We start from the raw sequence: 124,846 nt of genomic DNA, 5'->3' as shown, positions 1-124,846 counted from the left end.
ACATCCCTTGACAGGACAAGGGGCAATGGGTGCAAGCTGGAACACAGGAGGTTCCACTTAAATATGAGGAAAAACTTCTTTACGGTGAGGGTGACCGAACACTGGAACAGGCTGCCCAGAGAGGTTGTGGAGTCTCCTTCTCTGGAGACATTCAAAACCCGCCTGGACGCGTTCCTGTGTGATATGGTCCAGGCAATCCTGCTCCGGAAGGGGGATTGGACTAGATGATCTTTCGAGGTCCCTTCCAATCCCTGACATTCTGTGATTCTGTGATTCTGTGACTAGCTGTATAAGCTAACAGTGCCACTGGATGCCCAAGGAACAACACTTAAAGCTACAGGTAAAGTATAGATTTCTATTCTAAAACCCTATTTACAGAAAATATGTTGGTAACTGGAAAGCTGATCATTGGTACTGAATGTGAGCAAATACAACTGGGAAGCTGAAAGTTGCCTTTACTACATTTTTTTAATCGGATGGCCAGAATAGGAGGAAAGTATAATTATGCCTTATTTTTCATGAATTCCTACCAGACTTTAAATTACATAAGATTTCACATTTTTATGCTATTTTCAGGGAATATACTTTAGAGGAAGGAATTCCTAGATAGAGATTTATACACTTACATGTGGTAAACTCTACAACATTGTTTCCATTGCATTAAGGAATCTACTGAAATTAATGTATAATATCTTTTCCATGTGTTGATTTTTTTGTGTCTGTTGTTTTTTTTACAGTGAAAGTCAATGCGTTATCAGTTATGATGAAGGTGTACCTTTGCTGGTGAGCAGAGAGTTGTTGTGTTTTTTTCTTAAAAAACAAACATAGCATGATTTTGATGGCTGATCTGACTGCTGGTTCTGTGTGTGTATATATCACCTCTTGCCTGCAGCGCTATTAATCTGAGACTGGAAGAAAAAAGATGGTGACAGAAAAGTGATGGCTTTGAAGCAGGCCTAATTATATTTAGCTTTGGGTGGGATAGTCCAGCTCAACATCAGTGTGAGGGGCTAGACAAACTGGCAGTATCTAATCTCACTTGTGTAGTGTTTCAGTTTTGCATTTTAAACTAAAGTTTAAAAAACGACAACAAAACCTCCTAAGATCTGAATGCCAACCAGGCTCTCTCCCCTCTCCTACTTTCTTGAATCCAAATGACTGCCATATGTCTGATGGCGTGACCACAAACAACTCTTATTTCATTCCTTTCATTTCCCAAACTTTGGGAAGATTTACAGTGTTGATACATGTGCAGCAATGCCTGTTAGCATAATTGCTGCACAGCTAATAGCATCATTTAGAGTTGCTCTTACTTGTGGTGTTTCAATTTCTTGTTTAACAAGAAGTCATGTAAAGAATATTAATTAAAGTTTTGATTACACAACTGAGCAACAAAATTGAAAGACATGTCGCCTGAGAGATTTGATAAAAATCTGTAATTAAACTCTTCTTTACTAACTTCATAAGCATGTTAATGATTAGTTGTCTCTACAATTTAGTTTTGGTTGAGGGAGGATTTTTTGCCTTATTGTGTATTTGACCATGTGTTGGTGGTTAGCACATTAGTAACCTCTGTCATGAGCTTCTTTATGCCGCTGGTTGCTTTTAATTTAAGGTCTCCATATTCGGGCTCTGTATGGACTGTTGTGATTTTGTGTGTTCATGAGCATCTTCATGTTGACTTGGAAAGTCCTCCTTCCTGTTTTGGTTGGGGTGTTTTTTGATGTTCTTTTGGTGGGGTTTTTTTTTGCATAGTCTTCTGCCCTACTTTCAGGACTTTAAGAAATTTAGAACCTTTAGTCTTACTTTCCACTTTTGACAAGAGATTTTATTATTATTATTATGCCTGCCATCTGTATTTGTTAGAAGTCTAACAGTTTGCTTTATTTTGCCTCTAGTTGAGCCTTTTCCTGTGAGCATGGCGGAGATTTTGGTAACTCTTTCTGCTGTTTCACAGCGTGGTTCTCTTCACTTGGAAATATCTTGTCCGAAATTCGGATGTAGGAGTTGACTCCTAGTGGTATTGCTCTCTTGCAGTGATATAGGGACCATGGCAACTTCAAGTGAGTAATACTGAATAATGAAATAATGGAAGGATTAGAGCTAGAGTTAGGATTTTTGTTGAGAAGTGAATCATCTATTCAGAAGCACTTGGGTCTATAAAACTGTATTTCGTTACTATCCTGATATTGCAGGTTGTATACAACTGCAAGACTATTTTTTTTTCTTTTTTTTTTTTTTTCCCTACCTCTGATGTAGAGAGGAAAAAAAAAATCTGTTTCTATTTTGGAATTCAAGTTTTGGCTAGGAATATTTTTTTATGATGTTTCACCTTTTGTGAATGAAATGTTTGGGGCTGGTATTTTCTTGCATATTAACTTTGAAATTTAAGCAAAAATTATTCTATCTCTATGGTAAAGGCAGAGTTTCTCAGAAGTAAGGGAAATGGAGAAGCTAAAGGAGTAGCCAGGAAGAGAAGACAAACAATTTTAAAGTAGAGATGAATGATACCATATTAATTTTTTCTGCTTCCAGGCATATAAGTATCTCGACACCACCCACTGACATGGTGCTGTTTTATTTTGCTGGACGGATGAGGATCAATGAAAGTTGGATGGAGGTGGTGCTTTCTCCCTTCTCCCCTTACTAACTTTTCTCCCCTCCACCAAACCAGATCTTAACCTGGTAATTTTAGTCTGATTATACAAAATGGTGTCGAAGGGGCTGAAATATCCTCACCTCTCTTCCCAAATAGCTGACTCCTTCCCAAGGACCTTCTACCCCACTTTTCTTTACCAGTGAGCCTCCACATGTGGTTTTGTTTGAGTGCTTTGCAGGGGAAACAAAAGAGTGCAAAATGGGGAGGGGAAGTGTAGCTTGCGTCCCACCCTTACCTACACTCCACACCAAGCAGACAGCACTGCATTGTCTGAAGCAACTCTGGAAGAGGAGAGGGGGCAGAAGCTGGGGCAAAGCAGATTAAAACTGGACACAAGACTATGCTGGATTAGTAGAGGTGGCTAAATTAATGCAATTTATACAATTTGCTGCTGCATATATTTAAAAGTTAAAGCTGTCTCCCTGGATGCAGAGAAGAGCCTTCAGCAAAGCTCAGGGACTGGGTTTTCATCTGTGATAAGAGATGACAACAAGCAGTGGGAAAATATGTCAGTAAATTTGTTATTAGTTGAGAAATCCTGTTCTAGGAAAATGGAGATTTTCTGGGAAGTTCTGAGTAGTTTTGGCAGAAATGAAGTGACAAAATCTTCTGGAAATGTCAAAGCTAGTAATTTTAACTTCAAAAAATTTTAAAGGATGTCTGTAATAAAAAACAATGGAATGAAGAGTTGTAATAATGGTTGCGGAGATGGTCTCCGTTTAGCTGCTGCCTTCATGGTTACAGTAGTTTCTCAGGATGTGGAAGACGCAGCTTCACAAACCTGTGGAGTACACTCACTGGCTGCATCTACATTAACACTGCTTGTGAATGTGGAGATACCTACAAATGTAACAACTCTGCAGGAGTAGACCTGTAGAGCGATTCAGCTGATGTGCAGTACGGGGTTGTCCACACTGTGTACCAGTCAGGGAACTTTGGCTTCAGACTAGCTCAGGTCTGGCCCTTCAGCCTCAGCTTCTGTCAGCAGTTGGAATGCAATAGTGGTGCTCTTAAATTTACCTCCCTGTTCAGTTTCATCCATTTTGTGCACTCCAGGGTTCTTCTGGGATATGCACGCTGTGGTACTTGGTACCCGGCAGGGTAAGTGAGGGTGATCAGTGAGGAGCACTCCTCACCTGAACAAAAGTAGTGCAAGTGTAGACATGCTCAGTTATGTCTTAAAGCGGGGGTCCGCAGCCTGTGATGGCTTCAAGCCAGGAGGAGCAGACACTATGTTTTATGCTGTTGGTCTATAAAACCATACTTCTGTACCTACAAACTTTGGCTCCTTCAACCAGATAAAGTGAGGGAAGGTGACCTGAGCACCCTTTTTGATGAATGTTCCAAGTCCTGTTCAAAAATCCACTCTCTCCTGCTGGAGATACGTTCTATTAGAGTGACCTGAAAACACTTGTTTTTATGCAGACCTGGTATTTCATAGCAGTGGCATCCTCCTTGCATTTTATTTTGAAGAGCACACCATGAGGATACCAATTACGTGTTAGTAACAAGCCTTCAGGACCTTGTCGGGATAGCAGTGGTGTGATGTTACTTAACTTTAGCCCATCTCTTGCTTTTAACAATTTAAAGCTGCCATGAGCAACTTACGCAGTAACCTGACCACCTGACCACTTTTCAACGAAGTTGCCGTACTAGTAATGTAACTTTAAAGCAGGTGATCGCAATGTGTTTTAATTACAAAATACCGCTGCTCAAAACAAGCCCGCACAGGTGCTGTGAGGCCGCAGCTGGGGGTGGGCAGGAGCAGGGCCCCCTCTCAGCTGTGCTCCCCTTCCTCAGCAGCTGAAGCGGTTTAGGGTTCGCTAGCCAGGCCCGTAGGGTTCGCTAGCCAGGCCGGCAGGGTTCGCTAGGCTTCCTTAGCCACGCCGTTGCGGGGCAGCGCGCTCGGTAGGGCAGTGACGTCACAGCGCGCGGCCCCGCTAGGCAGCGGCAGGCGGTGCGAGGACACCTCCTCTGCGACGGGAGGCCGGGGCGCACGGCGGCGCACTCGCTCCCGCCGTGGCGGGGCTCTCGCGAGAGCTGGGCAGCCGGTTCGGATCCTGGTTGGTGGGCGCTCGCCGGGAAAGACGGGGCGGAAGCGGGGACGGGCCTCCGCCGGCGGCCGCGCACGGGGCTCAGCGTGCCACCTCCCCTGAGCCCCCCCCCCGACCTCCCCGCTGGGCGGCCGCCCCCTCCCCAAGCGCGCAGCCAGCTGGGCGCGGGCCCGGGCCCGGCGCAGCATTGTCTGCGGCGGGAATCATGTCCGCCGGGCAGCAGGCACCGCCGCTGCCGGCGTCGCAACCGGACGAGCTGCCCGCGCCACCGCCAGGCGCCAACAGCAGTGAGGCCGCGGGGACGGCTCCCTCGGCGGTCGGATGCGACATCGAGATAGAGGTCAGGCGCTTTCCCCCGGGGGGGCCGCCCTCCCCCCCCCACATCCTTCCCTCCCCCGCTCCGCAGGGCTCGGCGGGGGGCGCGCCCGGCTGCGAGGCGGCAGGTGCCCGCCATGAGGGACGGCACCGGCGGGGCGTCCCCGGGCCGCGTGGGGCCGCGGGAGACAATGGAGGGGCGGGCGTGGGGCCGTGCCGTGCGCCGCGGCGGGAGTGGAGGGCGGCGGGGCCGGGAAACGGCCCGGTGGGCGGTGGGGGGGGCTCCATCCCTCCGCTTCCCCTCACCGCCGGCCGCCACACACGGGTGCCGGGTGCCGTGTTCCTCCGCCGCGGCGGGGACAAGGGGAGGGGGGGCCTCGCTGCCCGCTGACTTCGTTTATTTATATCCTTTGATGCGGGGTGACGGGAGGGCAGGGGGGAGCCGGGGGGAGCCCCCGTCGCTTCCTCCCGCTCGGGGAGGGCGGGGGGGGTGTCACCATCTTCCCCCCCGCGCACCCTCGTACGCGCTGCAGGCGCAGAGGGCTCGCGGGGCTCGTTGTCCGCCTCTTGCAAGTAGCCTTTTCCTCCTGTCCTTCCTCCCTGAAAAGCCTTCCCGTCGCTTGTGCTTCCTGCTTCGGTGATGAGCGAGTCCATGTTCCAAAAAGCAGTAGCGTTTTTCTGGTTTCTAAAGCGGTTCAAAACTTTTTTTTTTGGGGAGGGGGGAAGTTGTTCGAGGGGTTGTGGTTTTTTTTTTGGCAACAGGTGCTTATTGCAGAAATTTCAAGGGGTCTGGGTGATTGCCTTGGAGATGCTAATTTTATCGCTGCATTGTTTCTTCAACGATATGAGGAAACTGGTCGGTCCTGCTTTCAGTGCTGGGTGTTTTGTACTCTGAGTCATGCTGTACGGTCCAGCCTACTTGATCTAAATTTGCAAATGCCGTATTTTTCGGATGAGCAAGGAATCAAAGTGCTGTGGGTAAGAAGCCCTGCTCGAACTTGTGAAAAAACAGGGCAGTTCCGAGCTGGGGTTGAGCGCACGCAGTCTGTGAAACGCGTGTGTGCTCCTGAGGCGCCCGTGTGCGAGGGCTCGCTCTGTGCTCGCTGAGCGAGTTCGTGTTCGCGTGGGGAAGGGATCACCTTGCATACAGCAGTGTCTCAGCTGAAATAGCTTCTCGATAGTCCCGATCATCCGAGAGGCTCCTTTTCTTACTCTCCAGCTAACATTGCAAGGTTTGGTCATCTTGGCTGCACGTGACGAGATCGCACGGCGCGCTGCTGCGTTTCTGCGTTTCGCGCGTTAGGAGTTTCGGGGGAAACGTGAATTTCGTACAGTTCAAACAGTCCCGTGCTTGTGCTCGCTGGTAGGTGGGTGCTGGTTGAACCCAGTGGGAGATGAGTAAAAAGATTTGGATACGAGCTTAGAAGATCTTTAGCCATAACTTTTTATGCTCAGTTTTGTATATTTTGACTGGCGAATGAAACGTTTGTGTTAGGATTCTTCTGTTTCCACACGCCTTACCTGCCAGAGTTTGGTGAGGTAACACCCGCCCACAAGCATCCCGTGTTTTGCCTGCCTTTGTTTCGTGTTGTTTCTTACTTTCCTGTTCCTTTGTTCTCTGGTGGCCAGTAAGGGCTGAACTTGGCTCAATTAAACAGATGATTAATAATGATTTTGAAGGCATCTCATTTGTTTCCCTTTCTCACCCTTTCAGGAATTATTTTGTGATATATTGCCTTAGTGTTGTTTACCGGGGAAGGATCATCCCGTTGTTTTTTGGTTTTAAGAACGGAAGGTGAAATGACACGTGGGAGATGATGGGGAAAAAGTTAATAACAGGAGAGACAAGGATAAAAAAAGCCCTGATCTGAAGGAATAATTGAAGACAGTATGTCAAGGATTTGGCAGGAAGGGGATGAGAGAGCACTGCCCCCTCCCAGCCAACTTGTTTTGCTGTTAGTAGTGGTGCCATTGGTGAGAACAACAGTTTTTTGATTTAGTAAATTAAATAGGGGGAAAATGCAGTTTGTCTGAATTCCTGCTCTGCTTCCAGGACAAAACTACAGTCCAGGTTCTTATTTAGACTTGTTCCCTTGATACAGAATGATGAGGGATTGGGGTAATCTGGAAAAAAAGAAAAAAAAACCTTGAAACTCCTCTTGCTTTGGGACGGGAGCTGGTTCTTTCACAGTACTCTCGAGAGCCAGGTTTAGGAGGGCTTTGGCTGAGCACCCTAGAAGTGGCATGCGGAGCTCCTGGACCACATCTGTCTCTCTCATTTGCATTGATGTGATGCTTTAATGATGGAGCTAAATCAGATTACAGAGATCTAGCTCTGTCCCTCACTCTGTGGCAGGGATCTTTGATCTATCTCCAGGTAATTTTACAGTAAGTAATAGAAAGCTGACTATTTCAAAGCGGAAAAGGTGGCTGTGCCATCTGATGTGGATAGATAATAATATGAAACAAGCTTATTCTCCTTTACAGGGGTATCTTCCCTTAATCAGAAAATAATTTTTTTTTTCTAATTCTTTTTCATCTCAGCAATGTTTTGATGATGCATCACCAGGAAAACAAAAAGAAATCCAGGAAACAGATCCTACATATGAAGAGAAAATGGTATGTGATAGTTGGGACCGTGTACAGCTATCCAGTACTTACGCAGTTGCTTAAAATAGACTGAGTTTTCTGCTTGTTTGAAATCTCTTAACTGGATTTATAAAACTTTGTCTAGTTATTCAAAAATATTTAAGTAACTTGAAACAAAAAAATATCCAGGAAAAAACCCTCAGACCCTTCTCCTTTTTAGCATTTTGTTCACTGATCCTCTCCTCTGTCTCCATTTCCATTGCAATCATTTGTGGGAATAACTGTTAATGTGTTTTGCTGTTTCTAGAAGTATAGTCCTAGCAGCTTTGAGGTGCTCTAGATTTAGAAGAATGATATAATGGGAAGTAGTCAAACGTCTTAGAGGAAAAATGTAATAAAATGTTAGCGAGTTGCTTTTGAAGTTATCTGTAGAGATGTCCTTCCTGTAGGCAAGGGGGATTATGAAGTAATCATAATACTCAACAAAAACGTTGAGTATTCACTTTCTCAATTGGAAATGGAAAGATCCTCTAGGAAAGCGTCCGTAAGTATTTGAATGGCTGCTACCTTACTCTCTCAATGTATGGAATCAGTTGAAGTTAGGACCTTTTTTATATTGCTGTTGAATACTGGAAGATAATTCTAAACTTATTTTTGAACTGCAGGAGTAGCAGTCCTTTGTAGGAAAAGTACATTAATTTATCTTTGGGGGGATGAGCAGTAAAAAGAAAGGTTTGGCATAAGGCTTTGAGTAGGCACTGCACTCATTTTCAGTTGAAATATGCTTTAGTAGGAGGACTTCAAAATAGGCAGGTTCTTTCAAACAGTACAGTTTATGGGTCAAAGCAAATAAAAGCTTTAAAAATTCACAGGAGGTTGAGGAAAGGTTTGCTGTTTAGGACACGTGCTGACTGTAAGCCTTGGCTTTTCAACCTTTTTAATTTGTCTAGACTGAAAGAGATTTTGATAGCTTTTTCTGAAATTTAATTTGTTCTTCGTGAAGCTCTAGTTAGAGTCCTCGAGCTTTTGAAGATGGGTGATTCTGTGCTTCATGGGTTAGATAGGAGAAAACTTACTATTTTCCTTATTTTTTAGTTTTTATAATGTCCTGAATGTAAGAGATGGAGCTGGCCACTCCTCACCATCACATCACGTTTTCTCTCTCTGTTCCTCCCTGTTTCCTTTCTTCCTGTTTGGAATTCCAGTGTCTGTGACTGCATGTGGAATTTCTTCATAGGAAAGTGAAACTGATTCTTACAATTTGCTGCTTCCTGTGCTTTCTTCTTGCCACTGAAAATAACCCAGTTGTCTTCTGCTAATTTCTTTGTGCCGCTTGCTGGCAAACTGAAGAAAGTGAACTTGGAGTTGTCTCTTCTAGTCTCTAGACAGGCACGATTACAAGGAGGATTGTATTTTACTGTTGCAACAGTCAGAAGATGCGCTGGAAAAGAAAACGGGAAAAGTTTCTCTGTTGGTAGAAGGATAGCTCAAGGTTGCAGAGTACGGCTTGTTCTTGTCTATGTCCTATCGAAAAGATACAGATGTTTGTTAGCCTCTTAAAGGCGTATTCTTAAGCATGATGAAAACGAGTTGTGGGGATGTGTGTGCAGTGCCAAAACTTGCAGAAGATTCCTCGTTCTGAAATTTTAGTGAGGAAACTTTTGCAATGCAGTCTGTATTTCTTCTGCTTCTCATTTGCGCAGTCAGTGAAACAAGTGCTTAAAAATAAGGGTCATCAATTTGGATAGTAGTAAGATCTTACCTAGTTTAAACTTGAGAAACTGTTGTGAAGTCAACAAAAAACCCCTATGAAAAGTAGACAGGAAAACTAATTCAGTGGATGTGGATTGTAGCTGTGTCAATCAACTATAGTTAAGAGTGAGTCCAACTCTTCTATGATACATACAGGATCTCTTTCTTGGTCTCTTTCTTTTCTAACCCCCTGTCTTCCTGTCTTCTACATAGTGCAGGAATGGCTTGCTTTAAAAAGGAGAACACTCACAGAGCTGGTATTGCTCTTGCAGAAGTTGGGAATGTATGTTCCTTTTTACTAAGAAAACTGACTTCCTGTAACTGTGCAAGTTGCTAAATGCCAGGTTATGTTGTCGCAGCTGGCAGAGTGTCAGAGTGGTTGCTGTTAAGCTTGGAGCTGGTTTTGGTCTTGATTGTCTGTTTTAAAGTTTTGATGTGGCCTTGGGGAGGTGTGTTGTTTCCAAATGGAACCTGTCTCAAAGGAACCGAACCTTTTAGATACTAATATTGTCTCCTGTAATCTTTTTTGCACAGCAGAAACAGTGACTCATGTCAAAGGGGGCAGTCTGACAAGTTAGGCTGAGCATATCTAAGAGGTCTCTGCTGCTGAAATAGGTGTTCTGGCTTCTAGCTATGGGCTTTTCTGCTCCCTCCACCCCCTTTCATGCCAGCTCTTTTGCTTATCCGACACCACAGTGAGGTGGTGTATCTCACTGAGCAGGCAGGAAACTAATGCAATAGAAAATAGTTGCTGCCAGGTTGGTGAGATGAGCGAGTTCATTAAAGAATCCTGCACATGCTGGGTGGGGGTAAATTTCTGGGAGTGGGACTATCATTTTTAATAGAAGAAGGCCATTAAGGGAACTCTGGCCTTGTCTAGTGACACTCATGCAATCTTTGTGCCAAAGGCAGATTTCAGTCTTAGCGCAGGTCTGTTGCAACGTTGATCTTACCGCGTAGCAAAGGCTAGCCTTGACCCAGTGAAGGCATATTGAATCTGTCAGCAATAGTTGTTATATTGTTGATGTTAATCGTCTCTTCTTTATTATTGTAGCTATGTATATAAAGAAATGTGAATCTGTATTGTTTTAAAAAAGCATTTCTTAGCTTTTTCTTTTGAATGAATACGTACTGTAATGTCTCACGCTTGTTCCGCTTAATTTTCCTTGTCAACAGCAAACAGACAGAGCAAACAGATTTGAGTATCTGTTGAGGCAGACTGAGCTATTTGCTCATTTCATTCAGCCTGCGGCTCAGAAAACACCGACTTCACCTTTGAAAATGAAGCCTGGACGTCCACGAATAAAGAAGGATGCGAAACAGAATTTACTGTCAGTTGGCGAGTGAGTGATGACATGTAGGCCAGCTTGTACTGTAATTATGGATTTTATTGTACTTTAGAAGTGTAAGTTAAACTTGCTTGTCTTTTGTCCTGTTTTGGTGTGTGTTTTATGCTGTATAATTGTGGTTTTTTTTCAACTGCCCACCTGTAAGTTGAGGGTTGTTTAAGAATCCTAGCAGTTAGAAGAATTTTGTGTTGGTGGTAAAGCACTATCATGATTAAAAGTATTCTAGCGTGAAGAAAAGCGGGGGCAGAAAAGTAGAGCATTCGTGGCTGTCACTTGTAAGAGTTCACGGAGGACATCAGGATATGGCATCTTACAGGCAGCCTGAAAATCAGAAGTCTAGAAATTTGGCTTGCCTTCATGCAGCTTGTATGGCTGCAGTATATCTAGCATTTGGCAGATGTTCCAGAACTCTTAAAATACAGTGTCGTTCCCTGTCTTGTAGTTAAAGGCCAGTACTGATGCGCACAATTTATCCCTTTCCAGTTGCTTTGCTCTAATATTTGAGCCTGCTAACAGCATGGTCTTCTTATCTCATTAAGAAGCTAGTGGCTCTAAAGAGTTAAGCAGCATTTCAGTCGATCAGCTAGACACGAGTTCTTTTGGAGAATCTTGCAAGAAGCTTCTTCGGGTGTTTGCATTTTGTACTGCAATGATGTTAGAATTCATTTCGGAACAGTTTCACGTCTTTTCCGTTTAGCCAGAAACTTACTTTTTTCTTGCACTTTTTCAGATACCGCCATCGTAGGACAGAGCAGGAGGAAGACGAGGAGCTGTTAACAGAAAGCTCCAAGACAACTAACGTCTGCACTCGATTTGAGGAATCTCCATCTTGTGTGTTTCCTCTTTTTTTTTTTTTCTCCCCTGTTCTTTTCCCTCAAAATATTGTTTAAAATGAAGTTTATTTTCGTCCTTGCCAAGGACACTGAATCCGTGTTGGTGGACAGGAGAAGGAGGAAGAAAATCCAGCACCAGTCTAATGGGACAAAATGTATTAGTGAGGGAGTGTTTTTCAGTCAGGCTAGAAAGATGGTCCCATGAGTCTTGTCATTTAGAAATCCAGTTGCTATACTTTAGTTACTAGGAAAGAGCTAGCTGTTTTTAAGTTTGTCATCTTACAATTTTTACATACGTAACTTATCTTCTGATACAATTTAAAGTACCTAACAGCTTCCAGTTCATCTAACAGAGAATTCAGTATTCTGTTGCTTTAATGTTCGACTGTGTTCTGATTTGGGGGGTGGTGATAGAGTTAGAATTTCTACATGTTTTGGGTTCTTGCAGAAAACCAAAGCTGTTGGAGCAGCTTGCAGACACAAAATAAACATGTTGCTGTCTCTGAGCTGCATTGTTCCTGGAATTTACTGCATGAAATTTACTGCTTGATTTTGTTCTGTAGCTTAGGTAATCAGTGTCAATTAGCAGGCAAGGGACGGTGAAATTTTTTGGCAAGTTTTTACAGATCTCTTCTTTTTCATGTCTTTTAGATGTTAAATGGGGAAAGCTGCGTGATTATCAGATCCGAGGATTGAACTGGCTCATCTCTTTGTATGAAAATGGCATCAATGGTATCCTAGCAGATGAAATGGTATGCACATAGCCCGTGTTTCTGGGGGCTTGTGAACACATGCAATACAATACAATTTCAGTTCAGCTACATGTATGGGTTTTTTAATAGCACAAAATGCAATATATAATTTGCCAAATCTTATTTTTCTGGTATGTTTTAAGTCACTAATGTTAAAAGTGTCACAGGTGTCTTAATTTAAATAAGCTGTGCAGGCAGTTTTAGAAATAGGCATATGAAAAGGGAGTCTGTCAACCTTTAGAAAAATAAAATTCGGTGGAGGGGAGTTGTTCTGTTGAATGACTTTTTCTCTGAATGGCAGCGATTTTGTTACGGTGTTCTCAAGCTGCCCTTGTGAAGAGAATGTCATGTATGAAAAGAGCAACAAATGTGGGAACACTTCCTGTTGTTGTTAGGGTAAAATGCAGATAGCAGGATACGAGTGTCCTATATGGACTGAGCTCAGCAGCAAGAGCTGTGCCAGTGGGAAATTTTCTGGGAAAAACGATGCAAAGATAGATGTGGCTAGAGAGCTGTGTTAAAATTTCTTTCACACCATGACTGTGGACATTTTGGTCAGCGCTGGCCATAGTAGCTTTTGCTTCGGTTTTTGTTCTTTTTCCCTGAAAGACAAGGGATGAATGCAGAAGAAATTGTAGCAGTTTGACAGGCAGATGTGGTTTTTTTCCTCGTAAGTGATTTTAGTTGTATCTGTTTTTCATAAGGAGCAGACAAGGAAAAACAAAAATCTAACTATATTTCAGTATATTGCATTTCTTATACCTTCTGGTAATTTCTGTGTAATAAAACTTCTTCAAGATAAATTGGAGACACATGAATTTAAATTATTGTTTAATGTGTTTAATTTTGAAATAGATCAAGGATTTTCTAAAACATACGTGCTTATGAATAGAGGAATTTTTTTTTTGCTGAGTGCAGTTCTAAGTGGAACAGGCTTGTTTTAACAAAAACCACTGGGAAACTTCATAAATCCTTGGATTTGTGGTATTCCAAAATCCATCTTGCGTTGAGTTAAAAAATTTACTATTAAATATTTTTGGATTCATTCTTAAATATTAATCCTTTTGGACTTATTAATGCCTTTCACACAGCTTGTAAACACTTTTCCACATCTTACACCAGGTGGAATGTGGTTATTTTAAAGACAGAGACTTGACTTTTAGAAGTAAAAATAACTTGCACTGATGGTTTTCAGGTTTTTTAAATCCCGTGTGTTTGAGTCATAATTTTTTTGAGTTATTTAAATGATATCGTCCGGTTTTGCATGTCTTAGTTTTGTTTTGATTAAAATGTTATGCTGAAGATACAAGGTTTTAAATATTTCTGTTGAATAAAGAATAGACCGCTTAAGAAAAATACTTCTAAAGAAGCTCAGTATTTGCTTTCCTCTTTGACATATGCAGCTGTTTACATTTATGTTTGGCTTTCTTCTCACAAGAACTGACATCATGTTGTGGCCCGTAAAAAGCCTCCTACAGGGTTCTTAGTTTATTCACTTTATTTCAAGTTTAAGAGAATGCATACGTCCAGTTTGTAAAGTTCCTTGACCTCTAAGTAAATAATCTGAGTGCACCCTAGTCTACAAAATAAGATTTTATGAAATAGTGTTTTCTTGCAGTTCTAAGAATGTGTCTTATTTGAAAGATAAGGCAAAATTCTAACTTCGTAATCCAAGGTTTGAAAGTGTTACTCATTACTTTTTTCCATTGAATGTGGGAAGCCATACAAGCTTTTCCCAACCAAGATTTTGATGCCTTTTGTGAGTAGCACTGTCTTCAATACACCTCACTCATTTGTTCAGGCTGCTGTGCCTTCCATGTTGTACTCAGAGCTCACTCTTGAGTTTTTTAAAGGTGTTTCCTGAGAGATTTTTTTTTTCTGACATGTTAACGTCTCTTACAGGGTCTTGGGAAGACACTGCAAACAATTTCTCTTCTTGGGTATATGAAACACTACAGAAATATTCCTGGTCCTCACATGGTGTTAGTTCCTAAGTCCACCCTACATAACTGGATGAATGAATTCAAGAGATGGGTACCTACACTTCGAGCAGTTTGTTTGATAGGTGACAAAGACCAGCGAGTAAGTTCTAATGTGGTTGTTTTTCCTGTGTAAACCCAACATGTGATCTTGCTGTCCTTTACTTTTACCTTTTGTTCACAGGGAAGGATATTACTTGGATTTGTAGTGGTTAAACAGTAAGACCTACAAGTGCTGCCTACTTAAAATATAACCAGCTTAGAATTTGCCCGTATGTTGCCTAGCTGTTGCTTCATCACTTAACACTCATAATTTCTTGACCAAAGGTTTTCTCTCTCCTTCTGTGAGGGCAATACAACTTGAAGACCAGCAAAACCCAGTAAATCTTAAAATAGGAAAAGAAAGTGTTTCATATAAGTGCTGTCATCTGTAAAAAAGTAACTTGTTTTCTGCTGTACGTAGTACAGTGCGTTGTATTGGCTGTAACAGCAGCTCTTAAGAGGATTATGGGGTCTGTCACTAAGGAACTGTTTTCTCAAAACAGTTGTCAGCTTCATGTTGGAGGGGGCGAGGTGGGTTCATCGGTAAAAGTAGTATGCAAATGGATCTTATGTGGCTTGAATTTTGTCAATTAAAAGAGAAAATATTGTTCAACCTCTTACGGCCTTCCTATTTCAATCGTTCTCTTCAATAGAAGTTCTTTGCTACTTTTTTATTTAGCACAGCAAAGAAAACAAAAAACAGAGAATATGATGGCGCATCTGTAGATCTGTCAACTGGAGCTACCTATTTATTTATGGAAGGAAGTGTTACTACTGGTGCCATTAAACTTCTGCTTTTGTCAGCAGATTTTTTTGTAGTCTTAAGGGCATCTAGCTCTATTTTCAGAGTTCGTTGGGTTAGAAATTACAAAAAATATTGATGAAACTCTAAATAGTTCTGGAGGTCATTGGTCCAGATCCTGATGTCTTGTGATTTTTTTTTTTTGTGCATCTTTTTTAAATCCAAAAGTTCTTATTCTTTCTGCAGTATATTTCTTGCTTATATGAGTTAAGTTCTTGACATTTATACATATCTGTATTTTGAATTCTGATTACTGTGTCTGCTTTTAACCTTGGATGTCAGCATTCTAGAAATTGTTCAGTTAGCCAAATAAAGCTGTGCTTGGGATTATCTTTTGTATTCAAAAACTACTGTTTTCTAAACTTAAAAAAAAAAAACAACAAAGCAAACCTACAGAAAATTAATTTTGAGTTCTGATCTTATAGTTCAGCTATTGAAAACCTCACGTGTCTGGGTAGTAATCTGCAGTTTCCAAAGCCTGGAGTTAGAGCTGAAATCCCTTCTCTGCTCTGACCCAAGGGTGTTAGCAGATTCAGCACTGACAAAATTGTCAAGCTTTACAATGGTTGTATGTTACGTTGCCTCTATAATTCATTTCGTCTTTTCTTTCAAATGTAGTAGCAACATCATTTGTAAAATTTTAACAGTGCTAGTGTGTTCTTTTTGGTTTAGATTTGACAAAGCCTCAGTAACTTAACTGTCGCCTTGTTGTCTAGGCTGCCTTTGTCAGAGATGTCTTGTTGCCTGGAGAATGGGATGTCTGCGTAACATCGTATGAAATGCTTATCAAAGAGAAATCGGTATTCAAAAAGTTTAACTGGAGATATCTAGTTATAGATGAAGCCCACAGGATTAAAAACGAAAAATCAAAGGTAATTTATACTTTCACTGAAAGAGACATTTGCGTGGGTTATTAGGTGGCCGTGTGGGGACGAGTAATGTTTTTATATTTGCTTATGTCTCAATGTCCTTCAGTTATCAGAAATTGTGAGGGAATTCAAGACTACAAATCGGCTGCTATTAACTGGAACTCCACTTCAGAACAACTTACATGAACTCTGGTCGCTTCTTAACTTTCTTTTGCCAGATGTCTTTAATTCATCTGAAGTAAGTCTTCATTTCTGCTAATCAAATTAAATGAACTTTGCTGGTTTTCCAGATTTGAAAATATGTATACTGAATATGTATAGTTAGGTGTATTGGTTACTGATAAGGACAGATGAACATTTAGAAATGTTTCCAGAATTGTGAAGTATAGTAGAGTAGACTATTTTTCTCAGCTTGGCCATTTTTAAGGGCTGTTGTGAGCTTAGCAGATATAAGAGATATTTAAAATCACAAAGTGAAGATGATCTCTGCTGCATTTCAGAATAGGTTTAAACATTGTGATGGCTGAACCAACTAACTTGGTTCTTATATGTAGCTATAAGTTACCTTATGGTTTAACTAAGACTTCTTTCCTGTGAGTTGGGAGAATAGACTTCACAAAGTGAAGCAGGTGCTTAACTGTTTTGATGAACTGGGAGTGTAACATCTGTAGGAAGGGAAGCCTTGCGGTGCATTACACCAAAATTTTACATTTTCCCTTTCATTTTTCATCACGTGCTGCAGTAGTATGCTTCTTCCAGATGGAATTTGTCTAATGGATCGATATGAGTGAATCTTTTTCAACAGAAAAGGACTCATGTATTGATTTTTTTTATTTTTTTTTCCTACGTTCCAATGGTATGGAGGGTTTATGTGGTTGTGTGGTTAGTTTTTTTTTTTTTTGAAGACACTGTGTTATAGAGCTTTCCAAAAAAATAGACCAAAGAGGGTAACTTGTGCTTTTACTTACTGCCTATGTAAGAGAATCACTTGAGTTGTGTTTATTCACCATTGTAATGACATTGCACCTTGAAAGGAAACCATAGACTTACATACCAATGCTTTTGTCGATACAGGACTTTGATTCCTGGTTTGATACAAACAACTGTCTAGGGGATCAAAAGTTAGTGGAACGTCTCCACCTGGTAAGTCTTCCTGCTTTTTGTATAACTGTTACGTTTACCAAAGTTAGGTTCTAAATAATTCTTCCAATGCTTCTTGTGACAGAATATTAGGGTAAGATAGCCTATTCCAGAAACTTATGTCAGACTTTCAGAATAGGTTGGTAAAGCTCAGAAGATGATTTGTTTCTTGAAAAGGAAATTGTTTTGGAGGGGAGAGAAGGGTCGATAGTTCTGGCTTTCAGAGTTCTGAAATGCTTACATTAAAAATATTGGCTATGAAGAGACTATAAATATTTCAGTCAAGCAAAATTAAAAAAGAATCAAGGGGCACAGAAACATCTGAAAGATGATTTTGGCCTAATCTTTGGGTCTTCCAAAGAAAGCACATGTATATTCTCATGTATAATAATATGTTCATGTAGATTGCTTTTTCAGATGATCTGATAATAGGTCTGGCGTGTGAGCATTTATGATAGAGAATATCATCTGCACTGCTTTTGTCTGTTGACCTGTTCAGCGTTTCAGTTTCCAAAACACATTTTAATGATACAATCTCTTTCAGGTGCTACGACCATTCCTTCTACGTCGCATTAAGGCTGAAGTAGAGAAAAGCTTGCCTCCAAAGAAGGAAGTCAAAATTTACGTGGGTCTCAGCAAAATGCAACGAGAATGGTAATTCATGTACTTAACTGTGCTGTGGTTAAGGCTCAGAAGGGAGGTTCTACTTGTGACTTGATTATTGGGTGGAACTTGATTTAATTCCTTCTGGTGTACTCCCAACTCATACATATTTCCTTGTGACACTTTTGTGATGACCAAACCATGCATATCAATCAGGGAGAGTAACCTGATGAAATGAGGGGGGAGCTGAGCTTTTGACTCTACTTATCATTTAAAGAAAGGCCCACTTTGTTTTAGAGTTACAGAAGTTTTTTTCTGTCTTTGATGTAGGTATACACGAATCTTAATGAAGGATATAGATATACTGAATTCAGCTGGGAAGCTGGACAAAATGAGACTGTTGAATATCCTCATGCAGCTGCGAAAATGTTGCAATCATGCATATCTCTTTGATGGAGCAGAACCTGGTCCACCTTACACAACAGATATGCATTTGGTCACCAACAGTGGCAAAATGGTAGTATTGGACAAATTGCTACCTAAGTTGAAAGAACAAGGTATGCATCTCGTTGTTGTTTGAGAGTTGTTTGGTTCAATAATAAAAATAAAAGTCAGTGCTTTGTAATGTTTCTGTGTGTCCTGAGCAAAACCCAGCACACTTTAGCCAGGATTATTGTCGGTTTCTAGCATGCCACCAGCTTATCAAGCACTGTATCCTAAATAGTAGATACAAAACCAATTTGTGAAGTGCCTTCATAAATAATTGGATCAATAGTCCATTATATCTTTTTGTGATGGTGAAGTGTTTCATTTTTTTTTCTTTTTTTTTTTTGTTTTCTCTTTTTTTTCATCCCAGCTAAATTGTGACCACAGAAACATCAGTTGGTCTGGGCTATAGGCTTTCTTTCTTAGCATTATTAGCTGTTTGAAACATAATCATGATGTGGTATTTTAGCCACTCCTTTGATTTGCCATGAAGTACCATTTCAGATTCAGAATCTTCACGTAGGGTTAAAGTCAAATCCTTTGTGAAATGTGGGTTGTTCTTGCTGGATATGATTTTGAGCAGCACCTGAGTTTTTTTTCAGTGAATTCTTTAAGGCATGCAAACATGGCGGGGACACTCAGTTATTTTGAAGTTATTTGATAGTAGGGACAAAGCTCTGGAATACATTACTGTAAAACTCAGTTGCCACAGAATTTTTGACTCTGGAATAAATTTTTAACTCATTATTTTGATGAGTATGTGTACTGAAGTACCTTGGCTAAGGGAGTGGAGGAAAGTTTGTGACTGAGGAGCCATTGCAGAGCATTACCTCAGCATTGCTGAGCATTACCTCAGCCTTAGGTAATATAAAAGTAACCTGTACTTCGTATCTGGGTATCGTTCAACCAGCTGTGGCGATTCATGTCATTGTAAGACTGGAAAAAAAAAAAAAAAAAATTCAGTGGTTACTGGGCTTTTTTTTTGACCTTGGTTTCTTTCTGCTATGAGGCTTCTTGTTGAGCTGTGGCAATTAAAATTGGCCCTGTCTTAAATCAAATTATCATCTTAAAGAGAGTTCATTATTACACCTTGAGTCCAAAGGACAAAAAAAAAAAAACCACCAAAAAAAAAACCCATATAGGGGAAGTGGAAGCCTTGTAATATTCTGTGTTTTATTACATCTCTGAAGTAGGTTGGAAATGGTTGTGTGTATATGCATAGAATACTGTACCTTTCCAGTTTTTTGGAGGTTGTTCTTGGCAAGTAAGTAAACTGACAAGTCTTTAAGAAGAGCTTACTTTCTAGATATCTTAAATCCAAAACAAATACTTCAAAATGTCATTCTTTATACTCCTCGATGTTTTTATATTTGTGTTATCATCTTTCTTACTCTGCTGTGTCTGGGAACATTTTGATGAGGCGTACAACAAAAAAAAAACAAAAGCAAAAAGGCAGCCACTAGCACACTAATACACACAGTAAGGCAAGCAAGCCCCGTGGCAAGCACAGGAGCCTGCCAGTTGGTAGCTTAACAGCAATGAATTCGGTCATTATCTGGAACGTTTGGAGCCCCACGTTGGGCACCAAAAAGGACTGTTGTGGTTTAACCCCCACAGAGCTGCTATGATGATAGCAGCGGCTGCAGCTCTGCCTTATATATTGGCTTCTAAAATCCTAATTAGTTTTCCTCTTAGTATGTGGAACTGCCCTGCTTCCCTGTCTGGTAATGCAAACTTGCAGGGTTTGATAAATGTTAAGTTTTGGTGAAAAATACAAGGACACTTTTATACCCAAACAGGTTCAAGAGTCTTAATCTTCAGTCAGATGACCAGAGTCCTAGATATTTTGGAAGATTACTGTATGTGGCGAAATTATGACTATTGTCGACTGGATGGACAAACACCACATGATGAGAGACAGGTATTTAAAATTTTAAGTGTATTTCATTTAAGTAAAAATAGTACTCATAAAACATTTGGTTCAACTGCGGTGTTCCTTTTATTTATTTAGGCATCTATTAATGCATACAATGAACCTGGTAGCTCAAAATTTGTGTTCATGTTGAGTACACGGGCAGGAGGTCTTGGAATCAATTTGGCTACTGCTGATGTTGTAATTCTGTATGATTCAGACTGGAACCCACAAGTAGATCTTCAAGCTATGGTAAGCATCCAGATGGAAATCACGTTCTTTTATTCTTCTCTTTCTCACAGAACTTTCCTAGAAATGTGTGTGTGTGTGTGTGTGTGGCATGATACAGTATTTCCAAAATAAATTGGTATTTTTCTTGTTTGAGGACAGGAGTAGTGCTTTTAAGGCCAATTTTCAGTTCCAGTGCAGCTTCCCGTGTGTGGAACCTTAGTCACATTTGGGATATGCAATGATTTATGCAGTGGGAAACGCTGCTCTATGGTACAGTACTCTTTTAGTAGTATTTAAGGAGAATAGCCTGTTTTGTTCTTAAAAAAAGAAAAGATCCACCATGGTCTCTGTTAATCCCAAAAACTATAAAGCTTTACTTCTGTGGGGACTGGAGGTGATGTGTTTACTCTGTGTTCTCTGATACCTTGGAAACGAGACAAGAAAAGTGGAATTAAACTTTTCAAAACCTGCTTTTCGGTGGTGGTAAGTGAGCAAGCTCCTTTTAGCAACCATCTTTAATTTGTTTGTTTTAAGTATATTTGCATGCATCTGCAACCGCAGGAGCAGTGTCAAGAACACTCCTGACCACATAAGAAAGTAAAGCTATTTAAAAACTACCGGTGTTTTTTCACAAATGAGGTCTTTCAGGGACAAATCTTGAAAGTTTATTTTTAATTAATTCAGTTAAGCTGTAGATTCTCAAGTAGTCTAGTAAAAATTAGTTCAAAAGAATCATGGAACCAGTGTCTGGAAAGTAAAGCGAGATGATTCCAGCTACCGCTAAAGGTTTATGTTCAGAATACTAATTCTCACAGTGGTTAATGATTTGCCAGTCAGGTGAGGGTGGTGCATTATATTGTTGAAATATTCATGGCATAACTGAACAGTTTGGGGAAAGGTAGCTTTTGGTCAGTACCCAGATAATTTCTGAAATACTTTGATTTTCCAGAAGGTTACAGAACGTCAGAAGCATCCAGTTGTCTTCCCTGTGTGATTTAACAAAAAAAAAAAAACAAACACCCTAACACACGTAAACCCCTATTTAGATCTGACAGCTGGATGCATACTAGTTAATGTTATTTAAAAAAAAAAACCCAAAACTTGCAATGCAGATAAGAATGTGCTAATCTTGGATTATAGACATCCATGTTAACTGAATGTCTATAAAGATGTAACCAACCTACACTATTCTGTTTTGTAAATTAACATGTTGAAACTAATGAAAAATTGAAGACTAATTATATAGTCATGCTGGAAACCAAGTACTGAATTTTTTGTTAATTTTTTTTTCTTTTTTTTTCTTTTTTTGTGCCTAGGATCGAGCGCACAGAATTGGCCAAACAAAGTCTGTTCGAGTGTTCAGGTTTATCACAGAGAATACAGTGGAAGAAAGAATAGTGGAACGTGCAGAAATGAAACTCCGTCTCGATTCCATAGTCATCCAGCAAGGCAAGTATATGAAGGCAATTTGTTTGTATATATGACGTGATTCTCTCCTTTTTTTTTCACAACTTCTCAACTATGGTGAAATCAGCTAGTAAGGATCAATGGGGATGTTGCTTTTGCCTCAGCTGAACTCTGAAGAGAGAGTGCTAAGGCCTGATCCACTCAAAAATTTATTTTACTGTAGGGGTAGGCTTGTCCTCACTGGATTTTTGATTGCCTCCCTAGTGATACATACAAATGATACAGTCAGATTTTTTTTTTTAAAGCACTCAACTTCTCCTTTAAACTGTAGAAATTAATGCCTTTTTTTTAATAGATAGGAAGAAGTGATGACAATGTAACCTTCTTGGTTGACTTAATTGGAATCAGTAACTCTATTTCTGAAAAAAGGATTCAGTAAGGCTTAGTCTAGAAACTGTGAAAACATGCACCATAACAAAGCTTATATGGAAGACCTCACATCCAAAATGCTGTTGTTTGAACACAATTAATGTCTAATAAAGCAAATATGTGTGGTCCCTGGCTGGATTTTGCTGGCTTTTGAGTTCTTGGTTTGTTTGTGTTTTGTTTTGTTTGGGTTTTGTTTTGTTTTTGTTTTTTTTTTTCCTTCATTTGGCATTTGCTTTACTGAGAGAAAAATGACATAGCTTTAACTTGGAAATGTAAGGGGGAGAAAATAAATTGCTTCCTTCGTAATGTAAACTCTTCAGTTAGTTGCTATCCAGCAATGCTTTTATCTTCAGGAAGACTGGTGGATCAAAACCTGAATAAACTTGGGAAGGACGAAATGCTGCAAATGATTAGACATGGAGCAACACATGTGTTTGCCTCAAAGGACAGTGAGATTACAGATGAAGACATTGATCACATTTTGGAAAGAGGTGCAAAGAAGGTGAGATGAAGTTTAAATTTGATGGCAAGATAGTATATCGCTAGATGATAACTTGATTGTAAGCTGGAGAGAACAGGGGTTTTCATATTGGTCAAACATTTATTTTTTCTACCATTGTAAATGAGATGTTTTCTAATGAAGTACCTCCCAAAATTATTACTGATCTTTTCTCTCTCCCCCCTGCAAGACTGCGGAAATGAATGAAAAGCTTTCAAAGATGGGCGAGAACTCACTCAGGAATTTTACAATGGATACGGAGTCCAGCGTGTATAATTTTGAAGGGGAAGACTACAGAGAAAAACAGAAGGTTACATTTAAATTTCTTTTGGAGGAAAGCACTAATTTGCATGATTAAACCATATTTATTTAAGAAGTGTTGGTTAAAATACAGTAGTATAATCTATGAAGATAGTTTATAAGTTTTATTGCTTATTTAATGAAGTAGATGTTGACCTAGTTTTATATAAAACTTGTAGCTGGGCTAAATATTTTGCAAGGCTTAGTCTTAATATTTTTTGGGGTGGTGGGATTTGTTTTTATAGACGGCATTTACAGAGTGGATTGAACCACCTAAACGAGAAAGAAAAGCCAATTACGCTGTGGATGCTTATTTCAGAGAGGCTCTTCGAGTCAGTGAGCCAAAAGCACCCAAGGTGAGTTGACTAATTTAAAAAAAAAAACTTATTCAAATATGCAGGATAAATGGTTAAAGCTGAAAGCAAGAACAATAAATACAATTGGTCTTTATTCATAAAAACTGCTCTGTTCACTTTTGTGAATTGGGGAGGCAATTTAAATTCAGAAAAATCCAAAGGACTTGAGACAAACTTCTGTGAGAAAAAAGTAAGAGCAGGATGAAACTTGTAAGGTGTTAGGAGGGTAAGACGAAGGTGTTTTCTTATTTTAGTTTTATTTAAGCAGCTGTGACTTTTCCTTACCTGTGGAAGATTTCCTTACTGCTCCTCAGAACACCTTAACTTTGTTCAAGGGGATGCATGTGTGACTCTTCTCCAGCCGCCTCCTCCTCCCAGAAGACCCTCTCCCCTCTTCTCATGGGTCTTTTACTTCTAGAGTTCTTCATGGTTGCAGTTGTGTCTTGCATGGTGCATCCTTTTTAGTTAAGACAGTGCATTTTTGTAACAATAAAGCTTTTTTTTTTCTTGCTCCTAAACTGAAATCAGTTATTACAAGCAAACAGATCCTGGACGTGAGAGAGAGTTAAATACAAACTTTGTATGTATTTCAGGCACCACGGCCTCCAAAACAGCCAAATGTACAGGACTTTCAGTTCTTCCCCCCACGCCTGTTTGAACTACTGGAAAAAGAGATTCTCTACTACAGGAAAACAATTGGGTACAAGGTAATTGAAGAATTCACACATTGCAACAGTTTACTGCAACATTAGAAGAATATGCACTTGTCATGCCTTTCATACTAATTTAAATGAAAGAAAATCATGTTGAGCTGAACAAATGATTAGGTTATATTAACAGAAAAGGGACAACTAGCAATTATCTGTGAAAAATTAATCAAATTTCACAAAATGCAAAACCTTTCAGGTACCTCGTAATCCTGATCTGCCAAATGCAGCCCAAGCACAAAAGGAAGAGCAGCTTAAGATTGACGAGGCTGAACCTCTTAATGATGAAGAACTAGAAGAAAAAGAGAAGCTTCTAACCCAGGTATAGTTGGGTCTTTAGCAAGACTGAAATGAGCTGACGCTTGCTTTGTGGTTTGCAGTGTTATGGGAACGTCTTGGTCATTGATTCACACATGCCATAGGTAACACAGCTGCAAATTTTGGTTCATACTGAAAAGAGGTTTAGCATTAGGTTTGTCATGGGCCTGGGTACTGCTGAAGAACATGCACCAAATTAATGTATTCAGATTCTACTGAATGTGATCTACGTTCTGTGTATTTTAAGCCTGAAGAGTAAGAACTAGCTCAGCATCAGCATCTGGCTTCCCAAGTTTGCATTGATGGTAGACTGTGACACTGTTTCTCAGCTGTGGGCCCTTGCAGGCTAGCTGCAGAGCCACATGTGTTACTTTCCACGTGATTTAAGGCATATCTTCTGCCAAAGTATCACTCCCATGTGGAAGTGAATCCTGCAGGATGAATGGTCAGTTTTCCTGAACTGTGACTGGTGGTGGATAGCGTCCCTCTCTTTAAGAGGATTTGAACTTGAACAGGTATATAATTAGGTAGCATGTACATTTAAATAATTTACAACAGGTTAATACCTGTTATGCCTTATTTGGGTGTTATTTTTTCATGTTGCATTTTGGCAGGGGTGTGTGTGGGGGTGGAAATTGTAGGCAAAGATCTCTTGCTTGAGTAGTGACGCACTGGAACAGTTCACTATTAAAAACAGTACAATCAGGTAAGCTGTGGCTAAACCGTAACATGGCTGGCAGAATGTTTTACTGCCAGTTATTGCTAATACCAAATGAGCCTATTTTGGCAGCTGATAACTTCAGCAGTACTGTTGCTGTCCCTGCTGAATATCCTCACAAGATGGGTTTAGACCTTCTGAGGGAGGGTGACCAGGGAAAATGGCTGATGGCATCTGTGAGGCATTTGGTGGGCCTTTTTGACAAAACAAAACCATTACAGACACTACTTGCTTCACTTGGGGGATTTTTCTTCTTAGAAAGTGATCCCACGTTCTCTTTCAGAGAATATTGGTAGGAGGGATTAATTTATGAGCTGAAGACTTTTTTATCTGAAACTAGTAGGTAGTTAGAGAAGCAGTGTTAATCATTTTGCAGCATTTAGATGGAGAGACTACAATGACTGCAGTATAAAAACAGTTTTTCTGTTAACATTAAACAGCAGAGAAAGGAGAGGTTTAATACTGTTGGAATGATTGATGGAAGTGTTACAGGCCCTTTACAGAAATCTATTGAATCAGATTTGGAGAGAGAAATCCTGAACTTCTGTGCAGTGTTTCCTTTTGATTCCTATAAAGGGATTCACTAACTGGAATAAGAGAGATTTTAACCAGTTCATCAAAGCTAATGAGAAGTGGGGCCGTGATGACGTTGAAAATATAGCACGGGAAGTAGAAGGAAAAACCCCAGAGGAAGTCATTGAGTATTCAGGTAACTTACTTTTTACGTGGTCAGCTCTGTGAGTCCGTATCTAATGCTGCTTTCCTAGTTTGAACTGCCTATGAACACTAACATCTTATTGCTCAAAATTTCTTACGTGGCTCTTGAAGACTTTCAGGGTAGACTTGTACTGATGGGTTTGGGATCTACTGATCTAGATTTTACCATGTTTAATCACTGCATAATTAAAGCTGTACTAAAATGTGCATATAATAGGGAAAAGGGGAAAGGGATAGGGGAAAGGGACCTGGGGATCCTAGTGGACAACAGGATGACCATGAGCCAGCAGTGTGCCCTTGTGGCCAAGAAGGCCAATGGCATCCTGGGGTGTATTAGAAGGGGTGTGGTTAGCAGGTCGAGAGAGGTTCTCCTCCCCCTCTACTCTGCCCTGGTGAGGCCGCATCTGGAGTATTGTGTCCGGTTCTGGGCCCCTCAGTTCAAGAAGGACAGGGACCTGCTAGAGAGAGTCCAGCGCAGAGCCACGAAGATGATTAAGGGAGTGGAACATCTCCCTTATGAGGAGAGGCTGAGGGAGCTGGGTCTCTTTAGCTTAGAGAAGAGGAGACTGAGGGGTGACCTCATTAATGTTTATAAATATGTAAAGGGCAAGTGTCAAGAGGATGGAGCCAGGCTCTTCTCAGTGACATCCCTTGACAGGACAAGGGGCAATGGGTGCAAGCTGGAGCACAGGAGGTTCCACTTAAATTTGAGGATAAACTTCTTTACTGTAAGGGTGACTGAACACTGGAACAGGCTGCCCAGAGAGGTTGTGGAGTCTCCTTCTCTGGAGACATTCAAAACCCGCCTGGACGCGTTCCTGTGTGATATGGTCTAGGCAATCCTGCCCCGGCAGGGGGATTGGACTAGATGATCTTTCGAGGTCCCTTCCAATCCCTAACATTCTGTGATTCTGTGATAAACTGTTCCTGACCCACTTCAATATTTCCTAAATCTACTCTAGTGCTGTCTTCAATTCTTGTTAATTTTTGCAGAACAAAATGCTGAGAAACAATGCTTAGCTGGAGAGATTTCACTTTTCCTTGTATTCACTAGCCAGTAGTTTTCTTGAATCTTTACACCTTTATTACCTTATCCTCATCAAGAGTGGGATAAAGTAAACATTTTGTGACTGAATATTTAATGGCCATTGGTTTTTGTAACCTAAGTCCACTGGGCTACTTACCTCTGATGTCTCAGAAGTGTTTTATATTGTAGTGCAGCTGCAAGGTCCTGGGGCTCAGTTTCTAAAGGTATATAGCAGCTTACAGATGTGAAAAATTCTTTTAAAAAACCCTTTTATTTAAACACTTAATTGTCATTTAGCCACTTGCTCTTGTCTTTGGCCACTCAGTTGCCCTTCCACTTCCTCCTGTAAAAAAGTATTGCTGTTTTATCAGTTTTTTCTGAGAAGGAGATGGGCTAACAAAAACCTTTCTGGCCTGTTATCCCACCTCATTTAAACCGAGGACTCCTATAACTACTCCCTTCAAAATAGCATTTGTAATACTGCAACACATGAGATCAGGAAGTGAAGGTTCCTTATCAGGTAAAGGCATTGCCTATTCTTATACAGCAATAAGTTTGGTAAAGGAAGTAATATCAAACATCTTTTTTTAAGGTAAAAGAAACCCTAACTTTTTAAGTTGCATGACAAGAAACTAACCAATTTTTCTTTTCTTAGCTGTGTTCTGGGAAAGATGCAATGAACTCCAAGACATAGAGAAGATCATGGCTCAGATAGAAAGAGGAGAAGCCAGAATTCAGAGACGAATCAGCATAAAAAAAGCACTCGATACAAAGGTATCTTTGCTGTGTTTCTTGCTGCCTTTATTTCCCTGTGCCAGTGAGGTGAGATGCAGGACTCCATGTCTAGCCAGTGGTACTAATGTCTGAAGACAACATGATGGGCGTGGTATTTGCCTCTAGCATATTCCTCAGCAGTTGCTTCCTATAGCTTTTCCACTCTATGGAAGTGCTGTCCTGGCCCATAGCTCTGACAGTATGGCTGATAGCTCTTCAGGTATGGCCTAACCCATTGTTTGGAACATTCATCATCTTTATCATAGGACAAACAGTTCATAGTGCTGTATAACAAACTCCCAATAACAACACGCTTTGGACCTGTGTAACTGAAAATGCTATGTATACTTATATATATGTTTAGAGCACTTAAGAAGGGGAGACTTACCAAGCAGAGGAGGCTTTTGTTCCGATCTGCGTTTCACCAGCCAGGGTTTGGTAATGAACAGATTTGTAGTAAATTAAGACAGTGTTACCAGAAATTTCCCCCCACTTTGGGTTTGACTAGTTAGTTATCTCTTCTAGGGAAGTCAGGGGAAGAACGGTGTCTGACTCGATTAACTAGAACGCAGCTGAACTTTGTGCTACAGTCTCACGTACCTTTTTTACTCTTACTCTAATTTTGATCATTCCTGAGGATTTGTATGTTAAAAAGGAACATTGCCATTTGAAGCCTGGCAGAGCTTGACTGTTTTCAAATGTAGTGACAGCTCTGAAGTCTGCCGTTAATCAAAAGATCACAGACAAAGCTGTCTGTTGTCTAAGCCAGAATGTACCAGTTTAGATGGTATTGGTAAATGCAGTATCTAGAACCCACAGTTCCTTACATGTGGTGACTTAGCACCAAAGATCATAAAAGATCTAGTTTTCTGACTTGGTATTGTTCATTTGCCTGTCTTCATGTGATGTATTGTTTTCATCTAAAACAGCTCCATGCTAATTCTGAACTATTTCTTAGTTTTATTTGATCTTAATTTGTTTTGTTTAGATTGGCAGATATAAAGCCCCTTTCCACCAGTTAAGAATATCATATGGTACTAATAAAGGGAAGAATTACACTGAAGAGGAGGATCGCTTTCTCATCTGTATGCTTCACAAGCTAGGATTTGATAAAGAAAATGTCTATGATGAATTAAGACAGTGTATCCGAAACTCCCCGCAATTCCGATTCGACTGGTTTCTCAAGTCCAGAACTGCAATGGTATGTATTTGTATTCATCTGTTTTGCTTTTTTGTTCACACGTGCCTATGACAACACAGTTCTACACCAGGCTCATTAAATAGCTCCTGAAATACTGGGGTATGTGCATGTGTACAACACACTAAATTTTTATAGACTTCCCAACAACAGTAGCGGATGGCAAATGCACTAAACTAAAAAGCCTTACGGGAGGAGAAATTCAAAATTCCAAGGTACCGTTTTTCAAAATCAACATGAATTTGAGTTAAATACAAACACGTTTTACAAAGCAAACATCTGCGATCAAATCCATTCCTGTAAAGCCAGCCAGTAACTATTAAAAAATATTTTGTTCCTTTTTCACTCTGCCAAGTTACAGCAAAACACTTACCTACTTTAGGCGTTTCTAATATGATTTTTAGATTAAGCGGCTGCCTAATGTGAATATGTTGTGCAATTTAGGAGCTGCAAAGGAGATGCAATACTTTAATCACCCTGATTGAAAGAGAAAACATGGAACTGGAAGAAAAGGAAAAGGCAGAAAAGAAGAAACGTGGACCAAAGCCATCTTCGGTAAGATTTAAAAAGGCATTTCTGTGGAAAAGCTCCTTTGAAGACGTGCTGCTTTTCTAATTGTCTAGGACAAGTGATAGCTAAAGTTATTTAGAAACAACAACAACAAAAAAACCTTACAGGGCAGTGTTAAGAGCTGCTTAAAGTTCACACTGTCATTCAGCTAGTACAGTTGTGGATGTCAAAGGAAACTAAGTTTAGGTTCTAAATTGTAGCTCACATGCTTTGGAGCAGATAAACTTGTTATGATTTGGATCACTGAGTTGGTACACTGTGTAGGTTCACCCTGGTAAAATAAACCAGAGATTGATGTGGCCTTTTGATTAATTTTTATCCCTAAAGAAATTATACGTTTACCACTGAGGGGTACATAGGTGATGCAGACAATTCATTGCACTTTGAGAATGCTACAGCTCTGTTTACAAGTGTTCCTGGGTAGACTCTGCTGTCGGCCATCACTTCCCCTCGTATGGGGGGGGCTGGTCATGAAACAGGCTTCTAGAGCTACATTTGGGAAAACAGCACATATGTTTGCTTACTCTCATTGCTGACTAAATTCCAAGTATTGCTATATACACAGGCCTCTTTTGTAAAGGAAATACCAGCTTGACCCATTTCCTTGCCTAGATTTGTTGTTCAGGTTGGTGTTGCCTAGAGCTGTTGTATCAAAAACTTAAAAGCACAACTTACTTTGCAGATGTGCAGAAATCAGTACAGTTAAGAGTGGTGGATTAATAAGTTTCTTAGAACTGTTCACAGAATATTTAAACAGGTATTTAGAAATACCATTTAATAAACAGGAAGCTTTATAACATCCTTATTTGCTTCTATATACTTTTTACCTCTAGAAATCGTACTCTTCCAGAATTGGAAGCATACAAAACAACAGCTATCCTGAGAGGGATGTATATATTTGCCATATTACAACATTTGCAATTTATCGCATTTTAAAGCTGTCAGGGTGTAAATCATCTCCATCTGCTTTGACTTAAAGGCGTTGCTTGCTTACAGTCTTTTTGTATCACAATAACTTATTAAAAAACTTACCTTACAGGCACAGAAACGCAAAATGGATGGTGCTCCTGATGGGCGTGGACGGAAAAAGAAGCTAAAGCTGTGAATGCAGAATTTTTGTAATCAATAAATTTTAAAAAAAAGTAGTTCTTTAATTTACGGGTCTTCATAAGATGTACTGTATAATGCTCAACTATTATGTCATTAAAGGACATCGGGTTCATCTGTTTACTGAACTAGAAACATAGTACTTAATGTAGTTTCACTTTTTTAAATGCAACAGCTGTGCTGAATTTTTTTTACCATTAACACTTGAAGTAATAAATAGGCTTCATTTATTAATAAAGCTTTGCGTGACTTTTTTTTCATTAATGTTTCCACTTGAATACCTATTTATTTAGTCATTCCCCCAATTTTTTTTTCCTCTTAGGGTTTTGTAAACACTCTTTCCATTATGATCAAGAGAACTATTTAGTTGTGTTTTCCTCTTACAAGCCACCACCACTCCAGCCCCATTTCTGGAACTTCTGTAGCTCTGACCTTACCTTTATTGAACTTAATTTTACTGCAGAAACATACTCTCTTCTTTGCCATTGGTGGAAAGGCCAGGTATTTACCTCAAGAACTAATGATTGGAACAAAATGATAACATTTTTCTGCTTAAAATCTGTGCCAGAAGAAAGGTAAGTCAGTCATGCTGAGGCTTGTACTTAAGTAAGTAAAACAGCCTAAGAATGGCAGAATGGGTTTTATTGGCAAGTTAGAAAACGTAACAATAAGTAAAAAAAAAAATGCTTCTCTCAAACAGCTGTGGTAAATGCAGAAAGTCTTGATTACTGTGAGAAGAACTGGTGCTGGCTCCATGTGTGCAAGATTGGCTGGCAGTCCCCACTGTTCACCGAGCTACTCAAACAGTACCATGCACGAGCATTTCCTATGCCATCCTTTCTTTTTTTATGTATCTGGCATGTAATGACTGAGGGGTGAAATCCTGTGTTTCCCAATGCCATCGTCTAATGTAGCGTAATTTTGGAATTGACTAGGAAAAAAAAACCAGAACAAATGCTCAGTTTGCATTAGGTAATCTTTGCTCAGTTTTGGCCCTTTTAAGAACATATATCAAAAGGCACCAGTGTTGTGTAAACAGGGAGAAATGCATCCCTAGAAAAATCAGCTTTTTGGAGCTTAAGCACTTAAGCAAAACAAGACTGGCAAAACACGTTTTAGAAGTACGTGCCTGTAGTTTGATGCTGTAATGTCTGTATCAAGCAAAGGAAGACAGGCAATTATTGTACAATAGGGGAAAGCAGTCATTAGTGTTGTTCTGAAGAACAATAGAATCTGTTTAAGGATGTCTGAAAGCACTTAATGCCAGTAGCTAAGCATTAATATACTATTTTTCTAGTGTGGCTTTACAATACCCTTCTAATTCTCATTGCTCACACGTAATGCTCTCCTTATAGATAATTGCAATTACAGCCTTACCTGTGTGAGTCTCCCACCACCTGTCCGTATGTCTGAGGTCCTCATTAAAATTTGGGACAAAACTGTTGGTATCACTCATTTAAAAGAACCCTATCAATCATCTACTACTTAGCTTCCATTCTAATACTACTACCTTCTTCCTTCCCCAGCAATAATTATTTAAAAAACCAACAACAACAACAAAGAACCCAAACCAAAAACAGTTATATGAAAGCTAGATACCGTACATGTAATCAAAACCAGCATCCTAAGCACCAACCTTTCATGGTGGATATAAGGCAGACTTACAACAGCGTATATTCAAAATATTAAAGAAAAACTAGGTTTAAAAAAAAAAAAAAGAAAAAAGCATCACTTCCCCTTCACAGAGTACTAGTCACTCACACATGAACCTCGCACACCAACCCTGTCAGAAATAGCAGCCCATTACAAATCATTGAACCAGCGTTAGAAGTGGAGCAGCCAATCGTCCGTGCAAAGGAGTCAGCCAGGAGCTAGATCTGAGAGTCTGCTTTTTGGTGAAATGACACGTTAAAAGATAGACACCCAAGAAATTAGCCAGACTTCTGAGCTGTCACTGCTGCTCTGCCGTGTGGTCATAGCGTCACCGCTGCTGGAGTGGCTGATGGGCGCTTTGCTTTTCCCAGGAGAGGGCTGTTTCCGCTGCTTCAACAAAAAAAAGAGTTAGGACCACAGTGCAGATCAGAAACAGCAGTCCCATCACGCCTCCAGTGACGGGTACAATGCTGTTTCCAGAGTCCCCACTCGTGATTTCCAGAGCTGGCCTGTGATGCTGCACGCCAGCTGGGACCACGTCTTTCTGGATGACGGCAGCTTTGTCAGAACGGTCAAGTGCGCTATGCTGAATATTCGTGCCCCTGTTTTTATCTGCTCCAATGTCTTGCATGAAGACGGGAGTGTCTGTGTTGGCTCTTCTGCTGCGTTTAAGCCTGTGGTGCTAACTCTTCCTTTAGCAGAGGACAACACGTGGTGGTAGTCAAGACTTATTTTGCCATTGTGCCTGTGTGCATTTTCCTTCAATCAGACCGTGTAAATAGTGTGAATGTACCATTCTCAGCCAGCTGCCACCTTAAAAAAAAAAAAACCAAACCCATAAAAACCCAACAAACCAGAACAACGCCCTCCATGCACATTTACTGTAAACTGGAAAACACCAAGCATCAGATTCATCAAGAGCGATGTCCCAAGTTTGCTGCTCAATCTGCCTAATAAAAGTCAACGGCAGAAATAGGCATGTGGAGATAGGATTAATCTTTTCTTAATGCAGACTGCTGAAATAGGTCAGATAAAACTGTGTTCTAAGAGAGCCTGTTTCTTTCTAGTGTTAATGCAGAAAGGCTACTGCATTTACCTAACGAAACACTACTCTTAATTTAGGCAAGAAGAACCTCACTTCAGGAGACCAAAAAAAATACTTCAGAAATTTGAAGTAATCTGACTTAAAGCAGGGTGCATAGTTCTCTTTTTTAACTTCATATGGTATGCACACCAATTACCTTTTGTTTTTTTCCCAGTTTTAAGAAAATCGAGTCTAATTTCTTAGTTTTTCTCCTCTGTAACAAGGCCCCCATGGTAAGCTAAACCAGTGACTTCTCCCAGTCACAAGCGTCCATGTCTGCAGTTAACAGCGAGGCTGCGGAAGGGGTAGCTCAGCCTCACAAAGCAATGTTGTCTTGTTTCTAAACTGTTAGGGAAAGGGAACAAAGTAAATGTGTTGCTGAACTCTGTCACTGACTGACATAGTGCCCATGATTACCTGCACACTCTATTCTCCACCTCAGTCATCTTTTAGCATGAAAGAATTTCTGTGATATACTTATCAAACAACTTACTTGGAAGAGTGGAGCAGATGACAGGCTGAAACCATCAGAACCAGGCTTGGTTTACTACAGGAAAAGCATCTGCACGATCAGCTGCTAATGTAGCATGAAACTCCAGGTTTCCAAAGGCTCTTGCTTGTGTCTCAGGTTGAGCTTTATCCTAAAAGAAGTAAGTTTAATATTTCCAGATTCACATGGAAATCACGCTACCCTTTGTTTACATACCAGGATCTTGAATCTGTACAAGAGGGAGGGCGAGTCAGCCAGGCATCTGTATTCCTGGTTGTCTGGGCTGTACTTGGGCACGTAGCCATCGGCGCCGGTGCAAAGGAACACCTTCTCAATGTTGCAGCTGAAGGAGTCACCAAGATTCTGAACTGGATCCACCATCACTCGGCCATAGATTTCAGATCCTAGTAAAGGAGATTAACACATAACACATTTAAAATTATTAAATCAAGTTATTACCAAAGCGTTGTTTGATAAACATTCTCAGGACAGGAATTATCTAGCTTTAAGTGTATTTCCTTTTGCACATGAAGACAGGATGTTCCATGGCTGCTACTACTAATTTATCATGGGCTTTAGCCTTGTTTTCTGTTACAATTTGTACTGTCATGTGGTTCTTACAGCACAGCTCTTTTTTAAGCAAGCTTTTCCCTTCTCTTCACTAGAGGGCAACCCATATTCACATATAAGAAACCATCCAACTTGATAGCATTATATCAAGCAAAATAAAGTTAGCAGGCCATTTGAGTTTCAGACTGATAAATAAGGAACCAATTAAAACCAAAATTATTTCTGGTCCAATACTGCCATTACCAGGAATTTCCCTGGAACCTGATAGCAGCTCCAGTCAGTGAGTGAGTACAGTGTGTGAGAGCACCTGCCCTGGGCCAGAAGCAGAAAAAAAAAAAAAAAAAAAAAAAAAAAAAAAAAAAGAATGAGCTTGAGCAGCTTGGCTGAAGCCACCTGCAGTTACGGTGCATCCAGTCTGCAACTGAGAACAGCTGCATGACCAAGCTGAGGAGCCTCAGGTGTACAAGTATTCAATTCCTGCATTTCTGATCAGAATCACCTAAACACTGAAATGACTAGCCCCCTCAAAATGGGGCAAAACGTTCTAGTGTCGACCACTTCAAAGCAAAACCACCAGAGTGAGGGACTATGTGATTATGCAGTAACTGAGAAGAGTTTTCAGCACTGCAGTTTCAGAGATAGGCACCTAAATTCTGCATCTATCTTTGGAATGCTTTTCCTCTCAGAGCCCGTAAACAGAACCAAAGCCTGCTTCAGTTACACTAAATTGCGTCATATTTTAGTGCTTCTGTGTTTTACTTTTCTGTAGTGAAAATACAGAGACCATGGAGGGGTCATGAGACTAGTAAAATACATATTCAGCTGTTGTTAAAAGTGGTTCTGTTTTAGCTTTCATAATATGCTGAATATACAATTGACTTTTTACCTTTGGTGAAGGCTACATCAGCTCCTTCTCCAAATCCCATTGATCCATCTGATATCCAAAGCTCCTTTTTGGACAGCAGAAACATTTGAGTATTTAGACTGAACTCTGCTGCCACTGGGTCACTGACCTGTGGGGAAAAGTGAAATTAAATGATCAAAAAAAATGCCTTGGTTGTAGCTTTACAATGATCATTGTACACCATTGCCATAGTAGTGTGCTGATCAAACCTTTCAGCAGTACACAGCATTTGTAAGAATCCCTCCTACATACATAAACCTCCTGTTGTGCTTCTCATCATGACCTATTAAAACACACAACTGTAGTGCTTTATTTCAATGTTGCAGAGTAAAACAGCAAAAGATACCTGCTTCCTCAGATACAGGACAGCAATGTATCTTTTCAGTGACACTTGCCAAAAGTTACTGGGAGAACAGAGCTGTGGGGAACAGGCCGATAAAACTAGATCAGGACCAGAACCTAGCTCAACACCACCTCATTTCCCCTACTCCAAACAACAATTCGCTATTCAAACCAACAAAGCACAGGATAGGAAACCTCATCTGCCCCTACTCACCCCTGCTGCATTGTGCACGTTCCACTTGCGACCCAGAAGCTGCCTGCAATTTGCCCAGAAAAGTAACCTGCCCAATGGCCAACGCCTGGAGACAACATAGGAGATGCCCTGCAAGGAGGTTAATTCCTCTGGTGCAATGGCAGGTCGCTCGAGTCACCACCTTCCTGCCTTCCCCACTGCAAACACCTCATGGCTGCAGGAGCCCAACAGAGCCCAGCACATTTCAATTCAACACCAATCGAGCAAACAAGACTGAGACATGCATGTCACACAGTTGTCTCCACGCTTGCCACACATGCCATGCAACTGGATAACGGAACAGAAGGCTAAAGAGCAGCTCTAGTGGTCAAAAGGGCTGAACAGCTCTGACTGACACTGCAAGGCCTCTGAGGTATCCAGTACTTGTGGTGGCAAAAAAAAAAAATCAGGTAATTTTTTAATGTATTAATTGAAGGACTCTTAAATGACTCTCTACAACTTGTAAGGAGTCCATTTTACAGCATTATCAATTATTTTATGTTATTTTTTTCTTTTTCTTTTTTTTTTTTTGTGTGAATTTGACCCAAGGCATCCATGATTCTTTCAATCACAGAATCACAGAATGTTAGGGATTGGAAGGGACCTCGAAAGATCATCTAGTCCAATCCCCCTGCCGGGGCAGGATTGCCTAGACCATATCACACAGGAACGCGTCCAGGCGGGTTTTGAATGTCTCCAGAGAAGGAGACTCCACAACCTCTCTGGGCAGCCTGTTCCAGTGTTTGGTCACCCTCACCGTAAAGAAGTTTTTCCTCATATTTATGTGGAACCTCCTGTGTTCCAGCTTGCACCCATTGCCCCTTGTCCTGTCAAGGGACGTCACTGAGAAGAGCCTGGCTCCATCCTCATGACACTTGCCCTTTACATAATTATACACATTAATGAGGTCACCCCTCAGTCTCCTCTTCTCTAAGCTAAAGAGACCCAGCTCCCTCAGCCTCTCCTCATAAGTGAGATGTTCCACTCCAATTTGACTCCAATTTAGTCAAATTTATGACACTCTTATGAAAGCAACACATATAGAGCAATAAATGGAATGGAAATAAACAAGATAATTTCTCTTCCCCTTATCCTACAAAAGGCAGAGCCAGTGATGCTTTCAGAATAGATTAAAAGGGTGCAAATACAAAACATAAAAGAGTTGACGTTCTTTTGAAAAAACTTTGTACTGGGTACTTTGAAAACTGTTGAATTAGTCCCATTTTCTCATTTGCAGCTACATATCTAAGCAACAATTAAGATAAAACTCACTGTTATCTTCATCCTTAATCTTGATCACGGTCTCTTTCTGATCCCCAACGGAAGCACCAAATGCGGAATCACTTTTTGGTGTTCCCAGCACCAATATGAATTCCTCCTCCTCATAAACTACATCATCCTCTAGAGTTACCACACAGGGCTTCTCAGTTTCTCCTGCAGAAAGGTATGAAACAAGAACAAGACATTATCTTCATAGGACCAGGATAAAACCAAAGCAATACAAAACCCCCACACTTTTTCAGGCTTGCCATAGAAAAGACAGTCTCAAGAACATGGAAGCAGAGACTAGTGCTGACTGGCACACTTCATTTTTTTTGTTGTGTTTGAGTCAATCTCTGCTAAGGAAAAATCCCATGACTCTGCCACAATGGGAACTAAGCAGCATCCCTTGCAGCATTCAGCAGGGTGTTGTATGGCAAGGAACCTGCTGCTCTGATTCGCCTCAGCTGAAGGCACTGCAGCAGTATTATTCGTGCTTATTCTCTTGAACACGTGCTATGCTTAAAAGTGTACCAGAGGATGTTCGATATTACTGAATTCTTTATTGTCCAACTTCAGCCACAAAAACCTGTGCAAGTGCTGCTGTCATAGTCACAAAACTATTTGTTAAATAGTCCTATGCTGCCTTCTTCATCCACAGAAGCTCAACTGGCATAACAAACCCCAGAATGTCCTGGATGTCTAGCTCTTATTTACCATCAGATTACTTGTCAGAAAAAAGCAACACATTATTTTCTAATTCCAATGGGAAAAGCTTACCTGGGAGAAACACCACTACAGAATCATCTGTATTTGGCCTCTCCTTGTAGTCCACCATAACTTGGGCAGAACCCTGGCGAGGATAGCAACACACTGTGGATTTATGGTTAATGTCACCACTTTGATAAATGAGGGCTGCCAGCTGTTCATCTTTTTCATTTGCCACATACGTTGGTTCTTTGAACTGGACTTTAGGCACTGACGATAGAACATGTTATGCAAGTTGAAAAGGACCCTCACACATGGGCAGAAAACATTAACCACATTCCTCAATTAAAAAAGCCATTTTCTTTAACTTAGCATTTTATTTGCTAACCTTTTACAATAAACTGAAGAAGGTTCAGATTTACACATGCTTTTTAAACACAGATTTTGAATCTAGATTAATTCAAATACTTTTCTGGTCTACAGCAACTAATTGCCAGCTTAGTGCTAATTCTGTCACCAGTCTTCTCACAGTAGCTAAGACTTGGTGATTTCTTTAAAAACAGCATTTGAGCCACTTCAGAGCTGTGGGGTTATTTTCTATAAAGCCGTCTCTTTTACCTCTGATGCAGAGAAGAAGCAGGTGCACGACACCACAAGGGCAAAAAGGGGTGATGACCACAATTCCACCTCCACTGAAGTCAGTATCATACTTTGCACTGACTTCAACAAGTGAATATTTCCAAGTGAAACTGTAACTGCTCTTCAGAGTTCTGTTTGAGAATGAGCTTTCTAAAACAATATAGCTTCTTTAAGCCTTTGAAGTGCAGTGAATTTGCAGAAACCTGAGACTGTTGAGAGTCAGCTTGGTTTATTTAGCAAGTGCTGGAGAACCTGTAAATGGTGCTGTGTTGAGCAGTGTTTACTTTTAAAGTTTTAAACCTACCTTTTTGGTTTTTCCCCTTAATGCTCCCCTAGAAGGGACAATACAGTTACAGCTTCATGCAATAGCAATCTGCATAACTATTTGAAAAACTTAGCTCCCTACAATTTTTGGTGTTAAAATAACTACTAGGGGAAAAAAAAGTTTAATACCTATGGCTTGTCTATCTTCAAAATGAATATTCATTCAAATAAATAGCCTTAATGCATCAGGCATAAACAAATGTACTTTAGCTCATGGCACAGTTCCACTTTTATGTTAATGTGTCCAAAACAGTATCTTCAAGCACATAATGAGAAGGAAGACAAGCCAGAGTAAAGAATCTGCACTATAGCCCTACCTTCCAACTTCAGGTGTAGCAACACAGCTGTTAAACTTTATAATGTAGTTGGAGTAACTGATATATCACAGTACTTACACACATAGTAATTTATGCTACTGACAAAAGAGCTCTTCTACCTTCTAAGTGCACTTAAAACACTAGAAGGTAAAACCCTTGGAAAAACTCTCCCCCAGCCCCTTTATACTTACAGTCAGTGACTGTGTCATTGATAAAGACAGTAGTTTTGCTAGGCTCTCCAAGCACTGCATTCGTGGGCATGCAGAGATCTAGTGTTCAAACTTCTCCAGACCTTCCAGAATAGGTTGGCCCAAATCATCAAGGATGAGCACTTGAAACACTTGCATGTTGACTCCCGCTGTAAAATCCAGGTTATGGCTGATGTCCACATAATCAACTCCAGCTGTCTGGGAAGCAACAAGACTTGTTTGGTCGGTTACTACTATATGTTAACATTCACTTGTACATTTATGAAATGTGTTTGCTGCTGTTTCTATTGCTGTCCTGGAGAAAATTTAATTTAGACTTTTGTCACGTGCAAATAAATTTGGGAACGATGAACATACAGTGCAACACACACACAAATGCATATCTGGATCATCATTCACTCTTTATGCCATCAGCACAATTAAAACTTGCTTAAGAAGCCTTAAACTGCAGAGTGACAGGCTGCAGCCTCAACAACATGCAACAGACTAGATGTCCACAGCAATTTAACCCTTTAACCCTCAACTCTGGACTACATTCCTGAGGTTTTACTTAGCTATTTACCTTTAAAGGAGCAGATGTCTGTCCCAGAATAATTCCAGCTGTACCCTAAGAAAAAGTGTCTTGCACTAGGCTAGATCACTGAGCTTGAAAATCATGCTGTTATCACTGTCTCATCACTAAAAGAAGCAGGTGGCTTGAGTACAGATGAAAGCACCTAGAATGACTTTTTTTGTGTGTGTATGAGACTACTAAATCTAAACTGGAAGATGCGTAATGACTTTACTTCTTCCTTCCGCTTGTGTCCCATTGTTTCACTGAGATTCTGGCTATTTCCATCATTTTGCATTCTTTTTAACCAGAGTGTTCCTCCCTATCCCCTTTTAAATGTTCTACTTGTTGCTTGTAATGACAGCAATTATTTCCCTTCTTTGTCACAGAATGTTGAAATTTACATACTTAAAAGCAACTGTTGCTTAAAAGCAACTTAAAAGCAACTTAAAAGCACATCATTTTTCAGCCTCTGGATCAAAGGCAAGGAACACTTACTTGCATAAAAGCTGACCTCCCTGGTCGGCTCTGTGCATTATGAACCACAATTCTCGCACAGGTTTTGTTCTTTCCTTAATCAAATATTGTGTGCATGGGCATTTCATATACAACCATATTAATATTCTTTTATATTATAAATATAAATACTTTAAATTAGGAAAATATTTAGTGAAAAGGGTATTTTTTCCAAGTCTCATAACTAGGCTTTAACAGAAGTGACTTTTAGAAAACCTACAATTACAAGATTAGAAATGCAACATTAGTTCGCAACTTTACACACAACACAGAAAATCCTGTAGGACCCAGTCATATTTCTTCACCTGAATAGTGAGTCTTCACATATTCATCACATACATTGTCTGTTTTGCTAATCACTTCTCTGTTCTTCAGCAACTATAGTCAAATTGTATTTTCATATATGTACATTGTAAGTTAATTAACTGTCCCTTCAAACATACATGCTGCATTACTAGTTGCTGTAATTCTTTGTTATTTTGGTAGCAAATCTGATCATCTATCACATAAATATTAAAAAAAAGATAATTTGCTTTCAGCTTAATTAATATGAACATTTCTGAAGCTTTATCTATCTCTTGCCAGTGTGTCATCAATTTGTTGGGCTGAACAGAGAAATCCTCATTAATGCAACTGATTTCCTTGACACCCAGCAGCTATAACTGCTCCTTAAAATTAATTTAGCAGCTAGCGAGTCAAGCAATATATTTAAACAGCATCACAAAATTTTGGCCAGCCTAAGCATTCCCAAAATCTGATAGGGAAAATTACTTTTTGTTGGGACTGAGAAACAAAAAAAGGATTTTGAAGAGACAGTCACCAGATTTTGTTTATTTTGGGTCAGTGTTGGACAGACAAAAATCCTTGAAGGTCACACTGGTGGTGCCCCTTCCTGAATTCCTCTCCACAGTAACTGAGAGACCCTAAAATCTCAGATACACCAGCTCTCCTAGATAAATAAAGCTTCCTTGGCTAATGTACTGATAGCACCATTTCAGGGCAGCAGATTCATGCTGTAAATTCAGTTTTATTCCAGGGAAACACAGTGCTATAAAGACAATACTCTCGCACTTTCACTCCAGCTGTTTCTCCCAATGTTTGTCACCAGTTAAGGTGCAAGTAAATTAATGATAATTTTATTCACATCCATTCTGCAGTCTCCATCAGAAAGCCAGTGAGCCTAGCTGAGCTGTCCTTGCCACACTCAACTGGGATGCAAATATCATGTTTTCTACCTGATAAATCCATGTCTGATGTCTTTTACTTAATTTTTCCACCCCATGTATACATTGAAGATAAATAAGACTGAATGCCAGATATCCCATTTTCATGCCCACATACTCTAAAGCAACCCGAGTGACATTTTTACGAGTAACTCACCCTCTGCTGACACTGGTTCTGTTTTTCTGGAACGCACCGTGACAGAAGCTGCTTTAGACAGATCTGTTCCAGTCCTCCAGACACGAATCTCCACGTAACCAGCGCTTTCATCCACTCGATATTCTGTGTCACCGAAGTATAGAGCAGGTTCTATATACAGAAAGAAATGCAGACATTTTTAGAAGAGCCTCTTTTGACTTGCTCTTGTCCACATGTGTAACTAGTGCTTAAACTCTCCATTCTAACTTTTTGTGCTCAAACGCTGCAGTTTGACTTTGAATATGTTAAGAGCTGGGGGTGGGGGGAAGCATTACCAATTTCCCTGGCAAATCCCAGTAATATCTACTGTCCACTTACATAAATATTATTATGCACCTGCCTACCACTTAATGTAAGGGGTTTTTTAATCCTTTAAAAAACCCAAGCTAAACACTCCTTGAATTAAGTAAATAAAGTGTTATACCTATATATTTTTGATCTTATCTGCAGCTGACCAAGATCTTCCACAGCTGGCTGTTTAGCTTACTGGCTATTTACTTTACCATCTGAAGTAAAATAGCCATTTCAAAAATTGTGACTATATAGCATAATGCAGACATAAGACATGGGATAGTTCTTCCATTATATTTTTGTTAAGTAAACCAAGGCAGAACTTTTTTTGAAATTTACTATTAAAGGAGATATATACCTAAATATACCTTCCCCCCTCCCTAAAAGATAAAGGCAATTTGCAGGATTTCAAGAGTTTAGACTTTTTTTTTTAATTGTTTTCAAAGCATACATTTGACATGTCTGTGGCAGATTAAACTGTTACAATCTGGTTTTTCTCTTCAGTGTGGTAAACTGACTTTAGTTATTCATAGGGAATACAAAAAGTTGCACAATCCAGGTCATGGAAAAGGTCAATATTAACTTGAGTTTAAGCAGACTCTGTTGGTTAGCATAAGAGATCAAACATCACAAGACTGTCTCAAACTAGCACCAATTTAGCCAACTTTCTGAATACCCACCAAGAAAAAAGAAGCAAGCACACACTGGAGACACGTTATACCTGCTGCTTTCACTAAGTAATGGGTAGAGTCTGCTCAGCCCAACACACAGCCTCCTTTACATTTGTCACCTAAACAGTAGTAGGCTTTATCTTGCTATTATAAAGCCTGACACATTTTGTCTGTGTTGCATATTATTACTGATCTATATTAACACGACGTAGAGAATCTCTCCAATACCACGGTAACATTATTTTAGCACAATAGCCAGTAGTAGAACCGTCCACAGTGTCACAAAAGCCTGGCACTCATCTCATATGCTGCATTTCTACTGCACCTCTTATGGAAATTCAAAGAACTCTGAAAAGCTTTAGAAGTCATGATTGTTGTCTCCTACAGCTGAGGAAATGGAAGCTTAGAGTAAAACACCACGGTCCATAGAGAGTTTTTAATTTTTGGCTACCTGGTGTTTTCCAGAGCTCAGTTTATTACTGTGCTTAAAGCCAGTTTTACAGAAGGGACAGACAGTTTCCAATTCCATTCACTCAATGTGCCAAGTAGAGCACTAAAAAATACACAGGCTTTTGTATAGAATAATAACAAAAGTGCCTCATCCTAGTAATAATTTTTTACATCCTGGATCTCACCTTCCCAAACCTAAATAAATGTTCTTTTGCGAATGGGGGAGAATATCTAGCTAAGTTCTTTTCTCAAATAGACAGTGCTTCTCAGCTAATTGAGAGTTTTATATTTGCTTAGAGGCACTGTCTGCTCCCTCCATGTATATATAAAAACATGAGAACACCATCTGGCCCATACCTACATAAACATTGCCACTACAGCTTGCAGGCACTTTTGGATCCTTACTGTAATTTTCTTGAGCCACTGAACTGTGAACCTTCGTGTTACTTTACCATCAGGGCAAACCCCAATAATCACAAAGACTTGCTGCAGAAGCAGATGAGGTCTTCAGCACACAGTATGGAGGAAGGTACAAGTGTTCCAAGTAGGACTGCATTAATATTTTTTTTCAACCTTTTGATAGATTACCTTTAAACAGGCTGAAACGATTCCTTCCTTAGCCCAGCAGGATGTCTGACAAAGCAAAGCTTTTGCATGCAAATCTCAAGAGAAAGGTTAGAGAATGAAACCAGACACTTGATGCTGGGTTAAATAGTTTAACAATACACAAAGTGCTCTGAAAATGTGGTTTTTTTTGAGGGACAGATCTATTCATCAGGACTGCAGAACTTACTTATAGCTAGAAATTGCAGCCTTTGGGGGATTGAAGGTGTTGGCTTTCTTCTTGAAAAATTCTTTTTTGAATTCTTGAAGTATTTTTAAGAAAAAGGGTATCACAACTGAAAGGCAAATTGAATGTCTCATTTTATGTCAATTAAATACTTCTGCTGTTTTCAAACAAAATTTTGCTTTGCCTAAAGCAGTACCCCAACACAAATTTTTCTCCCCACCTTCCTCCCACCCCTCCAATCAGCAGTTTTAATAATCAGTTATCTGCCAGTTTTGGCATTTTTCCCCCTGCCATGACAGGTAAGAGTTTGAAGATCACAGAATCACACAGAATCAACCAGGTTGGAAGAGACCTCAGGGATCATCGAGTCCAACCGTTGCCCCTACACCACCCTGTCAAGTAGACCATGGCACTAAGTGCCATGTCCAGTCTTTTCTTAAACACATCCAGAGATGGTGACTCCACCACCTCCCTGGGCAGCCCATTCCAATGTCTAATAACCCTTTCTGAAAAGAAATTCTTCCTGATGTCCAACCTGAACCTCCCCTGGTGAAGCTTGAGGCTGTGTCCTCTTGTCCTATCGCTAGTTGCCCAGGAGAAGAGGCCAACTCCCACTTCACTACAACCTCCCTTCAGGTAGTTGTAGACTGCAATAAGGTCACCTCGGAGCCTCCTCTTCTCCAGGCTAAACAACCCCAGCTCCCTCAGCCGTTCCTCGTAGGTCAGACCCTCCAGACCCTTCACCAGCTTGGTCGTCCTCCTCCGGACTCGCTCCAACACCTCAACATCTTTCTTGAAGTGCGGGGCCCAGAACTGAACACAGTACTCAAGATGCGGCCTCACCAGTGCCGAGTACAGAGGGACGATCACTTCCCTAGACCGGCTGGCTACACTATTCCTAATAGAGGCCAGGATGCCATTGGCCTTCTTGGCCACCTGGGCACACTGCTGGCTCATGTTTAGCCGGCTGTCGATCAGCACCCCCAGGTCTCTTTCCACCGGGCCGCTTTCTAACCACTCTTCCCCCGGCCTGTAGAGATGCATGGGGTTGTTGTGGCCGAAGTGTAAGACCCGGCACTTGTTCTTGTTGAACCTCATGCCGTTGGTCTCGGCCCATCTATCTAACCTGTCCAAATCCCTCTGTAGGGCCTTCCTACCCTCCAGCAGATCGACACTCCCACCCAGCTTGGTGTCATCTGCAAATTTACTGACGGTGCACTCAATCCCTACGTCTAGATCATCTATAAAGATATTGAAGAGCACCGGCCCCAGAACTGAGCCCTGGGGAACACCGCTAGTGACCGGCCGCCAGTTGGACTTTGCCCCATTCACCACCACTCTCTGGGCTCGGCCATCCAGCCAGTTTTTAACCCATTTAAGAGTCCACCCATCCAAGCCCCGGGCAGCCAGTTTGTCCAGGAGGATGCTGTGGGAGACAGTGTCAAATGCCTTACTGAAGTCTAGATAGACTACATCCACAGCCCTGCCCTCATCTACTAAGTGGGTCACTTTGTCATAGAAGATGATCACATTCCCTTCCCACCAGCTATGCATTTTTTACTATTGAAGTCTTCCCCACATGAGAGGGAGAAGAGAAGGACTTACATGCCTTTTTGTCACAGCTAATGGATTAACACATGAGTAATGGATGCCCTATAAGTTGTTACAGTTCTGTTTAACCAACTTGTGTAAAGCACAGAAAGAGTAGTGCCGCACAAGGCAATGGCAACGCTCCAGGTTGTACTGGTGTCAACTGGGACCAGGATCCTACTCCAACTGAATGGGCAGAAAAATCAATGGGGTCCCCCACCAAGAGTGGAAAAATAATTTGGACTAATACAACTTGACAAAAACTGTTACAATTTTGGCCACATTTCATGAAGATGATCACTGCAAAGTATTTACTCTGGCAAAAACAATCAAGAATCTTTGTAATTAAAAGAAAATTACTATTTATATTCTAAAAAAAACTATAAAAAAAATATTTGTAATATAATATCATCTGTTCTTTCCCTTTCCTTCTTCCCCTCTGAAAGAACTGTCCAAGATTTGAGATTTAGTTTAAAAATTAGACTGGTTAATTTTCTCTATTTACATAGGAATCTGCTTTCAAATATCAAAAGTTCATTCAATTTCCCTTAGGCAAAGCTTAATGGATTTCCAAGTACAGGTTGTAAATTCTTTCGAGTTTCAAGAGATCAGGCAGTTCAGCTTATTGCAGTCCACGACAAGGGTCTTGAACTGGCCTTTAAATACCAGCATCCTTAATTGGGAGAGTAATTTTTTTTCCCCCTGGAATGTGCATACTGTGTCTACAACTATATGGACTGTAACATTATAACTTCAGATGTCAGTGCTGTTCCTTTTGATAACAAGCTTTTTGTTTTGAAATATGGCTTAAGGAAATGCAATAATCAGTCATATTATTCTTATGACAGTCGTCTTTCCCATTTCTATTATACTCACCGTAATTTGTTATCTTAAATTGTGGTGCTAAGCTTTTTATAACTCTCCTGTTAAAAGAATTTTAAAGGCTTGCTGCAATGATCCAAAGTTTCTCAGTCTTATTGTATTATCAATGAAAAATACTGAGTAAGCAAATACTTTTGTTCATTTCCAACACAAGTAGATGAAAATAAGATAAAAAGGTAAGTATCTCTATAATTCTTTTTTTTTTTAATCTTTCAGATGAACATGTTTCCCATACAAATATAGTACGAGAGAGAATTGTTCCTTGGATGTTGTGACCAGTGAAATATTCAACAACATTTTCTGTGTCTTCAGAGTTTCTGAATGTCCGATCTAGATACACCTACTCTACCAAAAATAGTAGGGATAACAAACATCAGTCAATGGGCTATTAAACATACACATCCAGCCCTCAAGGAAGATGACACTCGTGACTCAATTATTACAGCAAATTAATCAGTTGTCTCTGAAACACAATCCATTCTTATTATGGAGCCCAAAGGCAACCTCAGCACCCTTTAAATTCTACTAAGGCAATATATTTAAGAGACATGTATCTTATTTAGGATTTCAAAAGCTGATCACCAAGTGAAAAAAAAAATAGGAAAAAAGAAAGGCAGTTTTAAAAGGGGAGGTCATTAATGTATTTGTACTCTTCTTTTCTTTCCCTTTTAGGATGGTCAGCAAAGAAATCATTACATTAATTACCGAACATTTAACTAATCAGCTAACATTTAAGTAAGGAAGCAGAGCAGCATCTGAGCTAACTGGTAATCTCTAGTAAACAACAGTGATGTCAATCATCAAATGCGATAAACTATTAATTTAAAATCAATTTTCCTTCATAAAATAACAGGTCTAAGTGTTAGTTTGGCCTGGAAAGACAGTCAATTTTCTTCTTTTTTTTTAAAGCTGTGGTCCTGAAACATGTTCTACCTGTGATGCCACTTAAAGGAACAAGCAAAGAGCTAACGTGGATTTCCACTTGCTTAGAAAAATCACAAGCTGTTTGCACCTATGTCTTCAAAGCCGTTTACGGAACAAGCTAGACACAGATAGAGTGCTCTCAGGTGCCCACATTACAGGAAAATGATACACAACTCAGAGCTTACTGGTTTAGGATCAAGGGTCTACTACAAAACCTGCATTGTTCTTTGGCTTGGAGAGACCCTACATCAAAGGATAGACATTATGTCTTGACTATTAACTTGCTGTTTCTTTTTCTTTTTAATTCTTGAACTAACACTTTCCTTTATTTAAATGTTACCATGATGCTATGAGAATGTGGAGTAATAATTAGGTTTAGAGATATTTAAGTTTTAAACTTTTTCATGTACTAAGCTATATGAAACTGGTGACTCTGAAGACTCTCGAGACCTAATAATGAGTTATTTCTGGTTTTTATGTGCATGTAACATGACTCCGAGGAGCTACGGATCTTCACTTAAGGCAGTCTGTGGCAGGCCTCTCCTTATGACATTGAGAACAAAATTTTAGGACTCTTTTATTTATAAAGTCTGTTTTCTCTTTAAGAAATCCCTGGGCATATGTCTCTCAAACCATACTTCAAGCTTTGATCAATGCCTTCCTCCATATAACACACAAACCACATCACACTTGAGTAGAGATGGTGGAAATTCGTATCTTTCAGATGCTAAATAGGGATAAGTTTCTATAGTTGTCATCTGATAGATCAAAATAGGCCTGTGTACAGAACTAATACTGAAAATTTTCATGCATTTCACAGAAAGTTGTCACTGTAATATGTGCTTTATTTTCCAGTACAAGGCCATTATACAGAACCATTAACTTAAAAGTGCAGCAACATAGGTCCCTTCAGAGAGGGAGACCTAAGTGGAACATATCCAAGAAACCTCAAATCCTGAAACAATAAAACCAAGAAACTGCTTTCTCCTCCATTCTCACACACATGTAGCACCACAGATACCAGTGATCTCACAAGTTTTATGACGCTTTTATAAGACATCTCAACAGAACAGCCAGCAAGACAAAAATAATTTCCATTCCTGCCTGTGCTCTGGTATCAGACTTTCAAAATGGTAATAGCAACTAAGAGAATTTAATAATGTTTGAATGCCTGGTATTTATCTCACCTTATGTTGACATTATTTTTATTGACAGAATGGGCTTTTTTGAAATATGTTATATACTTTGTGAACCACTCTGTATAAATATTTAAACAGCAGTAATTCCACTAACAGAAAACTCTGACAACATTCCTGACTGCTTTCTTTGATGACACTTCAAGTGGCTTTCCTTCTTGCTGTAAGGCTTAATGCGAGTAAAAACATTTCAGATCACTTAATATAACTAATTCTTTAACTTTTACTGACATGCAGCAGTGCTGAAATGATTGACATTAAAGTTGTGGCATTTACGTACAGCTTTTTTTGGCCTAAGAAACTGAAGCCTTTTCTCTCCAGAATGTCTTTTTTTTAAAAATGTTAACAAGAAAAATATTTATTCCTTCAAATCTTACTAATGTTACGCAATATCAATAGTAATACCTGCTTTCTTTGTATTTGATCATTGTGAGATGTGGAATGCTGTGAATAAAATTAGCACAAGGTATTTGCTTTTATATGCGTGACAGGGAGTGTTCACAGAATCTCATAATGGGTGAAGAGCAAAGTAATCATTCCCAAATTACTTTTATTTAGAAAAACAGTGAGGAGTATTTCCTGTGTTGCTTGCTATAGCAAGGAATGCATTCATACTGCATATATATGTATGTGGTCATAGCTGCACGCTTCTTTACAGTGTTAAAAGGTCTTATCTTGCTATCGACAAAAACTCCATGGACTGCACACTGATGTAGTCTAACACCTCTGTAGGTATTTAAGCACTTTGATGTAATTATTCAAGCTTATCTGCTATGTTGCCCTTTACTCAATCCCACCTATATTTTTACCATCTGTACTTACAAATAAAGGGGTCCAGACCTCGGAGCTTGTCATTACACATGAAGGACTATGCCTAGTACTTTGCTGCAAGGTTACCTATTTTTCATTTGAACTGTTAAGCAGTTCATAAAACTGTAAAATTCTGGAAATGGTGCCAATATTATGGACATTTCTGTAAAAATTTGTAATATTAAAAAAGCCCACAAATGCAAAAAATGTGTATCATGTTCCAGACTCATTTATATTAAAGCTAATCATGGTCTGAATCAACATTACTTCATGCTGTGTATGATCACTTATCCATATAAGTAGTTTTGGAACACTATCAGATCTCAGTAATAAAATTTTCCTTTTCTTTTTCTAGGGCTGGGTAACACAGGATTACTATTATCCCTTAATGCTGCAAATAATTCTGTTAATATATATTTTAAAGTCTTTGGCTCTCAATTTATTTCTTTTTCTCCTTGTAGGGTTCTCTGGTCCTTGCTGTTAAAGGCATCACAGCACACCTCATCATGACTACCTTAACCAAAGGATTGTGCGAATACAGTCACATCCCATAGCAAAGCTGTGCTCAGCTTTTCTCCAGTTGGAAAGAGGCATTTTTGGGCTTACTATTGCCTTATTCCTTTGCTGAGTCTAACAATCATTCCAAGTTTGCTCTGCATACTTCAGCTCTTAGCCTATAGCACTTTACAATGGGAAATTTTATCTGTTTAAATAACCTGTTTCTCCCAGTATTAACAAAAACCCCAAAGTGTTCATCTTTCAGACACAACCAGGCATATGGCTATGAAATATTCTTTTTCACCTCAATGGACTGCAGGACTATCCACTGTAGGAGTGGTAAGTATATATACTTAGCCACTGTATATATACTTACAGTACTGTGTAAGTATTAGAAACGTTTGGTGGATCAAGGTATCATTCTGCAGAAAAACAAAACTGTTGCAACTTTACTCTGTGAAACTCAAATTTTACACATTTGGGAAAAAAGATTGTCCAATTTCTTATCAATCAATCCAATGCCAGCAGTCTGCTTCCAGGTCAGATCAAAACAAAGTGGCAGCCTGTTTCCTGTCTGTTTATTCAAAATGGAAATAGTCCTACTAAGTGATGTATTCTTAAGAGACTCTTAATTTCAGAGCACACTCTAAACAAATTGAGCTTAAGACCTGGCTGTCTTTCCATATGACATAGGCTGAGTTCAGAACTACTCTGAATGTATCTGATGAGAGGTTGCTAAGTATTTTGCTGAATGGTACTCTTAAAAAGAAAGCTTTGAGACAAAGAAAGAAGGAAAGTGAATATATGATAACCTACCAAAGTTGTGTTGAAAAGTAAAAGCATGATAATTTTCTGTCAATTAATATAAAATAATTATCTATATAGTCATTTATCTTTACATATATACAAAATAATTTTCTATCTATTAAAAACTGCATAGAAAGCAGTTTTGATCTGCTGACAAATAATTTTGTTTTCCATGAAAATAAAAATCTGGTCATTGAGTCTGGTAAAGAAAACACGTCTTTCCTTGTGGCAATGGCTTAATTCTGCATTATTTTCCCTTCTTATTCTCTGAAAAAGATAAAGCAGCCTTTCGACAAATGTCATCAAGCTAAAGACTATGATACTCTTATTAGCTTCATTCCTATGGCAAATTCACTTCTGATGTGAAAGCTTTGGCCTCGGAGAAATTACACGAGTGATTATTTTGGCCCATTCATGTTCCATTTAGAGAAAACGTTTTTTCCCCTCATCAAATTTGACTGTGTCTGTTTTGACTAGTTGACTGCAGGACATACAGAAGGGTAGAAATAAACAGTAGCTAATAGAAATAGACTCCTGGATCTTTAGCTTCTTACTTTTCTCCATCTAACAGAGTGAAAATTACTTTTTTATTACAGGACACACAAATCTGCCCCCAAATTCTCATTATTTATGAAGTTAATCAAAAGCTCCAAAGAATCAGCTCAGTATAGCTTAAATACGGAACCTGACCACTATTGTATGTCATGGATTTGTCTAATCACAGTACAAAACTCCTGCCTTATTCAGCACAATTATACTCACAAGATTGGATTAGCAAGAAAGATTTAGACAGGGACTAAAAGAACAAACAGAAGTATAACAATAAAGTACATGGCTTTTCTTCTGCTTCCGTCTGCTTATGTCTCATAGTATCAATTCTTGAATTCTGTCTCAAACTTTATATTAAAAAAGGAAGACTTGCATTTCTACCTTAAAAGTGCACTAATCTTGACACACTGGGAATTACTGTGCATGACAAATTAGCCTCTATTAACTATTTCTACTCTTTAGTTTTATCTGATAGTATACAAATTTTTTCATCTATAATATTGTCACAAAACTAAACCTATACCTGTGTAAACTACTGTAATCACAGACCCTGCTGCAGTAACAGTAAATCTAATCCTCACAGATCTACTTCAGAGTAATGAAACAGCCATCTAGTCCTATGCCAGTAAAGAAAATAAAATCTAATCCTCAACTCCTACTGCAATAATAAAAGTGTAAGCCGAAGTGCATGCTACATATTTACACTACATCTTAAACATAGTTCGTGTCTGTTCTGCCAGTTTTTCTACTGAGTAAGTAAATCCTAGACCCCAAACAAGTTTTGCTATTGAAAGATGAGGACGTGAAGCCACACCTGATTTAACATCACACACAACTGACCCCATTTCATAACATTTGCACTGAAAAATGGCAAGATGTTTTCCCTTTTCACTTCTACATGCTATTTTTCATGGATCAGAATGCCTATGAAAGCCACTGGGACTTTAGGATGAGGACTCTTCCTGAGCAAATGAATGTGAATTTGAACTGCACATTTACCTCAATGTGTGATTCTTAGAAAGGAGGGCGGGGAATATCCCTCCCTCTTACTTCTGCTGCGTTTATTTGTGTTAAATACTTATTAAAAAAAGAAGTAAGGCTTATATGCAATATGAACCTAAGAACTGCTATGGATTTGCATTACTAGCATCCTTGTAGCCAACTGGGATGTTTCTACCTGGTTGCGTGGACTGCTAGATCACAGAATCAATCAGGTTGGAAGAGACCTCAGGGATCATCGAGTCCAACCGTTGCCCTTGCACCACCCTGTCAAGTAGACCATGGCACTAAGTGCCATGTCCAGTCTTTTCTTAAACACATCCAGAGATGGTGACTCCACCACCTCCCTGGGCAGCCCATTCCAATGTCTAATAACCCTTTCTGAAAAGAAATTCTTCCTGATGTCCAACCTGAACCTCCCCTGGTGAAGCTTGAGGCTGTGCCCTCTTGTCCTATCGCTAGTTGCCCGGGAGAAGAGGCCAACTCCCACTTCACTACAACCTCCCTTCAGGTAGGTGTAGACTGCAATAAGGTCACCTCGGAGCCTCCTCTTCTCCAGGCTAAACAACCCCAGCTCCCTCAGCCGTTCCTCGTAGGTCAGACCCTCCAGACCCTTCACCAGCTTGGTCGCCCTCCTCTGGACTCGCTCCAACACCTCAACATCTTTCTTGAAGTGCGGGGCCCAGAACTGAACACAGTACTTAAGATGCGGCCTCACCAGTGCCCAGTAGAGAGGGACGATCACTTCCCTAGACCGGCTGGCTACACTATTCCTAATAGAAGCCAGGATGCCATTGGCCTTCTTGGCCACCTGGGCACACTGCTGGCTCATATTTAGCCGGCTGTCGATCAGCACCCCCACGTCTCTTTCCGCCGGGCCGCTTTCTAACCACTCTTCCCCCGGCCTGTAGAGATGCATGGGGTTGTTGTGGCCGAAGTGTAAGACCCGGCACTTGTTCTTGTTGAACCTCATCCTGTTGGTCTCGGCCCATCTATCTAACCTGTCGAGATCCCTCTGTAGGGCCTTCCTACCCTCCAGCAGATTGACACTCCCACCCAGCTTGGTGTCATCTGCAAATTTGCTGAGGGTGCACTCAGTCCCTACATCTAGATCATCTATAAAGATATTGAACAGCACCAGCCCCAGAACTGAGCCCTGGGGAACACCGCTAGTGACCGGCCGCCAGTTGGACTTTGCCCCATTCACCACCACTCTCTGGGCTCGGCCATCCAGCCAGTTTTTAACCCATTTAAGAGTCCACCCATCCAAGCCCCGGGCAGCCAGTTTGTCCAGGAGGATGCTGTGGGAGACAGTGTCGAATGCCTTACTGAAGTCTAGATAGACTACATCCACAGCCCTGCCCTCATCTACTAAGCGGGTCACTAAAATGGGTGAAAGATGGGTGAAAGCTAGCTAGATAACCAGGATCAAAGGGTGGTGGTTAATAGTTTGTACTCTACCTGAAAGCCAGTTACAAATGGAGTTCCTCAGTGGCCTGCCCTGGGTCCACAGGGATTTTCAGGGGACAATAGCCTGAGCAACACTGTTCCACCTCACAGCTGCTCCTGCTTTGAGGAGCAGATCTAACTATAGACCTCTCAAAGTCCCTTCTAACCCATATAATTCTGAGTACATTAGGTTGTCTGATTTTCAGAGGTCCTAAGTACATACAACATGCATTGATTACCTTCCCTTTCTGCGGACAGAGGTTAGTATTGTGTCAGACACTTATTAAGCAGGCTGAGAAAGATTAAATGAGAGACAGTGTCATGTTTACCATGCTTATCATGTTTAAAACTGAGAAAAATTATTTTACTGCAGCATGTTTATGAAGTTCTCTTTAAGCAGAGAACTAGACACACACAAGTTGCCTGCAAAATCACTTGTTCCAGCTACTGAAGTTACTGGGGACACTTGTTGACTAATAACAACTGCATTTGCTCTCTTACTTACCTAAACGTGAATATTATGCTGAATAATCCGTTACCTAGCTAGATAACATACCTTGGTGTGTAGAACAAATGACCATCAGTTCTTGACTGACACCTCCAGATCTTCTAACAGGAATCAGCAGTTCACCTATATCTTCCTCTACTCTATATTCCAGCTGAGGAATATACACTGTAGATACTGCAGAAAAACATGATGAGAGAAGGGGGGGACCAAGGCTGAACACCTGTATGACATTACAGACAGAGTATGAATTTAGTCAGGGAAGAGATTAAATAAGAAATACGAATTCCTTGTTCAGCTAGGTGAAGCTTTAAGACAAGGCTGAACCACAACAGAGCGAAGGCAGATGAGGTATACAGGTACTCACAGGACCTGCAGGTGAACAGTACTGCACCTAATCACAAATTCTCAGGGAACAGAAAGAGATGCATACCATCACCAGGATCCAGGATTTCAACTGTTGCTACTGCTGGAATCTCAAGGGCAGCCATAACTGGATAAGACGGAACAATCTGGAATGTTTCAGGTGCCTCATATTCATTGTCTGCAAATACCCTCACTCGCCAGGTAGCTGTAGCCTGTCCTGGATTGAACTGGACCTGTTTCTGAGGTTTCCCCTTGAAGTCTTTATCCTTTACTGCTGTATCATCTTTAGTTCCAACACCTGCATAAAAATTTGGAGGAATTATTCTCCATGCATTTTAGTATTTAATAAAATTAAAACAATAACCACAAAAAATAGTTTTAAAATGCTTATCTGGCAGTTACTGATCTTCAGAAAAAAAGTAAAGATGGTTATATCATACTTTCTCAATAATTGTTGCACAGCTTATAAAAAAATAGGTAATTAGGGTAAGGTCCTGCCAACATTTGTGTGCATAAAGAATTGTATTTGCATGAAAAATTCCATTAACTTCACCGGCTGGGCACTTAAAACCTATACAACCATCAACAAAGTTACTGAGGCATGAAGTTATTTATCAAATATGACTGAACAGAACTGTTCAACAGGGCCAATTTTGCCATCTATATAAAAATTTGTAGGACAAGTTTTCCAGTTATGCCTTCTGAAAAGATGTACCACTCTGTTAAGAAATTTATGTCAATTAAGGTGTTCAAGGCTTCATTGAAGGTATAATTTAGACACCCACATTAAAAAACCCAAGCCAAACCAAAAAACAACCCCAACACTCACTTCTTTCAAAGAGAAATTAATCATTATATGTTTAATACTTTGTGCTTGCAGTTTCTGTTACTGTTCTGTACCTGTGCTGCACTTACACACATTTAAGATCTGTGAAGTACTTTTATCACTTTCACCTGTACACTAAATAACCCCTAAAGACTTTTGCATCTGTCCAAGTCTTGCTTCTGCAGATGCTCTCCTACCTAGGTGAGTACATAACTGGACATTTGACATGGAATTGCAGCTCAGTGCGACAGAACAATGTTCTCAGGATTTTTGGGGTCCACCATGCTATGCAAATTTGCTTCTTCTCTCCCACCCCCATTTTTTCTTCCTCGTGTAACTCTAAACCGCAATACTTAGTCAGATATCCATCCTCCCTGCTGGGGTATTATCGAAGCAGTATCATTTCACTGTACAGGTTTAAAAGATTACACATTGTCATCTTAACAAAAACCACAGAGGGTAGTTGCATAAAGATGCTAGGGCTAGAGATGAATCCATTTAGTTCAAAGTAAAGCAGCAGATGAGGATTTAACTCAAAGTAGGTTTTGTTTGCTATTCAGATCAGATGGCTTTTGCTGCAGCATGAGAAAAAGACGATAAACCATGAATGTTTTGAAAGAGCAAAAAAAAATATCCAGAAACATGAACATGCTTTATTGGAAACTCACATGCAGAGTGCCACAACTGGCATAAGGATTCATTCAGCTTTTACTACTTAATGCAGCACAAGAGCTCAAATTTTAAATTATTATTTTTTTTAAGTGAGACTGTACCATACATAAAAATATATCATAGGAAGGCACTCAATAAAAGATTTTTTTAAATACGAAGAGTTGTTACACATTTTTAAGCCTGCACATTTTTATAGCTAGGTCTCTTGTTTGTTTTAATCAAAGGTGCACACATACTGGCAGAATCCAACTGTGGATGTAATAAAGCGAAGATCTGTAACTCGCCATGGGGTTTTGAAATTCATTACTGCCTTTAGGCTTCAGTTCAGCATTAGTTCAAATATATGAGCATCTTTTTATTAAGGTTCAACACCAGCAAATAGGAGTCACTTTACCTCCCTAGTTGAGAATGATTAATCCCTCTCAAGTCAATGGCCTACACGTTTGTGGGAGAATCGGATAGCTAGCAAAGAGCTTCTGAAGGCTGTGGAGTATGAAATCATTCCTAAATGATTTAATTCCTAAATCATTCCTAAATTCCCACAGTTTTTCTATTCTACAACTGCTTAGGTTTTAAATGCATGATTTAATTAATACTCAGATAATAGCCCGATATATTTGTGTTGTGCAAAGCAAATATTGCCATGCATAGGTTCAAACGATGAAAAATCTAAAACTTTAAACCTTTTTTTGTTTGTTTTTAAATCAGGGAGAAAAAGATCTTTGGGGTTTTTTTTGGTTTTGTTCCTGATTTGTTTTTAAATCAGGAAAAAAAGATCAGTGCTCCTTGAGTCGCTCCATTGGTGCAAAGATTTCTGTGATTCCTATTTACTTTGCAGAGCTGTCACAGCTGGGTACTCTGCTATCCCACGACAGCACGCGCATAGCGTCAGCATGCTCTGCACTGGCCACCTCTGCTAGCAGACGACCCTTCGAGAATTTCTAGTAGCTTTTGGATTTTCTCATAGCAAAAAGGCCAGCATAATGCTGCCCTTGTAACGTGAGGAGGTGTAACTAACTTCTCCACAACTTCGTTCTGCAAGCAGAAACCAGCTACTTCAAGAAGTTGTTTGTTCACCTATAGCTAAAGTTACTGTGTTATGAAATGTATCCTCCTGCCAAAATAAACAAAGCAGACTATCCCAATTTCTGTTTTGTTGTCTGACAAGTGACTTCAGGAAAAAGACACTGGGCAAACAGCAGAAGTTCATTTTATTGATTTGTTCTTACATCTACCAATATATATACTTAGATTTCTGGGTGGCAGCAGTGGAAAATGAAACACGGAGCCACGTCCAAGTAATAAAAATCTATACCATTGCTATTCTCATTATTTGACATTTGTTATGTAAACAGAGGGACAAGCAACTACTGAACGGCTCCTTAAGAGCTGCCTTTTCTGGTGCAAGCAGCTTCAAACATTAAAGATTTACTTACTGATAAAAGAGGTTTCTCCCAGATATCCTCTGCATCTGATGGTCACCTCTAGAAATTTGGATTTCTCATCTATGATGTAGTTCTCCTTTTCCAGTGAAATCCAAGCCCAGTTCAGTTGAAATGGTTGGCTCTTTAACACGTTCTCCCCTGTGTCACAGAAAAAGTATCCTGAATACTACATATAGTTCACCAAACACACCTAAAATTCCCTGAGGACATTGCTTAAGTACATTTATATTGCCTCAGTACAAAGCCAGCCTGCTTTTTCACCTGCAGATATGAAGGACAGAGGTGTATCACACGAACCATGATGGTCCACTATCCCAGACCTTTCAGAGTTAACTGGCACACACCTTCCAAGAGGCTGGTTCGGGGTCACAGCCAGTGTCTTAGCACACCAGCTCCCTAATTAAGCTACCTACTAACTCTCAAAGATTACTTTTGCAAAGATTATTTCTGTCAGGAGTGGGATTAAGCTGTGAAAAAGCTCTTTGGGAGGCTTAAGGTGGGTGACATTTTGTAGTCTTGCATTAATGACTCTTTCTAACAATGCTAGTAACACGCCTATCAACACCAAACGTGAGCACGAGCTGAATTCAGCATCTCCTAGTAAATGTAGGCAACAGGTAGTATCTCATAAGGAAGATACCATATCATGAATTATATATTGATTGAAATTGTGACTAGGCATCTATTCTTTGCTATTATTTTTTCAGGAAAATAATTTGTTAAAAACAGTAGTTATTTTGTATTGCACAAAGGAAACTGGGAAAAAAAATCAAATTATGAATGTAATGCTACTTTAAAACAATGTACAAAGCCAACAAAATTTAGGTTGTAATTTTCTTCTGTTTTGGAAGATGAACTCTTTAGAAGTATTCTGTAAAATTCTTATGTGATCTGGCAAACCCCCTGTTTCCACACAACAAAGGTAATCAAATAACAACTGGTGTTGATGCCATAAACTTCCAGCTTATTATTTTTTTCTAGCAAAATTAGGCCTTATGCTGCATGCAGCATACTTTGTAATACAAGATTTTCAGAAATTTTTCATTGCTTATAGATAATTGACAAGGTATAGACAAGAAAAAAGTTGCTTACACCAAGAACTAAGAAGACTCTGTCTTCCACTTATCTGATGATTTTCCACACAATGAACAGGAATTTGCCAAAATGAGTACTTCAGATATTTAAGAAGCCTCTACTTACTGAAATAGACAATCTAATAAAACAGAAAATTGTATCCTGCTAGCATTTGTTTTTTGTTGTTGTTGTTAAAAATTATGTTGGTTAACATTTTTCTTTTAAAATAAAAATCACATTTTGCTCTGTAATTATGTACTTCCATTACAGAAGGGTGACAACATGAGCTTGGCTGACTAATTCAGCACTGGATAATATAAGTACTGAAACTTTCAGATTAAAGGATCTCATTCTCCACTAATGCTCGGTTGACATCTAATCAAAATCACCACATAATTCTCATCCGCTTTAACGTTGCAAATTCTTATACTAACATTATCTCTACAGGACTTGCCTCAGGCTCTAAAAAATCCAGCATAGGATTCTCCTGCTAACTGGAAGCAATTCTGGATTATACATTGCGAGTAATTCCAGTAATGAGTGAGGTTACAGCTGGACAAAACCTATGAGGCCTGGAATCAAAGAAGTTTTAAATAGTTACAACTTGGAATTAATTGTGCCTTCGAACAAAAAAATGCAAGTCATTCAGCAACATTGTGAAAAAAGCATTGAAGAGAAGAGATTTCTGAAAAATCACCTCAGTTGCAAGCTGAAACCTAAACCTATTTACCAACAGGAATATTTTCAAAAAACTCTATTTAGCCGTTTGGCTGCTGCTTTGGCTGACACTCTATTGCTGCATGTAGGCAGGAAAAAGACCTCTGAAAGCATAATTCACACGTGCTTCTTGGTGACTACTCCCTTATAGAAAACAGAAAGCTTTTTTTATCCTAGAAACATTCCAATGAATGACATTATTTCTGCTGAAAAAATGCTTTTCAGCATGATCATTATGTTTCTGCTAGACATCTTTTCTGGTGGCTGCTTCTTTCACAGCCTTCATCTCTTGACAGACTTCAGTGTTTTGGGGTTTTTCTCCCATTTTTTACAAATAAGACTGAACACACTGTGCTCCAAATTAACAGAGACCTATCAGCTTAGAAGTGAAGGACTGGAAACAAAAGGGAACTCCAACTTAAAGCTAGATTAAAACCAAAATCAACCAAAAGGCTCACAACATGTCAATAATAAATTTTTGACAAACCAGCCAATTTCCTACTAGCCAACAACCGCAATCAAAAGCTAGTTCTCCAGTGTGAAATTACTGGTGAACTGCTATATAGATCTATACACAGCTAAAACCCAGATGTGATAAAACCACCTGCACACTTGTTTCCAGTCACAAGTACCAACATCTCTGTTCTCTGCACTGCAAAGCCCTCCTACATACACAGAAAACACATACAGCCTCCTCCTCCATACAAACACACATGTGTAGGCAAATACACTATTATATATGGCTGTTTAGCAAAGACATATTTGTAACTCTTCAGGTATTCTACAGATATTTTCTTCTGGAAATGTCTGCTCCTCTGACAGAGCGGGAAGGGTTTTAGGAAGGTTAACCTGCAACATAACTATCCCCAGACTATTTAGTCACCACATAATGTTGCTGGAAAACTAAAGTAAAACACCCTCCAAACTGTTATCCTTAGTGTACATTACATGCAAAAAATATACTCTTGGGAAACACTGTTGGGGGAAAAAAGGCGTATTGCATATGTTCAGCTATAGCATTGGCAATCTCAGCACAGTGTGTATCACAGGATCTGATGACTGACTGCTGGAGCTGATGAATACAAAGCAGCCACCATGAATCGTTAGAAAATGTCTTTTGCTTTCATCATCACTAGGAAAGATCAGAGAGCAAGAGAGCTAAAGATACACTTCACTTGTCAGTGAACTCCTGCATTAAACAAAATGTGATCCCAAAAGCAGATCCGAAAAACTCTGTAGGCGTAAAGTAGACTCATAGAATTTCCTATTACTGAGAATATCACAGAACTCCACATCCTAGAACATAAATGTCTGCAACACCCTTCGGCCCTGTCCTTTAATATGCAAATAGCAAAATACCCATTCATACTTCTAGACAATTTTTTCCCCTTTCCAAACAGATATCTCATTTGGCAGGTGTACTTCCAACAGCAGGTTCCCAACCTTGGGCTGCTTAAGTTCAGTGAAAATCAGGATAACTGAGGAACTTGTACTATGCACAATACTAATGCAAGGTTCAACACTTGGTTTACTGCCTCAACTTCTTCACCCATTCCTTATTTCAGAACTGGGAAAAGGCTAGAGCAGGAAGAAGTTAAAATTTTAAGGTAATATATTTTCTGTAGTTTTTAAGAGATAATAAAGTGTAGTATAAGGAATCTGCTCTTTATGTTGAGGATTTAGTACTTCTACTTTAAAAATAACAAACAGGAGAATTTTATTCTGTAAAGTGTGTTGCAAATATATACTTAAATATCTCTGTTTTCTAACTAAAACACAAATTCATTAGATTATTTGCATATGCATCAGAAACTGCAAAACCTTGCAGATGCCCATTTTGCCATTTTTAGGAAGAATATCTACAGGGGCAATTACTGGAAAAAATAAGCATTCATATTAAATCTTTTACATTTGCAATTTTCAGTGAAACTACACTGAAAATTACAACAAACTGTATCTTAAAAACAGGTCAGTATGAAATTAGATGGTTGCCAGTTCTACACTTATGATAAACAGAGGTACTCTAACAAGATATTATAATTAATAAGGCCCCTAACCCTTTCAGAAGGTCCACCAGCCTTTTCCTGGCCAAAGAGAGAAGACTTCAAGGGATATCTCATACCATCAGCTTCATAAATCTAACAAAGCAAAAACTGTTTTTCTCTTGTCAAAGAAAATTTCATGAGTTTCATAAAAGAGAGCTCTCCATTTTCAGTGTGTTCCTAAAAATACTATCCTAGTTACTGCTTTCTTGGTTTTATTACCCCTAAGCAAGGGCTGATGTCATTCCAAGTGTTATTAGATCTTGGGGAAAAAAGACTGGATTAATACAAGGAGGTAAAAGTTGGCCATGTGCTTGGCACATGGGTCCTGCAATGCTATGAAACACAGATTTTCTTTCTGTAACCCTCACAGACAGCATAAATATATATTCAGCAGTTCTATATTAGTAAAGAACAGTACATTCATAACCCAAACGGCAGGACACTTTCTTTCTTTTTGCTCTGGTGAAAAGTCCATCCTACCACCGTCTCAGACTTTGTTTTAGCTTGGGTGGTTGGCAGTGTTTCTATCAATTCCTTCGAGTGAAGTTATGTTTCTTTACAGCAGCTGCTCTGTGGATGCAAGCGTACTTGCAGTTGGCTTTGATTTGCTGGATAGCTAAAATTTACTGAGAGGGATCAGAAAGACAGAAAGTTCAGAATAAACAGTGAAGGAAATAAAAGGAATAAAAAGTTGGAGAAGCACAGAAGGAAGAAAGAACAAAACCCGCCAGCTCAGAAAAAGAAAGTAAATATACATATGTATGAAAGGGAAATAGTTCCAAATGTTGGAAAACTTAAAATGGGAGATGAGAGGGAGGGGGAAATCTAAATTAATTTGTAACTTTAGCTAAAAAATTAAGGGGTGGCAAAGTCACAAACAGGCCTCCGTCCCCCTACCACCCAAAAATCTTCAAAATTCTTGGGCAAGGGACAGATAGCAGGTCAGGAAATGCAGAGTTCGTTGGGAACTAGGCACGTTTTCTTTGTCTTTATTTTGAACAAAATTAATCTCGTACTATGGCTCAAGGAGTTATTTTTTCAGAGAAGTTATGCTTCAAGAAAGTAAAAAAAAAAAAAAAACAAAAACACAAACCACACAAAAAACCCCCACACAACAAAGTGAAACACTTTCCTCTGCTCCAGATATCTTTTTCCCTTGCATTTACATAGATGCATTTAGAAAGGGTTTTGGTGATTTTTCTGTTTGTTTGGTAATTTTTTGTTTGCTTGCACCACAATATCAGGCTGTATCGCAATGAGTGAATATTCTCAGACTGGTATTTGTAATGAGCAAACGTTCTGTCTCAGAAGGAACCAGTGGCTGTTCTGAGCAGACCAGCTAAAACAGCTGCCATTAATCCCTAATCTTCTTTTATCTTCCTTCTTTGCTGGCATGCACAGAAGGTCTAAAATGCTACTCAGACAGCAGCAGGCAGGCACACTACTAGACTCAGGAAAACTTGGTTCTCACAAAAATATTTTCCAAGAAACTTTAAATAAATAAATAAACAGCCAGCAATAACCTCAGACTGAAAATTCAAAAATGGACCTACTGTTCCTAAAAATACTTTTTTTTAAGTCTAGAAATTGTTTCTATAAAATTAGACTGTAAGCACAAATTGCAAAATTAGAAGATGTAAAAAAGGACTAGTTCTTTGTCTTTACTTCTGATGTAATTAGTAGATTTTCCTCTCCTGAATGGCTCAAGAGCTGAAATAACAGCATAGGCTATCAACCTAGAAAAAAACCCACTTTTTTCAGGAAAACGTCATCTACCTTGGCCTATTCTAAGCAGCTACTTTTATCTAAGCTAAAGCAAAATCTAGAGAAACATGAAATTATTGGTGAAATGGCTTTCTAAAGAAACGCATCACTCTGGTCTCCCAAATACCTTAAATCTGATTACAACATAAATTCAATTTTAAGGACTTGCCAGCATTTCAAAAGACCTTAGAGTTGACTTTGAAGACCAAACAAATAAAAACAAAGAGTAAGCAAGTTATAAAATCACTTTTTTTAAAAAAAAAAAATCTAAATGCAAACTGAGAATACATGCCAAAAGTGGCTGCTGTATAGTATGATGTTTTTTCTTTAAGCGTATGCAAGTCAAATATAGGAAAAAATTGTAGGTGTTGGGAAAGAGCACTAATAATCCAAAGAGTAAAAATTAGCTGACAAAAAAGTACACCTGATCATTTTGAGCACAGAAATCTAAAACAGTGGTACTGCACCATAGTCAAGCCTTTTACATGGCCTTTAAATCAGTATTTAATAGGTCTTTTACAATTCATGCCTGATTTCAGTCATCGTCAAGAAATTTTGAGGCCTTAATGAATCTACATAAAGCTGCTTATACTCAAGATTTTTCTTCCTGTTTGATGTGGTTGGACAGAGAGGGTTAAAGGAACAGGCACACTGTTGTTCGTATTTCATTGGAGCCACTTTTGTTATTGCAGCTTGTGGTGGAGGGCTGGCGTGCAGAGGTTGAAATTACCTTGTCTTCAGCTTTTAAATCTAACCCAATTATGAGGATTTCATCTTTTCATCCTCCTGAATTCCAAGAGGCCTGGAAGTTGACTAAAAGATTTGTAATTTGAGAATGAGCTGGTGCCTACAGTGAAACATGAGGCAAGCCTGTACAGCAGGAGACCAAAAGTCATATCCCATCTTCGCCTTCGCTTGCCCACTCTTCCCCACTCCAGGACCAGAAGGTTGCAGTGTATTGTCAATACAACAAAAACTACATGCATTTTATAAAAAAAACCAAACTGATCTGCCGCCATGTTCTCAAATCAGGAGAGCGCGTGACTTCATTTATCACTCCTGTGTTGTCACTCATGATCTTTGCCTTCGCTGCTTTGCTTTGGCCTGTTTTTATCATGGATTAGTAAACTTTACCCAGACCCAGTCATCCTCCACCTAAATCAAGTACTGTATCCTTCTGTTAAAATTTATCATTTACACTATATCTTTATAGTGTTTCTGGAAGCCACTAACTCAAGAGAAAAAACATCCTTAAAGCCTCACAATAACATGCTTTGCTGCACTACATGATTCTATATTAAATCTATTTATCCAGTGGAAGGCATCATAACACACTGCTCATCCATGCCAGTGTATCTCACTGGAACACAAAAGTCACGCTCCAATTTGCTCTAAGTATTAGCATGGAGAACATGGTTTATCCCGCGTGGCTGGGAAGGTGTTTTCTACAACTAGGTCTTCCCAGTTCTTGGAGTTTTTCTGATATACGAACACGCTGCAAGAAACCAGATGGTAAAAGCAGCTTTCAAACAAACTTACTGCTGCTCCACAGACTGGAAATATTTTCAAGTATAGGAGTTCACACGAAGCCCAAGAATTTTTGTTCTGGCAAAAGGGAACTTGGTATTTGCAACAAACCATCATCCCTGCACTTCTAAATAAACTGTTTTGCTTGTAGAGGGGAGTTGCATTTAATAGTACAATTAGGAGAAAAATCAGGAGAAAAGTTTTGTATCACAGGCTTGTCTAGTTTTTGTCTGGTATTTTTAACAGCCTCTAACAGTCGTAGGTAACTGCAGTCTAGCCATGACATGTCCTATTTAGAAACATTCCCCTTTTTAGAAAGCAACAGAAAATTTCAAAGTGGAGGGTTCAAGAAGGGGAGATGGGGCACCTAGTAAGACAGAGCTAATGCAGGAGGATGTGTGCTACGAAGACACAAAGACACTCCTTACCACCATCCAACCAATTTCCAGTTGCTCCCAAGAGCAACTTTGTATCATTACAGAGATACAACAAAATTTATTAGAGGTCACCGATGTACATAGTCTTACATACTCTGCTTGTTATGAGTTAAGTCTAACTCCTACCCCTCATTTAACTTAAGAACAAGTTAATCTTCTTCATGTAATCAGGCAGCTCAAACAACAATAAACTACCCTGAAATCAGGCCTATGGTCCAACAAAGATATACAGAAGACAGATGGGAAATAGGAGTTTGCTAGCTATTATTTCACAAAAGTCTCTCTGTCTGGAAAGACTCAGAGGAAAAAAAAAAGAGAAAGGAGAAAGAAAAAAAGACAGAATAAAGGAACATCAAAATAGTAGAGTTAACAACAACAAAAAAATATTTTTAAAAATGGAATATGCCCCTGAGGGAAGCAAAGAGTGAGCTCTTCAGCCATTTTTCACATTAATTTGAACAAGCTGAAAAATGAATGTTTGGCTAACCAGTTCTGTGCCAGAAAAAAATCTTCACCAAAAAAAAGGAACTGAGAAACTTCCTTGACACTTGTTTGCTCTAGATGGTTCTTGCATTTTTATTATGCAGAAGACTATCGAAGAAGTACATTGTCTGCAGAAAGTTACGAGTGTTCTTTGAAAAATCTTTGTAGGTAAAGCTAATACTGAAGTCACTGCTATTCTGGACTGTATTTGGCCTGAAAGAAGTCATGGTAACTGTGGGAATGTGTTTTTCCACCACCATCCTTTTTTGTATTAATTACATTAAAAACTATATTCCAAGAATCATCTTCATTTCCATGTTTAGTTTAATTACAGAAACTACCTGCCACTGTAGAAGAAGCAACATCAATCAATTCATTTAATTAGACAGTCTAAATTGTGCAGTATTCCATTTACAAGCTATCCATACACTAAAGACTATTTTACCAGAGAATTCTGCCAGAGCTTCACAATAACAAATGCATTCAAGAATTCTGCAAGCTATTTGAACTGATAAACCAGCAAAACTTATGTGATAAATTCTTCATGAGAAATTTCCTTACCTAGTCATCATCTTGCATACACTTACGATCTGTCTGGGCTTTGATCCTAATCCAACCTAATACATCTGCTCTAATTTAGGCTTCCTCAGTATCAGTTGTTTCAAACAGCTATCAATCCATTTGCAAGCTGTCATGTCTCATTACCTATACAAATGATTTGCCAAATCCCTAAAATACCACGAGAATATACGGAATATGATTTTTTTTTACAATGAGCCTTGTATAATGAGAATATAAGCACCTACAGACTCTACTATAAGTTTTTGAAAGTGCAGTATGATAAACATGCTCTATGGATGTCAGTAAATTAATACAGGAAGTAACGAACCATAAATGAAAGTAGAAAGACTGATCACCAGGCTCCATAGACACCAGTCTAAATTCTGGAAAGGTGCCAAGAGGCACCACAGAACATAAGATACGTTTCTTTCATGCTTCAGAGGCCTCCCCTCTTACTCCCTGGTGAAATGCCTGCTCAGTCTTAAAGATCATTGCCACATGGCTATTTTGCAGAGCCATAGCAAGACCAGTGGATGAGGACGGATGACAACAAAAAAGTTTCCTGACCCTCCAGCCACTTGACGTTGGCTGAAGTACCACAACAGGGTAATGACCTGAGGCCTCTCCAGGAACCTCACAGAAATCAGTATTTGTCTGACAAGGATCAGCATTACAAGAAGTGATGACTGCCTCTGCTGCCCTTTCTCTTCGCTTTCTGCCCTTCTAACTCTGTGACCATCTTGATTTCTTCACACATGAAGGCTGCTTGCCCATACACCCTGTCCTTTGATATCCTCAAAAGGGAGTGCCAGTTGGGTTGCCCGAAGAAGCGTGCTTGTTGTGTTTCAAGAGAATGATCATTTTTTTATATAATTACATTTTGCAGACAATAAAGAGAAGCACTAAAGTACTGTGAAAGGTGCTCATGTTATCACACTTGGCCAGGACATTCTGTATGCAAGCCTGCATAAATGAAGGTAAAACAGGTACACAAAACAGAAATTAAAGCTTCTGAATACTGTTTTGTTTGCTTCTACTCACAGAGCTCATGAAGCAGGTAAGTTGTCCTTGGTAAGAGCTTCATCATTTCTTACACACTGTGTCACAACAAAGAATGGTAGCAATTTCGTGACATTGCAAAGGATTGATGCCAACGCCATTTAGTTATGGAGCAGGTTGAAATTAGGAGATAACTGCTGACAATCTAAGAAGAGCCAAACTGCACAAGTAAATAATTGCCACTGATGAAAAATCGATGACCAAATTATTGAATGCAGTACACAAAGGAGAAGAATGATATCTTCTACCTATGGATGTACTGATTTGGCAAGTATTTCCTTTGTGCTAATCCTTGAATCTGCAGAAAAGATCACAACTTCAGTAGCTGCAGACAGATTAACTGGTGCACATTTATTTTTTAAAAATACTCTTTAATTCTGTCCTAGAAACTACATTACTCGGGAGAGAAAATCTTTGGATCTGGTATTAAATTATCTCCTAGCCCTTCTGCTAAGATGAACTGAATCCAAAAGGATTCTCTAGCCTGTCACTGACAGGCTAGAGTAAGGATATCAGCTGAACTTGCAGTCTCCTTCCCAGCAGCTCGGTCACTGCCTATGACTGTGCTAGCATGTAACAACAATAATAAAGTTATCTGATGCCTCACATTGATCAAATTTAATAAAAGGTATAATGACGTGTTCCAGTCATGATAACTATAATGAATTGACTATGCATTGTAATCCTATAGAATATAAAAATTCAAAATCTACTACCTGAATCGGAAGAAAACTCCACAATTCTTTCAAGTGAACCATAGGCCTGATTTTGAGGTAGACTATTATTGTTTGAACTGCCTAATTACACAAAGCAGCTTAATTTGTTCACTATGCTAGGACAAGATCAAAGTGATGTAGATAGATATACACAGCTGAGTGGATATACATGACAATCATAAAAAAGGCAGTTCTTCGTGTGTTTGTTCTTCAAACGGTACTCATCACACAGTTACAAATGCAAACCCTGTCTTGGAGAACAACAATTCTTTGAATCTCTCTGGCTCCTTTAGGAGAAAGCAGGAGGAAAGATCAATGGATGCATTCATTCTATCCAATACGTCTGCATACTCCATCCTGAAGAAAATATAATTTCAGTTATGCTGTTACATGGTCAGTGCCAAAATGCATTACATTTCATAACTGTCGAATTAAGTAGAGAGGAAAGACGTATTACCAAGTTTATCATTCTCTGTGCAAAAATAACATCATGACTGTCAACACATATGTTCGATGCACAAAGGATGCAATTATCTTATGCTAATCATAACTCAGAAGTGCAGAGCTTTCATTGTAAACAGAAAGCCTCTATATTTTCCAGAAGGTAACTTTCCATGTGTGCTAACATGAGATAAAACTAACTATCCATAATGCAAATGGTAGCTTTAATCATAAATTAAGTTCTTTCCCTGAATCAATGTTCTTTTGCAAGATACTTTAATACGCTTGGCATTTTAGGTCCTTGAAGAAGGTGAGGCTTCACAGTGAGACCTTGGACATATTGTAAATCAAGGATCAGTGCAAGAGACTCATGTTATAGTTTGACCTTTAAAGTGTTCCAGCTGACTGACCCATAGCTTGAATCTGCAGTCTTCATAAGCATAATAGTTGTCTTGGGAAGTTATGGCCTTCATAATTCTCCAAATTACATCAACATGTCAAAAGTAGGCAACACAGTCAATACTACAGGCAGTTATTAGGGAAGGCTTCTTAAAGTGCCGTACTAGGTAGAGGCTGATGCCAAACAACAGACAGTACCTTTGAGAAGTATGAAAGAGCTTTGTCATACGGGAATGATAAGAATATACTATTCATTTCTTATCTGCAATCACAAAGAAATGTCATAAACCCCTATAACATCAGGAAAAGCAGCTGCCTAACTTCACAGATATTTCTTTCCTAGATAAGGCTAATGTGATCATTGCTGACCTGTGGAGCCATTTTCTGCACAACAAATACACACTGGATAAGAAGGGCACAGGCCAGAGCAATGGACAGGAACATGTCTGACCTTGGAAAGTTCAGTCTCATGACTGGTGCCAGTTGAGTTCAAATGACATGTGAGAAGTCAAATGCCTTAACAAGTATTTTCCTGGTCACAGCATTGGAAGTAGAGAATCCTGCACTCTTCCTCCCCATCCCAGGAATGGTCAGCCAGCCGGGACAAGGCAGTGCAGGCCCTCCCTTAGGAAGAACACAATGGCTCTTCCCTTCGCCTACACGGAAGATGAAGCTAACAAGGGAGAATCTGGGACCGTCTTCATCAAGATGAGTGCTATCAATACAGCAGCTGTGCCCCTTATGAGTTCTGGAGACTCAGAGACTTGCCTCTTAGGACACAGTCCCCTTATAACCTCCTTTGGAAGATACTGCTTTGGAGCAAAGTCTGGTCTGCATATTTTGTCCATTAAAGTACCTTCACTTAATTTTTTACAGATGAATAACAATACTGAAATGCATTTTCTAGTGATTCAGAATAGCTGACTTCTAAGAACTGATAACAGGCTGAAACAAATGGAAAACATTAGACTTGGATATCAAAGAGGTTAATGCTGAGAAGCTCTGCTGATACTGACAATGAACTTCAAGGAAATTTCAGTGAAACCAGATAATAAGTTTGGAACTTGTCGCTATTTCGATTTTCATTTTGCATAGTTCAGCTTGAGTTCCAAACATCTGAAACTGAATCCCACAGTATCTTAAAAACATTTTGAGTACTATAGGAGATGCATATTAAACAGAACAAATAAATTTGTATTCTGTTTGAGACAGGCATATTACATGGAACAGGTTTATATGTTCTTTTTTCTTCCCCTAACTTCTGGATAGTGACAGAGAAAGAAATAACCACACTTTCCTGAATGTATCACACATCTAAATGGCATGATCATTACCCAATAGAAAAGCATATAAAAAAACATTCTTAAGTTAATTAGCTCTACGTTATTCATAAATACCTTTTGGATTCAGACTTTGCACTTTGAAACTATACTTCAATTCCTAATTGCCCATCTATGTATTCAGATGATTCACCAGATGTTAAAGGAATTACAGGGGAATCTCTGCCCCTCTAATTACAAGAGGTTAAACTAGGAGCCATTTCATACCGTTTTGAATGCACATTTAATCCTCATGCTTAAAATTCCCATCACTGACAACACTTATGGAATAGAAATATTTTCCTTTTAATAATACTTTAAAGAAAATTTCCTTCTTATGCTGTCCAGGATATTAGAAAGACAAATCACAGGCTCACATGAACACTGAACACAGAGACAGTAGTTGAATTTATTTTTGCAGAGCTTACTGATACATATCAGAGATGAAAAAGGAAGGAGATGAAGAGGAATTGCTAAAAGACACATAGAAGAAGAAAAATCTGAGATTTGAAAGTACCAGAGGAGGGCAGAAGAATGCCCAAGGCATGTCAGGTCTTCAGGAAGAACATCATGGGCCATCAAGTCATCAATTTCAGCAGCACTAACAATCCTTCTTAAGTGACAGATTTGAGAAATATTTACTCAGTATTTTGGGGGAAACTGAAATCCAGTATTACCAAAGATGTCAAGTAAGCAGACAAAAAGAAACTAACTTTATCTATTGTCCAAGGAGTTGACCTACATCAGCTCTCCTAAAAAGAAAAACCTTCTTGTGCGATCCAGGAAGAACTTATCTGCTGCCACACATTCACAATGCAACATCAGCTGGCTGGGGTAACTGTGTTTTGCTTTAATTTCCACTCAACTTCTGTTACTGTGTCAAAGCAATTACAAATATGTTAAGTGCCTGATATACAAAAACCTTCTTGAAATGTTTTACATATCTCATAACAGACTGAATACATCAGACACTAAAATATGTGCATGCCTGTTTACCCATATACATTCAAGCAAAACCCAAAGAATTCTATTATCTCATGGTATAGTTACAACAAAATGTCTATGGGACATATTAACTCATTGGTAATGGGAAAGGAAGGCAAAAGCATAAATTTAATTAAAAAAAAAGGTCTAAAGATACGTTAATTTCATGAGTAAGTCCTAAAAGTTTGTAAATATCTATTAATGTTATCTTTTAAATATCTCAGGCTAAAATCATCAAATGAAGATGTAAACAGATTGAGACATGAAGAAATTCTAATCAGTGCCCATAGACAAATTGCAAGAGACAGCCATCCCATAGACTCCTCTTTTCATATAATTTTCCTTCTTTCCCACTCCTGCGCTCTCTCATGTTCTTTTAAATTTTGTCTTATGGCTAAAAGCACAGAGAAAGCGCCTTGCAGGAAAAATAAGAGAACCAAGAAAAATTATGTTCTCATGCAGGCAAGGTATTCTGGATTTGATAAGTTAAAAGAAAAGAAAGATTTCACTTTAAGGGTTTTTATCATTATTGGTGAACCCTCTATTGCAAGCACTGAACCAACCAACCCATGAAAAGAATAAAACACATTAGTTGAATTTTCTGTAGGAACCAACAAATTGGTCATGCCCATCAAAGGAGTGTGATGGAGGGAGACAGGCAGATCAGAGGGCTTCAATACTTGAGCAAGTTATGGCAGTATCATATGAGAGCTGATCTGTAATAACTCTGCGTACATGCTCTGAGACTGCAAGAAGCGGGGCGGGGCCGGGTGGGGGGGCACAATGACGACACCATAGTCCCTTTTCCTTGAGTTTATGTAGGTGTTGAGAGAAACACACGGAGAGCATATGAATCCATGACACTCTTGAAGCCATGCTTTAAACAAGTGTTACGTACCATTCTGAGTGGTATTGTATTTGTAGAACCCACATCCTTCCTACATTCTTGGGTAGCCATCAGGAAAATGATCTACTTATGAAGCCTGAAGCTCTAATGATCTCTGTGATAGTTATACAAAAAAATACAGAAATTGATCTGACATTTTGCTTGACACAATAATGCTATATAAACTGGCAACAACGTATTAACTGGAAAGAACCAGCAGTGAAATTTTAATCAAATATATTTTTTTGCTCTAAAGGTTTGGGGAGGAGAGGACATACAACCTTGATTGCAGTGGTAGTTCAAAATGGTAAGGATTAATGATAGAACCTAGCAGTGTCAGGGCACAGAGAGGAAAATGAAAGTCAAATAGGGATGATCATTAGCCTCTGCGTCTTTTTGACTCTCAATCTGGCCCATCAAGCACCTCAAGATGTCAATAACGTTCATACACATAGTAGGGAGGCAAAATACAAACTTGTGAATTAAGATTTTCTTGTGCCCTGCAATTTAACTATTCTCTTCCAGGCATCTCACATTATACAGGGTGTTAAAAGTAAGCTTTGCTAACCATAGTGGTAAAGAAGAATACTTCATTCTCTTTCTCTTATCTGGATTAACAAATGCCATATCCTTGCTCTGTCTCCTCTACTCCTTTAACCTTTTCTTACTGGTCAAGTTTTCTAGATGGCTGGTGATTCTCATTTCTTCCCCCAAGACAGTTTTTCTACTTCTTCACGAATCCAGACAAAATTTGTACAAGAAGTCTAGCGGGGAACTTATTAGCACTGAGTGGAACAATTATGTCTTGTATCTTAAAAACAATACTGTCATCCAGTTCCTCTATTCTAGTATGATCATTCTCTATTACACAGTAATAAAAATCTTGCATCAGCGGAAATGGTATCGAACACCTCAGAGGGGAGGATTAAAATGAAATAAAATTTAAAAGAAATAGATAAAGCCTTGTCTTCAGATGTGTAACTTTATTCATTTGGAAAATCTGGCTTTAGAATTGAAAACACTGTAGAGCACCTATCTTGAAAGAGGATAGATGAAGAGACAAATCAAAGCCATGTCAGAAACACTTCAATGTTTTCATTCAACAGCTGCTCAGGTTCTCTCCTTTCAGCAGAACCATAATGCCTTTGCAAACAATGTATCAAAATAAAGCCTCCCCACCTAATGGCTTTTCATTCTTGAGGTCAACATAGGTAAAATGCATCATTCAGTGCTGTCAAGCATGACAGCAAATTAGAGCACACCAAAAACACATTAAAGATGGAAGGTATTTTCCCACTGAATTCAAGAGATTCCTGTAGTGCAAGTTATTTGACAAGCTTTGTTGCATAAGAATTCATACATCTTTGCTGACTAATGTTTTCAAACTTTATTAAAAATGAAAAATTTTTGTAAACCCCTTGAAAAAAAAAATCTATTTAACTTGGGAGAAGCGTAGTTTGGGGTTTGTTTTAAGGCTGCTTGAAAATGGCTCATCAGTTGGAAATTCTTTGCCTCTTAAATGATGCACCTTTGTGTCTGAAAGTGCTGAAATTATATCACTGCAACATCTTTTGCAAGGTCTGCAAACTATTTTCAGATTTGTGGATGTGAGGAGATAGATGCACAAAACCTGCCTACTAAAAAGGAGCAATTTTTAGCAAGAGGATGGTGCACTGAGTTGTATATGGTAACACAAAGTTGATTTGTAAAATCATTAGTAAAATTAGAGGAAATATTACCTATATGTACGAGTAGACAGTTGTGCTAGATAGTCATTAACAGATATTAAGCTCACATTCTGCCAGCTTAGGCAATCAAATTCAAACCAAGGATTGCTAACAAGCTGCCGGAATTGCCATATTTCAGTTTGCGTTACAAAAGGAAACAACAAAACACCACTTAATTCTGCCGAGAGATTAATTTTTCACTTGCACATTGTGCATTAACAGGAATACCTATTCTTAAGCGACCAGATATTGCAATGTTTTTAGATTTTTACAAGCATGTGACTTACTATAATTATTGTATTAGAATCTGTGAGAACTGTGTAGCTCACAGAATTACAAAAGCCTGTATTCTTGTACCTCCTTAGGTACCAGCTTCAATCAAAACCCTGAGAGGTTATTCAGAATTAAGGAGCCATACTCCTTGCCTAGAAAAACATTAACAAGCTTGAAGATGAAAGGTTGAGGCTCCTTATATATCAGCCTCGCGAAAGCCTGGATCAGCCCCTAGATCAGCTCCCTGGCTGAACAGTCTAAGTCTTTGGAAAGCAAAAGCTAAGAAAAAAGGTGGAAAAATCACACACTACCAGAAAACTGCTAGGTTTTCCTTAGGCTTTTCACCCAACCACACATCCCCCATGCAATTTATTTGCAGCAGCACCAATCAAATATGGGTGACAAGGCCTCTGAGTGAAATCCCAGGCCAACTAGCATTAATAGCAAAGCTCCCGCTGTCTTTAGCGGGGTCAGATTTTCACTCTGTGGACCTGGGACCACACTGAGCAAAAGCACAGAACGAATTCACACTTTATATCATATTTAAATTTTTCTTCCTACAGAGCTATTTTTTAGTAGCTAGAAGTGATACCAGATGGTTTAGCAACAGCTTAGCAAGAGTAGGCCTCAGAATAGGCTCTAAAAGGCCTGGTCTGTGTTACCTTTACACAGAATCAACTTTCCTGTCAGTAATTTTCCTTTCAGCTAGAATAACAGAGAATAACAGTATGTTCTGAAGCAAACTGCATGTTTTGTAGATAAGAGTCTGCTTATGGGACTAATAACAGTGTTACAGTCGTCAATGATTCTTGCTTGCGCCTAGTCTTAAAAAATCCAAGGTCTCTGTTAAATTCCTTGCTAATTATAAAGAAGGGCCAAAGACAAACAGGACTGTGAAAAACAACTTGTGATGCCTAAATTAACTTGATTCACAAACTCTGGCGCCAGAGGAGAGATAAGTCCAGTGAGAACCAGAACAATATCTTCTCCTTGAGGCCACCTGCACTTGTAAACAAGAAGGCCTCAACCATGCCTGTGCAGAAGCACAATTATGGGGGGATTGCGACCACTAGAGACCCCCCAGGGACCGCCCGGGACCCCATCCCCAGTTTGGTGCACATGCGCAAAGACAATTACATAATGTATTAGCATATGCATAAGTTTCTTGGAATAGGTGGGCTTTTCTTGGAATTATATGAATATTCATTTTTCTATAATGTATATAATGAGTATGCTTTTGTTCCCAGGTGTGCATACTAGGAGGAGAGATCCCCCATGCACTCAGCACTGCAATAAACCAATGTCGGCTTTCTAAACTATCATTTGGTTTAGAGAGTTTTCTTGGTTACTATTTTCCAGTAACAGAAGTACATAATACAAGATTTTAAAAAATATCTTATGAATTGTAAATACTCTCTAATGCATTTCAGTAGGATTCCTTTATCCAAAGGGAATTCTAAGTTTTAGAACTGTATTCCACACAAGGTTTGAAAGAAGCCTGAACTAGTCCCACAAAGTTCACATCAGCAAAACCTTGTAGCTTTCAGTATCAGCAAGCTTTCATTACTCTTTCGGCAGCAGTAATTGAAAACAAGGTCTAGAGGGCAACAATGACAGGAGTGTCAAAATGTTAAGTGTACTAAAAAACTACAACATAAAAAAGGTGAACTCTACAGGTAAATAAAGGAGTTACTCATACGAAGTATCACTGAACATTGACCTAACCAAGCCTAACTAAGCCGATCTTTGCATGAAAATCACCAAGGAGAAATTAACAAATACTTCCGAAATCAAATATGGTAAAGTAAAAAATAACCACTCTAGGTTTACTGCATGTCATTGCTCCATTATAAATCTTTGAACAAACTTAACATTATGCTATCTGTAAACTCACCCCAGGAATAAATCATGAAAACCAGCTGAACCTTACCTACTTTGTATTGTATTCAATTTGTACCAACATTTGGTCTGTGAAACGAACTGCAGGCTCAACACTGAAGGCTCACAATTTGGAGCTGCCAGCGTGCACCAATAATTAGCAGGTTAAAATTCTAGTACTTCTGCCCAAATCTTCAGTTTGATGGCAGGAATGGGAACAGTTTCCTCCAGCAGCTAGAGGAATTGACTTTTCTGAAATCTGCCAGCCATTCTTTCTCACACATATCACTGATAAAGGTTTCCCAGCAGCTCTCTTAAATAGCAGAACAAGTAGTTATCCAGACAACCTAAAGGAATCTTTCCTACCCTCAGGTTAGACAAAATGCTATTATTCAAAAGGTATATATACTCCCTTTCATCCAGAAGGGTGAAACTTCTGTCTGGAAGAACCCAATTGTGTTTGTGCAAGTGACAAGACAAACACATGCATTTTCTCCTCACATTTGATATGCACACACATATGTTTCATTGCTCAGCATTTCCTTTGTACTGATGCAAAATGAAATGCTTTTAAGAGGACTTTAGAAGCTAGAACATAAAAACTTAGTAAATAGCAGGCTCTTTCTTGAGTGTTGCTGATGCAGTTGCAACCTGTACTAAAGCAGTGTACATTCTCTCCTCCTGCTGGGCCCCTTCAGGTATTTTTTCCTGAGTTGTACAACAGCTATTGCGCCTTCTTTCAGGCACTCCCTTGGGAGGTAAATGCCCCTGAGGGAATATGTTTAATGTATTTCTAAGCACCAAAGCCATCAAAAGACTAATCCAGATACAATTTATTTTAAAAGCATTTCCTTGTGCTACAGTAGTACTGACAGCATTGACTTTTCAACCTTCTTTCCCACACCAAGCAAGTTTTAAGTGAATTTCCAGATGTTACTCGCTCAGCACACCTTCCTGTAGCCATGTACTCTTCCCTGTAGTTGTGCCAGTCACATCAGGATACAGCAACCCTTCAGTCAGTACATACTTCCATTATAGGCATAGCTGCGCACATTTATTGTCACAGCTTTTCTTACTCTGTCTGTTGATATTTGGAACAGACAGATGACGAAGTAATCTAGCTGAAAGAATCACTCCATTTAGCAGAGACTGAAAGTGCTGTTAATGAAAACATCTAGTAACTGACTTCCTTTGTGTCCCTGGATGTATAAGGAATAAGAATTACCATCTGTTCAGTCATGTCATTTCTTTTTCCCCCCCTTGTTTCTCATCATTATTGTATTACCCACTTAGTCATGCCACAGACTTGTCCATTGATCAAGTGATCGCAAAATAAGATGTCTGTAAGAAACAGAAGTAGCAGTTCACAGCACCTTCTTCTGTGCGCTAAGTGAAATGTAAGCAAAAATAGACGAAGAATGCACCTCCAATCTTTCTTAACCTAATAGCCCCATTTGATTTTAATTGCATCAGTTGCTCACTACTTCAAAAAGAGCTAGAAAATAATTGGCTTGTGAAATCTAGCTTGTTTTTCCCACCCCTCTCAGCTGGCCAACATTCAACCTTTCTCTTTCAGCATAACCAGAAGCACCACAAACCAAAAGCCATTTTCAGCCTGTCATAGCTTTGTCTCCCAATTACTCCACTGGCTCCTAGAAGAGAAGATCTTTCCAGCTGTAAAGTTGCCAAGGATGCAAAGTGCCAGCCATGGGGAACGGGTTGGTGCAATCTTTGCTTGTGAAACAAGTCTTCCAGTTTCCTGAAGCCTGGTGTAACAACAGCTGAATGAAATGATTTGCTTACCCAAACCTTAACTAGAAAGGAAATTAATTTCCTTCAAGCTATGAATACTGTGCACATTCCCAGCTGCCTACTATTCCATCTTCACTTGTAAACATGAGAAACTTGTCCCTGACAGGATCACAATGAACCAGAGGTGTGGTTGGTCTAATATTGAAAATGTATTTAATGTCCCTTGGGCTACATAATCTTTCATATATGAGCAAAGTGACAATACCAAATGACTGGTTCCAAATGTTCAATTGCTTCTTGGACAATTGAAAATAAACAAGTCACATTTCATTGCTTTGCTAACTGATACCCTCAGTGCACTGCCCAAAAATAGTAAGTGTTGCCCTACAGATTAGATAAAGAAAACACTGGAAGTCATAGCCAAGGTGCTTGCATTCATCTTCAAGTCATAAAATGAATGGGTTCATCGCAGCTAATCAAAATGTCTCAGCTACCCAAAGTGCAAAATAGTTCTTAATCCATAACAGAATGCTTATTTCTCAGGCGCATACTTATCTGTAGCTGGATTGGTTTATAGCAAAAGATGGACATAAAACTACAACAATTTATACTGCTACAAGAACAGAAACAGACTGGTTATAGGTAGAATATAATAACTGGTTTTCAAGAGGTCAAGATATAAATTTTGTGGTTTGCAATAATTAGAATAGGAAGCCTTAGTAAACTCCAGGAAGCTACTCCTTTTCAGTGACTACCCTCATAACTATCAATGCGGGTTTCTTTTTATTGAGTCTGCCAATTTTGAACAGAATATTTTAATGGTGTTTCAGACTTGTTTTGAGACCTGTTAGGAAATACTCACAAATCTAACTTTCTGGCAAATGCTGTGTTAGAATGCTATCCTGACATGTTCTATGCACTCAAGATTACATCGAACTAGTCAGGAAGTTTACAGAGATTATTGTGAAGGCAGATCCTTACACAGAAGTTATTTAACTGAATTGCAAACTTATTTTATGAATCTTTCTGTCTGCCTTTAATTAAGAGGAACTTGTGAAAAATCTTAATGAATTCTTAGTGAACTTAATTCATGTGGATGATTGGGGAAAAATATTGTAGCCCACAGGAAAAAAACAGCACACAAACAAAACAAAATGGATTTTAAAATAAGAGTTATCAAAGGAATATGCAAAAAAATGCAACATATACATATCAGTCGATATAAATACTCACTGGTCCACTGAAGCCTTTGAAACAATAACAATCTATGCAAAACAAGGATGTGCTTCTGTATAAATAAGAGCAAAATGGACTTAACCAATCTATCTTACGATTTTGCCAGGCTCTCAGCCATGATCTAGATCAATTGAGCTCTCCTTAGTTAACAAAAGTTAGCATTAATTTTCTCTTTTGATTCAGTAGTTGGCCATGGTTCCAAAACCATCGATGCTTCACCTTGCTTGGCTCAATTTTTGTAACATGCACAGCTGACCACAAGGGATTGACTGTCACTGCCAACAGTCCTCCATAAAGGCCACTGAACAAACAGCATCGTGGCAACAGTACATCCCATGGAGATTTCATAGCTTGCCATAGCAGTTTGCATTAATTGTGACATCGTACATTAAAATGAATAAAATATCTCAATTTGTGTTCCTATGTGTTTATGGCACTTTTACGTATTACTTATAAAGAAATAACGTTCTAACGCTCTTATTTCCAAGGCCAGTATTAATGATGAAGCCGTGCTCTGGCCCATCTGTTATTTTGTATTTCAACAGCTTGTGTGGACTGTCTCGATACTCTGCCTTTAGTGCCTTACTAGCGATCAGGAAGCCTAGGTGCCCAGCTGGAAGTCTTCTCAGAGTAGGGGCACCCTTGTTCACCACTAACTGTGGCACTCTGTTGTCCAGTGAACTGATCTGAATCCTCGTCATCTGGGGTTGATGGATCTCCTTTCTAGTGTCAGGGAAGACATAAAAGTTTGTGTGGGTCCCATCAGTCACATAGAAGGAGAAACTATCCTGGCTGGTTTCTGTACCATCATGTCTGTAGCTGATAAGATTCTCATTCAACTCTTGTTTGGTGAAGCTGGTGACTGGGTAGCTGCTATTGTACAAAATCTGGCCATGCACTGGAACTTGAGTGACCATGAATAGGAGTAAATGGTCAGGTGTGCCCCCATCTTCCACGGTCAGCTCAAAAGGGGTGATCAGCTTGGTCTCCCCTTCCTCAACAACCAGGTCACCAATAGTTAGAATTGGCTTTTTATTGTCCACATCTGTGATGGAGACCCTGAAGGTACAGAAGACTGGGTTATACCCATCTGTCACTTCAAACTCAAAACTGTCCATCTTCACCTCATCCTCTGCAACGTGAATGTAGTAAATCTTGTTGCCAGCAAGCTGGAGTTGAGTAAAGGAAACAAGGGGTACTCCAGGGCTGTCTGAATTCTCTAGATGGCCCCGGCTTGGGGACCGGGTGACACTAAAACGCAAATTTTCATCAGGACTGTTAACATCACTTGCGCTGAGCAGATCAGTTGTGAGCGTCACCTTTCCACCTTCTTTCAGAGTTACACCCTTGTTGATCACCTCAGGGAAGACCACATCAATGCTACCAATGATAATGTAGAAGTACCTGTCTATCAAGGCATTAATACCATCAGTAACATCAAATTTAATCAGATCACACACTCCATGTAGGCCAGTATGAACATACCAGAAAAAACCCTGGTCTAAATCATCCTGTGTGAAGTTTGTGCGTTGTGTAACGTTGCACAGCACTTCCTCTTGTCTGTTCAGATGCTGCAAGAAACCCTGCCCAGGCGCCAAACAGATGACATTAAAAAGGCTCTTGTCCTCTGAATCGATGTCTGTGGCTTTAAGGTCTTGACTAGAGATGACCTTTGACTTGCCAATCTCTACTTCCAGACCATTGTTGATTGCCATCCTGGGGGTCTCATCATCTACCAGGATCATCATAATTAGCACCTTCTGCTCCACTGTGTGGTGTCCGTCAGTCAGCTGAATTTGGAAGCTATCTTCTTTCATCTCTGAGTCATCATGTTCGTACACAATGCTGGAAGCCTGCTGGATCTCCTCCAGGGTGAAGCTGTGAACAGGCACAGTGCCTGTGGACAGCTGCTGCACCATCTGCCCATGCTTAGGAGGGACAGCAATAACAAAATGCAGTTCATCTGGGGGCGTGTCTGCATCATCTCCATTGAGGATGGGGGTGTCAATCACTAGGCTCATCCCCTCAAGCACCACGAATTCATGCAAAAACAGCTCTGGCTTTTCATCATTGGTGGGGATGATGACAATGGGGAAGAACCGGTGAGGTGAGAAGTTAACACCATCAGAGCACTGGAAAGTGAGTCTGTCCTCCACAGGCTCCACCCCTTTGTGAATGCTCTGCACATAGTTGACATGGCCCAGACGAACATCTTTGATGGAAAAAGCACTGGTGGCAGTACCAGCTCTAGACTTCTCAGACCCTGGGGCCGGAGAGACATTCTCCAAATATCCAGAAGTGGACTGAACCGTGACAATGCACAAGATGTCATCTCTGGGAGTATCTACATCCTCCACATCCAGCTGACCCAGAGTCAGAGTACTCTTCCATCCCTCAAGGACACTGAGTGGCTCTGCTGCAACCATCACTTCAGGTGCACTGCTGTTCACAGGCAATACAGTTACAGCCACATGCACCCTTTGTACTGTGCTGCCTCCCACCACTCATTCACCAGGGAGGTCAGAAATGGTGAGATTGAAGGAATCATGCCTCTTTTTCAAGCCAATCTCTCCGCTGGTGTGAGCGTAGGCTACTGCTCCGCTGATGAGTTTGTGATGGGTAAACTTTTCTGATCGCACTCCATCCACAAGGATGTCATCCAGCTTGGGTGGATCCTGCACAACAAAGGTCAGCATCAAGTCACCGGTATTCTCATCTGTACCGTGGATAAGTGATGCAGTAATTTCAGTAGCACCATTTTCCAGGACATCAATGGTTGCTGCCACCCACCTCTGAGCACCAGGAAGAGCAATACTTGGGTTTTCATCATCCACAGGCTACACAGCAATCTTGACTGTGATTGGCACATGATGGACTCCATCACTCACTTCCAACTGATAAGAATCACTGGCAAACTCATCACCGCTGTGCTTTAGGAGATGCGCCCACCAGCAATATCATCTATCAGGAAAGATTCCCCTCGCATCATCAGACCCTCCTCCAGATAACATAGATGGCCATGCTCCGGAGCTCGAGTTACAGTGAAAACAATCTGGTCTGCAGACGTGTCCTCATCTGTGGCATCCAGTTGATTGCTGGTGACAAGGAAGCTGTTTCCCTCAAGCACAGTGAAGCCTGTATTAGTGATCTGAGGTGGCTGGTTGTTTACTGGCTGCAGGAAGAGAGTAAAGGCACCTTGTAGAGAATTGCCAGCTGAGTCCTCTACAAGGAATGTGAACTGCACCACCCGTGGTGTGACCCCCAGCTCCTGATCCAGGGGTTGGTATGCCACCTTGTGGTGATTGACCTGGGCTTGGGTGAAATGTGTAATGGACGTCTCAGGACTGTCAGCCAACACAATCTCTCCAGTGACCACAGAGTGGTTCTCATCTGCGTCAGTTGGGGGTGTCAGTAAAGTGTACTTCAGCTGCCTGTCATCCCTATTGAGGTCAGTGTACCGTAAATAGCACTTCTTAAAGACAGTCAGCTGGTATTCCTGCACTGTCATTTGCAGGTTAGTACCTGGGTACAGTGCAGGTGGCAGGTTATCTACCGGTTGGACTTTGACAGTGAGAATGTGCTCCCCTAACCGGTTAGGGGGGTCATTGTCATCCTGCAGCTGGAACACAATGCGGCCCATCACTGGGCTGACGTGAGCTCCCGTGTGCCTGAAGAACAGCTTCCCATCGAGGATATCCTGCTGCAGCCACTCATTCACTACCCTCTCATACACATGTTCATCTTCCACAAAGTGCCAGGGGGAGGAAGAGGAATCACTCTCCAATCCTGCTCCACTTTCTTTGCTCTTGTAAGATGCTGGTTGCTCTGCCTGACGTGGCAGCAGCTCACCAAAGTGGTGGGAGTGTAGTGTGGACACTGCAGAGTCCCCAACCAGGACAAATCGGATAAAGGTATCATCAGAGTCAATGTCTGTGGCACTGAGGACAAAAGGTGAGATTCGGACAGTCTGGCAGGACTTGGCACCAGGCCCGTATTTGCATTCAGCCACGGCAGCTGACCATCATCAGGAGCAATGGTGATAGGGTAGAGAAATTCGACCTGATGCTGCCCATCTGTCATACGGAAAACACTGTTGTAGCTGTGCTCGCTGCCATCATGCTACTAAATCACTCTGCAGCAGTGAAGTAGTTGCGGCTGGGCGGTACACCCAGTACCTTGAGCTTCCCATATCGCAGGCCCCGTGTCACCCAGACTTTCACCTCTTTAAAACTGTCCTCATCACTGATCTCCAAGTTGCCAGACAGGGGCCGTGACTGGCCCTCAAAGAGCATCAGCTGTGGGCCAGTCACACGACCGAAAGTGGCCACAGGGGCCAACGTGTTCATAGGCTTTACCAGGATCATGAAAGCAAAAGGCTCTGAAGAGGCACTGTCAAGGTGCAGCACTTCCATTTCCACCTGGAAAAGCGGCTCCTGGTCTGAGTCCAGGGTAGGGGGCTGGTAGACAATCTTCAGCTCCCTCACCTCCTGCTGCAAGAAGGCAATGAGGGGTCAGCTGGGGTCATCGGTGCTGAGCAGGAAGCCTTTGCTGCCATGGGTCACCGGGCCAGACAGGTGAGGCTGAAGATCAGGAGGTCCGGGGGGGTCTCCATGTCCTCAGCAGCCAGCATGTCCGGGGTGAGGGCTGTGAGCGCAAACTGGTCCACCTCCATCATAAGCAGCGCCATGAAGCTGGGCTTGGGCGGCGTGTTTTTGGCCCCTTCGTGGATCCGCACCAGCACCTGGAAGTACTCCCGGTGCTCCAGGCCGGCGGCAGGCAGCACGGACACCGGCGCCGGGATGCAGTCCCGCCCGCTGGCCGCGGTGGCCGCCGTGTGCTGGTAGCGTATCCCCGCTTGCAGCACGTCCGTAGGCGGGCAGAGGGCCGGCTCCGGCAGCCTCGGGGGGCAGCAGGGTGAGTCGGCAGCGCCGGCCGGGCTCGCCCTCGGGGAAGCCCAGCACCTTGCCGTCCAGGGGGACGCTGAGCCCCCGCAGCTTCTCCACGGGCAGCGGCAGGTTGCGGCTGAGCAGGCGCAGCTGCTGGAAAGGCACCTCCACCTCCAGCGTGAAGGGCAAGACGAGGGTCCGGCGGGGCGAGTGGTAGCGGAGCGGGAGGCGCAGGCGGTACCGGCTGGGGCTGCGGGCCCCGCAGTGGGTGTAGCTGACCCGCCCGCGGGCGAAGGCGCAGGGGAAGCGCGGGGGCTCCAGGGCGCCGGCCCGCTGCCCAGCACCGCCACGGCACACCTGTCCCCCGCCCGCACCAGGTCCGCCACCGGGTCCAGCGAGACGGAGTGGCCGAGGGGAACGCGCAGCCCCCGCTTAGAGACCAGGATAGCAGAGGCAGCGGGCTCCACCGGGGGCTCCGCTGCCCCCCGCGCACTCAGGAGCCCGAGCAGCAGCGCGGCCAGAACCCACCGGCCATGGGCCGGCTGCTGCGGGGCGCCCTGCGCTCTGTGCCGCCCCCCGCCCCGCCGGGGCTACTAAAGGGCCGGGGCGGGGGCACTGCCCCAGGGCTGGGGGGGGAGAGAAAGGCCCTCCCACAGCGCTGCAGCGGGGGGATCGGGGCCGGGAGGTGCCCGTACGCCCGGCGCGGCGGCGAGAAGCCCGAGCGACCCGCGTCCCGGGGCGAGCTGCCGAGGCGAGGCGGGGCGGGGGGAGCAGCAAGCCCGCCCTGCCCCCGGTCCCCTTCCCGGCGCAGACACGGCCGCAGCCGCGCTCCCTCGGGCGGTGCAGCGAGATTAAGGGCGGAAACCAAGGGGAGGTAGGTGAGGCAGGAGCAAGCGGGTCAGGAGCAGCGAGGCGGAGCTGGGAGATGTACGTAGAGGCAGAGGGGAGCAGGCACCTGAGGCGGCCGGCGGCAGCCGGGCAGGCTCGGCCGAGCCTTCCCGCGGGGGGAACGGAGCTCGTCTCGCTGCCGGCGTGGAGCAGCCCGCCCGGGCTACTGCAAGTGCCTGCCCGCCCGCAACCATCCCGCTGACAACCCGAAATACAAGTTTCGTCTCGCGGAGGAAGAGAATTCAGTGTGGAGAGGAGCAGACGCAGAATTTCAAAGCCAACACGACCATCCCTTCGTGCTCTAGAAGGGGCTATCCATATTTCATCTTTTCGTACAGTCAGAAGTTTTCTCCCCTTCACCCCCAAACTTGGCATACGGTTCATGCTATGTGCAGACAGGAAAGGGAGGAAGGGGGAATCAGCAAAACCACACCGCCTTTGGGATGTTTGCTCACTGCGAAGCAATTGCTCACAACTGAAAAAAAAGGAAAGCAGCCCAGGCAGTTTCCCCTTTGCTTGGGACCATTCCTATTCAGTTTCATTTGCAGGTGCTCAGTCCTTGCTCAGGCTCTTGGCTGAGGACAGCAGATAAAAATGCTACTGGATTTTAAAAAACAAGGTTTCTGTTGGAATTACTACTGCATTTTTTTAATATTCTGGACGTTTAGCCTACTATTTCATTAAAGGGACAACTTGCTTAAAGCTTTATTTACTGTTTATGATTTTTTTTTCAAATTCTTCATGAAAATACCAGCAATTTACTGAGTTCCACTGTGCATGAAAATTAATTGCTTACAAACTCTTACCTACCATAAAATAGGATTGGGCTTTTTATTCTTAAGTGTTTTGCTTGTGTTCTGGTATGTTTATTAATACCAACACATATTTGAAAATAAAGTACATAGGGAGACCAAGTATACTCTGGTTTAGTATAAGGTTTATACAATCATTTACTATTAGTTTATCAATTGCGCTTTTTTTTTTTTTTAAGCATAAGGACTTTCTCATCCATAAGTTTCCACATACACTACACAGCACTTCTGTACTCTGTGGAAGTGTTCTCTGGAGTGAGGACTGAGCCACTGGTGTGGCTGACACTAACGAACTTTTACTGGGACTTGTCCGTTCAGGAACCTGAATATGTCCAGCTTATTTTGCTCAAGCCAACAGGATAATTCTGGGCAAATATAACTGGACTGATCAATAACAGACATTGCTGAATAATCACTTACAGATAGAAAGGGGTTTTCTCTTCTTGATAGATTCAAAGCCATTATGCCAAGTTCTGTTCTTTGGTAGAACCATGTAACCAATAACCCAAGCTACCCAGTGAAACCCGTCTGTACATCTACATATATACACAAGCATGCAAAGTTCACAAAATTTGCATTTTTTCCATCCTTAATCAAATCTAGGCATTTGTTCTATAAGGAACAGTGCCAGTATACAAGGTCTGTGTAAAACTCAAAGACAGTATGCTGTTTCCATCAAGCTTCCTGGAAGGTAAGACACATTTTCCCATTAAAATAAATGGAATGAGAAATCTGTTCAATTACAATTTTTATCCCAAGAGTGTGTTGGGCTGGAAAAGTTGAGGAATTGCTTTCCCATGTATTTGTGCTCATCCTGCTTCTATCTTTCAGTTTGTTGTGAGGTAGTGTAATTTAGAAATATGAATGTACACCACTAGATGAATTCAGAAAAAAGTAGATGATGTATTTTGAAGTTATGGAAACTTGACATTAAAGTTTTGACAAACTAAATCCAAACTGCATGCAATGGTTCTGACTGCTTTCCTCATACCTGGTCTTTTCTTTGTGCACAGTACAAGAACTGTTTTCCCCACTTTCTGTTTCACTGGCTTTTAAGATATTTCATCTTTCTTATGTCACTGAAGCCCAGTCCTATAAGCATGTAGACATAGGTGCTCGTATTACACGTTAAAATTGGTGGAAATGCTTTCATATATATTTGCAGAAAAGGAGTATTGTTTTTTCCAGCTCTGAAAGGGCTTTGAAACAGGTCCTAAGTCCTGCAGTCACCTTTCAGTTGACTTTGATGGGCTTTGGATCAATGGTAGTTATACAAGATATTTAGAATCAAGTCCAAAGAGTTGTTAAACAAGAAGTTTTACTTGCTCAGGTAGCTTCATTATGCTTCAAACATAGCCAAGTAGCTTCCTTCCTACAGTCATATTCCAGTTAAAAACAACCCCACTGTACTCCAATATTAAAGCAAGCATGACTAATGGTAGAGATCAGACAGTCAATAAAACATTGATGCTTGATATCAGTGAAAGATTCTAGAGATCTTGATTTATCACCATGTTAGTTCAGTGTTATAGTAGTATAACTACTACTTAAAAATGGAAGTTGACAATTTTTCCTCTATGTTCTATATATCTTTTATTAATACTCCTGATCTCAAATTAGGCTCAAGAACATTTCTGCTCTACATTCACAGAACAGCGTAGTGCATTCATAGCTAGGAGACAGTCCAAACCTTGGTGCAGCACAACATACACAGCTAGGTCCTCAAGTTCTAAGTTGGGGTCATTTAAAAGAAAAAAAAAGAAGGAAAGCAAAAATAGTTGCTTAGAGGGTTCATGAAGCTGGAAAAGAAAATCTCCACCTATTTCATTAAAAACCAGTATATCTTAGTTTAACTGTTATGCTGACAAATTGTGTTTAAAAAAAGCGAAATTAAGGAACTCCCTACATCCCTTCTGCATGAAAATTTTTCTTAAAAATCACACAACTATAATTTTGGATACACAAGCACTGATGCACATGTTAACCACTAGTAACCAAGTAGGTTGAGCCAATCTGACAGTTCACTGTGGCAACCCTCTGATGTGTTGGGAGTTAAGATTTCAGAGCCAATTACCATGGAAATTATGACTTGCAGCCCAAAACAGCAGACAGAGTTTCCACAGAACTAGACTTATAGTAATCACACCAAGATCCTTTTTCATAGTCACACAAATATACATAAAATTGCAACCAGAAAGATGTTTGAGTATTTCACAGAATGTTAGGGATTGGAAGGGACCTCGAAAGATCATCTAGTCCAATCCCCCTGCCGGGGCAGGATTGCCTAGACCATATCACACAGGAACGCGTCCAGGCGGGTTTTGAATGTCTCCAGAGAAGGAGACTCCACAACCTCTCTGGGCAGCCTGTTCCAGTGTTCAGTCACCCTTACAGTAAAGAAGTTTATCCTCAAATTTAAGTGGAACCTCCTGTGCTCCAGCTTGCACCCATTGCCCCTTGTCCTACGCTGGTATCCAACAGCTCTGACCCCAACTTGTACTGGTACATGGGGTTGTTCTTGCCCAGATGCAGGACTCTACACTTGCCCTTGTTATATTTCATTAAATTTCTCCCCGCCCAACTCTCCAGCCTGTCCAGGTCTCTCTGAATGGCTGCGCAGCCTTCCGGCATCTCAGCCACTCCTCCCAGTTTTGTGTCATCAGCGAACTTGCTGACAGCGCACTCTAATCCCTCATCCAAGTCATTAATGAATATATTGAATAGAACTGGTCCCAGAACCGACCCTTGCGGAACTCCGCTAGACACAGACCTCCAGCTGGCCTCTGTCCCGTAGTATTTGCTACGTAAGTGACGTGTAAGCACTCCAAAAACATTCTGATGGTTAGGTTATTTTTCACACTTAACGTCAGCATTATAAGCAAGTCTTAACAAGCATTGGTTAAGTGTGTGGAAATACACAGAGATACAACAACAGATTGATATTTTTCCTTACCTTGGAATTTGTTGCGCAGTTGCCTCTGAATTCACCATTGGTTGTATGGCTCCAGCTTACTCCAGTTTTAAGTCTCCAGTCTTACTGTCTGAATCCTTCAGTGGTTTGGAACAGTCCTTTCCATCTCCCTTGGTTTCAAGTTTTGTTTTTTTTTAAAAAAAAAAAAAAATCCAGAGAATACTCGGCTACTAGTGTTAGTCCATCTTCTTGTATATCGCATCTTGACGCGAGGCAAGAGGAAGTGTTTTCTTCGACTGATCTTAGAGACACTAGTTGGAAGGAAGGGACTCCTGAAGGTATTCCAATTGGAAAACATGAATGCGTCTGAAAAAAATAAAGCGTAAAAATAAGTAATTTACTGAATTAACCTACTGAATATAACTATTTTGCTAAATGCATAACTACATCTGCTTTGTTTTTCTTTTAATATGTTTATTTCATTTGTGAATGGCAGTATGAGATGCAGCAATGACCAAATTACACACCTGTCTCCCACCCTGGAAGTAATTAGATATTAACTCCATAGTAGCAGCATCAGTCAAACACTGCTTTGCAAGGCTGAACATACTGGTGCTACTTTCACTTAACATGCTTTTGATAACTAAAAGTCAGCAAGGGCTCCCTTTGAAAAATTTCTACCTCATGCAGATGAGATGCCCTGGTTTGGAAGTGTCAGGACCCTGCCCCATATCTTATGAGAGCTTTTGCTGTGTGATCTACCTTTCTTCTGCCCACGTATCAGATGCCAAACACCCCTGTTTAGAGGCTGTGAGTAGCACACTGATCCCTGGCACCACCCAGCCAGGGTTTCTGCATGCATACTTGCTTTCATCTTCACGCCACCTTCGAATTTCATACAGGGCTTTGCCTCCCTTAAATTAACGTAGTTCCAACACTACCTGTCATGTTGCTCTTCAGGAGAAGAGAAAAACTCTATCATATGGTTTTACTTGATGTCAGGACATACTAAGCTATACTGCATGATGCCATAGGGTCTAACTGGATGAATGAATGAGAGCAAGCCTGTACCTGCACTTTCAGGCAGCAGACTTGCTGCACTTTACAGCTCACAGGGAACCAAGCACATAAGAAAATAGAGCTCCCTGTGGAACACTCCAATAGGAATTTCATACCATAACTCTTCCCCTGTGATGGAGCCAGTGGCTTCATTGAGTTGGATTGACAAGGTGGAGCAATTGGGCAGTGACACATACAAATATCAAGGAAGCCCTGTGCACAAGGCTCCTAAACTCATGGCTTTGCTGTCCCTTTGCTAATTTGCAGTAGAATTCCGGGGTACACAGACAAGGCTTGCAAACAGTTACGGATTTTGAAGAGACCAACTTTTTCCCTTGAGTAATCTTAAATGTTAGTGTCTGATCCAAAGCATTCTGCCCAGAAAAAAAAGGTATTCTACCACAAGGAGAGGGGGAAACAACAAGACTTCAGTATCTGGCTACAGGCTCCAGATACACCCTTGGGCAATTCTGCCCGGTCCCCCCACAGAAACAGGTTCTGCAGAGTGAAGGGGAAAGGCAGTCACCCAAAAATCACATGCTGCTGCACACACAACACTTCTGCCTTGTACAGCGAGTAGGAGCAGCATTTGCCTTTAAATGCATTTCCAGACTGCCCGATTAGTACAGACATGTAACAACAACAAAACAAACCCTTCCTCTTCTCTCTAAGGAAGTTAACATCTCATAGACCTCACAATAATTGCTCCAGAACACAAAGGCAGAACTAGACAGCTGTATTGGGAAAGGCATATTTTGAACCAATGTGCTTTCCAAACCAATTTAGTGTAGTTAGAAACCAATGAATATATCCAGTGACTATCCATGAAAATAAGATCAGGGATAAATTCTCTAACCACCCATGATAGACCAAAGCAGAAACAGATACTGCCTTATACCTCGATTAAGGAAATAGTTAAGACCATGACCAAACGCTAGACACTGCTATTTCATACATTCATAATTCTATAAATATATGCGACATTCTAAAAAGTTTACAATGCCCATCTATTAAAACTGCACTTATATACAAATGTAGTGAGATCCCAGTGGTTATGTGCACCTGTCAAGGTTTAAAGCTAGGCTGGCTATTAAACTGATGGCAGATGCTATTAACCCTTTCCTTCCCCCAGAAGGGGAAGGAAAATAGAAGAAGGAGAGAGACTTACAGGTTGGAAAGTTAAAACAGTTTTAATAAACAATAACAATGAAAAAAAGAGTATAATGACAACAATATAAATAATCAAATATATACAAATATATATAAAACCAAAACTGAGGTCCCTCAATGACGATCAACTGGCACTGCAGGTCAGGCTCTGGGAAGTCCCAGACTGGACTCAGTGGCAGACGGGAACCGATTAGGATTGAAGGCAGGAGAAAAACAGAGAGAGTCCTTTTTGGACGCCAGCCATAGAAAAGAGAGGGCAACCCTCATGATCCCTCAGCTTTATACTGAGAATGACATGTATGGGATGGAATATCTCATTGGTCAATTCTGGGTCACCTGTCCTGTCTGCTCCTCCCCACAAGTGTGACTCTTTTACAGCCTTTCACTTGTGGACCATAAGAAACTTAGCAGTGACCTTAGTTTCTATAGGAATAAGTCTAAAGACCCTTTCTGCATACTATTCCTACTGTTACCTTAATAATAACTATAAACTTCAAGCATTATCAATCCTAGAAGCAGACACTGAAAAACATGTAGTTAGCTTCAGAAAGTGCAGTCACTTAGAAGAGACTTAACCGAAAGGAAAAATCACTGAAAGGAAAATTGATTCTGTTCTAGTCCAAACCAGGAGAGCACCTTTGAAGAAGTATAGAAATAAGAAGTAGCCTTTTATTCTTCTCACTCAAGTTTCAAAACCATTTCAGTGTACACACACTTCATCTGTGTTTGATTTCTGGTGGCAAGTAGCTACCCAGGCATGTTTACCAAGTGCATGGCACAGGTTTCCTTCTCTCCTTCATGCTGCAGGTGTTCCCTCTGTGACATTTCCTGATTTTACAGAAGATACACAGATAAGCTTCTGTCCAGGTAGGTCAGGTTGCTAATTTATCTAATACTCTACTGCCTATAATCTTCCTTCCATCTTAAATAAGTAAATCCCAAACTATGCATTGGGTTCTTTGAAATGAATAAGCTAGTCCTTCTCTTCTTAATACCTCTTACTACTCTTGAGAATAACTAGGAAAAGGTCAACGAGGTTGTTCACATGAGCACTACCAACATCAGAGAGGATTACAGAATCAATAGCTGCCCTCAGAGATCTGCTCAGATAGACTAGCAGCATTTCATGCAAGCAGCCCACTGTACTCCAGGCACAGCTACTCTGACAGCAGGAATGGCTGGAAAGCTTTAACTCTTTCATGCATGCAGAGGAGCTGCCTGATCACCTCTGCATGGAGCAGACAAAAAAATTTGTGGAGTAGAACCGGAGCACATCTGTGATCCGCTGTTCACCGTAGAGGTTTATTTGAGAGGCGTAGGCTCCTCTAGCTGTTGCCCTAGTGGAAGAGAAACTATACAATTTTAGAATGCATCTCACCACCTATGAAAGTTGGTAGGTATGAAAAACAGACAAGAAAGTAAGTCAATGAAAGTTAAAGAAACCTTAAGATAAAGCAAATGCTATGTATTTTACCATAATACAGAAATATAGCAATAAATTATACCCATACTTATAGATGTAAAAGGATTTTTTAAAAAATCATATACAAAAAAGTTGTAAGGTATTGACACATCTTTCCAGATTTCGTCACCGTAAATTCTATTTCACGCAAAATGAAAATAGCTGATACACCAAATACATTCTTCGTATCTTTGCTCTAATTCATTCTAAATCAGGATGGATTACATAAATTTAGTCCTCTAAGGCAGTTTGGCCCATTTTATCAATTGTCTTTGTTTTCATTAAATCTGAAACCTAGCAACTTTACTACAAAATCAGCAAAATTTTCTTTAGATCCATTATTTAGCAGAGTATAATTTGACAACACTTTTCTCACCCACAATTGTTAGAAGCTACTGCCAGTCTGGAGACTTGCTCCCTGTATTTACAAAACCAAAAGCAGTTGGGTAGCTCTAAGAATTGGCCATTTCTCATATTTTAAAAGAGAAAATAGCATGATTTTTTTGTAATATTTGATGACTGATGGATTAAAAGAAAACACACAGGAAGAGCAGTGGGATTGCTCAGAAGTTCTAGGAAACTGAATTCAAGTTAACCCTATTTTATTTGTAAGAGCCACCATTTTCACTCTGTACTGTTATGTTTTAGTGCTGTTATTCTTTGCCTAAGTGTAACCCAAACTTAGGAATCTGAGCTGAATCTGTCCCTGAAGATTCCCAAGCCCTGTAGCAACTATTCAATTTGTTCTTATTTTGATGAAGAAACATGGAAAAAGCTTACACAAATTAAAACCAAACCCAACATTTCAATATTCTACTAGGAATGGATTTGAAGTTGTCCTGTATTAGAGTTTTTCCACACAGGTTTATCTTCAACAACATCCTGGGGAGTTTTGGCATGTGATGTGTTGCTACACTGATGTAGTCATATGTCTGCTTAGGACCTATGAAACCAGATGCTACCCGTCTTATCTGCACCATCTGCTCTGACATAGATATCACAGGATCTAAGTTCAAATTCTAGCTGTTGTATGTTAAATATAAAGAGGATTTAGTTGGCTCCTAGTCAGTGATGCCATTCTGCTCTAGGGAGTCATATGCATACTCCAATATTCAGGGGATCTGATCAATATCTCTTTTTGGGACAAAGATCCTTGTGTTTCTTAAAAAAAAATAGAGAAAAAGTGCATTGCTAGATCACAGCAGTACTTCTCTGAAATTCCTATTCTGTGAATTGAGAAACAGTTCCTAGTTGTTTAGTTTCCCTGTAAAGCATAAAAATAAGAGTACTCTACTGCTGATGCTAACCATTTGAAAAATAATTCCTTTTTCACCACGACAAAATACCTCTACCCACATGCAATCTTTAAAAGATTCTAGAATTAGTCGTTGTCTTACTGCATTGTTTCTATTTATGCTAAATAAGTTATTCAGATTCATGGGACAAAAGAGACTGAATGTAGGTGCTTGTAATGTTACCAAGCTACTCAAAACAGCCCAGAAGGGAGGAGAATGAAAGCAATAAAACCACTTTTCAGGGTTTATATGTCAAGTAAGTAAAAGTAGACCAGGTTTCACCTGGAGGTTTTACTTGTTTTCTTTTTTGTCAAAAAGCTTCTCTTCCAAAGGAAAGCACTGATTTGACAGAAAAAACCAGCTTTTCAACACAGACATCTACTTCAGTGGTATGAAGTAGATACTTACAATGTGGAGAGCACTCATCAAGCCAGTGGAACCAGCTGACCCCAAGCAGGACTCAGGAGACAGGTTCAAGCCTGGGCTCCAGGCAGCACAGCTACATGGGTGGATGGTGCCAAAACCAAAACCTGTGGCACACATCCCCCCCGCCCCCAGGCAGCCTGGGCAAAAGGCAAAGTGAACACTTGAACACAGGTCTCCCACAGCCCAAATTAATATCTAGGCTAGACTAGATCAGGTGAATCCAGCCCCTTGGAAAATCTCAGGTTACTCTTAACACAGCACAACGCATCTTATTAAGGCTTTTCCCCTTCTGACATCTCAGGATGCAGTTTCTTGCCTACTCTGGTCACCACGTTGCTGTAGAGAAACAAGCAAGAGACTTGAAAAATTCTCCTTTTCCATGCCCTGACTTTGAGAAAATAGTTTCTAAGTCTTTTAGAAGACCAAACCTATAAAATATACAAAAAAACATATGCAGGATATCTATTTGTTGACATCAATGTCCACAGTAGGATGTTCATGCACCCTGGACATGCACCCAAATTACCTTACTCACATTCCAAGGCACAGTACAGATGTTGCCAACATCACTAGAAAGATGCTGCTCAGTGAGAGCACGTGCAGAAGAAATAACTAATGCCGTGTCTCATTTTTTTGTTTTTCCACCCTGCCTCCCCAAGAAGAGAGTCACCTTTGCCTTTTAGTGAGTAGATCTGACTTCCCACGCACACACTTATTTTATACAATCATTCTTCTGTTAACAAGAACTGGCACAACGTAAGTAAAGGCTAGGCAAATTTGTGAAAAGGAAGACTATTCACAGTAAGACTAAGCAAATGCAAGGCTAGAAAAGTAGTAATAAAAAAAAGACGGAGAAAAGAGAAAGTGCTCTCCCATTAAAGCAAGAAACCTCTTTTAAGCAGTTTTGCTTAGGTGGGGGCACTACCACTCATTGATCAAAGCATCACGTATAAGAGACTATGCACAAAACTGTCATAATTCTTCTCCCGTGATGCCCAACTATGCATGGAAAGCAAAAAGCTAAGCTTTGAGCTAAGGTAGAAGGAGATCTATCAACCCACCTCTCCAGTACTATATTGCTAGATAGTCAATATATAAATCATTGACTTTATGGAGTAGTCAATATACATATATTGACTATAAGTAGCGAGTCAGTAATAAAGCAAGAGATGAATCAGACACTACAGGCATTGTATGAGCCTCCCATAATAGTCCTACTTTCTTCCAAGTCCCCTGTCCAGAAGTAGACACCATCAATAGAGCAATAACAGCTTATACTTACCAGCAGTCCCTCAACAATGCATATATCTACACAGCACTATATCAAATCTAACTCTTATTGCCAGTTTGGTCTCCAAAAAAATTAAAGAATAAAGATAACAACCTTTTCAAGTGCTCCTGATTGATTGACTTTTAATATATTTCAGCAATACCCCTGAGGTTAGCATTTGGCAGTTTAATTTCCTAACATGGATGTTGTCCTATTTTGTCTCTCTAGTATAAGTGTCAAATGCACATTCAGAGTCCAACACTGTGCAGAGGTAGAAATCACTTCCTTCTGAACAACTGCTTCTCTTTGTAATATTTGAAAAATCTCATGTTTGAGATTATTTTTAAGTTTGATAGTTCTATGGTCTGCAAGCCAACAGAAGTGCTTTATGTTGAATATGTACATGTGGAAAACTGCACTGAAAGCTATCTCTAGTTTTTTGCATATCTTACCAGAACTCAGTGTAAAGTTAGAACTCTGTTCAACTCAAACTATAAAATATAAGAAGAGTCCAAGATGAACTGCTAAAAATCATATTCTGTTATTCTGCCACATTGTGTTGGAGCTGGTAAGTATCAGGAAATAAAAAGCTCTATCAAATGAGAGTTTTCATGCTAGGAACTGCAGACAGACCCAACCAACTGGTATTTATTTGTATAATCCTACAGTCACTGTGAGCCAATCAGAAGCAATTCCCCCACTCAGACAATAACAAAGTTTGGAAAAAAGTTGTCGTTTACAGCTTGAGTCTTTAAAAGCTGATGCTTTAAAACTTTTTCTAAAATAGTCACATATAATTGTAGTTTTCATTTAAAAAGTAATATACAAACCTACTCACTACAACTGCAAAATATAAATACTGCCTTAACCCTGATAACCACTTAATCAGTAAGAGATAGCAGCTACAGTGATTTGTTTGGTGATATAAAGTCAGAATATGGCTGCACTAGTTTAAAGCCAGTTTGAACATCACATAGCATTTTAGCTTCAACTGTTCACTTTGCGTACCCTAGGGCACACAAGGAACCTCTGTGGTACCAACGCAGGAGACTGACTATGGGTGGAGAGCAACAACACAATTCTAACTAATCCAGAGATGCAGTGAGCTTTTCCCAAGGTCAGAAATGGGACCTCTCATGGTGTCCCCTAAGGGTTCAGCACCTAGGAAGCTGCTGGTTTGTAGCACCTACCAAAAGAACACTTTGCAGTGTGCCATTATCATGTCAGGTTTTGGCTAGGAGGGTAACCACGACATGGTAGGAGCTCTAGCTAAAACAAACTTGGCTTTTATATCAGAAAAACAATCTCCTAAGAAATAGACTGCTACAGGGCTTTTTCTTGTTCTCTCCCTTGATAAAACAGCATTATATCATCTGTGCCTCCTAGTATTTCTCAGTAGAGTCACATTTTGGCCAGTCACATAGCTGAAAAAGAAAACACACCCCCCCAACCAGAAAACAAATAAAACCTATTTGTAATATGAAACAGAAACGAAGCAAGGAACAAAGCTTTTAAGACTAATTTGAGAGACATTCGGTTGGGTTATCAGTAAGACAAACCTTCCCAAGTTTAGAAATGAAAAAAAAATGGAGCGAAAACTTACTAAAATCATTCCAACCCACAGAAAGAGCTGCCTACCTCTACAGCTGGTAGCAAACATTTTCACAGACTTGCCAGTGCTCTTTTAAAACTTCCACGCTCTAAAGCAAGCTTTGTCTACTAAACCAGTAACCTCTGCAAATCACTGCTTTAAGGTCTGATTCTCCTGTGAGGTGTTGCTCGGCTGACCTGATTGGCACCAGCCTTCATTTACACCTGGGGAAGGTGCTGCCCAGCCCTCCCCAGCAGCTGAGATCAATGGAGTCATCACATACATGAAACTGCCTCATTGCTCTGAGTTTGCAAGACCAGAGGCTAAATAAGAAACAAACTTTGCATCTAAACTATATAATTTCTTTGGGTTTTTTATAGCTTTTGAGAGGAAGAGGCTTTACAGCAAAACCTTCCATAATTTGTAGCTGCTTTGAAGGCAGAAATGGAGGTTTTGGACCACAGGATAATCACATTATCACAAAGAGCCCACCACAAAGAGACTGTTGTAAGTCTCCCATTACAAACACTGCAGTCCTTTATTTAAAAAACCAATCCCCTCCAACACTCTGAAGTAACTCCCTCATCAAAACTACTTCTTTCCCCACCCTAATAACATGTTTGGAAACACTGAACAAGGAGAGCAATTCATTTCAGGCTGCAGTGCGTACAAGCCCTCATCACAGCTTATATTTGCAAGCTATTGGTTATTCTCCATTTACAGCATTGCGTTTCACAACAGGTAGATGAGTTTATCAAGTTATGTGCTTTGATAAGCCAAGATGGAAGCTATTTTGACTTAGTTCCTCTGGTGATTATTTAAATATTTGATTTGAACAACTACTCAGAGGTCATGTGGCCAACAGTTCTCATCTGAAGAATACCACTTCTGTACTATAGATACACTTAACATATTTCTAATTCTAACTACTTAGTTAACCTTAAGAGCACAATAAAGTTTATTATAAACAAAAGAATGCCACAGCATGGCATTTTCTCAAAGCCTTTACATTCCCTGTTTTCTAAACTCTCCCTAAATTTAATGTCTGTCTTATTACCATAAATATTGGAAATCTGCACTGCCAGTATCTGTGCTTGCCATTACCAAAGCTACAAAAAGGTAGGATCATCTTCCTGCTTCTGGTAGTTACTGTCTTGGTTACACATCCAACATTTACATTAACCTTCTTAATCACACTTGAAAACTCCCACTGAGTTACGCTCTGGGTCTGCCTGCCTTCCAGGAATGGACCTGAATTCCTTGACCTTAAATGCATGTTTTGTGGTCTTTTTTCTTCCCTAATGCTAGAAATTGTAGCGCTCATATACCTCAGACTGGATCCACACATCTTTACAGTGAATACTACACACCCATAGACTGATGTTATGATTTTCTACAAGCTTTTCTGACGTGAAAAAATTATTCTTTAAGTAGCACAGGGTTGTGCATTATCTTTTGCATGTCTAGTATAATTTGTGCCTCAGTTGTTTGCTAGGTAGGATTTCTAATTTCTTATGGATTAATTTTTCTGAGAAGGTGTGAAAAAACACCATTTGTGTTGCTTACCTGAAAGCACACACTTTTACACATTTTCTTAACAGATACACAAAATAGCAAGGGCATCAAAAGAGCTTGGAATCCCTACCTAAACTATTTGAGAAAACCAAGTCCACTGTGATGTTCAGGGCAAAAACCCCAAATAAACAAAACTCCCAAAACAAATAAAATGCATTTCTAGGTCTCAATAAACACTCACTTTCTTTTTTCAACTGTATTTTAATTGAAAAATCTACCCTGAAATCAGATGCAATTTATGACATTTTGGTAGTAGTAGGAAGCTTACAGCTGGCTATTGGCATTCCTTTGTCAGTTTTTGCTCTTCTGCTACAGAATAATATGAAACTTTGAACTGAGTGCACCAAACATTAATTGAAGCAGTAATAAGCAGGCAGAGGATATTTCCTGGACATTAGTAAGTGACTGAGAGAAACTGATACCCTTGGGATTAACCTTAGATGCTTATTAACAGTTAGGAAATATCCTGCATGCTGTGCTTTTTTGCTTTGGAAGATTTTAAAGAAAAATTTCTCTTGTTAAGGTATTTTATAATTAACAATGGCTTTGGTCAACAAATATATTACAGAATATTTCTAAATATTCCTTATATTTAAAACAATGTGTTTTTTTTATATTGCCTCAGTATCAAGTTCAGCAAATATTTCTCAATATAATCAATTTCATCTAATTAGTGGAAAAACTCATTTACTACCCATAAGAGAACTCTTTTGTCCCTGTAGCACTATACCTAGCATTTCTTCAAGAACTTATAGAATCTAAAGGATGCATGACAGTTGCATACAGGTGACCTGATCTTTCCAGGACAACCTTACTTGGCTATCCCTTTGAGGGCATCAAAACAAACTTCTGCACCAAGAGTCATCCCAGTCACATTTCCCCTAATGATCCCACTCACCCCCATGTTCTGCTATCACTTTCCCTGGATCAGCTCTCAAACTCCTCTCAAGTTGTTTCTGTGGCATACCCCAGAGCTACACAGGTCACTGCAAACCTCCTCTAAGCCCCTCATAATCCACATCTATGGAGGAGGAGCTACAGGTTTTAAGGGGGTCTAAATAGTTTGGCTTTTCCTCCTCACTAACATGAATTCTTGAAACTTTGCTCCCCCAACTTCCTCACAGCTGGCCAGCTTGTTTGCCTTTTACAGGACCTTACTGACTGACCTACTCTCACCCATTTGAAGCCACTAATATTACTCAATTCTTCAACAGGGGAAGGTGACCCAGAGCAGATGTAGGTCCAACTCAGCTCCAGGGCCCTCCCAGGGCCAATCCACCCTGTGATACTATTAACAGTCCAGAAAATACAGACTCAAGCCCCCATGAATCTTGTCATTAGTTCCAAGGCAAGAAAGGCCATCAAAATTACCCAGAAAAAAATATCAGTAATTGCTTATTAATCATATTTTTCTGAAGATATCTGAGGGGTTTTAATTGTCTTCACCTATAAGAAAAAACATGTGTTGAAGTTTAGATCCAGCTCCAGTATACTGTACATTGTTTGAGAATAAAGTTGGCCTTTGAATGGACATTGATACCAACACATAACAACCATACAATGGTGTTCCTCTACAAACTAAAACTATCAACAGGGAAAATAAACAGGCAAGGCAAAAAGAAGGTACTAGAATTTGACTTACAGATTAGATAGGTGTGATCAATGTAACCTGTTAAGTTTGGAGGTATGATGATGTGATGTAAAGTATTCTGCTGCAAAGACAATATTGTTTAAAATGGAAGATATTTCTTTTCTCATCCTCAGAGAATGGGTGCTCATAGTCTTTGATTTTAAGTGAACTATTTTTTTCATCAATTTTTAGTATTCATAAAAGATAATGCATTGTTGTTAGTTAACGCCATACTTCCAAAACAAAAGAGGAAACATTTGTAGGGAATTATGTATAGTGTGTGCCTGTTTGCCTAAGTGAAGACACGCTCCCTTTTTCACCCCCTGCTCCCCCCAAAAATCAGAAGCCCCTTTTTTCCTTTTCCATTTTCTCATAGAAAACAGTCAAAACACTGAGACAGGTAACTGATCCCACTGCCTGCTCTGTAATCTCTTACATGTGGGCAATGACAATGCTTTGCTTTAAATCAGCCTCATTTAGAAGGATCAGAGTGATTTACACAGGTAGGGAGAACCAGCAGACAGATTCAAGCAACATTACTTAGTTAACAATAACACTCTATTGGCAATGACACGTAAAAGCATTTGATTAATCTTGTTCTCCTTGACGTGCTCTCTTTATGGGAGCAACACATAATCTCCTGTTTTCAGAGACTTCCTGGATGTCTGACTACTTCACCCTCAAAACTGACTGACTTTCTTGTATCTTTAATGTATGGTTTTAACAAATCCTACTTGTGTCTAATCTCTTCTTCTCAGCCAGACAGTGGGTCCAATTATGGAACCTGAAAATTTCTGCAAAAGAGGTAAAACTCCAAACTCCTTTCCTCCTATCTGAAGTCCTGCCATTCATCTGTCTCCTGGCTTTAAACCAATATTATAATCCATGGTCATGGCACTCAGCAAAAAAAAAAAAAAAAAAAAAATAGTGATCAATTACAAGGGAACAAATATCAAGTTACTTCATACTTAAATGACAATTCAATATGAAACATAATGGCATTTGGTTGCCTTGAAAACCTATCTGATTCACTAGCTGTGAAGACAAGTAAAGCAAAGCCCAGCCAATTCAGTAAAACTCTGACACTTAGCAGAATAGTTCACATGCACTTCTGCTGCATCCAGCCTATTAGCCAAGTACAAGGGTAGAGAAATACGGCTAGTGTACACGTACAAATGAGGAACCGTTCATACAAAACAGAACGGGCGAAGCCTGCTTGAAATAGCCTTCCTTTTGAAATGGAAAGAAAGATTTTGCCTGCTTCTCAAACAGATAGAAGTAATTTAGGAAACAAACCAGTCAGAGATCTGCCACCCCTGGACACAGGGCAGAAGGGGCTCCTTATATTTAAACTCACTTGTAGGATAGCTCTTCAAACTTCACTGTCTGGGGCACTCCAGACACACTATTATTCAAAGGTGTTCCTAAGCTGCTTACAGATCTTTATAATAATGTCACAGGTCTGTTTTCAAAATACACAAAAGCCAGGAGACTGAGTGTGAAGGCTGAAATAGCAGTCCTAAACTTCCTCCTCCTGTCTGTGCCTCAGCATGATGGCACGTTCAAGTGCAGACATACACCTGCAATATACAGGCACGATGAAATAAATTAAGGATGGGTTTTCAGTCCTAATTCTAATTTCATGGGGGTTTTTTTGCAATTTAAGACACACTTCTAAACCTGTTTTTCCTCATAGTCCTTTGTAGCAATAAAATTGACACAAGGTACACAGAAGAAAGAAATTGTGTTGAAAATTGATGGAAGGTCCTACTCCAGCTCACTGATGAGATTACCAGGGATAGATCTCCTCATGCAACCGGCTGGTCAAACAGCACTTCTTTAACATATTGATCATCCATTTAAATGAAAAGTGAACTCCTTTAATGAGATTCACAGAAAAATTTCATTCATAGAACAAGGGTCCTTCAGACAGTCCTTCATTTATTATATACCCGCAAGAAAAACTGGTGAAAATACTCAAAATCAAACACAAATGATTTGCAAGAAAATGCCAAAATTAAGTTTCTACTATAGATGTATTATGGGATTCAAAGCATTCACTCCTGCATTTAAAATTAAAACACAACAGCAATTCCCCCTAAACCTCACGACCTTTCCCATCTCCCATATGATATAGACAGACAGGGATAGGAAGCTGCCCACAGATTAGCCCTACGTCTCAGACTGTGTTTCCTCTTTTTGCGCAGGGAAGGTGCTGGAAGTCTCATCCCAGCTGGAGCTGCTGGCAGGGGAGCTGAGCCCCATGACTGCTGGGTGGAAGGGGCAGCGGTGGGAGCCTGGCTTGTAGCTGTCACTTCTCGCTGGCTGGGCTGCACTGGACTCACCCTCTGCCCCAGCCTGTCATACTGACTTGTCTTCTAGTGGAGGTACAACAAGGAATGAGATGGCCTCTTTTACTCTGGCAGTTGCTCTGCACTTTCATTATGCTACTGCACTACAATATTTGTGAACAGAAAATAAAAATAAAATTGGAACGGAGAAAACAGAACCACTGCTTTTCTCAGCCTTCTCTTGTTCTCCACGTGCTTCAGTGCAACTGCTCATTTTAGCTCTTGGGTCCCATGTTTCCAAGGGTATTCAGGCTCCTAATTTCTACTCTGGTTTTAAAGGAAGAAGGAGAAATAGATTAATAAATAAGGCCCAAACCCAATTTGCATTAGGGCAAAGGAAAAACAAATGAGTGCAGGACTAAGGTAATCCAGCCCCTTCGAGAAGTCAGGCCAAAATTCTCATTGCCAATACACACCTCACAGCTTCTTCCTCTCTTTGAGAGCTAGTCAACCCAAACAGGGCTGCCTGCTTTGGGAAACCGAGTCACTGTAATATACAGGGTCAGACAACAAGTCTTTAAAAATAGTATACAAAAGCAGTAAGATGCATACATCAGCTTCATTGCCAAGTGCAAATCCCTGCCAAGATGGGAAATATAAACCAAACTTCTCCCCTTTCCACTGTCTTCTGTCCTCAGTGCAAACAGACACGTGTGCACGTGCACAGACACGTGGGTTTTTTGTTTGTTATGGGCCATGAGTAGCTTGCAAGGTCTCCTCAGCCAACAGACATGAGTATCAATTTTTGCAGTGAGGAAACGGAAGCACTGGTGCAGAAAAACAATAACCCACACAACGATTTAATAAGAAAAGTGCTGACAGGGAGCCTTACTATTAAAACAGAGCATAATACACGAGTACAGTCCTAACAGCACTCAAAAGGAAGAAATTAGTGTATACACATTCTCTCACAGTTACAGTGATTTGCAAAAGGATAAACCTCTGAAGGTTTACTGGGAGACCTGCCTCTTGTTTGAGGAGATTTAAAAGCTAGTGTGGAGAGCAAACCTGGTGACCCAGGGGTCATATAAGTATTCGTTAGTTTGAATTGCTTGCTACTCAAAACTGAGAAAGAAATCAATGTGGTGCAGGAACACTGATCTTCCTCTCTCACATGCCCAAGAAGTCACAAAGGCCTTTGAGGTTTCAGCGTTGTCTCAGAGAACCTTCCCTGTTGCCTTCCCAGCATAATAATCTGCCATGACTAATAGAATAAAATTATACAAAAAAACCCCAGAAAACAAATGAAATAAATGTTTCTGTAAATTCCCACCGACAAATCCAGAAACATCAAGAGTTAGAATAATCTTCAGATGGAGTTTGGATTGTTTCTTCTAAGCTGTGTTGATACCTTACAGTTGGCAGCCTCTAAGAAGGGCTCCAAATAAGGAGAGAATAGCACATGCAAAAGCTATGGCCTAGGAAACACTCAAGTGGAAGAAAGGATTAAATTTAAGCCCTGTGGACAAGGAAGTTTATACTAACAGGCACGAGATTAAATTTTGCTGCTGCAGAGGACACCTTTCGCCTTTATGCAGCATTGCAACCCCACAAACTTCAGCACTGAAAAAAAAAAGCAGCTGTTGAGCAGAAAGCTGTGAGGAACCAAAGCTCACTGCCTACTTTCACGCCTCTTTCCCTGAGATTAACTTCGATAATCGTATAGAACCTGGGGAGAAGTATCTGGAGAGTCTGGGTCAATGAGTGACAGATAGATACACACTGGCAATGATCATAGGAAGGTGTTAGCAACACCCTCGGACTACGCGATTTTGTAAAGATGCTTGGGTTTGGACTGTCAAAGCCTGGATTTTTTTAAGGAATATGTTTATTTCACCTGGAGCTTTGGTGCTTTAGTTGAAATAGCTTAATAAAGTGCTAATTCTTTCAAACTAGAAGTGACGTGATAACACATTTGGGGTCAAAGCACAAGTCAGGTAATTCAACCAAACAAAGTTTTGTACCAGTATTGCCAGATACAGTTCTACAGTTGAATACAAACATTACTTGAAGGGCAGAGAGAGAACGTACTTTTCCAGCAGTTTAGCATTCTGAATGAGAGAATGCAGCAGTGAATAAGTAAGTATTATTTCTGAGTAAAACTGCAGTTCTGACAATCTACAGGCAGTTGTCATTTCTTTTTTAAATTCTTTTTGAGTATTTTCCTGAATATTCATTAGGTAACGAGATACTCACCTCTTGGAGCCCTTCCTTCATTATGCATGAAAAGTTTTGTTCAATATACAAAATATCACAATATCCAACATCTGGCTTTTAGTTATTTTTAAGGTGAGAGAGAGAGAGAACAAACCCACTTTAAAATTGTGTATTCTACTCAGGGGAAGATTCAAAATGCCAATCAAGCCAAGTGTCATCCAGGAAATAAGACACATAATGAAACAGGATCCAGGGACAACTGCGAACACTTAAATCAGAACCTTTGAGGACATTACTATGATAACCAGGCAATAAAATTCAGGATTACCAACACAGAACAAAGTCAGGTGTGAAGTCAACCTAAGATGCTTTTGCAAGTGCAAAATTCTAGACCAGTATACTAGTGCAAAAATATTTCATAAAGCTTTAGACTGTAATTAAAGTTTACAAACAGTTTTTCTCATCTGAGACTTATTTTATGCCTTGGTGAGGTTTTTCATAAAAAAAGCACACCAAGACTTATCTGTGATAAATGTAGTAAAACACAACAAGAATATTTATATAAAAGGTCATTTTCATTTGTTTTTATCATTGACAAATGTTCATTTTAGGCTGAAATTCAGTAAATTTGATTTGTTTGAGGGACAATTTGCAAACAATATTTTAGACTTGTACTGTGAGTCCATCAAAGCTAGGTTTCACCCAGAAGATATTTTTACTGACTGCATTAAATATAACTGCACAACATGTTCTGTTTAAATAATTGAACAGTTGTCACCCACAACATGCAGGTTATTTGGTAGCCCCCACAAGCCTGGAAAGATCCTCTTTTCCCTTTCTCTCTTTCAAATGTGCAATCCTTTGCAACAGTGCAAATACAGAGAACAGGAGAAAAGACGAGCAACGATTTTGGAACAGTAAAGAAAAATTACATTTTCTATTACATCTTACTAATCTTATCAACTTGAATATTTGTGTGTTCATCTTCCTAGTCCTCAGAATTAATTGTGGTCCTCCCACAGTAGTAATTTCCTTCCTAGACAAAAATAGCTATGAGTAGGGTGATAGCTCTTCAGCTGTTATAAATGCAGCTCTTATACTATGAAATAGTTCCCCTAAATAAATTGACAGGACAAGGGGCAACGGGTGCAAGCTGGAACACAAGAGGTTCCACATAAATATGAGGAAAAACTTCTTTACAGTGAGGGTAACTGAACACTGGAAGAGGCTGCCCAGAGAGGTTGTGGAGTCTCCTTCTCTGGAGACATTCAAAACTCGCCTGGACGCGACCCTGTGCAACATGCTCTAGGTGAACCTGCTCTAGCAGGGAGATTGGACTAGATGATCTTTCGAGGTCCCTTCCAATTCCTAACGTTCTGTGATTCTGTAAGTATCCCATCTGCTCAAGTGGCAGCAGGACATCAGATGCTTCAGAGTTGTGTTTGAAAATCCAAACACGAAAACCAGAAAAGAAACAAGATTTTTTTGATAACTTGGATAAAATTAAATCAAAATCCTTACGGTTCTTTCTTGTGAAACTAAAAAAAAATAGAAGGTTTGCAAAATAAATATTTGTCTGCCTTGCAACTAACTGACAAGACTCCCCTGCTCCTCAGTCAGTCAGTTTATCAATTGCACCAGACAATTCAGAACACTTGAATTTTAAGGTGTTTGGGTTTTGTTGTTTTTTTTCTTTATTTTCTTTATTCTTCCTCACCCTTCAAGGGTCTCAGACTAAAGATTATGCCTTGGCATGAAGGAATGACACAGTACTACCTTCCTAAATGTCATTTCCTGACAGCAGATTTACAGTTTATTGTGAGTAATTATTAGTGACCACAATCTTATGGGATTTGTTCGGCCTCTGGTTCTCATTCAGGTTTACCTGAATTGCTATTCCAAAAGGGTAGCTGAAGATCTGAAGTTATTCCCTGCTGGTCTCTTACTGTTTACCTGGTCCCCTGATGTCTTGGGGAAGATGTTTTACATCTATTTTCTCACTTTTAAACATTTTACTTCTTTCTCACCCCTGCCTCCCTTTGCTCCTCCCCAGTGATGGAGGTTTGACTAGTTTTCCTGTCTCACACTTGAAGTTGTTTCAGGTTCTGCTTGAAATCACAGTGATACTTCATATCTCTTCCCATCTGACCCTTTGGACCTGTACATTATGGCCATTCCTTCTTCACAGCCTAACATCTCATGTAGCTTTCTGGGAGCATACCAATAGCTTTCCTTTCCACAGCCTTTTTTTTTTTTCATTAAGGTTAGTTTTTAGAGGATGAATTTCAGACCAGTCATGATTAATGGGTATCAGCTATACATGACAAATTTTCTAAGCCGGAAAGCATCCAAGCTTCATACATTACTGAAACTGAAGTACGCACTTCACAGCATGCTCTGCAAATTAAGTACTCTTGGCTGAAAAAAAAGCCAGTAAGCACTAAGAAGCTAACCCTGCCTGCATAAGTCTATTCTATATCATGATCACAGAAATATTACTATTTAAAAAGACATAATATTTCTTTGTTAGACTTTATCTTGAGACACTAGACAGCAGACTCGTTTTTTAATGTGCGATAATAAACTCATATAATTAACATACAAATGGATAGTTTCATTTACATTTTCTCCCAAGGTAATGCTTCTCTCTTTCATAATAAAAAATATTGTAAGATCTAAACTACACTTTGTAGCAGCGCTACATGGACCTTCAGGATATTCTCATGACTTTTTGTGGTGAACAATTTTTCAGTCATTAAATATGCATACTAGTTATTAATTTTTGCACTTCTTTGTTGATTTCTCCTCCCACTCAGTTCCCCTTACTTATATCCAGGTTATACTGTTTTCATCAGATCTGTTTGTTTCTAAGAAGTGGAAGACTATCACATGCTGCACCTGTCCACATTAGAGGGATAAGGATAGAACTCTTACACTGTTTACACTGGATCAAAATCAACTATTTAAAAAGCTGACTTGATAGTGTGCACTGAAATAATTTTGGCTGACATTTGTAAAATATTTAGTATAAAAGCAGACTAATTTTACATTCTCAAACTAGATGGCTTAAAACGATTTTAAGCAGCATGGCAATAGCATCAAATAGCCATCAGATGCGAGAATTTGTTACACAGGCTAAGGGTGATTTAGACTTGGACTCTGAACACTTGTTTATAGAAGTAACTGGTTCCAGGTACTACTTTATGCAAATACTCTTTAACAAAGAATTAGGAAATTATTTGGCCATGGTGAAACATGTTTCTAGATACAGCCAAATATTCCTTCCAAGCAAAACCCAACAAATTAAAAAACAAAAAAAGAAAAGGAAAAGTGAGTAGGGATTTTATCTTAAAAATCTTGCCATATTTTACCTGCAAAATCTCAACACTGAACTTTCCCAAAGAATGAAAAATCAGTCTTGCAGTGTCAAAGCACTTTTTTTCAGCTGGTGCTGTATGTAGGAACCACCAAGTCATTGGGCTGAGCAAATTTTGATCACTTTTATGTGATTAGGATTACTATAGAGAGATATCCAAATGACATATTTAGCAGTAGGACAATATATTCCTTAACTAGGAAAGGGATCTTCCAAACCTGTTAGTGTATTGTCTAAGGTTTGCAGTGGTATGGCCTCACTGGCTTTCGCCAAATCATGCTGCTGTAAATTGGAAATGAGATCAGCATCAGCAAACTTTGTGGGCCTTTTGCTTGCCTTCCAGCCCTGTAACTATGCAGGTTTAGGCTTGCAGAATGGTACATTTCAATACCACAACCACCTGGACATCTTCACCAAGCCCTGGGTATTCTTCCTTGGAGTTCACATATTTTTAAGTGAAGCGTGTCTGATCAGTTATAGACTCAGGGTGATACACTGGACTCAGGTCACTGGAGTATCTTGCTTTATGTAATTGATCCCAGGTTAGCAATTACATTCTTTCAGGAAATCTTCATGACTGTTGCACTATTACTTTTTACCGTTTACAGTGTATCTCCTTTTAAGCCACTGACTCTTTTTGCTTGCATGGAGACACTGGGACTTCATCATAATGGAAAAAAAAAAGATAAAAATCACACAGACCTCTTTCACCAAAGTTCAAAGAATAATAAGAAACAATATCTCCTTTTCCCAGCCTTCTCCAGTTATGGGTTTTATATCCAATCGTATCCCCATGAATTCACAAATCACACGACTCCATCACTCTATCACAACCAACAGTTTCCCTGCACGGTGCATACGCATTTTCACACTTCCCAAGCACCAGCCACTGCTTCCCACGCAGAGGGATTCTACTACCTTGCAAAGGTTCACTTTGTTATTTGGATCTCTGGTAAGCTCAAAAGTTTATGGACGTAGCAAATTAGAACAACCCTCCTGAGAAAACTGAAAGCAGTCTCCTGGGGACAGTACATGTCCTCCAAAGTGGGAGAATGGTATAACAGGAATTTAAACTGTTATGTCTCCATATATCAAATGAGCCCCCCAGCCACTGGGCCAACAAAAACTGAGAGATGATCACAATCTTCCCTCCTTCTTTTTGACTTCCCAAATATTTTAAGCTTTCTCATTTCATCTGCATGTGGAATAAGAATTGCTTTTGAAATTGCAGATATTTTCATGGGATAGAAATAGAATTTTCCACACAGTTTCAGGGAAATAAATTTGAGACAATCACAGAATCACACAGAATCACAGAATGTTAGGGATTGGAAGGGACCTCGAAAGATCATCTAGTCCAATCCCCCTGCCGGAGGAGGATTATCTAGACCATATCACACAGGAATGCGTCCAGGCGGGTTTTGAAAGTCTCCAGAGAAGGAGACTCCACAACCTCTCTGGGCAGCCTGCTCCAGTGTTCGGTCACCCTCACCGTAAAGAAGTTTTTCCTCATATTTATGTGGAACCTCCTGTGTTCCAGCTTGCACCCATTGCCCCTTGTCCTGTCAAGGGATGTCACTGAGAAGAGCCTGGCTCCATCCTCATGGCACTTGCCCTTTACATATTTATAAACATTAATGAGGTCACCCCTCAGTCTCCTCTTCCCTAAGCTAAAGAGACCCAGCTCCCTCAGCCTCTCCTCATAAGGGAGATGTTCCACCCCCTTAATCATCTTTGTGGCTCTGCGCTGGACTCTCTCTAGCAGTTCCCTGTCCTTCTTGAACTGAGGGGCCTAGAACTGGACACAATATTCCAGATGCGGCCTCACCAGGGCAGAGTAGAGGGGGAGGAGAACCTCTCTTGACCTGCTAACCACACCCCTTCTAATACACCCCAGGATGCCATTGGCCTTCTTGGCCACAAGGGCACACTGCTGGCTCATGGTCATCCTGCTGCCCACTAGGACCCCCAGGTCCCTTTCCCCTACGCTGGTCTCCAACAGGTCTGTCCCCAACTTGTACTCATACCTGGGGTTGTTCTTGCCCAGATGCAGGACTCTACACTTGCCCTTGTTATATTTCATTAAATTTCTCCCCGCCCAACTCTCCAGCCTGTCTCGGTCCCTCTGAATGGCTGCGCAGCCTTCCGGTGTGTCAGCCACTCCTCCCAGTTTTGTGTCATCAGCGAACTTGCTGACAGCGCACTCTATTCCCTCATCCAAGTCATTAATGAATATATTGAATAGAACTGGTCCCAGTACCGACCCTTGAGGGACTCCGCTAGACACAGGCCTCCAACTGGACTCTGTCCCATTGACCACCACTCTCTGGCTTCTTTCCTTCAGCCAGTTCACAATCCACCTCACTACCCGATCATCCAGACCACACTTCCCCAGTTTAGCTGCGAGGATGCTGGGGGAGACCATGTCAAACGCTTTACTGAAATCAAGATAGACCACATCCACAGCTTTACCATCATCTATCCACCAGGTTACGTCCTCATAAAAGGCTATCAAGTTGGTTAAGCATGACTTCCCCTTGGTGAAGCCATGCTGAGTGCCCCTAATGATCCCCCTATCCTTGATGTGCCTAGAGACAGCACCAAGGACAAGTTGTTCCATCACCTTTCCAGGGATGGAGGTGAGGCTGAGCGGTCTATAGTTACCCGCGTCCTCCTTCTTGCCCTTTTTGAAGACTGGAGTGACATTCGCTTTCCTCCAGTCCTCAGACACCTCTCCCGTTGCCCACGACTTAGTAAAGATGACGGAGAGTGGCCTAGCAATGACTTCCGCCAGCTCCCTCAGCACCCGCGGGTGCATCCCATCAGGGCCCATGGATTTATGGACATCCAGGTTGCTTAATTGGTCCCTGACCCAGCCCTCATCAACCAAGATAGATTCCTCCTCTATCCTGACTTCTTCTGGGGCCTCAGGGGTCCGGGGCTCCTCAGGACAGCCTCCAGCAGTATAGACAGAGGCAAAGAAGGCATTCAGTAACTCCGCCTTCTTTTTATCCTCTGTCTCCAGGGCCCCCACCTCATTCATCAGTGGGCCTACATTGCCTCTAGTGTTGGCTTTACCTGCAATGTATTTGAAGAAGCCCTTTCTGTTGTCCTTGACCTCTCTTGCAAGGTTTAATTCCAAGGAGGCCTTAGCTTTCCTAGTTGCCTCCCTATATCCTCTGACAACAGACTTATATTCCTCCCAAGGGGCCAGCCCCTCCTTCCATGATCTGTACACCCTCTTCTTCCACTTGAGTTTGCCCAGCAGTTCCCTGTTTAACCATGCAGGTCTCCTGGTACCCTTCCTTGACTTCCTACCTGCTGGGATGCTCTGAGCTTGAGCTCGGAAGAAGCAGTCCTTGAATGCTAACCAACTATCTTGGGCCCCCTTACCTTCTAGTACCCTGTCCCATGGGATTTCCCCTAGCAATTGCTTGAAAAGGCCAAAGTTGGCCCTCCTGAAGTCCAGGGTTATAATTCTGCTAGCTATTCTGTTCCTGCCACATGAGATCTTGAACTCTGCCATCTCATGGTAACTACAACCAAGGCTGCCCTCAACCTTCACCTCTTCAACCAGACCCTCCTTGTTAGCGAGGATAAGATCCAGCAGCGCTCCTCTCCTAGTTGGCTCATCCACCATTTGCATCAGAAAGTTATCATCAATGCACTGGAGGAACCTCCTGGACTGAGGATGGCTGGCTGAGTAGGCCTCCCAGCAAATATCAGGGTAGTTGAAATCCCCCACGACAACCAGGCCCTGTAATTGAGAGACTGCTCTCAGCTGCCTGTAGAAGGCCTCATCACCCTCCTCATCCTGATCCAGTGGCCTGTAATAGACACCCACAACAGTATCACCCCTGCCAGCCTGCCCCTTAATTCGCACCCACGAACTCTCAACTCGCTCCTGATCCGCCCCTGGACAGAACTCAATACATTCTATCTGCTCACTCACATAAAGAGCATCTCCACCACCTCTCCTTAGCGGCCTGTCTTTCCTGAACAGGACATAGCCATCCATGACCATATTCCAGTCATGCGAGGCGTCCCACCAAGTCTCTGTAATTGCCACTAGATCATAGCCCCCCGACCGAACACGGATTTCCAACTCCTCCTGTTTATTCCCCATGCTACGTGCATTGGTGTACAGGCATTTCAGGGAGCGAGCTGAGCACACCGACAATGGTCCATCCTTTAGTACTGCTAGTGTGTGTTGGTTGAAAAAGAACAATCTTCCTTTCTGTGTCTCCCGATTCCCTCTAAAGGAAGTTACAAATACATTTTACTTTCTGTATGCCACAGCACTGTTCCTTTCTATGCTTTAAGGCAGTTGCACAGGATTTAACTGCTTTCTTCCTGTGATCACAAAACAAGTATTATTACAACATTTTCATACAGATCACAGTATTAAGAGGATACTAGTAACTTGGCAAATATATTAATCTGGCAAAAGGACTGCTTCCAATCCAAGACTCCCAACTCCGTTCTTCTTTTTCATCATGACCTAGCGACCCTAGACTACATTAGGTCCCAAGGCCAAGAAGCCTATGGAAAAGTAGTAGTTAGCTACTTGTTCTTCTGCGGCAGACTGAAGTATTCATTGAAAGGACTTCTGTAAACTACAATTAAAGGTATTTTAAAACATTTCTGCTTTTAAAGGGAGAGAAATAATTTTAGTACTTGTGCTTTCAATACTCATTTATTCCTCTTGTTTAAAATAAAATGAAGCTGTAACCTGATTTAGTGATCATGCAGCCTTTCTGGAGCAAACAATATAAAAAACCACATAGTGTAAATACAAGAAATAAAAAATATAACAAAAAATGTCATGTGTCTCATTTCTCAAAGCTGGCAACTGACTTTTGGAAAGGAAAATTCAGAGGGGAAAAAGGAGACCACCAGCAGGCCTAAGTATTCAAAACAAATCAAGAAAACAGAAAAGTCTCATTATCTCAAACTCCCCTTTTTATCTCCCTATTGTCCCCATGGTCTAAGAAGCCCTAACACAAAAACTGTTCAGATGCAATATAGGTTTTTAAGAAGTGTATTCAGTGGTCTATTCAAATTATACTAGTCAACTTGTTAGAAAATGGAGCATAGAATTCTTGGTTTCGGTATACTCTCCGAAGAAAGCAAACAGCTAACTTTTCAAGGCAGCCTTAAATATCTTTCATTCTAAGAGAGTAAATTGCTTTGGGTTTAGGTAAAACTCTTCACTGCCGTGACAGGTGGCTCATCTTCTTTCATTTATTTGAAAGCTGAGATAAGCCAGGGCTCTCGTTTCACTGAAAGATACGGCTCAAACGGTGAGTGGTTTACTCAGTATTTTATTACAGGTCTTCCACGTTATTTGAACAATAGTAACAGGCCTGATAGGACTGCAACTTGCAAACTGCTTTTGTCAGAGATATACTCAGGAAAGCAACCCAGGAGCTCAGGTTATAAATGAGTATAATTTAGAGCAAATAAATGAATATGAAAAGGAGTTTCTTGGCCATCAGGAACTAATGAGATAAAAATCTGTAAGCAATCCAAATACCCTTAAAGCATTCAGGCATTAAGTGCCAGCAAATACTTTAACCAAAAGTTGATATTCCTGAGTAAACCACAATACTTGTTATTTTCTACTACTTTCCATGCTACGTGCAACTATTTGCATCTCATCAAGCTTTTCATAGAAGTTATTTAGTAGCCAGTGTGGGAAAAAAAAGATCGCATTCTAAACATGAACTACATTCAATGCAACGCTGCCAAGATCCCATTACAGTTAATATCTTCTATTACTTCTTTGCTTGCTACACCAATCTTTAAGTAAACTTCTATTTCACTCCCCTTCGTTCCCCTGATTTTCAGTTCTGTGTAGTCACTATATAGTCACTATATATTTAATATAACTTGGGAAGTATTTTGGGATAATTTTGATTAAAGGATATTGCATCAATGCAAGAAATTATCTGTACATCTCTGGCTGAATCCACAATGTTTCCTAACAGAGGGGTCTAGGCGATGGTCACTTACAGCCAAATAAGTCATATTCTCTGGCACTTAAAGCCTCCTTTGGAGAGAAATATATTAGTATTTCTGAGCAAGTACACAATATTTTTAGCAGTATTTTGCTGTAGACAGGGTTTAAGGATATTGGCAGTATTTATTGGTAGCTGGAAAAATCAGATAAATCTCTGGGCATACAAGTGATTGTATACAAATACGCCCAAAGCTGTCTAATTTTCCTTTTTTTTTTTTCAGTTTAATTAATTGGAGGTATTCTCTCTACCTATAAACTTTGTCCTGACAGATATCTTTGGCATTCTGCCCTCTGGACCATTCTCTTAGTCAGGTCTTATTCATGCCTGTTGTCCAGGGCTGGCGCCACACTGTGTTTTCCCAAACTGGCAAACTTGGGCACATTTTTTTCTGGCTTAGAATTAGTGGCATAAGGCAGATCTCCATGACTCTGCGAGCAGGGCTGAACAGGAGCACCATGACTAGCTTCTGCAGCTGTCACAGACCACCACACCGTTCCTCTTGGTTCCCCAGATGGGCACCTCCTCTCAGGCTCTGTAGACTGGTTACCCATGGCCAATCTCTGTTTAGCTTTTGTCCTCTGACTTGCTACAACATAAAATTTTTGGAAAGGCTACTTAGAAAAGATGGCAAGGCTAACAATGACCTCCTGAGACCAGCAGTTTAGCAATTCCACTATTATGTGAATTCTAGGCAACATCATATTTTGGAGTGATATTTTCCCTCAGTTATTACCCCATGAAATGCCAGTAGTGTTGTCACACCTGAACTAATGGTCTAAAACAAATTCACTGATTCAAGATGCTTGTCACTCTGAAAAAGAGGCAGAATGGGGTTTCAGCTGAGCTGACCTCTCTAATCATGTGAGATGTGCTCAGCCAATTAGGGACACAGGATAAATACCATTAGACATACACATCTCCTCAGGGTAATACTTCACTGACAGTCAGATAGAGCAAAAGGTGACCTCTTCATGAGAAACCTGTGAATTAAAATACTGGATTGGCAATGCCTCATTTGCTAGTATTAGTCAAATTTGAGTCAGCCAGTTCAAAAGTATTTCCTTCAATCCAAATATTTCAGGCTGCTTTGCTGAAGAGATGAAGTTTCCTTGGTAATAAAATCCATAATTTTCTTTGTCCTCCATTTTTGTCCAAGTAATGGTTAACATTCAGAACAATCCTTGTGACAGCCCTTGTAATGAGACGCCAGAAGAACAGCAAAGAGGGATCAACAAAGAGGATTCTGGAGAAGGTTAGCAGCCCAAAAGATCACATTTCAAGGAGTTAATTAAATGTGCTGTTGTTGCAATAATGGAATAAAAATAGGATTTTTTCTTTTGATATTTGACCATTTACAGTACATCTTGCAGAGAATGGGTTGGTTTGTTGTTGTCGCTTATTGCCAAACTACTGCAACTACCAGAAAAGCATCTATAAAATCTCTATGGCTGTGCTGTCTCCTTCAGTAAGCAGCTGTACATTTTTTAGTGTATTCCTGGAAGTTGCAGGAAGAGAGTGTTGTTTCTTGTCCATTCAAAACTAAATATCGCTGTATTAAGAAATGTAAGGTGTCTTAGTGGTGCTGAAAACAGTAAAAGATATTTTTCTTTTGGCTTGATTTTTAATACCTTTGCTGGGGCCATTCTGCCACCTGCCTACAGCTTAACAGAACTGTAGAGAATACTATTAACATTTGCAAAAGCTAATTACATTATACCTATGCAAAAATATAGGCTGAAGGCATCAACCAGTTATGATGTTTCTCCATCTATATCTTGTCAGGAACACATTCATAAAAGTTTTAGTCAATTGATAGAAAAGATGCAACTGAGGGAAGTTGCTGCAATAATTTGCGGGGTAGAACCTCATCTGAGTCATTCATGTCATAAGCAACTCTCACAGCCATCAACTTTGACAGCTGTCAGATCCTTCAGCTTGAGAATTTTCTGTTTGCCAGCTGGGTGTTGCTCTTCTGCCCTCTTCTAAATGCCTTTATAGATTATTTCACCATGTGAAGAAACTCTTGCTATTCCACTGCCTCTCAAAAAAACGTCCTTCCTTCACACTCTGTGGGACCCACGACTGACCCAAGTATGTAAAAGGAGACAAATCTCTGCTGGTAAACTGAGGAATTTCCTAACCTCTTCAAGCGAAGAAATACCCCAATTTTTCTCAAATAAATTTTCAAGACTATTTAGGAAAACATTGTCTTCTGTTTTCTTCCTTCAATTTTTACTTTCAAAGTTGTCTCACAGGTGTCATACAGCATTTGGGAATATGGATTCTTTGTTGCAGAGATTATAGTTATTGAAACATCATTGGAACACGGGCAATTTGGAAACAGATTTCTCTGGATATGAAATGAGAATGAATGCAGATGGATGAAAAGTATTAATGTCCAGATGTAATTTACATCAAACTTTAATAATTACATTTAGAGAAATATAGTCCACCTATAGAATATATCTCAGCTGAATTTCTAACATCTTTTACAACAACTTGACTCAAGGTCAACTTGAACAACTTGACAACTAAAGAACGGAGCTGGGTGATGATTCAGTGCCCTGGTTCCCCATTAGCAGTCAGCCTGTGATAAGATGCAACTGTAAGCCTGTGTAATTCCTGAGGAAAAAGTGCCACCACAACATTGTTATTTTTACAGAATTGTAAAATAGTAATGTACGACAGTGTAGAACTTCTTAAGTAATATTAATGTGACCTGTTTTCTCCAAGCTTTACTTTTTCTTCAGACAAAGGAGATGGGTCTGGTTTTGTAATGCTCTCTCCAGCTGTTTTCTGATTGGTTTTATGTATGGTTGCCATAGTAAGGTCAAACCTTTTGAATCTCTCTTCTAGGTTTTAAATTCATTTTAATGGAACATAATGAGATTAATTTATCAGTCTTATTCATGTTTACATGGCAAATAATCCTGGACCTTGAGTAAGGCTCCAAAATACCCCATACAGGTATAATATACAATAACAGTAAAAAGATATTTTTCCTTTCTCAGTGTGTCCTGAGGGGGAAAGAAAAAAAGCTAACTGGGTGAAGATGATCACATGCTCCCAGAAATCACTATCAGTTTTGGTACAACATGGCCACACCTGTTTTTTACCCAAGAAATATTTTGCAAAAATTTTATCTAAACATCATCTAAGTTACCTATTTCACTACTTTTTTCCATAGGAACCAATGGTCCTGGTTGAGATACATTTTTAATGACACTATTATAATATTTCTAATGTAACCATTGAGCCATTATTTTCCTCCAGCATATCTGAAATTCCCATTAACAGTATTAATTCATCATAATCACAAAGAGCATCTTGTGGCTATTTCTACTTGATACTCAGCTACTTTTATTAAACTGCCTTTGCCAAGTGACTGCAAATATGCAGCTGAGTAGAACAAGTAAAGGAGTTACACCTAACTGAACATCCTCTCCTCACATTTTTGGTCTACTGCACGAAAAACAAATAGGTTGATTTAAAATTACATATGTATTTGCAGTTTATACCATAAACTGGTTATGTTAGGAAAGTGGATGAGACCACTTTTAAACAGACTCTCCCTAGAACCTGAAACAACTATTTTCTAGTAAACTGAGGAGAGTTACTCACATTCCTAAGAGCCTTAGTTTTACAATTAAAGCCACCATGAATCTTCCCATACAGGTATACTTTCCTCATGCAGAATGTTCCTCTACAGTAAGTGACACAGACCATTTCATTGCCCTTCTGATGAGCTCAGACAAGAAACTGAACTTTTCTAGTGTAAGGGGAAGATAATCCTTTTGTGTCATGGCCACCTGAAAGGGAGCTGATGTCATTATTTAATTTTGCCTTTTGCTTTGTCAAATTTTCCCAACCATTTGGCTCATGAATGGAGGCATTCAGATGGTGATGTACCATGTTTTGTACTCAGTATATTCTACTCTCCCATAAGTAGAACTGCATCAGTCTTCTACAACCACCAGGATGGTCATACAGATGAGTTTATAGGCAGCTGCTAATAGTGGTACCCAAGTTTTGCTTGCATTTCCTCACCAGACTATTTAGATGGCACCTGACCAATAGCTGTTGAAAAGGCTTGCAAAGATGTACACTTTTTATTTTTTTTGGAGTGATAGTTGTGCCCTGTTTCCTTCGGTAATCTGGCTGCTTTCTGAGAGTGTACTTCATGGACCTTGAACATTGACCCATGTACGGTTCTTTCTGTGTTTCTCACTGCTCATTGTCACAAGCAATGTCATCTGATTCTTCAGACTGTCTTGTTTCAGTTACTTGATGCTGAGTGGAAGGGACAGCTGAATCTTAGGAACATGTGACGGAACCTGCTACATCAATGATCAAGATAGTTCACACAGTTGCAGAAAACCAGTGACAAATATGGATCACCACCCAAAACTCTAATAAACCCTCTTTCTAGTCACTTGTTCTTAAAACAAATGCTTTTTTCTAGATCCCTGCAATGGTGTGTTGGATGATTAATTTAGTTTTCAGAACTTGCACATTAGTGAAATTGATGCACTTTGTGCAATACCATTACTTTTCACTCCATCCTGACACTACATCATTTCTCTGCCTTGTGTTCACAGGAGGTCCTGACTTTTGAGGCTTGATCAGCACTTGTTCCCCTTCCCTTTCTCCTAAGTAGGAATAAACTGCACCAAACCTTTTGCTGGCACAAGGTACTGGCCTAGCGACACCCTCCTGATGACCTGAGATCCAGAGAGCATATGTAGATTTGCAACCTAGTGCATTGTGGGCACATCATGATCACGGTTTCCTTGGAAGTCAACGGGAGTTTATCTTGAAAGGAACAGAGCAAGGATTAGGTGACACAGATTCAAGCAGGTAACTCATTTCAGTATTACTGTCAGTGCTGTAATATATCAGCTTCAGAACTTGTTTCAAGCATGTTCGCATTTGAAATTTGAATTTTTGTAAATGCAAACATGTCAATTTGCATATTTAAAATCTAATCCCTGAAGGGACTGATGCCAGGAGGCTGAAGTGACCTTGTTATATTTGCCTGGGAAAGTATATACTCCTTCTGTACAACAGGTAAGTTGTGCTGTCATTCAGCCTTGTATCTCCTGTGGTGATTGACATGTAGCCTGCTTCAGGAAGCCTCTCTGGAAAAGCTAAATCTCTATAAATGTTTATTTTGTGCAGCTTAGATTATTCTATTAATCTCAATCCAGAGCAGTAATGCTTGTCATATTTTTGAGAGAGGAGAAAAGATGGGGAAAGAAGGTGATACCAAATTCTACCTCCTAAGCAGGTCTGTCTAATCCCTGTCAAAACTGTATTCAGCGACAGAATGCAGCCATGTGTCTTTAAAGATTGCCAAGCCTGGCAATGGCTTGAGCTGTTCATTATTTGGAAAAGGCAGCCTGAATGCAAGTAACTTAAGCTTTCACAGAACTGCATGACTGAGTGCTTAGTTGACTGAGAAAGTGAACTCATTTCAGAGTTGTTGTTATGGCCACCTGACACAGTCCGAAGAGAAAAGCATTGTTAAATGCTAGCAAAAATTTTTCTCCAATGATAGAATAAAGCCATGAGCACTGTATGAAACACAGCAAGAAAAGAGGAATATAGCAGTCTGCATCAGGTCATTTTAAGTTAGGAAACTGGAAAACACAAAACTCAAGAATCAAGCCTATTATGAGATGTTTAATTACTGCACAGTTCAACAGACTCCTGCCTGTGCAAGTTTATCAAGTTACACAAGGAACTGACATTTAGAAACTGCTTACTCAGCAAATTTCATGAGTAAGTTCTTTGCTCTAATATGCTGGCCACTTTGTATTTAGGTTTGCATCTATGGTGAAGGAATGCTTAAAACTAGAGGTAGCTGACCCAAGTACTTTTATCTTTCAGAGTTTCAGAAGCAATACACTTTCCTTAGTTACTCACCTTATCTGCTTTATAATTGTGTTGTGCTTTTGTGAGTCACAACTTATTCTTAGGGTCTGTTCGGACTTCCTGAGGTGCATCTTTATCTCATAGTGAAACCTATGTTTTGCATATGACAATTGTTTTGTTTGTTTTACCATGTCTTAATCATGACATCTTTAAAGTTCAAGAATTAAGAGGGAGTATAAATCTAATCCTAGAAGAAGCTTTGCATGATTATTAGTGTCAGTTCTAAGTATCAGTTCAAATTTCTCAGCCATAAAAATAGACAATCCTGTAAAATTGTGCTAAGTTCCCATAATACCCTTTACAATCTATTTCTAGCCTTCTGACCTCAAACTAGGAATACACATGGCCCAACTGGAAAAAAAATAATGTTTTGGTTGTTTCTGTGATTCTTTTCTCTAAACTTCGAGTCACAAGTTTTGAAAACTGGCAAAACAAACAGCTACGAACCTGCAAATACTTTATTACCACCCTTCACATGTACACATTCAAATCCCTATTGTGGCAATTCAGGACTGCCTTGCCAGTTCCCCATGGATAAGCCATGTATGATGTCCAAAGCACTTTATAAGAATTCCGCCCGCTCCTTGGAGTTCAAAAAATGCTCTGTCCTTATTGTCTGATAGGTTATCAGAAAACTGAGTGCCAAATGTTACTTCCCTCACTGGCTGCTTTTTCAACGTGTGCAAAGTTTTCATCTGCTCTCGGAGAAATCAAAACTCCGTTAAGGAGAAATTCTCCACATATAAAATGTATGACTGATAAAGAACAGAACTGTAACAGAAGGAAAACCAACCAAAATAGCTAAGAAGGAAATAATATATAAAGGAACCATTATTTTAAAAGTGCTTTTCTTCCTCTAACCCCAGTCTCACAGCACAGAGATTGGTATGCCAATAATAAGTTTTCTGTAGTCAAGTACAGTTCAGAATTATGTGTACTAATGCTATGATAATAAGTATGTACTGCTAGTAGCTTTCCAATTCACAGCTTAAGTATTTCCACTCTGAGCTGTGGAACACCATAAAGTCCTACAGCTTATCACAAGGGCCTGCTGCATTTAAAGCTTACACCATACATTCAGCTGTAGGTATGCCTGTGTGGGCAAGAGGAAAGGATCTGGCAAAAGAGAGTAAAGTGAGGAAAATGCTTTGACAGTTCTTCAAACACATCTAAAGCTTAAGCATACTTTTTTTGGAAATAAGGTCTATTGCATAGTACTCATGGAGATATTAATCTACTACTTGAGAAGCTAAAGCAGCTGTAAAACACTTGGCTTTTTGTGTTCTCTGCCCTTGCAAGCATGAAAAATATCCATATTCCTTCTATAATCTTTAAAATAAGGTTATTTACTAAACTAATGAAAATGAGTACTGTTCTCCCAGTACTATGTCTATATTCCATGTATTTCCCTATATTTCTTTGACAGCTTTTCCCACAGTAACACTCCCTCCCTTAAATCCACTTATTAACTGAGCATGGTAGTATTGTTATCCACCTAGGAAACTACATCTTCCTGTTTTACCATGAGAGAATTCAATTTGGCAAAGAAACAGTTGGATATAAAAAGATGAAGTATTTCTTTCAGGCTAACTACAGCCATTAATGTAGTAGCAAGTTTAACAGTTGGTTGTAACTTCAAAAGTATATTCTAGGCCTGCCTTAAACTACTCTGTTGGTAAAAATAATCAAGCTCACTGGTTTTAGGAGCAAATTACTCTCTCTAAATTAGAGGATACTTCATTTTTATTTGTAAGCTTCAACTTTACTATAGACAGTGAGAAATATTCAGGAATGTAGTGGTTTTTTGTATACACAAAACTGTTTTTCCAGGCTAGCTGAAGTTTTCCTAATGCTTTCAAAAAGGATTTTTTTTCTAGTCTAGCAATGTCTCCTTGTTATCTCCTTCCCATTCTTTCCTGACCAGTTCAGAGATGTTCTGCTTTGAAAACTCCCCTTTAAGGATCAAACTAAGTATTTATATTAATCATCCTAACAGACTAATCAAGATTTTCTTTTTAATCATGATTTAATCACCCTTTCCTGCAACCAGCTTGAAATGCTTTTGGAAAAAAAGGGAACTCCTTCTCCAGAACCCCACAGCTTCTGGCACCCACTTCAATACGTTCTAACCATATGAAAGTAATATAAGGAGATAAACATATTAAAAGATATGCCAATTATACCATCTTACACAATTATGTTAATCAAATGCACATATTTGTCTGGAAGAGCAGGAGCTAAATCAATGACATTCTGTATCCTTATATGATAGCTAAACTTTCCTTATGTAAGAACTTCTAATAACCATTAATTAAACAAATGAAATAAAGAGCATTATTGACATATGATAACACTATGGATATTTACGTATATTTGTATATACCAGGCTAGAATTTGGTCTGAAACACTAATTAAAAATCTGGTTAGTCAAATCAACAGTCAATCAAGTTAAATCAACGAAAAGGACTGATTTTCAAAAGCATATTATAGCTTGTAAATAATTAGGTTTAACATCTATTTGACAGTAAATGTCCATCTGTTTTAAAAGTGATAGCTAGATAACTGTCCTGCTGTCATTATCTCTATACTTTTACCTCTTTGTATCCTGTGAACAGGCAGACAGATTGCTCTCTACTATGTGATGGATGAAAACTTAAGATGGAAATCTGAGCCAGCAATCCTTCAGGAATGAGAGATGTTTCCCAGAGCTTCCCTCAGAAGACTTCATCTCCAGAAAATTTTGTAGGACAATGGTCTCACATAGTAAATCCTTTAACAAACAGACAGAAGAAAGTGTCCTGTCAGAAATAACCTGTAATATCACTTTCATACAGGTACGTGATAGCTTGTTGTCATTTAATGGATTCAATATGCATGGTTCCTCACAAAGGGCTCCTCTGGGATTCAAATCACTGGTGTTAAGCTTTTCCTTTCTATCTGCATGTGCTGTCTTACGTGGAAATTTTTGTTAGCAATACACTGCAAAAGCATTATGGAAACACAAGTGTTCTAGCATTTGAAATCCAAAGAGTATTTTCACTCCTAAGTGAGCTGAATATTGTTGACAGATCCAAGATTACAAACCAAAGATGCCATGCACACAGTAAGTGCAGAGATATCCTAACTACCATCACACAGACTAACCACAGAGCCAGAAGTATCCAGAAGTGCGGTCTGGGGTCACCCAACCTGCCCAAAAAGAAGAACAGATTTGCAAGCCACATTCACAGGATACTCTGTAGAGCTGATAAATATTGTAGAAATACTTGCAGACCCAGCCATACTCTTCATGGACATGGCCTGGTGAATTTGCCTTGTTACATGTAAAATTCCCACCTCAGTTCTCCAGTCACTAGGAAGCATCTGCTTTATTAAACAACCAATTTTTGGAAGCTATGCTTGAGGCAAAGGCAATGCATAGTGTCACAGTTTGGCTCGAGCAATAGCAATAGAAGAGTCAATATTAACATCTTCATATTTTCTGAGTGCTTCTTTTTAGTCTATTATAGATTGAACAAAGATATCTCTCGTTTTTAAAAAAACCCGAATTCAGACCTCATCCAGAGCACATAAAATTATTTCCATTGATTTCACCAGGTTTTTCATCAGGCCAGTCATACTGCACTTGACAGCTAAAAACAACATACATCCAACCTCCTTAAAGGCCCAAAGGAACTGAAAGGGCTAAACACACCCTGAGAGTAGATTTGTACAAGTCTACCTACCAGTATTGCTGGCGTTCTGCCAGCTACCAGAATTTCAAATAACTGGAGGGAGGCTGTGGTAAAATGCAGGTAAGGGAAAAGAGGGGTCATATGGATGATGCTGTTGCAGGGCAAAACACTTCCACATTACCCTTGAAGATACTTAAGGAGGAAAAGTATAGTATAGTATAGTGACACAGTGCTCTTCCTCTTCTGGCCCTTTCCACTCTTTTCTGTTATCTTTACAGTCTACTTCTCTGCTCTTCCTTTTCTTCACCACCACGAATTCCCTTACATCCTTATTTACCTCACACAGCCCTGCTTGCATTTCTATGCAAACCCAGCCTCTGCTTTGCCTATCAGAGATCACCCTGGTGGCACCACTTTGCCATCTTTCCCTCCCAAGGCTACTGACACTTGTTGAATTGAGCTTAATTTAGCAACAGTCAGGAAGATGAGGAATCATCTCTGAAAAGCTAAAGCTTTAACGTGTAATGGCAGATTACAGAATTAGAAAAGAGGTATAAAATTTACTGGAAGTTAAACGACGTGATTCAGAGCAAGATTTTCAGGATCATTTGGATGGCTAAAAATGCAATTAGGTGTTTATATAACTTTACATAGCTGATTTTTAAAATACTTCTGAAACTTTCAGTCTATATGTCACACAGGCCGGTCAAAATGCTGATGTCTTTTTCCTTCCTCCCACCCTCATTCCTCCAGTTTTTCAACTGGCATGGCCAAGAACTATAAAAAATTGCCACAAAGAAGATATAGAATATACCGTCCCTTCAAGAAGACACAGAGATTTTAATCAGGGTCTGCTGATCAGTTTTGGGTTTGTGACAGATGACAGATTAGCAGCTGCAGGGAGTGAAACATTCTCCTTGACTGCTTGCTCAGTCACCTTCATTACTAGGAAAATATAAGGTGTCTTTAAGCTGAAAACTACAACCGGAACAACAGATCACATCAGCTTTTCAGAGTATCCATTCTCTAGACAAGTTTCCATAATACACATGGAAAAATCAATGGACTCAATTTTTCAAACAGCATCGTGGTAAACATTGATTAAAACCAATGTTATTCAACTTTTTGGACAAACACGATCTGTTATACCTTTGGATGTATTTTCTGCTTCTTTTTTTTCAATCACACTGGAAATACCATTCACAAATTTCTTCTAACTGTAGAAAATTAAAAAATAAACTGCACATAACTTTGAGATGTAACAAAAATTAGCTTTGTACCACCTACTATCTGAAATAAATGAGAAAGAAATGTATAGATTTCAAGGAATATGGGATTTTAACTCTTTATCTAAATACAGTTCATATTTAAAATGACCAGGTTATTAAAAGAATTAGGACTTTTTTCCACACTTGTAAGAATTCTGCAGCCAGAGTGCCTCCATTCTAAAACATGTCACTAATTTCTGAAGAGAAATACTATTTAATTTTCATACATATTTCAGTTCTTTGTCAACATGCTCTCTACTGCCAACATTTTTTCTTTGCAGAGCACTAGTGTCTAATTCAGAGTTGTAAAGAATGTTGTGGTGAATTTCTTTAGTTCATTGGTAATTAATGAAAGGCAAAGAGGAAGGATTACTATCCT

At 40.1% G+C, this 124,846-nt stretch overlaps 2 protein-coding genes across 2 annotated transcripts; one reads left to right on the top strand and one right to left on the bottom strand.

The window, feature by feature from the left end:
• Positions 1-4,782: 4,782 nt before the first annotated feature.
• On the top strand, positions 4,783-30,706 carry SMARCA5 (SWI/SNF related, matrix associated, actin dependent regulator of chromatin, subfamily a, member 5). Its single transcript, XM_068402625.1, has 24 exons — positions 4,783-5,053; positions 7,573-7,647; positions 10,546-10,712; positions 11,449-11,549; positions 12,203-12,303; positions 14,206-14,385; positions 15,843-15,998; positions 16,102-16,233; positions 17,070-17,138; positions 17,680-17,789; positions 18,069-18,295; positions 20,024-20,145; positions 20,236-20,388; positions 21,684-21,816; positions 22,557-22,705; positions 22,893-23,012; positions 23,248-23,358; positions 23,952-24,065; positions 24,265-24,387; positions 25,678-25,810; positions 27,501-27,619; positions 28,608-28,820; positions 29,262-29,372; positions 30,427-30,706. Exons 1-24 carry the CDS (start codon positions 4,919-4,921, stop codon positions 30,490-30,492), a joined length of 3,120 nt encoding a protein of 1,039 aa, XP_068258726.1. The 5' UTR covers positions 4,783-4,918; the 3' UTR covers positions 30,493-30,706.
• Positions 30,707-32,475: 1,769 nt separating this feature from the next.
• On the bottom strand, positions 32,476-84,867 carry FREM3 (FRAS1 related extracellular matrix 3). The gene is given in 23 exon segments (XM_068404180.1): positions 32,476-32,820; positions 32,823-32,953; positions 33,718-33,769; positions 33,771-33,872; positions 33,938-34,125; positions 35,178-35,304; positions 35,444-35,478; positions 37,042-37,203; positions 37,810-38,007; positions 39,209-39,290; positions 39,293-39,420; positions 41,673-41,822; positions 54,174-54,299; positions 54,556-54,786; positions 57,423-57,597; positions 79,183-81,647; positions 81,650-82,681; positions 82,684-82,845; positions 82,848-83,279; positions 83,282-83,580; positions 83,582-83,933; positions 83,936-84,185; positions 84,250-84,867. Coding segments are annotated over 23 exon segments (7,842 nt in total).
• Positions 84,868-124,846: the final 39,979 nt, after the last annotated feature.

The sequence above is a fragment of the Nyctibius grandis genome, chromosome 6 (genome assembly GCF_013368605.1).
Source record: "Nyctibius grandis isolate bNycGra1 chromosome 6, bNycGra1.pri, whole genome shotgun sequence".
NCBI classification, from domain to species: Eukaryota; Metazoa; Chordata; class Aves; order Nyctibiiformes; family Nyctibiidae; genus Nyctibius; species Nyctibius grandis.
Note: the sequence above shows the minus strand (reverse complement) of the source record. Positions and strands in the feature narration are given on the sequence as shown.

What these genes read in the sequence shown, in the direction of transcription:
- SMARCA5 (XM_068402625.1), top strand. Translation starts at nt 4,919, where the DNA reads ATGTCCGCCGGGCAGCAGGCACCGCCGCTGCCGGCGTCGCAACCGGAC. An exon ending in CACCACATGATGAGAGACAG is followed by an intron (nt 20,146 to 20,235) that starts GTATTTAAAATT and finishes TTATTTATTTAG; the next exon opens with GCATCTATTAATGCATACAA. An exon ending in AAGTAGATCTTCAAGCTATG is followed by an intron (nt 20,389 to 21,683) that starts GTAAGCATCCAG and finishes TTTTGTGCCTAG; the next exon opens with GATCGAGCGCACAGAATTGG.